Source organism: Bubalus kerabau, chromosome 3 (assembly GCF_029407905.1).
Source record: "Bubalus kerabau isolate K-KA32 ecotype Philippines breed swamp buffalo chromosome 3, PCC_UOA_SB_1v2, whole genome shotgun sequence".
NCBI lineage: Eukaryota > Metazoa > Chordata > Mammalia > Artiodactyla > Bovidae > Bubalus > Bubalus kerabau.
Window position 1 is genome coordinate 30029569 of NC_073626.1, and position 144179 is coordinate 30173747.

The 144179-nt window shown below is 38.6% G+C and overlaps 3 protein-coding genes and 1 non-coding gene across 5 annotated transcripts; 2 read left to right on the top strand and 2 right to left on the bottom strand.

Annotated features, from left to right (window-relative positions):
- Window positions 1-10486: 10486 nt before the first annotated feature.
- On the bottom strand, window positions 10487-31102 carry GLYATL3 (glycine-N-acyltransferase like 3). The gene is made up of 6 exons (XM_055574663.1): window positions 30985-31102; window positions 24262-24374; window positions 20670-20777; window positions 20133-20259; window positions 16192-16315; window positions 10487-12041 (listed from the first exon to the last, which is right to left on the bottom strand). The coding sequence occupies exons 2-6, from the start codon at window positions 24337-24339 to the stop codon at window positions 11615-11617; spliced, it is 864 nt and encodes a 287-aa protein (XP_055430638.1). The 5' UTR covers window positions 24340-24374; window positions 30985-31102; the 3' UTR covers window positions 10487-11614.
- Window positions 31103-38540: 7438 nt separating this feature from the next.
- Window positions 38541-58645, bottom strand: CENPQ (centromere protein Q). Its single transcript, XM_055571241.1, has 9 exons — window positions 58496-58645; window positions 53210-53349; window positions 52371-52425; window positions 51215-51341; window positions 47832-47900; window positions 43777-43906; window positions 40761-40880; window positions 40515-40589; window positions 38541-39463 (listed from the first exon to the last, which is right to left on the bottom strand). Exons 2-9 carry the CDS (start codon window positions 53309-53311, stop codon window positions 39332-39334), a joined length of 810 nt encoding a protein of 269 aa, XP_055427216.1. The 5' UTR covers window positions 53312-53349; window positions 58496-58645; the 3' UTR covers window positions 38541-39331.
- Window positions 54616-54688, top strand: TRNAW-CCA (transfer RNA tryptophan (anticodon CCA)). Its single transcript has one exon. It is a non-coding gene; the product is annotated as a tRNA-Trp (tRNA).
- A 63-nt stretch (window positions 58646-58708) lies between the features above and the next one.
- Window positions 58709-100293, top strand: MMUT (methylmalonyl-CoA mutase). 2 transcript variants are annotated; one of them, XM_055571240.1, is made up of 13 exons: window positions 58711-58867; window positions 65929-66353; window positions 67179-67546; window positions 70573-70730; window positions 71473-71644; window positions 73668-73916; window positions 84714-84825; window positions 85495-85610; window positions 88317-88432; window positions 90190-90321; window positions 91695-91842; window positions 94051-94218; window positions 99822-100293. In XM_055571240.1, exons 2-13 carry the CDS (start codon window positions 65969-65971, stop codon window positions 99948-99950), a joined length of 2253 nt encoding a protein of 750 aa, XP_055427215.1. In that variant the 5' UTR covers window positions 58711-58867; window positions 65929-65968; the 3' UTR covers window positions 99951-100293. The 2 variants fall into 2 exon arrangements, 1 of the variants encoding a protein (XP_055427215.1); XR_008711513.1 differs by lacking the exons at window positions 91695-91842; window positions 99822-100293 and adding an exon at window positions 91843-92133 and having other exon boundaries at window positions 58709-58867; window positions 94051-94186.
- The last annotated feature ends 43886 nt before the right edge of the window (window positions 100294-144179 follow it).

Sequence of the window (144179 nt, forward strand, 5' to 3'; positions counted from 1 at the left end):
ACGTTACTTTGGTCATGTGACTTGGTTCAGCTTAAACAGTTGTGTCATTGGAGGCATCTGAGCAGAAAGGAAGAGTCACTGCAAGATTGACCCAGGGCATTTCCCCATCATAGCTGCCAGCTTGGCTGTGATCTGGGAATGAACAAAGTACATGGCACAGATCTGAGTAATCTCAAACAGAACTGCAGCCGCTGATACATATTCTAAGCAAGAAACAAACTTTTGTTATAGCAAACCAATACAATTTGGGAGTTTTTTCTTATCACAGCCTAACTTAGTGAAAAATTATTCTGTTCTATTTTTTATTTGACACTTCTTTTCATTGTCACTTGACAACTAAAATAGTGCTTGCCATGTTAGTAAACAAAGGATATTGCAAACCATCATATTAGAGCCACCTGGATGGTAAGCCCTAAGGGAATTCAGGATACAGAGGAGCTGCCCATTTCCAAGCTCATCTAGCAGTCAGCTGCTACAACCACATCAGACTGTGCACCTGAGAAAATTCAGGATGAGAAAATACAGGATACTGGCCCTAGATAGCTGAGGAGCATATCAAAGGAATGACTGAAGTGAGCCAAGATTCTTACATCTTCCCAAACACAGAAAAGCACTAAATTCCTTAACTTGAGACATTCAGTTTTCTTTTAGTAACAGTAATTTTTGATGTTTCAACTACCTGATTATGTTGCAAAAAACTCCTATATGTCCTGACTTCCCCCTTCCTCTTTAGGGCAGTCTTTCAATGTATTTGAGATGCTATCTCCCAGACTTGAAATTCTAAGAACGTCCACTGAATGAAACATGACTCTCATCTTTTAGGTTCTGTGTTTGCTTGTTTGTTTGTTTTTCAGCCAACTCACTCTAAACCCCAAATGTCTAAACTTGAGCTCTCATTTATTCTTTTAAATCAGTCCCCTCTTTCAAGTGTTCCTTATCTCAAGGGTTAGCATAACTGACAATTCTAATATCTTTCCTTTCCCTAAGAGGCTACACCCACTGTACATGTCTAATATTTAACCAAGTGTTGTTACGTGTGTATGTGTCTGTCCCTCCATCTCCAATCCTCACAGCCTCAAAAATAAAGTCAGAATCTTAGACATGACATAAAATATTTTCATAATCCTACTCCAGCCTGCCACTGTTTACGGTAGAATGAATAAATAAAAGAAGAAACAAGCCACCTAAATGAACACAGAGTGAGATTTGAGACCAGGGTGAGGTTATCGTGTATAAATAAAACCCAGTCTGATTATGGATGGACCTTGAAAACCACGAGCCTTTTAGAAGAGATTCTAACCATATTTCCTTTGACAACTAATATTCTCATGACTCGGACAACTCAGACTGTGTAAAGAAAATCTACACTGGACTCTCAGGAGACTTCGATGGGCCATGTTATCTTGAGCAAGTCTCCCAATGTCGCCAAGCCCATGTTCTCATCTGCAAGATGTTAATTACACCTGTCCTGTGTGCTTCCCGGGGTTGTGGTGGAGAACAGATGAGCCCATTCTTCTAGGAGCACTTGGAAAACTATGACACTTGCAAAATATTTTAAATTTATTTTTAAAAAGTAATTATTGACTTTTTTAGAACTGGGAACCCAAAACATGCTTTTATTTTCATTTGTTTGTTTATTTGTCTGTTTTGCTATTTTTGATCACTCTGTGTGACTTACAGGATCTCATTTCCCTGACCAGGGGTTGAACCCAGCCCCTTGGCAATGAAAGTGTTGAATACTAATCACTCAGCCACCAGGGAACTCTTCAAACTGTTTTTTAATGAAGTCCTAAAGGAAAGGTGCAGAAGTCTAGAGCCAGAGAATAAGTACCAGACTTATAATTTTAGAATAAAGGAGCTAATGTTACTAGCTGTAAACTGAAGGGGAAAACAGGAAAAGAGGGAACATGGCAGTTTTGGGGATATCAAGCAGCTTTGCCCAGAGGCCTGAAATAAAATAGAAACTGAAGGCAATTAAAAAAAAAAAAAGCAATCTTTGTTTTTTTTGTATTTTGTATTACCAAAAATTGTGTTCCTAGGAGAAAAGAGACTTAGTTTACCTAACATGTGGCCCTGAGACTAATTTGCTATATATGCACGATATGTTTTGAATGAAACATTTAAGCACATTGTCTTTTCACTCCATAGAGAGGAGAAAGAAAGTGAAAGTTGCTCAGTCGTGTCCAGCTCTTTGCGATCCCATAGATTATACAGTCCATGGAATTCTCCAGGCCAGGATACTAGAAGTGGGTAGCTGTTCCCTTCTCCCGGGGATCTTCTCAACCCAGGGATAGAACCCAGGTCTCCCACATTGCAGGCAGATTCTTTACCAGCTGAGTTGTCAGGGAAGCCCAATAGAGAGGTGGTGACCCTTAAAAGATGTCTGCTTGGCACTTTGAAAAGACAAAGGATGCTAGGTCATGTAGCACTCTGAGTAGTAGCTGCTTAAAGGGGATTTTTAAACTATAATTCATTGTCAGCTGCCTACATTATCCAAAGTTTTAAAGTATATTCATCATCGTCCTCTCCTGTCAGAGATTAGGATTTAAGACCAGGCTCTATTATTGAGTGTGAATAAGCAATTTATTAAACAGGAAATTGTGCCATTAGTAATTGAATTGGCATTTTATGATGATATTAAAGAACCAGTGTTCTATACCCTACATTCATCTTGAACGTAAACAAAATTTGACCTGTTCAACAGTGCATGCATGCTCAGTTGCTAAGCTGTGTTTGACTCTTTGCGATCCCATGGACTGTAGCCCACCAGGCTCCTCTGTCCATGCGATTCTCCAGGCAAGAATACTGGAGTGGGTTGCCATTTCCTCCTCCAGGGAATTTTCCCAGCCCCAAGGATCTCTTGTGCCTCTGGCACTGGTAGGTGGATTCTTTACTACCAAGCCACCTATGGCAGCCTGTAGTATTATTCCAGAGATAATTCAATTTTGACTCAATATGGGTGAGTCAATATTTATGAAATATTTCAAATAAAATAATTACTTAGATTAGTAAAATAAAGGTCATGATTTAATGTATCCAATCATGATTCATTTATAGTCGAACATTTTTAATGGGGCAATTGTTATTTTATTAACCAATGTGCGTGTAATCAGGTAAGGGATATAACAGTTGTAAAAAATCCTCAGTCATATTTTACACCTGGAGAGATTTCATTCCCCAAATATCTATCTGTTATAATGCGCTACGTTATATCAAGAATGGATAGAAAACGCTGAGTCTCTCGTTAACCAAGTCTGAAATGAGTTGACCTGGAATGTCCAGGAACTCAAAGAAACTGTTAGTAATAATCCCTCATTATCTCTTATTCATACTTCATAATTCACCCCTCCAGGGGCAAGGCTTGGGTAGAATGGTATAGTAAGTTGAGTTGATCAACTCAACTCAATTTTTCACTCAATATGGGTGAATTAATGAGTTTCTTTTCTCTACTACCCCTTCTTTCTCACCTCTTTTATTATGGCCAATCATGTCATTTTCAATGCCATAAATTCATTAAGAAAGGCATAGGATTTAGCCCTCCTTCAGTTTAAAACTTCTGATATGTACCCTTTCCTGCTTTCCTCTGACCACGCTTTGTGTCTCTTTTACCTCTCCTCTGCCCTTTCTCCTCCTATTTTTTTTTTTGTCTTTTAAGCAGTTCCTTCCTTCCTTTTTATTGTGATATAGTGCAGAATTTGAGAGAGACTGGTGAAGCTAAACTCCCTGTATATAATTCCTATCCCTGCCATCTACTAGCTGCATAAATTAGTCTTGAGGATTTCATTTTTTCTGGCTCAAGGTATTCTTTCTTTTTCTCCTTCCCTTTTTCCTGTTCTTCAGCCTTTTTCTCTAAGAGTTCTAGTCTCCCTGAAAGATATTTACAAAGATCTGACAATCAGGGATTATCATGGAGTATGGTCACTTGTTGCCCTTTCAGCCAACACAATTAAAAGATTGTATCTTTAATCTCAGTTTTATGGGGGTTTTCCTGGTGACTCAGATGGTAAAGAATCTGCCTGCAATACAGGAAACCCGGGGTTCAATCCCTGCTTTGGGAAGATCTGGAGAAGGGAATGACAACTCACTCCAGTATTCTTGTCTGGAGAATTCCATGGACAGAGGAATCTGGTAAGCTGCAGTGCATGGGGTTGAAAAGAGTCAGACACGACTGTGCAACTAACACACACATGTACCCAGTTTCATACATTGTTCAAAAGTCAAAAAAATATGAAAGGGATATATTCCGGAAGTCTTACTCCCATCCTTAACTCCACTACTTGTGTTCAGTCGCGTAGCACTGTTTGACTCTGCAATGCCTTCCTCCACTGTTTACAAGTCATTTAAAAATTAGCTTCTGATTTAATTTTCCTGTATTTTTGTTAGCAAAAGTAAGAAAAATTAGCAGAGATCACACTAATTTTCTCATTCTTTCTTATAGACTTTTGTACACGTAGTTTTCTTTTTCCATTTAAAAACATATCATGGAAATTACCTCAGGTTATATTACAGAGCACTTCCTCATGATTACAAACACTTCATTGTGTAGATGTCTCATAATTCATTCAAATTGACTTTGAAGGATGGAAATTTAGGTTGTCTCTAAAAGCTTGATATTACAAAGAATAATATGGGAGTGAATAACCCAGTGCAAACACTGGCTTTAGATTTCTGGAGGAATCCTCAGTCTAAATTTCTGGAAGTTGAATCATGGAAATGCACATGTGTTTTATTAGATGTTACTGAATTCCCCTCAGTGGCGTTGTAGCTTTCCTACCCCTACTATCCGGAGAAGGCAATGGCATCCCACTCCAGTACTCTTGCCTGGAAAATCCCATGGATGGAGGAGCCTGGTAGGCTGCAATCCATGGGGTCGTGAAGAGTCAGACACAACTGAGCAACTTCACTTTGACTTTTCACTTTCATGCATTGGAGAAGGAAATGGCAACCCACTCCAGTGTTCTTGCCTGGAGAATCCCAGGGACGGCAGGGCCTGGTGGGCTTCTGTCTATGGGGTCACACAGAGTCAGACACGACTGAAGCGACTTAGCAGCAGCAGCAGCACCCCTACTATCAGTTTATGAATATGCCTATTTTTTATAACTTCAAATTTGTGTTCTCAATATTTTTTTATTTTTGCCAATCTGATAGGTAGGAAAAGATATCACATGATAGTTTAATTGCATCTTTCATTTATGTGAAGTTAAGCATCTTTTTCGTATAGTCAAGGCTATGGTTTTTCCAGTAATAGTGTATGGATATGAGAGCTGGACCATAAAGAAAGCTGAACACTGATGAATTGATGCTTTTGAACTGTGATGCTGGAGAAGACTCTTGAGAGTCCCTTGGACAGCAAGGAGATCAAACCAGTTAATCCTAAAGGAAATCAAGCCTGAATATTCATTGGAAGGACTGGTGCTAAAGCTGAAGCTCCAATCCTTTGGCTGCCTGATGCGAAGAGCCAATTCATTGGAAAAGACCCTGTTGCTGGGAAAGATTTGGGGCATGAGGAGAAGGGAGCGACAGAGGATGAGAGGGTTAGATGGTATCATCGACTCAATGGCCCTGAGTTTAAGCAAATTCTGGGAGATAGTGAAGGACAGGGAAGCCTGGTGTGCTGCAGTTCATGGAGTCACAAAGAGTCGGACATGACTGAGCAACTGAACAAAAAAACATTAGGACCGTTTTGTTTTTCTGTGAATTAATCATGCCTTTTGCTCATTTTTCTATTGGGTTTGAGTATTTTTTCCTCTCACTGTTAAGGGCTCTTTATATTTTACTGAAAATAATTTTCTATTTGTAATATAAATTGCAAATAGTTTCTCCTAGTTTGTAATTTGTATTTTGACATTAGATTTGGTCTTTTGCCATTGAGGAATCACACACACGCACACATACATATGTATTTTATTTATCCAACTTAATAGTTTTATTACTTCTGAATTTGGAAATATTTTTCTTTTATGTGGATGATAAAGGAACCAATCAATGTTTTCTTCTAGTATTTGTATGACTTATTTATTTATTTATTTGTATCTTGGATCAGTTTGGAATTTACTTTTGTATAGATATGAAGAATGAGTACAACTTTATTTTACTTTTTTTTCAGATTGCTATCCATTTGCCTCAGATCAGATCAGTCGCTCAGTCGTGTCCCACTCTTTGCAACCCCATGAATCGCAGCACGCCAGGCCTCCCTGTCCATCACCAATTCCCGGAGCTCACTCAGACTCATGTCCATAGAGTCAGTGATGCCATCCAGCCATCTCATCCTCTGTTGTCCCCTTCTCCTCTGGCCCCCAATCCCTCCCAGCATCAGAGTCTTTTCCAATGAGTCAACTCTTCGCGTGAGGTGGCCAAAGTACTGGAGTTTCAGCTTTAGCATCATTCCTTCCAAAGAAATCCCAGGGCTGATCTCCTTCAGAATGGACTGGTTGGATCTCCTTGCAGTCCAAGGGACTCTCAAGAGCCTTCTCCAGCACCACAGTTCAAAAGCATCAATTCTTTGGCGCTCAGCTTTCTTCACAGTCCAACTCTCACATCCATACATGACCACAGGAAAAACCATAGCCTTGACTAGACAAACCTTTGTTGGCAAAGTAATGTTTTTGCTTTTGAATAGGCTGTCTAGGTTGATCATAACTTTCCTTCCAAGGAGTAAGCGTCTTTTAATTTCATGGCTGCAGTCACCATCTGTAGTGATTTTGGAGTTCAGAAAAATAAAGTGTGACACTGTTTCCACTGTTTCCCCATCAGTTTCTCATGAAGTGATGGGACTGGATGCCATGATCTTCGTTTTCTGGATGTTGAGCTTTAAGCCAACATTTTCATTCTCCACTTTCACTTTCATCATGAGGCTTTTTAGTTCCTCTTCACTTTCTGCCATTTGCCTCACTGCCACTTATTTAAAATTCCATCTTTATCTGAGTGACTTGAGATGTCACTTTGATCTTACTTTAAGCTTTCTTATGTACTTGTTAATTTCTGAGCATTCCCCTTCCCACCCCAACTCATTGTTGTGCATAATCATGTACCATTACTACACTTTACATGAGTTTTATAGTATATTTTAATACTAGTGGGGTTAATCTCCCTTTTAACCTATTTTTTCAAAATTTGTATTGTTATTTTTGTATATTTATTTTCCACGTTCCTAGTCCCAGGAATCTGCTGAAAGGAAATAGTCCAAAATGTAAAAAAATTCTAAAGAAATAGAAACAAGTGCTAGCTCTTTGAGAAATAATCTAGAGCTAAAATCTGACATCTAGTGTTCAGTGCAGTAACTGCATGGTACTAACTAACGTCTGACAGTCCTATTGCAATTAATGCCTTATAACAGTTTTCAATGGCACCCCACTCCAGTACTCTTGCCTGGAAAATCCCATGGACTGAGGAGCCTGGTAGGCTGCAGTCCATGACACGACTAAGCGACTTCACTTTGACTTTCCACTTTCATGCACTGGAGAAGGAAATGGCAACCCACTCCAGTGTTCTTGCCTGGAGAATCCCAGGGACGGGGGAGCCTGGTGGGCTGCAGTCCATGACACGACTAAGCGACTTCACTCTGACTTTCCACTTTCATGCGTTGGAGAAGGAAATGGCAACCCACTCCAGTGTTCTTGCCTGGAGAATCCCAAGGACGGGGGAGCCTGGTGGGCTGCCGTCTATGGGGTCACACAGAGTCGGACACGACTGAAGCGGCTTAGCAGCAGCAGCAGCAGCAACAGTTTTCAATTGAGTACTGTATACTCAAGCAGCCTTGTTAGGAGAGAAAGCTCCACATCAGTTAGTAAGAAGGTAACTCAATGTTAGCTATTCTTGTTTGTAACGTTTAAAATCACAAGAGCCTGAATAAGGGGGAGTGAGCAAAAGTTCACTCAAGAAGTGAACAAACTTGGAACAGGGTTGAGAACATACATGTCACCAGCACTGCTGAGGCTGGAGGGGCTAAAGGAAAAAAGGAGAGGCTGGGAGTGGCTTCCGTCTCCTTTTCTTCTCATTGCCATTGACAGTAAGGTCAGAAAAAGCAAAGTGCTGTTAGCAATTGGGTTTTATAGTTGGAGCCAATATTTCTACCAGAGATTGAAAACCATGGGTGATTAGAAACCTGGGGAAAGGGAACTAGGCTGTTGATGCTAGCTAGACTGTATTTTTTTTTTTTTTTAGGGCTTCCCTGGCAGCTCTGTCGGAAAGAATCCTGCACTGCAGGGGACCTGGGCTCGATCCCTGGGTTGGGAAGATCCCCTGGGGAAGGGAATGGCTACCCATTCCAGTATTCTTGCCTGGAGAATCCCCATGGACAGAGGAGCCTGGCAGGCTGCAGTCCATGGGGTGCGAAGAGTCGGACAAGACTAAGCACAGCACAGCACAAAATAATTCCAACGCTAACATCCCAGCTAGAAGGGAGAAATCATCTTTGAAAGTGGTGCAGTGTGATTCCATCAGTTGTGTTTTACTTTCAGTTTTAATTTTTCCCTCCTAGTGAGACCAAACAAATTGACACATGGGAGTTTGTAGGAGAGAAAGGCTTACTGCAGGGCCATGCGAGGTGGTTCATATCTTTAAAAAGTCCCAGCTCCCCAAAGTGTTTCAGCAAAGCACTTTGAAAAGCCAGGTGAAGTGGGGTGGGTTGCAGGGTCAGCTTGTGCACAATTCTCTGATTGGCTGATGGTGAGGAAACAGGGTGGTGTCACATGGGTTAACATCAGTCCTTAGGCTCCAGGAAGCCTGGAGCTGTGTGCTCATGGTTGTCTAGTAGTTAACATCTTCCATTTGGTGAGGGAGGGGAGTGGTTTCATATCTGCAAAACAACTCAGGAAATGTACAGCAAGTACTATTATCTAGGTACTTCAGAGAGGAGCTCAAGTAGAGGATGTGGGGAAAGGCCTGTTCCCCTCCCTGCAAAGGCCCCATGGGGTCCTGCTCAGTTACATTAGAGTTTAATGCAATAAGCGAAAACTAGGTATTATCACAGACAACTGAAAGACAGGTAATTTATAGTTCTTTCATGTTTTTGTAAAAATTAAAATCACCAAACAAAAATTTGTGACAGAATTGCAAAGTGAGTAGAAACAAAGCTTGTGTTGCTGGATAAGATTCTGTTCTAGAGGATATATAAATGTCTTCCGAACTGCTGTGTCTTATCCTGCTCCCAAAGTTTGAGCAGACTGAATTCTCCGTTCCTCCTCTGTATTTCTTCTCAGTGGGTCTGATGCAGAGAGAACTCTTATCCTCACTCAATGCAAAGACAATTGCAAAATCCAGTCAGCATCCACCCTGAGCAGACAAGCACACACCTCACAGTAGCTGAGGATGTTGTCTCTACTGAGTCCCCAAAGAGTTCCAAGCTGCTCGAGAGGCCAATAATAATTGAAAGTCCAGGCCTCATGGGACTTCCCTGGTGGTCCAATGGTTAAGACTCCATGCTTCCAAAACAGGGGGCACAGGTTCAATCCCTGGTTGGGAAACTCGATCTCACATGCTGCTACTAAAACCTGTCATGGCCATACACACACACACACACAAAGTACAGGCTTCAGAATCTGACAAACCAGGCTCTGATCATGACTTCAAATCTCCATAAATCTTAACGAGTCATTAAACCCCTGAGCCAGACTCCCCATAATAAAATAAACACACACATATATTTATTACACATAAGTATATATAAAATTTGGCACAATTATCAGCATGCAGTTAAGTGTTAAGTAAACAGTAGGCACATTATCATTAGGAAGAAATAAGGCACAAGGCTGTATTAATGAGACTATGTACCAGGTGGGAGTAACCCTCTGTTCATTAGTGCTATAGATACTGCATGTCCCTGGGGTGGAAATTAGACCACATTCTCCTGAGAGACTTATGGACTCCAGTTCCTTAGAACTCTTCCCTCCAGCCCCAAGGATAAGTCTCTAGGTAACCACTGGCTCAGGATGACCTAAGCATATATTCACTCCCAAGGAATCGTTTTCATTATAACTGAAGCTCTCCTTCAGCCAGTTTACTTTTCTTAGAAAAGTGAAAGTGAAGTCACCCAGTCGTGTCTGACTCTTTGCGACCCCATGGATGGTAGCCTACAAGGCTCCTCTGTCCATGGGATTTTCCAGGCAAGAGTACTTGACTGGGCTGCCATTTCCTTCTCCATTACGTTTCTCAGAATAAACACCTAAAATTTAGATTTCCTCTTATCTTTGTAGTTGAGATTTGTGTAACCTCTGCACAATAAGAAACCATATAAGCCATATATTTTCTATATGGCTAAGTCAACTTTAGCCAGACTAGACAAATCCAACCATTGTTTGTGTCAGCTTTTATTGCAGATAGAAGAACACAGCCTGTGATGTTTATCTCTTCCTTTACTGTCCTTGAAAGATACACAGACAGAAGAAATTGGAACCCAAATTAAAAAAAAAAAAATACTGACAAGAATAAAAGATGAAGGAGATGTTGATTTTATTATTTAATCATTTAAACTTCTTTTACATTTCCTAAAAAGATACATGGTCTAGTGAAAAGAAAACAGCTTGAAATCAACATAACACCATTCTGGCTCAACCTCTAGCACCGGTTATCTATATAATCTTGAAGAAGTCATTTGTTTTCTTTTGTCCACAAATATTCATATGTAGTGAGAATAAACTAAAGTTTATTATCTTACCACGATTCTCTGAGTATTACATATGCATACAGAAGTAAGAGGTGAAAATATATGTATAAGTATGTTTATATTTGCATACCAAACGCACACTTACATAAACAGGCCTCTTAGTTTTCCATAAGAAAGCTGATAATGAACAAGGGGACTGGAATAGGTGATAGGCAATGTCCAGTCTTATGCTGATAGCATCTGCTTCTAGCTTTTAAAATGTTCATGTGTTCATTCCTCCATCCAAGGCAACTGAGAAATGGAAACTTGCTGGAAATACAAATTTTCAGGCCCGACCTCAGACCCATACTCAAACTTAACTGAATCAGGGGCTGTGGGGAGAGACTCAGCTAGCTTTGTTGCAAGCTGCCCTCCAGGTGATTCTGAAGTGCACTAAAATGTGAGAACCACTACATTTAAACATTCCCAGGGAAGAACTATAGGCTAGAGGAGAGACAGGAATTAAAGGGGGGAGGGGGGAAGGCAGGATAGTCTATAGAGATCCTGAGCCACAGGTGGTAGGAAGAGATTTGGGGAGACAGAGCAGTGGCAGGCACAGGAGAGGGTTATTTACGGTTGTAGGACACTGGTGTGGTTGTAGAAAAGCAGGCATCAGCCCAAGGGAAATAATAATGCAGTATCCAGGTACTCCCATGTTAGTCATTGGTTCTCATGCAGTCATTTCTACTCCTGTGCTAAGACTGATGGCTTTAGAACCTTCTTCCTGCAGTGGATCCTAAAGGAAGATAGTTATCCTCTTTCTAGTCACAGCTGTTTCTGACCTCTATCGTCACTACCATAGAAATTTGAGACAGGGAGAGTTAGGGCTTCCCAGCCTAAGCCTGTTTGTCTTCTGGCCTTTTTCAACAATTTAAAGTCCCCCTGGTTCTAGTTTTAATTTTTCCCTCATTGGCAGCTAAGGAATGTGTGCATATTCAGAAAAAGGAAGCGAACTCCTGGAGTTCCAATGGGCTAGGGGTGAACTTGCCCGGAGAAAGCTGGAGGGGTGAGAATCAGCCTATGGAACCGACAAGGCAAGAAGTCGCTGTGGATGCTCTTACCGAGGTTAATGGATGCAGTGTTGTCATCCACGATGTTGCCTTGACAGGGGAATCCCCGGCTTTGCAACTTTCTGGCCAACATGAGGATCACCAGCCGATTATAACCTTTCCTGCGATGCTCAGGCATGGTGTAGCCATGGCACATGGTGGCAAACTGGTCCATCATAGACCAAGACAGGGGGTTCCCCTTATCATCACGGACACACACACTGGGGAAGCAGGAGATGAGGCTGGTGATGTACCGGCGACACTGTTCATTGCCGCCCCGAGACCAAGTCTGGTTGAGTAAGTCAACATCAGCAACACTCAGGGAGGTTACTTGTACGGAAGAATTCATTCTTGAAGAAAATGACATGGGAAGAAATATGAACTCGGGATCATATGACGACATACAAGTATTTCTCTCTTTTTTATTCACTTCAAACCTTGCGGGATCCTAGTTCTTCCGCCAGGGATCAAACCTGGCCCCAGCAGTGAAAGCACCCCATCCCAACCATCAGACCTCCAGGGAATTCCCCAACTACTTCTCTTTTTACATTGATTCAAACTGAGAAAGCATCTTGGAGATAGTGCCTAGCAAATACTAGCATATTTTCAATAAATAAGAATCCATCACTTACCACTTGCAAACATCTTTTAGGATTTCATTTCTAACAGGATGAAACACTCATTATATTGAGTCTAAGTCTTTCCTTCAAATTTTATGCCCACTTGTTCTTGTCCTCAGAATAGATGAAGGCAAGGATTTCATTTTTCTGGAAAACAAACCTCAGACTTGTTCTTATTAAGTCCTGAGTCTGCTGACACCCTCTCTGAGGCCTTGAACAATTCCAGATACTTGAGCCTCTAATCTTTTTCTTGATAATAATAAATGTTTTAGGATAGGACTCCTACATTTATGCAACCATGTCCACAAAACAAATATAAAGTGCATAATGTTCTAGGCATTTGTAGGTGCTTAAGAAATGCTAGCTCTTTCAGACCTTTCCCTAAACATTCTGGAAAAAGATTTCAAAATCCATGGGCCTTAAGATTAAAAAAAAAAAAAGGACAGAAATTATTGCAGTTTCTAAGAACTGACACAGGTTATTTAGTTCCAAGTCTCTGGGGGCTGGTTGTGTTTTGAATTTTCTTTCATGCTTGAAGTTATCAATATCCAAAGATAATCCCCAGTTAAGAGGTTACTGATGTCTTTCTCACTACGTCCTTTTTTAAAATATTTGTTTGACTGCACCAGGTCTTAATTTCAGCATGTTGGATCTTTCAGTTGCAGCAGGTGAGATCTAGTTCCCGAGCAGGGATTGAACCTGGGCACCCTGAACTGGGAGCATGAAGTCTTAGCCACTGGACCACCAGGGAGGTCCTGTACCATGTCCCTCTTTATGAAGTAAAAGTTTGTGTTTTCTTTTATTAGTGGTTATGCAATGTTAGCTCATATTTCAGGTATTCTGTGAGACCTGGAGCTGGGCCATTCACCTAACCACTAAGCAGGGGGAAAGAATATAAATAAATGCAAGCAATAACTGGCTTAACAGGATTTTTTCATTTAATTCTCGAAAATAGACTTCCAAACAAAGTCAAGGAAGCTTCAGGTAGTGATGTCACTATAAATAAAAACACTAAACCATGTGTTTCAGGAGGGACATTCGAGACAATGACCTGTGAAGGGTGGGTATCCAAAATAAAGTGTACAAATTTGGATAATGATTTAGGTTTTAAAGACAAATTGTCTAACTTCCTATGCAGAAAGGAACAATTCAAGTAAAAATTTGATTTAAAAAAGTCTGACAGGGGATTGAAGACAATTTTAAATAACATCTCAGGGATACGACAGCAAACAGAGTTGCTGTTGAGTAGCTCAGTCGTGAGCGGCTCTTTGCAACCCCATGGACTGCAGCATGTCAGGTCTCCTTGTCCTTCACTATCTCCTGGAATTTGCTCAAACTCATGTCTATTGAATTGGACAGACTGTGGGAAACTCTAAAGGACAAATAGCGTGATTTTTTTTTTCAATCAAAAATAACATAAGAAATAAAAAAAGATGAAAGGGGTACCTGTCTGTCAAAAGAAACTTAAGAGAGATGTTAACCAGTTGCATATAATAACCAGGTGCTTATTCAAAACAAATAAAGTGCTCAAAGTTTTATGATAATTGGAGAAATGTGACTACTAACAGGTCATTTTATATTTAGGAAATAGTGTTCACAAAATTTTAAGGAAAGAGCTAACAAAGCAGGCTCGAGGCCACTGTTTTTAGAGAACCTGCTTGCCAGGTTGGCCTTTGGCTAGGTGGCTGGTAATTTGGATTTCTGGGGAAGTCCTGCCATTCTCAGAACGGGTCAGAGTGGTTAGCTTGGCCTGTTTGTACAAGTGATGTAATTTATGCTGAACACCTCTTTTCCTCCTGGGAGCCTAGGAAATTGGTGCGTGCTTGGCAGAGGGTACCTCCAGTAAAAAAATTTTATCTGTGTTGTCACAACTCATTGCTGGGAATCAAATGCATACTGCGTGACTCTGCTCAGGGAGGCCTCTGGGAAGCTTGTGCCTGGTTTCCTCTGGACTTTGCCAAGGCACCTTTTTCCCCATGCTGGTTTTGCTTTGTATCTTTTCATTAGAATAAGTTATAGCCATGACTAAATATATTGAGTCCTGTGAGTCCTCTTAGCCAATCACTGAACTTGTGGGTGGTCTGGGGGACCCCTGACACAGAGGTGATATTACTATTGCACTTTAATAAAAAAAATTCTTGGGAATTCCCTGAGTGAATTCAATGTGTTCACTTTTGGGGCCAGGGTTCGATGCCTGATGGAGGATCTATTAATAAGATCCCACAAGCCATACTATGCTGTGCTTAGTTGCTCAGTCATGTCTGATTCTTTGTGACCCCATGGACTGTAGCCTACCAGGCTCCTCTGTCCATGGGGATTCTCCAGGCAAGAATACTGGAGTGGGTTGCCATGCACTCCTCCAGGGGATCTTCCCAACCCAGGGATCGAGCCTAGGTCTCCCGCATTGCAGGTGGATTCTTTACCATCTGAACTACCAGGGATTAATAAGATCCCACAAGCTGTGAGGCCTGGCCAATAATAATAATAATAATTATTATTATTTTGGAGGTATAATATTTAAGTATAATGGAATAATATATAAGATATTTCCTTTAGAATAAATCAAGGGGTGGGAAAGCTAGAGGTCTGGATAAAAGATTTCTAATAATTCTTGTACTTTTTGAAAATATACATGTATATTTAATGAGCACAAGCTTGGTTATATTTTTTAAATTCAATTAATAGGAAAATGTATTGTTGAAAAGGTTACAGTTGGAATTGAACAAAGGACAAACAAAATTGAGAACTGCGTTATTTTGTGATTGAAAGAGGCAGGGGTTTAAGATTTTTTTTAAGTATATTGGTTTTGGAGGTTAATTACACTAGTTTCTCAACTCTTGTGTTTGAAAATTTTCATGACTGAAAAAGTAACAATAGAATCCAGTTGCTTTATGTGACTTAAAGTGTCCCTTCTTTTCTAGGTTTAGTCTTGTTTTGCTCAATAATTACTTCAACATACACCACAGAAGTGGAGAAAGTAACATTCACTGAAGTGGTTACTTTTCAGGTATCAAGTTTCATTTGCTTACAAGAAACATGCAAAGAAGATATTATACATCAGTTTTTAGGAAGAATTGACTGAGGCTCAGAAAGGTAACCTGGAGAAGAAACTGGCAACTCTCTCCATTCTTCTTGCCTGGAGAATCCCATGGACAGAGGAGGCTGGCAGGCTGGAGTTCACGGGGTTGCAAAGAGTCAGACACACTGAGCGACTAACACACACACACACACACACACACAGAGAGAAAGGTAAGGCAAAATGGAAAGTAACTAGTGCATGACAGATCAGGGACCACAAAGTAAAAGAATGCAGATATAAACTAACACATGTTCTGAAGGGCTGGATCCTGGAATTAGACTTCTTTTGATTGTTTCTGGCTCTACAGTTTGCTCCTGTGTGTTATTTCAATTCTGTTTAAAAAGGGAATAATAATGGTACTGCTTTATAGGGTTGTAGAAAGGATTCAAGAGGCCATGTATTTAAAACTTTAAAACATTTAGTGCCTGGCATAGAAGACACGTAAGTCAGTTAAACAACTTCATCCCTGAAACAACAAAAAACAATTATAACCACCTTGGGTGCAGACAGCAGAAGTTATTTAGAATTATTTGAAGGAGGAGGATGCCCAAGAAATGACTTTTTTGTGTATTCTGTGAAAAAACTGTCCATAGTTAATTACTATGGAGAGAGACACAGATTTGATTTTGCAGGAAATTATGAGCAGTCAAGCACAGCAAAAAGGAAAAGAGTAAACACATACACACATTTAGATTCAGTCACCTAAATCCAATATTCCTTAATGGTATTAAGTACTCCAGGTACTGCAGTTTGTACTGCCATAGCATAAGTTCTCCCCCAGAGGAAGCTTGGTTTACGTACAAGAAACTGGTGTCTATAGTTGAAATCGGAGGTAAGCAAGAGGCCTTGAAGGAAGCTAGCTTTACATCCACCTGCTTTGAGTCAGCAACAGCTTTGGAAACATCATATAATTCACTCTGCAGCCCTATATGTGGAAACACACAATGAAAAAAAAAATGTGGACGCTTTATCTGAAAATGCCAAAAGGAAATTTGTTTTAGTATTCCTATACTTGGTATCATCAATACCACCAGCTTCCCACCTTGTATTATCCTAACCACTGTGTATTCATACATATATTATCAGAGCTACTCCTTTGTCTGATTTTCAAGTCTTGTATGAGATTTTCAAATTTCCATGTTGATCATGATCTTCCATGGGATTTTCTGATGGGACTATCCCTTAAGAATTTGTAATGCTTTATGGGAACTTTTTATTTTCCTGACTTCTCAGATTGATCTTAAGCCCCTGAGGGTAAGGGATGCTCTGGAAGTATTAAAGAGCTTCAATTTATTTGGCAGGGCAATCTTACTTTAAAGACTGTCTTTCAGTCTCCTGCCTAAACGCCCGTCACAGCAACGTCAATATATAAACTTAGACTGGTGAGGTTTATTCTGAACTTAACCACCCAGCACTCACTCATTTGTCATAGCTATACTGTATTCTCTATAAACCTTTATTCAGTACTTGTTGTAAGTAAAGTACTGTGCTGGGCATAGCTTCAGATCGGGACACAAGAATGGCATGGTCTCTGTTCTGATAGTAATTACAGCATGACAAGGGGCTTGTTTACTTAAAACTGACTGTCTGCTTCTCCAAATCCTGATCTGCTCTGTCCTTTCCATTCTGGCTGCTGATTGCTTAAATGCTCTGGAAATTGACTTTCCCACTTCCTTTCATATCTAATTGCTTGTTTTCTTCTCCTAGGAAATCACTTCTTGAAGAAAACATGAATGGCAGGTCCTGGTGAACATAGACTGTGCTCTGAGCCTCGGCTTCTCCATCAGGGAGTTAAGTCTAAGAAAAGATAAGCAAGTCTTCAAGTTAATGCTATTAAAATCATAGATGCTGTGGCTAGCACTCCATATTAAAACACTGAATTACATCTAAGTGGTAGTGAGCTGTGTTGACTCAAATTGTGGATGGTAGTTCCAACAGAATTTTTTTCTTCTAAGTTAGACTGAGTCAATTCTTTCTAAAGGTCATCCTAACATTAAAACAAAACCTTTTAGACTTTTCAGATGTAACAGGTAACAAAAACTGCGTAAAAGGGACAGCTTAATTAAAAATAATTACATACATTTTGACTACTTCTAAAGCCACAGAATAGAATTTGATGAGCTCCCTTCTATGTATCACTCTCCCAATCTTTTAATCACAATTCCTTCTCTCTCCTCCAAAAATAATCATTATAACAATTTTTAAGATAACCATTTTTTTGTTTTCTTTACAGTTTTATTATCCAAGCCTGCATCCTTAAACACTGTAGTTTGATTTTGCCTACATTTTGTCTTGTGAGTCTTTTCATAAACAGATCTTCTTTCGATTCCCACTAAACTCCTCTCTCCCCACTTTAAAAGCTTCTTTTGTTGGAGAATCCTGATTGTTAGGGCCCTTTAATCACCAAACAACAGGATTTGTTGTTTAGATTTTGCTGATCATCTCTCCATGGTGCTCTGGATCATGTCCTTCTATCTGTTGACAGGGTATCATTTTTAACAAATGATTTTCTCCTTTCTCCTTGAGAAAGGAATCTCCACTTCTTGTTCTGCTATTGACCACTCCACCTCCTTAGAAGGGGAAGGGTTGCTAACTAAATAAGCCAGAACTTGGGACATTTTTTTGGTTCATAGTTACCAGTGAGCAGGCGTTTGAAACTTTCAGGCTGGTGCTCATATAGACAAGCTCTCTCGTCCATGCAACTAGCAGTGAGCAGCAAGCAGGGCCTGTCTGGGCAATTATGCATGTTTTTGTTTTCTGTGTATGGCAAACACAAGGAGTTTGGCTCCTCTGAGTCCATTAGAGGATTAACCCTGATTTAACATTGTTTATGGATGGTTCTTAGATTAAAAATGACAAAGGCATTCCTATGCAGGGTGTGTTCTTACTCTAAACACCCAGTACTGAAGCAGCTTCACTGGCTAAATCGTGATCTATCCACAGCCCAACTAGTAGTTCTGACCTAGCCTGCACTTAGGAAGAGAGTAAAAGGCTGTTTATATGTAGCTGATAGGCTTTTAGGGAGACGAAGGCAATGGCAACCCACTTCAGTACTCTTGCCTGGAAAATCCCATGGACGGAGGAGCCTGCTAGGCTGCAGTCCATGGGGTCGCTAAGAGTTGGACACGACTGAGCGACTTCACTTTCACTTTTCACTTTCCTGCATTGGAGAAGGACATGGCAACCCACTCCAGTGTTCTTGCCTGGAGAATCCCAGGGACGGGGGAGCCTGATGGGCTGCCGTCTATGGGGTTGCACAGAGTCGGACACGACTGAAGCGACTTGGTAGTAGTAGTAGTATGATTTAGAGATGTTATAGAAATGGCACCTTTTTAGGTTCTCTGAATAACAATAGTAAAGACCCTGATGACTTCTTAGAAGCTATTCAGTGTCCTAAAGAGATTACAGTTCTTACCACAGAAACCTACAGTTGAGACCACATCAGAAGTCAAGAGCCGGTATTGCTCTACATGGTAAATGAGGGGTTTTACCATTCCAGCTATACTAGGTGCTATAATTCACATCTCTCCCCACCAAACCCTCAGGAAAGATGACTATCAATTAAAATGAGTGTAACTCACAACTAATAGCTCAGCCTTCTAAAAAAAGTATTGGCAATTAGAGGGATGGTCTCTCCATAATGATGAATTCAGGGGATTTGAGGATATTAAGCAATAATACCAAAATCCATCCAGTTACTGCCATGACTTTTCACATCAAGGGGGAGATATACTCATTTCCATATTAAAGTAATCCTGGTGAGATTTTTCTAAATTAATTAGATAAGCAAGTGGTTGACTTATGCCTCACTTCTAACCAGCATAACAGGGGTAAATCTGTAAATGTGTGAGAGAGTTTAGAACTGCCTCTATAAAGTCTTTTTGAGCATTTGCAAGGGGATTTTTTTTTTTTTAATATATACAACATCTCAAGTTTTTAGGTTATGAATTTATATAAATCATTATAGGTGGACAGAAACTTTTCTTGTAGAGGGCTTCAGCTACTTCTGGCTGATAAAAATGACCAGAATTTATATATCTAAATGGGGGTTCCTACCTTCTTGTCAAATGATCAAGGAACTCATTTCACTGGAAGAGCTATACACAGTAACTTCATTGCCTATATCAACTCCCAATCATTATAAAAAGTTGAGAGAGCAAGTGATACACTGAAGCCAAAGCTATCCATCCAAATAATCAAAAGTCTTAATCTGTTTCAGTCTTGGCCTGAAGTTCTTCCAGAAGCGTTGATGGTTATGCAGTTATCTCCTTGGAGCCCACATATACTCTTTCCTTATAAAATCATTTCAGTTTATCCTATGCAGACCGGTTGATTATCTTTTTCAAGAATCATTTGCTTTAGAAAGAAGAAAGGCTTACCTATTGGCTTAGACTTAAATTAGATTTACTTTAAAAGGTTATGATAGGAAAGGGTTAGAAGTAATAAGGAGAAATATCCTGTGATATTCACCAATACCATTTTTTGAAAGAAAAAAAAAATCACTTAAAAACAGCTTAATTTAAATGGCCTCTGCCAAACCCAAAGGCCAAATCTCATTAAAAAAAAAAAAAAGTATTGCTATAAGACTGTAATACATAAGCTGTTAATATATAAAATGTATGTAAGTGTATTTGTACATATGTGTGCTTATATGTGTGGAAAGTGTGTCATATTTATATATCTGAGAGATATGACAAAAAGAAGAAAAAAAATGCCTGTCTAGTGTCTTGTACTTGACCCACCTTGTATTTGAAAGACTTGGTCCCAGTTGATAACACCATGTTCTTCCAACAGCTGTCGGTAAGCATTGACATCTTTGTAGAACACAGCATAGGCATTAGTATAATGATCCAGGTTGTCTGTCTCAGCCTAGGACAGAAGACATAATCACAAACAAATAAAACACACCACCTTTGATCACGTGAGCCTCTCCTTTGTCTCAGAGGCAGAATGGGGAGGATGCTGTCTTCTTCAATCTTCTTTCATATTTATCCATATGACCAAAGTCAATGATCATAAGGAATCATCAACCCAGTGGGAAAGCTAGTGTGTACAAGCGTATCTGTTTCATGCTTCTAGGGATTATCAAACACTAGAGAAATCATCCTAGTGACACATTTAGACTGGAGGTTTCCATATGTCTGATACTCTAAAGCCAGTCGAATTAGAAGCTAATGGTGAGGTGTATAGCTTGTTAAGCTATGACGGTTACGATTTCCCCTTTACTTCATCTTTTCATTTCAGTTGGTACCAATTCTTTTTGCCTTTTAAAACTGTACCTCTTTCTGTCGCCGTGTGATGATGGCTTTGAAGTCAGGCCATGAATCCAACACCACTTCCTTTTGAAAGGGATTCCCACGATTTATGTTCATCACTGCTCCATAAACCTGAGGCAGAGAACCCAGAGGAAAAGCTAGTCATATTATTAACCATTTCAGATGCTTATTGCTCTTTTCATTTCTTGTACTACTGCAAAGTTATGGCCATGAGGGGAAATTATAAATATACACACATATATTCATAACCCACACACATATAAACTTCTCCCTTGTTATTTCATCAGTGCACATGGAAACTGTTAAAATGTCTATGACAGTCTATGAAAATGCTCCCAAAACTTAGTGTTTTTGTAGCACAATGGTGAGAGGTACCAAATCAAAAGGCTTACCAGACAGGGACTTGGAACATAGGTTAGTAATACTTAATGAATCAGCGTCTGATATCTAGATTTAGAGTTCATATGCCTTTTAAAAGTTCTATGGATAATTTTGATGTGCAGCTGTTTTTGAAGTTTACTACACTATCTTAAAATCATATGTGAAGTACAACTACTCTTTCAACCCTGAATTACAATTAAATATCAGTTGAGACTGAGATACTATCCCCCAGAGAAAGGCCAAAAAGCATATCCTGCATTTTAGATTTGATAGAGCAGGTCTGTATAAGCATTCCCTGAGGGTTGTAACTATGTCTTATTCACTATTATATCCATGGAGTCTGACAGAGCTGACCAAATTCTTATTGACTAAACAATACTGAAGTATCGTTAGAATTCTGTTCTGTGATTTTTCACATTTTTTTTCCACTAAGAATCAAAGATATCTGTCCCATAAAGCAACTTTCATATGTTATCTCTGTGCTTCTAGAGAAGACAAAGTTGTAGTGGTAAGGATAAGAGCTAAGCTATAGGCCAGTGTTCACAGCAGCGTTTTTGTAATACTGTAGACAGAAACTGGAAACAATATCCAGCAACAGTGGAATAAATAAATAAATTGTGGCATATTCCTACCATGGATTACAAAAGAGCAACATGGTATCGAGCTTGTCCAGCCAAAGAAGCTAAGTTCAAAGAGATACTTACTGTGTGATCCAGTTTATATTACATTCAAAGACAGGCAGAATTAAATGATGACTTTAGAAGCTGATAGTGGTTACTGTGGGAGAACAGGGAAAGATATTGACAGGAAAAGAGTATGGAGTGGGGGAAGAATGGTGTTTGATGTACTGTTCTTTCTTGAATGGAGTAGAAGTTACATAGATATTCACTCTGAGAAAATTCACTGAGCTGTATCATCATGTTTTGTGCACTTTCTAGTGTTATGTGGGTGCGTGCCAAGTTGCTTCAGTCCTATCTGACTCTTTGTGACCCTATGGACATAGCTCTCCAGGCTCCTCTGTCCATGGGATTCTCCAGGAGTGAAGAAATCCTCCAGGGGATCTTCCCAACCCAGGGTCTCTTATGTCTACTGCATTGGCTGGCAGTTTCTTTACCACTAGCATCACCTGGCAAATCCCTGCTAATGTTATACTTCAATGAAAAAAGTTAAATTGTAAGGGCTTCAGAGCCTACATTTTACCTCCTTTATCACTATCTTAATTCAAATCACTCATCTCATCTCAATGCCTAGAAGATGATCCAACTCTCTTCTGTCTTACCCAAACTGGGACCTCACTCAAATTTTCGCATAGACTGTATATTTCCAAATGTAGTCTAATACTAATGCGCAACATGGATCACACTTAGCGAAAATCCACAAACTAAAGTAACCTGGAAGGGTCATGCTTGTTCTCTTCATGATTAAATTCTGGAATTGATGATCTTACGTGTACAGAGTAATACACTTATTAAAATGGTTTCACATGAGGAAAGCATAATCCGTATTCAAGAATGTAACTTAAACATGATTGAAATGTTCACAAGTTTAGAAGAAAAAAGAAACCTCTTTACAACATTCAGAGTCTGAAAAAATAACTAGTTTGTAAAAGATCAGAACCAACTGAAAGCTTTGGCATTGGTTGAAACCACAGGAGGAAGGAGAGGGTGGGATAAATTGAGAAACTAGCATTGACATATATACGTTATCATGTGTAAAACAGATAATTAATGGGAAGCTGCAATATAACACAGGGAGCCCAGACTGGTGCTCTGTGACAACCTAGAGGTGTGGAATGGGATGGGGGAGGAAGGCTTTACAGGGAGGGCCCCTAAAGAATCAGTCTATATAATATAGAATCAGCCTATATTATGACTGGTTCGTGTTGTTGTATGGCAGACACCAGCACAACATTGTAAAGCAATTATCCTCCAATAAGAAAACAAACAAATTCTTTCAATAATTTATTCATCCAAAGAGTGAGTGTTGAGGGGGGATGCAAAGTGGCTAGGAGGGAGTAAAGATGCTAGAGGAATGAGCAGGTAGAGCTTGTGAAGGAAATCTGGAAGGTTATTTAAACATTTAAGCCTAAAGACTTCGCTGGTGGCTCAGACAGTAAAGTGTCTGCCTACATGTGGGAGACCTGGGTTCAATCCCTGGGTCGGGAAGATCCTCTAGAGAAGGAAATGGCAACCCACTCCAGTACTCTTGCCTGGAAAATCCCGTGGACAGAGGAGCCTGGTAGCCTACAATCCACAGGGTGGCTGAGTCAGACACAAATGAGTGACTAAACTAAATTTTAAGCCTAAAGTGAGATTATAAAATACACAGCTATAAATTCCAGTGGATGGAGGAAGAGGAAACAACTGAGACTATATTTTCTTTATCTTTTTTATTCACTAAAGGACTTAGTGTTTACTTAAAGGGTATTTTGAAACGATGGTCAAAGAACAAAGCCAGGCATTATATAACAAAGAAATCATTAAAGGAGGATAAAGAGATTTAGGGACAAAAAGACTCAGGGTAGGAGAAATAAGAAATCAGGAGCAAAGAGCTCAGCAGCTAGGAAAGAGGAGATTTCTCATAAAGGTGTCTATCTGTGCCTATACGGTTCATTTCCTTAATTCTTACTTCAGATGGTGCTGTGAGAGGCAAGCATTTCCAAAAAACACTCAATTTGAAATGTGATAATCTGGATTTAAATCTGAATTCTAGCACCTGGAAATGGGGAAGTTATTTAGTAATATTATCTATAAAATTTTAATATAAATATATGCCTATTCAGAGGTTTTAATATTACAGAGGAATTAATTTTAGAGGGGGATTGATTAGGTGTTTTTGAAGCTCAAATGAGATAATGTGAAAGATATTAAAAAAAAAATTATACATACCATTCAGGCCAAGTCAACTAATCTGAATTTAGAAGTCCCTTCTGCCATTTAATAAAATTTAGAACTGAAATTTATTTCATAAATAGTTCAGTCCAGCACAGCCTGAATTTTCCTAGAAGGTATCTAGCAAGACTGTCAAAAGTATAACTAACTGCAATGTATCCCCCATCCATTGAATCAGTCTCTAGAAGGAGAGGATTGGGAAACTGTATGTTTACCAAGTACTCCCAGAGTCTTACCATTAGGAAAATTTGGGAAACAGCTGTAAGTCTGATGTTATTTCACAGATTAATAAAATGAAGATAGAACTATTCAATGTTTCATACCTTGAGTGATTCAGGAAAGTGACTCTTCAGCATTTTTTCCAGGAGCAGTAATTTGGTAGAACAGTTAAGAACCTGCATCTTCTCTGGAGAGTGGAGAGCTAGTAATTCCACACCTATTTAAAAACATGAAAGGATGTATTTAATTTTTGTCTGTTAATATTTAAATCTACCCAGAAAGATCCTTGAAGCTTTTTGTTTGTCTTTCTGGTTCGTTTCTTTGTTTGTTTAAACTGGGCTTCATTCACTTTTTCTCATATAAAATGATATGGTGGCTACAACTGGAGCCGGGGTCTTCTGCAGAGAAACTCTGGTGTGGGTCTTAAGATGGTCGGTGAATTCCTAATATGAAGACTTGGTGAATACCATCTCTTTCAGGAGTGAGCTAGATGTAAGTCTTGGAAATGGCATCAAAAGTTATTTAGTGGTTAGAACTCCCTGCTTTCACTGCCAAGGACATGGGTTCAATCTTTGGTCAGGTAAATATGATTCAGCAAGTGCATCCAAAAAAAAAAAAAAAAAAGGGAAAGTTGCCCATGGAGGCAGTACAGACCCTGGCAGAGGTACAGAAAGTCACCAGTTCAAGCTATTGTCAGTAACTTCTTAGACACAGGGGCTGGGATGATGCTAGTGCCGCTGGGGACAGGGATGTGGTACTCCAGGACAAAGCCAGAGCATCCAGTCACCTTGCAAGGGTTGGGTATGGAGCTTGTCAGTCTCCCCAGTAGCCTCACTGCATAGGGATAAGGGTGCAATTCTTTTTTTTTTTTTAATTAGAGTGTAATTGGTTTACAATGTTGTGTTAGTTTCTGCCATATAATGAAGTGAATCAGCTATATGTATACATTATCCCCTCCCTCTTGGACCTCCCTCTCACCCCCTCAATCGCACCCATTTATGTCGTCACACAGCACGGCGCTGAGCTCTCTGTGCCCTACCGCAGGTTCCCAGTAGCTATCTATTTACATATGGTAGTGTATATATGTTGGGCTTTCCTGGTAGCTCAGCTGGTAAAGAATCCGCCTGCAACGCAGGAGACACCAGTTCTATTCCTAGGTCAGGAAGATCCCCTGGAGAAAGGATAGGCTACCCACCCCAGTATTCTTGGGCTTCCCTGGTGGCTTAGATGGTAAACCATTTGCCTGCAATGCGGGAGACCTGGGTTCAATCCCTGGGTTGGGAAGATCCTCTGAGGGAGGGCATGGCAACCCGCTCCAGTATTCTTGCCTAGAGAATCCCCATGGACAGAGGAGCCTGGCGGCCTACAGTCCATGGGGTCGCAAAGATTCGGACACCACTGAGCAACTAAGCAAAACACAGTGTATATATGTCAATCCTAATCTTCCAAATCATATCATCCTTCCCTTCCCCCCACTGTGTCCCCATGTCTTTTTTCTACCTTTGGGTTGCTAGTCCTGCCCTACAAACAGGTTCATCTGTACCATTGTTCTTTTTTAAGATTAATTCTGAATGCCACCTTCCTCTGAAGAGGGAAGAAATAGAGAGAGAAGGAGGCCCTGGAATGTGTCAATCAGAACCACTGGAAATGGGAAGTTCACAAAACTGGATCCTGGGGAGATGTGAGTGTCTACACTGGGTTAAGCCTTCCATTACACATGTTCACTGTACTCTGAATTCTTCCTTCAGGACATGCCAGCAGTTGCAATTTACATTTATTTGTATTTTCTTTGGTATAAGCCTGTCTTAAGTAGCCTGTGAGCTGCATGAAGAAAGACCCATGTCTGCTCTGTGCTCCACTGTATCCCCAGCACCTACCACAGGGCCTGGCATATAGTAAGGGTTGCTGAAAGTAGTTGTTGAATGCATGATATGAAGCTCAGAGGAAAGTCTTAGGTTAAGTAGGGAAACTTCTTTTCACAATGTGGGGCAAAGACAAGAGAAAAACTTGAGTGGGTCAGGTGGTTAAGAGGAGAGAAATACCTAGCTTAAAGATGAATCAGATGTGAGCAAAGGCTGAGGCTCATTTTAGTCCGATAAAATTAAGGGATGTAAAGGGCCTAATGGAGAAGGCAATGGCACCCCACTCCAGTACTCTTGCTTGGAAAGTCCCATGGACGGAGGAGCCTGGTAGGCTGCAGTCCATGGGGTCGCTAAAAGTCAAACACGACTGAGCAACTTCACTTTCACTTTTCACTTTCATCCATTGGAGAAGGAAATGGCAACCCACTCCAGTATTCTTGCCTGGAGAATCCTAGGGATGGGGGAGCCTGGTGGGCTGCCGTCTATGGGGTTGCACAGAGTCGGACACGACTGAAGTGACTTAGCAGCAGCAGCAGCAGCAGCAAAGGGCCTAAATGTAATGTATGCAACTCCATTCATTCTTATACAACTGCATTTTGTAGATTTTGGGGGCTCTGTTTCATGGCTTTTTGTTTCCAAGAAAAATTTTTTTCCCATATTTCCAATCAGGTCTTGACTGAATTAGAGAAAAAAAAATTTTTTTTAATTTTAATTTTTAAAATTTAAAAATAGTGTGATAGAGCTTATCCAACTTACTCTTGTTCCCTACCCTGAGCAGCCAGGCTCTTGGATGCAAAGATAACTAAACGTTGAGAACCTGGGCTTCTGCTGGATTATTTCTTTACATTTTTCCAGACAGAGAAAGCTACTTGACTTCTCTATGTGGCATCTCTGTGTGGCTATGAGATACTCAGAATGTATGACTGTGGATTTATTTAAAATCCATTGTCATAGAACTCTCTCATATAGTTTATGTGAGTCTGAACTTCTAAGAAGCATGTTTCTTATGGTCCAGGCCCCTGGGCTCCAGTCCACTAGTGGTATGTCTGAAGTGTTTGCATTCCCAGCAAGAGTCGGAAAAGATATGAAGGATTAGATGTCCCTGATGGCTCAGACGGTAAAGTGTCTGTCTACAATGCGGGAGACCCGGGTTCAATCCCTGGGTTGGGAAGATCCCCTGGAGAAGGAAATGGCAATCCACTCCAGTGCTATTGCCTGTAAAATCCCATGGACAGAGGAGCCTGGCAGGCTGCAGTCCATGGGATTGCAAAGAGTCGGACACGACTGAGCGAATTCACTTCACTTCACTTCAAGGCAGTCAGCAAATCAGGCTTCTGGGCCTTAATACTTGTAGTCTGAGCCAATATTAGAAACTGAAAAGAGGAAGTTTTCAGAGTTGAGGTTGAACAGAGAAAGAAGTATAGCCACTATCTCCTCATCCTTGTATCTGCTAGACTTTTCACTCACCTCATCTCGAAATGCAATCTTAACTTCTTAGTAAATCCTTAGGTTAAACACATTCACTAATTCTAATTCAGCGGCTTTTGAGAGAAAATAATGAAATGATTTTAAAGGGAAGTTGATCATATTTCTCTCACTAGGTTTGATGTTCAGAGATCTTTTTGTATACAAATACGTAGTAAGGTCGCTAGTGCAAAGAGGAATTCTAAATACTTGTAGCTGATTTGCTTATTAATTGCTTGGTTTGTTCCCTGAAGGATTCAAAACCACTTATACATACAGGAAAAATACATAAAAAATTAAATTAAAATAAAGATTCAGGCTACCGGAAACACAAAGATACAAAAGAAATATGGAGTTACGAGTGAAGTAGGCAGGCAAGGCATATAGAGTACAATCTTGCATGTAGGGTTGATCCTCTTTATTCATGGATTTTATATTTGTGAATTCACCTACTTGTTAAAATTTATTTGTAACTTCAAATCCATACTGACAGTGATCCTGAAGTCATTTGTGGCCACGGACAGGGCAGTTAAAAATTGGAGTCTCCCAATGCAGTCGTGAAGAGATACCCCACACCCAAGGTAAGAGAAACCCAAGTAAGACGGTAGGTGTTGCAAGAGGGTATCAGAGGGCAAACACACTGAAACCATACTCACAGAAAACTAGTCGATCTAATCACACTAGGACCACAGCCTTGTCTAACTCAATGAAACTAAGACATGCCCGTGGGGCAACCCAAGATGGGTGGGTCATGGTGGAGAGATCTGACAGAATGTGGTCCACTGGAGAAGGGAATGGCAAACCACTTCAGTATTCTTGCCTTGAGAACCCCATGAACAGTATGATAAGGCAAAATGATAGGATACTGAAAGAGAAACTCCCCAGGTCATTAGGTGCCCAATATACTCTAATTGGAAAAGACTCTGATGCTGGAAGGGATTGGGGGCAGGAGGAGAAGGGGACGACAGAGGATGAGATGGCTGGATGGCATCACTGACTCGATGGACGTGAGTCTCAGTGAACTCCGGGAGTTGGTGATGGACGGGGAGGCCTGGCGTGCTGCGATTCATGGGGTCGCAAGGAGTCGGACACGACTGAGCGACTGATCTGATCTGATCTGATCTGAATGCCCACATTTTCAATCAGTTGGAGCTGAAGAAGCTGACTTCTTGCTCAAGCTCTCCTACTGCAAACAAGTCCTTTATACATCTAGTTAGTGTCTTTTTTTTTTTTTTTTTTTTTCCCGGTTAGTCTTATTTGGGATTTAGTTCCCGCACCAGGGATGGAACCCGCAACCCCCTGCATTGGAAGCGTGGAGTCTTTAACCATTGGACCACCAGGGAAGTCCCAGTGCCGAGTTCTTTTGCATTTTTTGCTTTTTGTTGGCTATTTCACTGTTTAAAGTGGCCCCCAGGCATACTGCTTAAGTGCTGTTTAGTGTTCCTAAGTGCAAAAAGGCTGTCATGTGCCTTCCTAAAGAAAATGCACATATTGGATAAGTCTCTTTTATGTGTGGGTTATAATGCTCTTGATTGTAAGTTCAGTGATAATCAACAAGATACATTAAGTAATGTGTCTTTAAATGAAAATACACATATAACAAGGTTATGTATTGATCTGCCGATAAAAACCTTGTGAGCAGAGGCTTGCAGGAAAATAATCTTGAATTTTCCTTAGGAGCCATGGTTCAAAAATAATTAAGACAGGTGACTTTTTGAACCTTACCATGAACAATGAAAATCAACTATACTTGCAGGTATGGGTCCGTATTGTACTCTAAGCTTTCTAGCAGCTAACACAAAGAGAAATCAACATGATTAGTTACATGACTCAGACTGCCCATAAAATTATCCTTATACTTTTTACCAGAGCATTTGCTCAAATTTCACTTATTCATTTTTAAATTAAGTCCAGTTCTCTAACTTCTATATAATCAAAACCGACCTTGCTCTGGCTTCAGTTTATCTTTCTAGGCTAAGCAGCTCTTTTGATTCACAAATTTTGCAGGGTCACAGATTGGTGACATTAAAATCAGAGAGACAGTTCTCCCATGGGTTCACACAAAGAGGACACTGTAATTAATACACAACACTAGACAATATCCTTTAGTGAAAAATGATAAATTTCATAAGGATCTTCCTTTTGTTAAAGATGAAGATAAATTTTAAAGCTCACAAAAAAGAAAACAGAAATTCTCAGAGAATAAGAATGAAAAATAGTCTCATAAAATATTTTTTAACATTTGGAATCCCATTAGAAAGTCATAATGACAACTATTAACTCTGAAAAGTGTAAGATCAGAATGTTATATCCTCATGACTCAATTATAAATTCCCTATAATAAGCAAATGTTCTTTAAAAAATTATTTTATTGAAGGATAGTTGATTTATAATGTGCTAAATTCTGCTGTACAGCAAAGTGATTCATTACACATATATGTACATTATTTTTCACTATGGTTTATCATAGGATGTGCTATACAGCAGGACCTTTATCTGTTCTATATACTATAACTTGCATCTACTAATCCCCAACTCCCAATCCATCCCTCCCACCGCCATCTCTTGGCAATCACAAGTCTGTTCTCTATGTTTGTGAGTTTGTTTCTGAATGAACACCTGTTCTTGAGTAGGAGAGTAAAGGTTTGTACCTCCTTTAGCCAAAATTTTATCACTAGCAGAGTCGCTGTCTCAAGGAAAATAATTATACTCACCTAAGTTTTAGGAACTAAGGTTTCTTGAGGCAGTTGGGTGCCCATCAGGACACAGTAAGCAGCTAAAATATGTTATTAGTATTAATCAGACAAAGAAGGCATGACACGCTCCTAGAATTCATTCTTATCAATAAATAAAGCGTAAGGTCTCTGTTTTTATGATGTAATATGCCATTTATGGGCTTCCCTGGTGGCTCAGACGGTAAAGAATCCGCCTGCAATGTGGAAGACTGGGTTTGATCCCTGGGTTGGGAAGATCTCCTGGAGAAGGGAATGGCAACCCACTCTAGTATTCTTGCCTGGAGAATCCTATGGACAGAGGATCCTGGGATGCTACAGTCCATGGGGTCACAAAGAGTCGGACATGACTGAGCGGCTAGCGCAGCACACACCATTTATAATACAATAGTGAATGTTTGTTAAGGAGGAAATGAACTTTTTACAGTACTTGTAATCCAATACTACTGATTATATTTCAGATGATAGGTTTTCTGTTTAGAGGGATTCCTGTCTGTTTCTCTAGTGTGCCCATGTCACAGTGTAAATAATTTTATATTTTGTAGGGCTTTTTTTTTCCTTCATATCAAAACTTAAGAGAGCAAAGAAACAAAAGCACCCCCAAACCCCAAAACAACAGCAAGAAATTATCTTTTCCTGTAAACTTAAATATAGTTTGGTCTTCCTATACAATGTTGAATTTCATCTCTCCTCTTTCTATGTCTCCCATTTCTGCTTGTAGTTATAACCAGTGAGTCGATACTTGTTATTTTAATGAATAAATGCTTACCTAATGTTGAGAGTTCAGTCTGGAACTGAAGTCTTAAACTGTGTGGCAGTGCAGTGTCTCCTTCTCCGTCCAAGGCTGGTTAATTCTTCAACCCTACCTTCCCTAATTAGTTCTACGTGGAAAGAGGAGGGCAAGAGGAAGACAGGGTATCCACAACGGGAGGAAGGGAGGAGTTTATGACATCAGGTGAAAAAAATAACCACGAGTATTTTCATTCCTCCTCTTTCTACCGCATTAAGTTTTATGGTGTAAAAGCACTGAATACTCATTTTGATTGAGAGATGGACGTTTTCTAGACACAAAATCTATCTTTCTGACAGGATACAATGGAAAAGAATAAAGAGGAATGGGACCCAGACAAATAGGATACAATAGGAAGACATTACTGACTGTTTATATATTTTTATCTATTCTGAAGAAAATGATTTTGTTGCTCTAAACTTCCAAGTCTGAAAGAGCGTGATCTCTAAGGAGGCCCCTCATGGAACAGAGTGTTTTTTGAGAATTTTACTTCCTTTGCCTTGGTCTTTCAAATGAAAATTCATTCAGAATTTACTTGGCTCCACTGGCTGCAATTTCAAGCACCATGGGCATCTCAGCACACAATACCTGAGCCTCAGGATAATAAACAGTACGAATGTCTCAGCGGTTTAGAGAGAGAACGTCAATGCGGTCACTTGAGAGGATACTGTTTACCATGTTTAAGTCTGACAAAGTCAAGATCAAACCTAGAGATGTTAGGGCATTCTTATTTGAAGATGTTGGTTAAGTAATAAAATGGGTAGTTGCTAGTTGAAAGTGACCAGAGGAAATTGTTTTAGAGGACAATTACTGGATGTCAAAGTAAGAGCATTTTTGATCCTGGTATACTGATAACTTTAAAAAACAATGTTACCCAGGGCAACCTATACCCATGCATGGTCCTAAGGGACCTATATAAATCTAATCTTTCCTGTACATTATTCGAGGAAAATGGATTTTAAAAAATGAACAGAAGCTGTTATACAACAGAAACTAATTTAGGTATGAAGTATAGTATCAGAGAAAACCTTAAAAAGTCAGGGGTCAAGTTATTTATGGACTTGGAGGGACATAAACCTGTCTTCCCAGGTTTAGAGTACGTGTTCCAGAACAGAAACTTCTATTCTTTTTACAAAGTTCTTTGCTCTCTATTAAACATATGAACTAACTAGAATAGTAGCTTTTTGCCATAGGAAAAATAGCTAAAAAGGAAAAATATATCTTTTCCAGGAAAACTGCATTGGATGAAGATAATCAAACTTGAAATAGGTTCATCAAGTTAACCTAAACTTTTTTTTTTTTTTTTACTTTATTTCTGTACAGTCATTAAGCAAGTAGAACATTAAAGACAAATTTTAATGCAGGTTATCTGAAGCAGAAGCTAAGTGATGCAATCGGAAACAAGAATGGGTAGAATAAGACAAAAAAAAAAATCAAAATGAAACATTGATCATAAAATCCCACAAAATGTGAGAATTTGGGTAAATATATATGTGTGTGTGTGTGTGTGTGTGTATATATATATTTGGGTGTAAAGAAAATTTTTTTCAAATACATTTAATTCTACAGTGGAATGATAGGTTACCAAATATCCATTGCCAAGTGAAATAAATTTTTTTAGATTAATTGGAGGATTATTACTTTACAATATTGTAATGGTTCTTGCCATACATTGACATGAATCAGTCATGGGTGCACATGTGTCCCCTCATCCTGAAACCCCGACCCACCCTAACCTAAACTTTTGACTCTTGAAATTAAAAGGAAAAAAAGAAAAAAAGGGGGGGAAAAGGTTTCTAATGTAAATTTAAGATTTTCTTCTAGAAATCCAACTGAACAAATTCATAATACATATTATCAAATATTTGTACATTGCTGTATTAGGATTCACTCACTAGCTTCAGAACTACCTTTTATTTGTAGCTTATCAGCAAATTCCTAAGAAGTCAAAATTAAATTTTTTTTTCACGTTCTAGCTCTATCACTTACTATTTGAGTGATCTCAGTTACTTAGCTTCCTTTGCCTCAGATTATGCAGGATGTGAATAATGCTGATTACTATGGGGTTTGATCCCCATCAGATCAGATTAGATCAGATCAGTTGCTCAGTCGTGTCCGACTCTTTGCAACCCCATGAATCACAGGACGCCAGGCCTCCCTGTCCATCACCAACTCCCGGAGTTCACTCAGACTCACGTCCATCGAGTCAGTGATGCCATCCAGCCATTTCATCCTCTGTTGTCCCCTTCTCCTCTTGCCCCCAATCCTTCCCAGCATTAGAGTCTTTTCCAATGAGTCAACTCTTTGCATGAGGTGGCCAAAGTACTGGAGTTTCAGCTTTCGCATCATTCCTTCCAAAGAAATCCCAGGGCTGATCTCCTTCAGAATGGACTGGTTGGATCTCCTTGCAGTCCAAGGGACTCTCAAGAGTCTTCTCCAACACCACAGTTCAAAAGCATCAATTCTTTGGCACTCAGATTTCTTCACAGTCCAACTCTCACATCCATACATGACCACTGGAAAAACCATAGCCTTGACTAGACAAACCTTTGTTGGCAAAGTAATGTCTCTGCTTTTGAATATGCTATCTAGGTTGGTCATAACTTTCCTTCCAAGGAGTAAGCGTCTTTTAATTTCATGGCTGCAGTCACCATCTGCAGTGATTTTGGAGCCCAGAAAAATAAAGTCTGACACTGTTTCCACTGTTTCCCCATCTATTTCCCAAGAAGTGATGGGACCGGATGCCATGATCTTCATTTTCTGAATGTTGAGCTTTAAGCCAACTTTTTCACCCTCCTCTTTCACTTTAATCAAGAGGCTTTTTAGTTCCTCTTCACTTTCTGCCATAAGAGTAGTGTCATCTGCATATCTGAGGTTATTGATATTTCTCCCAGCAATCTTGATTCCAGCTTGTGTTTCTTCCAGTCCAGCGTTTCTCATGATGTACTCTGCATATAAGTTAAATAAATAGGGTGACAACATTGGTATAAATACATGTATACATGTAATGGGCTTACAACAGTGCCTGGCATGTAGCACAGATCAATAAATATCAGCCACTTTATCACTGTTATTTTTGTTATATAGCATTCATTCCATTTGAAAATCTACCTTAATTTTAAGGAAGTCCTTAGGGGTGGAAATGCTTAAAACTGATTTTAAGGCACATTTGTTTCTATTAGTTAAGAAAAAGTTCATTAAAAAAAAAACCATAATAGTTTTATTGTTTTTTTTTTGGCCTCGCCATGCAGCTTGTGGTAGCTTAAACCCGAGACGTGGGATGGAGTCTGGGCCCTTGGCTGTGAAAGCACCAAGTCTTAACCATTGGACAACCAAGGAATTCCCACTTTGTTGTATTTGAAAAATGTCCCTCTATCTATCTTCCTCTGTCCAGTTTTAACAAATATGACCAGTGTTTGGATATGGTTTCTACAAGCAGCAGCCACTTTAATGAAAGTGGTGTGGTGGTGAATGCAAGAAATACATTCAAGGACAGCAACTTTTTGATGTTTTAATTTTTATTGGGGTATAGTTGCTTTGCAATGTTGTGTTAGTTTTTCCTGTATGACAAACTGAATCAATCAGCTATATGTATACATATATCCCCTCTCTTCTGCATTTCCTTCCCATTTTGGTCGCCACAGAGCACACCCTGAGGTTCACTGCATTACTATTTACAATAGCCAGAACATGGAAGCAACCTGAACATCCATCAACAGAAGAATGGGTAAAGAAGATGTCATACATATATACAATGGAATATCACTCAGCCACGAAAAGGAACAAAATTGGGTCATTTGTAAAGATGTGGATGGACCCAGAGACTGTCCTACAGAGTGAAGTTACTCAGAAAGAAAGGGCAGCAACTCTTAACAAGAAAACTAGTTAGCAGGGGAAAATATATCAGTCACTTTAGAAAGAATAAAGTGCACGTGGGAAATGTAAATTTCTCTGTTTTTGCTTTCCTTCTTTCTTCCTTAAAGCTGAATATTTCTTGACAGCGAATGAAATCTGAGAGGATTTAGGAGACTTCTGTTTGGAAACTACGCCAAATTAATACTTGAATGACTCAAGTATTAATTTTGACAGGTGCACCTGCATTTATTTTCAGTAAACAATGCCAAGATATTCTATCTGACCAAATAAAAGAAAGCAAATACTTTAATTTTAGGTCACTGAGCAGGTGTCTCATATTTAGGCAAAACCTGTTTGTTAAACATATGCCCAACTAAAAGTTGTGAGAATGGATGAATTAATATAAAATAATGACTTTAAATGACTGACAGTAAACTGTGTTTCTGTTAACGTATCTGTACAGGTTGCACTCCCCCCGGCCCCCACCAAATGACATCATTTGCCCTCCTTCCTTCAGCAGCAATACTGGGTATCCATTTTCCTATATGTTTGGCAACTTTCCTTTTCAGTCTTTTTCAATCTTTTCCAACCCAATAGTTGAAAAGTTTTGTCTTCATTTGCATTTACATGATTTTTAAGGTTGAAAAATCTTCCAAGTATTGATACTTATTGACTACTTATTTCCTTTGAGAATTGCCCATTTTCCTATTGGTATTTAACCTGTTACTGGATTTTAGAGCTTTATGAATAAAAATACTATGTTTTATATATGTTGCAGATATTTTTCAGTCTGTGTTGTCCCTTTGGCTTATTTTTTAAAAAAATTTATCTTAAAAAGTTCAAAGTCTTATGTAGTGACCTACTGATTTTTTTTCCTTTATGGTTTTATCTTTGTTTATATGCATAATACAGCTGCTGCTAAGCCTCTAAGTCACTTCAGTCGTGTCCGACTCTGTGCGACCCCATAGACGGCAGCCCACCAGGCTCCCCTGTCCCTGGGATTCTCCAGGCAAGAGTACTGGAGTGGGTTGCCATTTCCTTCTCCAATGCAGAAAAGTGAAAAGTAAAAGTGAAGTCGCTCAGTTGTGTCCGACTCTTAGCGAACCCATGGACTGCAGCCTACCAGGCTCCTCCATCCATGGGATTTTCCAGGCAAGAATACTGGAGTGGGGTGCCATTGCCTTCTCCGTGCATAATACAGGCATACCTCATAGATTCTGCAAGCTCAGTTCCAGATCACTACAATAAAGCAAATCTCACCACAAAGTCACACCAATTTACTTTACAGCGAATATAAAAGTTCCATTTGCAGTATACTATAAGTCTATTAACTGTACAACAGTATTATATCTTAAAAAACAATGTAGACATCTTAATTTAAAAATAACGGTGTTCAGAAAATGGCATCAATATTGCTCGATACAGGATGGCCACAAACGTTTGTAAAAAATGCAGTATCTGCAAAATGCAATAAAGTACTACAAGAGTATGTCTGTAGGGGTTTAGACATACTAACATCACTTATTCATTCATAAATCCTTTTTAGTTTCTATTTTTTCATTTAATTTTATTTACTTTGAATCTATTCTGTCATAAAGTAGGAATATTTACCACCCCCTGGGCTTTCCAGGTGGTGCTAGTGGTAAAGAATCCCTGACCCCCCGTCAATGCAGGAGATGTAAAGAGACATGGGTTCGATCCCTGGGTCGAGAAGATCCCCTGAAGGAGGGCAAGGCAACCACTCCAGTATTCTTGCCTGAAGAATCCTTTGACAGAGGAGTCTGATGGGCTACAGACCATATGTTGCAGTCAGACACAACTGAAGTGACTTAGTACGTACGCACCCATGCTCCAGCTCTCTCCCCAGTGGCGTTGGCTAGTTTCTTCAAGATCATTTACTGAATATTTTCTCTACATTTTATTTGATATGCTATCTTTATCACAAGCTATATTTTTATACCATATATCCTTTGTTCCAAAATATTTATCTTTTAGAATTTAAAGTTTCTGCCATTGGTACTCATCAGTCACTGAAGAGAACGTGTATCATAGTTGGCATGGCATTTGTATGTGAGAATTTAGACAGATAAGAATATTTCAAGAGGATGACCATCTGCATTACTGGGACCTTGTGTAGCTGAATTTCAATTTTACTTGGGTCTGTTACTAACTCTTAAATTCTTCACAAGAGTACACACCAAAATTCAGCCTTTGAAGAAAATATTGTATATTTTGCCTACCTGCCAGAAGATACTGTAGATATCTCAAAATTAGATCATGTACTTTTTTAAGCTATGCATACATGCACGCAAACTAGCTTCAGTCATGTCTGGCCCTGTGCGACCCCATAGACAGCAGCCCACCATGCTCCTCTGTCCCTGGGATTCTCCAGGGAAGAATACTGGAGTGGGTTGCCATTTCCTTCTCCAGTGCATGCATGCATGCTAAGTCGCCTCAGTCGTGTCCGACCCTGTGTGACACCATAGATGGCAGCCCACCAAGTTCCTCTGTCCACAGGATTCTCTAGGCAAGAATACTGGAGTGAGTTGCCATTTCCTTCTCCATTTCTAAGCTATAAGAGGGTAATCTAGTCAAGGCTATGGTTTTTCCAGTGGTCATGTATGGATGTGAGATTTGGACTGTGAAGAAAGCTGAGTGCCGAAGAATTGATGCTTTTGAACTGTGGTGTTGGAGAAGACTCTTGAGAGTCCCCTGGACTGCAAGGAGATCCAACCAGTCCATTCTAAAGGAGATCAACCCTGGGATTTCTTTGGAAGGACTGATGCTAAAGCTGAAACTCCAGTACTTTGGCCATCTCATGCGAAGAGCTGACTCACTGGAAAAGACTCTGATGCTGGGAGGGATTGGGGGCAGAAGGAGAAGGGGATGACAGAGGATGAGATGGCTGGATGGCATCACGGACTCAATGGACATGATTTTGGGTGAACTCTGGGAGTTGGTGATAGACAGGGAGGCCTGGTGTGCTGTGATTCATGGGGTCGCAAAGAGTTGGACACGACTGAGTGACTGAACTGAACTGACTGAAGACCAGTTTATGTGTGATAAAGAACTACCCCTTAGCAACACTGGTGAACTGAAATTCTTGTTGACTTTCAATCACCTGTTAAACAGACATTCTGACAGAACAGTAGACTTAGTAACTCCTTCATCCCATCAAAAACTATTATAAACATCATGACTATGACAAAAATCAGTGAGTTGGGGCTCTCCTAGCATTCTAAGAAACACAAGATTATTTCCCAGGTTTTTGAAATTTTAAGACATTTTGTAAAATCTTTTAGTTGCTTTTCCTAGCACGTAGTAGACAGTCCAAAGCATATACAATCATGTTCTCTTTAAATGCTGCACTACAGGTTTCCTTTCTCGAAGACCTTCCTTCCCTTAAAATCTATTAATGTCCTTCTTGACCATTATTTCCTAAGAGGATATTGCTTCTGACCCTTTTGCTGAGCTGTCCAAGGTTCCCAATGACTACAGGGAGCACTAAATCCAACCTGTTTAACCCAAGCTGTCTTCCTGGTGGTCTCAGCCTGGAGGGCATTACCAGAATTATTGTACCTTCTAAATTAACTGACTAAACATCCTAGGTTAGACAGAAAAGTAATTAAATGAGTTATTTTATTCTACAAATAATTAAAAGCAACCCAGACGATATCCTGTGATTGGTTAAAAATTATTTTTAATGTATTTAAGTGATAATTTCTTCACATGTATATGCTTATTATCATGAGGAAAGGTTTAGAAAGAAGGGATTTTTTTGTTGTTGTTGTTTGTTTTGGCATTTATTTTAAGGGAGTAAATGAGCTTGGGTTTCTTTTTAACAATTTTGTGAAGTAAAGGTATGCTCTGATGAGAGTAGAAAATAAATATTCAGCATCTATTCACTAACCTAAACAAAGAAACAAAACTTTCATGCTGCCTTTAAAGTTAAACACACCTGGCAAATGATAATGATGCCACAAAAATTCTAGGGTGTTATGTAAAAGAGCAAAGGCATTTGGGGATGTTGTGAGTTCCACATGACCGGACAGAAAATGCAAGTCATCAGCTAAAGAACAATAAGGATAGCAAATGCTTATGTTTTTATGTGCTAGGCACTAAAAACAATTTACATATATTAAATCATAGTATCATACTTGCTTTGTATTAAACAATAAACAAGCTCTATCCAACCATTATAAACCATCAGATTGTGGCTATTCTCACTTTATGGTTATGGGCACATAATTGGAGATATAGTAACATAAATGTGAGTTCCTAGACTGGTGAACTAATAAAAACAGTCTTTAAGGCCTATATTAGATGCTAATGGTAGATCTATAGAGGTTAATTTTAAAGTGCGTATCTGAAGAAGCCTCAGCCTCTGCAATATCACATAGATTAATATTTTTACAAGTTCACAAACATTAAATTAATATGGGACAATATACAAAAAAACAAAAACAGCTCTTTAAGAGGCATCCAGTCTTTTATAGACTTCTTCAATGAAGGTGAACATGTGCTTCATCTGGGATGAATTATGGAGAACTTCCAAGTCCTTCAGAAGCCCGTTCTGATTTGGAATTAGCGTCAGAATTTCTCTCTGTGGGCATGATAGAATAATTTATTTTTTAAATTTTATTTTTTTTATTGATATGTAATTGACATGAACATTATATTAGCTTCAGGCATACAACATAATGATTTGATATTTGTATACACTGCAAAATGATCACCACAGTAAGTCTAGTTAATATTTATCACCAAACATGTTACAATTTTTTTTCCTTGTGATGAGAACTTTCAGATCTACTTTCTTAGCAACTTCCAAATATACAATACAGTATTAACTCTAGTCACCAGCTTATACATTACCTCCCCATGACTTATTGATAAGTAACTGGAAGTGTGTGCCTTTTGACTTTACCCATGTAATTAGTTTTTAACCTTTCACTATGAAAAATGTTATATGCATTGATATGTTATTTAGAGAGAATGATATAATAATAATCTTATATAATCACTCAACTGGTATCATCAACTAATTGCCATTCTTCTTTTAAATCTATATTATTCTGTTTCCTCTCTGCCCATTCCCATTCCTCTCATCCTACGTAGATTTTAGATAGGAAAATTTTTGTTACTTTTTGAGAAAACATACAGACTTTCTACCAGGGTAAACAGTGACATTACAGTATCTATTGGGGTCCTTTGAAAAAAGATAAGTTATCAGTGTGCAGCCTACTACAAACAGGACGTAGTATACTATTTTAGGAAAAGTTACATGCAATTATTAGAAGCATAAACAAAGCAACTGTCAGAATTTACTTCCAGAAATCTATCCTACAGCCATGACTATACAAATGTGTAATAATGCATATACAAAGGTGTACATAGCATTACCTGTACTAGAAAAATTATTTATTTCCAAAATCTCCACAAATTATATTATGGCACATCTATATAATGGAATGTTATACAGCAACTGACAAGCATGAGATGTTCAAACTATACCATCATATGAGAAAAATAATTTTCCCTTATAGTTTATATCATAGATTTCATTTGTTTAAAATAAGTAGCATATAATATGTTTATATATATGAAATTTATAACTGGTGATGCAATTAATATGGTAAATTGTAAGTACTTACCTGAAGGATGGGTGCTCTGAGACTCTTTTGAGAAAGTTCAGGAAGAGAGAGTACCCCATTATCTATTTGAAACATCTAAAGTAGAAAAATAAAGCTATAGATTATTTTGTAAAGCTAGACTGTTTCAAAAAGTTGATTTCTTTTATTACACTCAAAAGCTGTCTGGGTAAAATCTAATAATGAAAAATTATATCCAGATTCTAGTAGTAACTGTTTTTTTTTTTTTTTTTTTTTTGGAACAATTACCTGTTTTATCTTCTTTTCTTCTTCTTCTACCTCACTTGTCAGAACATGAACTTTGTTCTTTAGGCTGTGAATATCCCCAGTCATTGATTCTATAGTTGCTACCATTTTATCTGTTTCTTCCTGCATCAGAAAGAGAAAGCTAATGTTTTAAATTAAATATACTATTAAGTGAAAGCCAAACATTTTTAAAAACATCTTACATACTGAAATACTTCTGGAAGAAACTGGTAATTTTCATTTTTCTTTCAAAAAAGTCTCCCTAGAGATTGATTTACCAATGGAACAAAGATGTACATGAACCTTTCCTCAAAAACTTACCAAAGCTGCTGGCATCAGAGATCCTGGAAGACCTGCGTGAATTTAGCAGAACCAAGGATTCACAGCAGCAGGTACAGCAGCATTCCTTAAGCAGTATGTAACAGCAGAGAAACCCTAACTTAGGAACAGCTGAGTGCTATTTTCATTTGCCAAAAGATAAAAGTGCTGAACATTAGGGCAAAGATAATAACAGAAAATGAGTGGCAGTTTCTCACATAGAAAGAACACAAAACGTACGGAGGAAAACAAAAGAGAAAATAAGTGAATGAAATAAATACGGGCTTGCCAGGGGTGTACTGACTGCAGGCCACATATAGAGTTAGCCAGCTTCTGGGTTTCTAAATGGTTTTAAGTACTGCATTGCTTTCAAATCTAGTCCTAGCAACAGCAAAGGACAGCGCGGCCTCTGGGGATCAGGGAACAAGTAAATAAGCCACACAGAAGCCACACGAAAGTAATGAAGTAATAACTTTGAAATCCTGATGAGCAATACGGTTGGTATTTACATTTAACATCATTTCCCAAATACTGAAAGCAGAATTGTTACTGTCAATTATAGTAATCTTCCTTAACAAATATATTATGGCTTCTAGAAACCATTAGAAAGGGTACCTGCAGAGGTTTGCAACTGCTCATGGGCTGTTTTTGATTGGTTCAAGAGCTATGAATGATTTTCACATTTCTAAAGGATGTTAAAAAAAAAAAAAGATCATGCAATGAAAACCAATGTGACTCATAAAGAGCAAAATGTTTATCATCTGATCCTTACAGAAAGGTGCTGATTCCTGACTACCCAAAACTCTTGGTCTGTGAGCTCAATTTACTAGGCCAAACAAGGTCATAGGATCTGATACAAAACATGGAGAACAATGTATTATATAACTGAAATCTGTATTATATAATTGAAAGTAGAACTTAAATGTCCTTACCAAAAAAAAAAAACAAAAAAAAAACCAGTGAGGTGACAGATGCATTAATTAATAAGATGGGGGGAAATCCTTTCACAATGTATATATACATTAAATCACCATGATGTATACTTTAGATATCTTACCATTTTGCTACTTATATCTCAAACAAAGCTGAAATTAAAAAAAAAAAAGCCATATTATGCTGCCCAACTGTTCATTAAGTGGGGGAGCTAGTGACAGTACTGAAATATACTCTTGCAAAGTAGCACTGTAATGAAAGTTAAATATAATCTCACACTATGAAGAAAGTGAGAAAACCACTAAAAAATACCACTCTATAAATTTACAGTAGTCATGTATGGATGTGAAAGTGGGCAATAAAGAAGGCAGAGCTTTTGAACTGTGGTGTTGGAGAAGACTCTTGAGAGTCCCTTAGAAAGCAAGGAGATCAAACGAAATCAACCCTGAATACTCTTCGGAAGGACTGATGCTGAAACTGAAGCTTCAGTATTTGGCCGCCTGACGCAAACAGCTGACTCACTGGAAAAGACTGTGGTGCTGGGAAAGACTGAAGGCAGAAGGAGAGGAATGAGATGGTTGATGGTATCACCGGGCAAATTCCGGGAGACGGTGAGGGACAGGGAAGCCTGGCATGCTACAGTCCATGAGGTCTCTAAGAGTCAGACATGACTTGGCGACTGAACAACAACAACGTAAATTTACAATATATATAAATTTACAAAATATATTAAGTTTACAATATATTTACAGTATATAAATTACAAATTTATAAATCTGAAATTTATAGATCTACAAGTAGACCTGCTGCTTACAAATAAACCCTTCCATTTTTATTCTCAATCACATGGAAAAGCTAGAATGACCTATTTGTGAATGCTGACTCATTGGGGATGCAACCCCTGTTTAAATTACCACCACCTTGCAACAGATTAACAGACTTATTACTTTACAAAGTTGAACTGCTGACAAAGACCAGATCTACAAGCTACTTCAAAACAGCAAAGGGATATATGGTCCAATCTGTTTTAGTTTTAATAATTATCTAATAAGCCCCTTAAGATTGCTTTTCTTAATTGCTAAAGTATCCACTAATTAAAAGCCTGTTGTTCATCCTAACAGCATATATTATCTCTCACTACCTTCCACAGGATAAAGATAAAAAAATCACATGCCCTAAAGTTGGACTAATACGATTGCATCACAACTGTGAGCAGTTTGTCTAAGGTTCAGCTAAAAGTGCCAATATTTCTCTTTTTCACATTTATAAAACATGAAATATAGCACAAGCCTCTTTAAGTCATTAAGGGCTATAATTGTAAAGTGCTTAGAACAGTGACTAGAAGAACATAGAAGGCTCTTGTTACATGTTATCTATAATGATTATAAAAATAATGATGATGATTGTGTTCTTCTTGTCAATAAAGTAGCACTGAAGGACAGAAAAACTCATGTTTTGAAATGCTACAGCATTTAGTGATGAATTCCTATAACTTGCTAATCAAAAATAAAGACAGTTCACTATATTTAAAGTCTGATAAAAAAAATAAGGCTGCTACTTAATTACAAATGTATTAGAAATAGTCTTAACTTTAAAGGACCAAAATTGAAAGGTTTTGCTTTGATTAAAAAAAAAAAAAGTTAATAAAAAACCTTGTCCAAGATGTAGTACTAGTTACTAGAAGAATAACATAATTTTTAAAACTTTAAATTAAATTAAATCTCTTCCCCTTTCCCCTAATAATGAATTCCCTTTTCAAACTTCATACCTGCAATGATGCCAGACCTTCCTCATTAGCTCTGTGCTGTGCCCTTTCCATTTTCAGTAGACTTGACACACGAGATAAATCTTGCAGCTTTTTCGGAGGGACTTTCAGGGTTTCACACAGTTGCAGCAATCTTTGGGAGAGAATAAAAATATAACTGCTTATTTTTGAGTACCATTAGTATTGTTTCTGATTTGAAATACTGTAGTCCCCTTTTTCTTTCCCTCATATTTCTAAAGGCTGAAATATTCTTTTATTAACAGCAGCTAATCTTAGCAGTAAGCCTCCCCCCCACCAAAAGCCCTGACAAGTCCTCATTAAGGCTTTCGATTGATTAAGATTTACCACAAATCATGGGGTACCTAGGTTGCTTTATAAAAGGAAAAGTTTCTATTTTATACATTTAACAATTGATTATTTATACACGGTTTAAAATAAACTAAAAATTTCCTTGTATCTTCTGAATATGTTTCCTGAACTATTACAGTACATAAGTCTATCATCTAATGTGAATTTCTGGTAAGAGATGAAACATTATTCTGTTAGTCTTAACTATGACTCTGAACTTTAAATCTCAGTTGTTTCACAGAATGTGACCAATAAAAGAGAATGCCTGTATCAGTTACTCTAAGTTAATGATTTTTTCCTAACTAAAAAAAAAAAAACCCCTTCAAATCTTACGACTAACCTCACTTCCAGCAGACAGCAATACAGTTTTCCCAGGTTTGCTTCTTGAGTTCCATGAGGAAGAAATCAAGAAGCAAAATCTAAATTTGGTTCCTTCTGTCTAATAACAGTGTATCTGGATCCTAAAAAAATCCTGCTACTTGAGATTTGCAGGCAATTAGGAGAAGGCAATGGCAACCCACTCCAGTACTCTTGCCTGGAAAATCCCATGGACGGAAGGGCCTGGTGGACTGCAGTCCATGGGGTTGCTAGGAGTCAGACACGACTGAGCAACTTCACTTTCACTTTTCACTTCCATGCATTGCAGAAGGAAATGGCAACCCACTCCAGTGTTCTTGCCTGGAGAATCCCAGGGACTGGGGAGCCTGGTGGGCTGCCATCTATGGGGTCGCACAGGGTCGGACACGACTGAAGCGACTTAGCAGCAGCAGCAGAACAGTGAAACCCAAGATTTGTCTTCCCGGGATATTACTCAAAATATTAATTTTTATAAATAAAAAAGTAGGTTGTTTAAACTCTATCAATCATACTTTTCATTAAACTGTCAGGATAAACTTCAGCTATTCCCCAAATCATCATTAGCCCATAAGCACAAAACCTGTCTGAATTTTTGGTTTAAGTAAAATAAAGATTCCCTTTATAAACAGTTTTTTTCTAAAACTTTATCAAATCTGTTTTGCAGAAAGGTCATTCACCATTCCAAATGTTCTAAATTTGTAGGTTATTCTACAAAATCTTATTAAACTAAAAATATAACCAGTGTTTATCATGTTACAATATACCTATCATAATACTATGTCAACAACATCTAAGCACCATTTACAACACTGTATACCTATAAGTCAGAATTCCCTAAAATATGTTCCTCTAGCAACTCTATTGTTTCATGACAAGGAAAAGCATATATGATTCAATCTATATCAATCATAAGAGCTCTTGCCACAAAATCAGTACAATGAGAGGCAAATCACCCAAGCCAATCAGAATCCATCACCCAGAATATTGTAACTGAAGCTCAGAGGCTAAGAGCTTTCTTTTGCCTCTTTCTAAACAGGAAGCTATCTATATGTACAGTTCTAATCTACTGAGGACAACTTGTCTAAAAGAATGAAGACAACATGCAGACAGAAGCAGAGATGAGACTAATTATAAAATAAAGAGTTCCTGTGGTAAACACAACTTGGAAGATGCTGGGTTGGGAAGATCCTCTGGAGAAGGAAATGGCAACCTACTCCAGTATTCTTGTCTGGGAAATCCCATGGACAGAGAAACCTGGCGGGCTATAGTATATAGGGTCTCAAGAGTTGGACATGACTTAGTGACTAAACCTCTACCACCAGGTTAAACAAAATGAAACAGATTTATTTACTGTAGGATTTTAATATGTAATATACCAGGAAACATAATTCTCTATCACTGTTATTCACAAAGTATCTCTAAGCACAAGTGTTCCAACTATATTTGGAGACATGCTGTGCTGTGCCTAGTTGCTCAGTCGTATCCAACTCTTGGAGACCTCGTGGACTGTAGCCCCTGCCAGGCTCCTCTGTCCATGGGGATTCTCCAGGCAAGAATACTGGAGTGGGTTGTCATGCCCTCCTCCAGGGGATCTTCCCAACCCAGGGCTAGAACTGGGGTCTCCTGCATTGCAGGTGGATTCTTTACCAGCTGAGCTACCAGGGAAGCCCACAGAAATGGTGTTAGAGGAAAATTTGTTCAGATTCTAATTAGAATCAATTTGCTAAGGCTACACTCTGTCACATCAGTGGAAGGGAAAGTATCTTGAGTAGTGCTACTTTGGGAACTAAAGAAAGTGAGCTGTGAAAGCAAAAATGAGGAGACAATAAGCAGTCTTTGAAATATGTATCTCCACGGCTGCTGTATTGTGAAAAAACAGGTTATCTGTTGAACAGAATTTAATCTTTTCTGATGATCCAGTGTGATCACTGTGAAGAATAGCTATTACATACTAAAATATTCTCATTCATACACACCAAACATGGCTACCTGCCCCATATTAAAAAGATCATAAATAGCTACACTTTATTTATTTTTGCTACACTTTTATTATGTATTAGTTTATCTATTAAATTTTTAGTTACTGCTTCTTTACTAACAGGTTGTCATTCCTGTAAACAGTTTACAAGTTCACTACTAGTTGTCTTTCTTTAATCTCTTCAACCTGTCTCCACAAACTCTCATACCATCCACTCCATCCCATCTTACCCTTTCTATTTTCTTACTATTAATATCATTGAGAATTATGAATTAAAAAAGCAGTATTTGTGCTCATGCTTCCCAAGAATAAAGTACTAGGTCAGAAACATTTCCAGGCAAACCTGAGGAAACGAAGATGCAGAACATTCTTCTATAAAAAGAAAGCTGGAAGTAGGTGATTTTGATTTTTAGATTCTTTATAAATTCTCTTAAGTTTAACTTATTTCAAAACTTCATGCAGCAGCAGCTTAGGGCAGATAGTAGGAAAAAAGAAGTCACTGAAAATTCTTGGCAGTGGTGACTTTAAAGGACACTTGGGGGCTTCCCTGGTGGCTTAGTGGTAAAGAATCTGCCTGACAATGCTGGAGACGCAGGTTTGACCCTGATGGGGAAGATTCCACATGTTTCGGGGCAACTTAGCTCCTGTGCCACAACTACTGAGAACGTGCTCTACAGCCTGGGAGCTGCAACTACTAAAGCCTGGTGCCTTAGAGCTTGAGCTCTGCAACAGAGAAGCCACCACAATAAGAAGCCCATGTCCTGCAGCTAGAGAGTAGCCCCCACTTGCCACGGCTAGAGAAAAGCCCACACAGCAACGAAGACGCAGTACAGCATAGCCATAAATAAACAAATAAAATTACTTAAACAAAACAAAACACACTTGAAAAGAAACCTCCATCTGTGACCTGCCAGAAATAAAGAGCAATAGTATCCTGGAAAATTATACTTGTTACAAATAATGCTATAAAATATGAAGTGAAGAGAAAACACGGCAATAGGGTAAGTATCAAATGAGAGTGATGAACTGTTAACTTGCAATTATTTAAAATGAAATTGAAAGGAGTTACAGTTGACAATTTTTTTTTTCAAACCTCAACACAGAAAAGGGAACTTTGGAAGTAGGTGCTTTGATTTTCAGATTCTTTAGAAATTCTCTTAAATTTAACTTACTTCAGAATTCCATGCAGCAGCAGCTTAGGGTAGAATACATATTCCCAAACCATTCATCTTCTTAAAACGACAACAACAAAAGAATAAAAACCCCAAATAAAAAACCTTTATAGTCCATAAATATCTGTTCTGGTAACACAAGAACAGACTGGATTTTTACCAGTTGTGTTTCAACTGTTTTTTTAATTGTGTAACTATATTACCTTTTCTTTAGGAAATTCAGATGATATTGAATTTGTTTATTTTCTCTAATACTGTTACTCAGAATTGATCTAGAAAAGAAAAATAGGGATTGAATAAATATTAGTTTGAAACATTACTAATATAATCTGTTTACTTTTTCTAATTTCTTTCAAGTGCCCCTTCTTACTAACCAGGCAGAATCAATCACTTTATTTTAGGTCAAAGACATTTAAAGCAGAGGAATAATCTAAGTGAACTAAGATGGACTGGAATGGATGAATTTAACTCAGATGACCATTATATCTACTACTGTGGGTAGGAATCCCTTAGAAGAAATGGAGTAGCCATCATAGTCAACGAAAGAGTCCGAAATGCAGTACTTGGATGCAATCTCAAAAATGACAGAATGATCTCTGTTCATTTCCAAGGCAAACCATTTAATATCACGGTAATCCAAGTCTATGCCCCAACCTGTAACATTGAAGAAGCTGAAGCTGAACAGTTCTATGAAGACCTATAAGACCTTCTAGAACTAACACCCAAAAAAGATGTCCTTTTCATTATAGGGGACTGGAATGCAAAAGTAGGAAGTCAAGATACACCTGGAGTAATAGGCATATTTGGCCTGGGAGTATAGAATGAAGCAGGGCAAAGAGTTCTGCCAAGAGAACACACTGGTCATAGCAAACACCCTCTTCCAACAACAGAAGAGAAGACACTACACATGGACATCACCAGATAGTCAACACCGAAATCAGACTGATTATATTCCTTGCAGCCAAAGATGGAGAAGCTCTATACAGTCAGCAAAAACAAGACCGGGAGCTGACTGTGGCTTGGATCATGAATTCCTTACTGCCAAATTCAGACTGAAATTGAAGAAAGTGGAGAAAACCACTAGACCATTCAGGTATGACCTAAATCAAATCCCTTATGACTATACAGTGGAAGTGAGAAATGAATTTAAGGGACTAGATCTGCTAGACAGAGTACTCGATGAACTATCGATGGAGGTTTGTGACACTGTACAGGGACAGAATCAAGACTGTCCGCAAGAAAAAGAAATGCAAAAAAGCAAAATGGCTGTCTCAGGAGGCCTTACAAATAGCTGTGAAAAGAAGGGAAGCAAAAAGCAAAGGGGAAAAGGAAAGATATACCCATTTGAATGCAGAGTTCCAAAGAATAGCAGGGAGAGATAAGAAAGCTTTCCTCAAGTGATCAATGCAAAGAAATAGAGGAAAATAATAGAATGGGAAAGACTAGAGATTTCTTCAAGAAAATTAGAGATACCAAGGGAACATTTCACGCAAAGATGGGCAGAATAAAGGACAGAAAAGGTAGGGACCTAACAGAAGCAGAAGATATTAAGAAGAGGTGGCAAGAACACACAAAAAAACTATACAAAAAGATCTTCACGACTCAGATAATCATGATGGTGTGATCACTCGCCTAGAGCCAGACATCCTGGAATGTGAAGTCAAGTGGGCCTTAGGAAGTATCACTACGAACAAAGCTAGTGGAGGTGATGGAATAACAGTTGAGCTATTTCAAATCCTGAAAGATGATGCTGTGAAAGTGCTGCCCTCAACATGCCAGCAAATTTGGAAAACTCAGCAGTGGCCACAGGACTGGAAAAGGTCAGTTTTCATTCCAATCCCAAAGAAAGGCAATGCCAAAGAATGCTCAAACTACCGCACACTGGCACTCATCTCACATGCTAGTAATGTTTAAAATTCTCCAAGCCAGGCTTTAGCAACATGTGAACTGTGAACTTCCTGATGTTCAAGCTGGTTTTAGAAAAGGCAGAGGAACCAGAGATCAAATTGCCAACATCCGCTGGATCATGGAAAAAGTAAGAGAGTTCCAGAAAAACATCTATTTCTGCTTTATTGACTATGCCAAAGCCTTTGACTGTGTGGATCACAATAAACTGTGGAAAATTGTGAAAGAGATGGGAATAGCAGACCACCTGACCTGCCTTTTGAGAAATCGGTATGCAGGTCAGGAAGCAATAGTTAGAACTGGACATGGAACAACAGACTGGTTCCAAATAGGAAAAGGAGTGTCAAGGCTGTATATTGTCACCCTGCTTATTTAACTTTTATGCAGAGTACATCATGAGAAACACTGGGCTGGATGAAGCACAAGCTGGAATCAAGATTGCCGGGAGAAATATCAATAACCTCAGATATGCAGATGATACCACCCTTATGGCAGAAAGTGAAGAACTAAATAAAGAGCCGCTTGATGAAAATGAAAGAGGAGAGGGAAAAGGTGGCTCAAAGCTCAACATTCAGAAAACTAAGATCATGGCATCCAGTCCCATCACTTCATGGCAGATAGTTGGGAAACAGTGGAAACAGTGGTTGACTTTAGTTTTTGGGGCTCCAAAATCACTGCAGATGGTGATTGCAACCATGAAATTAAAGGACACTTACTCCTTGGAAGGAAAGTTATGACCAACCTAGACAGCATATTAAAAAGCAGAGACATTACTTTGCCAACAAAGGTCCATCTAGTCAAGGCTATGGTTTTTCCAGTGATCATGTATGGATGTGAGAGTTGGACTCTAAAGAAAGGTGAGCGCCGAAGAATTGATGCTTTTGAACTGTGGTGTTGGAGAAGACTCTTGAGAGTCCCTTGGACTGCAAGGAGATCCAACCAGTCCATCCTAAAGGAGATTAATCCTGGGTGTTCATTGGAAGGACTGATGTTGAAGCTGAAACTCCAATACTTTGACCACCTGATGCGAAGAGGTGACTCATCTGAAAATACCCTGAATCTGGATAAGATTGAGGGCAGGAGGAGAAGGGGACGACAAAGGATGAGATGGTTGGATGGCATCACCAACTCGATGGACATGGGTTTGGGTGAACTCGAGGAGCTGGTGATGGACAGGGAGGCCTGCCGTGCTGCGGTTCATGGGGTTGCAAAGAGTCATACACGACTGAGCGACTGAACTGAACTGAATAATCTAAGTTCTTTTTATCACATTGTATCATTGTAACTACTTTATATGCCTCTTTTCATGGATTTCAGCGCCTTGATGGCCGAGTCCTATCTCTGTATTCCTGCTAGCACTGCTTCCATATAAAGTATCAATTTGAGCAAACCTCTTCCTGAAGTATCCCTCTTGATAGAAAAAAGTTTTAAGTTTACAGAGAGCAGATTAGGCCATGTAGATTTCATTTTTATTTCAGCCATAAAATTCCAAGTTTCTGACATTAATAAAGGCTTTTTTTAACTGAAGGCTTAGGTTATCAAAAGACATTAAAAAAACCTTCTTGCGAAAGAGAAAAACACCATATCACCATAAAATAGACAACAATATTTAAAAAGATACTGTTTGTAGGAAACATAAGTAGAAATGAAAACAGTGAAATGGAAAATATTTCATACTCACATTACTACAGATTCCATCATAGTTTGCAAATGTTCTCTGCTACTCTTCGAAAGGGGTTGCCAGGTTTTTCTCTTGTTGGATGCTATCCTTATCTGTTTTAGAGTAGTACGCTTTGCTTGTCTTGTCACTGGTCAAAGAAGAGACTGTGGTTAATCTAGAAAGGTGTATATTTTATTTATAAAGTGATTCAAGGATAAGTTTATCTAAAAAGAGCCAATGGAATTATGAGAACCACAAAACTCTAAAGCTGTATTAGTTGTTTAATTTCTTTTTTTACTGCACAGTCATAAAATGCCAGGTGTTGAATATGTTGTTATTGTGTTAACTTAAATTCTATTAGCTGATATTGCAGACAAAAACGCAAGAGAATTTTAAATGAAGAACCAAGCTGCAATTATTAGGATTCAGCATAAAAGTCTGGTTCTCAGAAATGACCTGAATTAAAGGACTTATTGAGAAGACTAGGAAAATGCTTTTTGCTATATGTTGGATGGCAACTGGAACAAAGGCAATTAACCAAACCAAGAATAGATACTGAGTGTCTAGTAGGTTACTGACATTGTTCTGCTTATAATAAATAAACAAAGGAGATACACTATTGGCTTATATGAAAATTCATTTTGGAGAGAAGGGAGATTAAATAATTATAGTTACAGGTATGCAAAGCATTACAAAAGAAAAAGCACTGTTCATTATGTAAGTATAAAACCAGAGGACCTAACCTGTTCCTGGGTAAGGAGGTAGAAAATTCTTCCATGATGAAGTGTAAAGATGATCACTCCAAATTAATTTACTCTAGACAAACTTAGCTCCAATCTAATCTAAACAGTGGTAGCAGAAGAGGGTATTTGAAAGAGAAATCAGTAGGTGTGTCTCTATATCACAAATCAGAATAAGTCAGACTGTTGTATACTTTGAATTTCTCTAGTTCCTTTCAATTTAGAAATCCACACAGTATTTTGCTAGTGGTGGTAAAATTTTAGCTGACCTAGGTATCTGACTAACCAGCACTACATATTCTTGCAAAAATGAGAATGCTACCATTTATTACTATGTTTTGCTTATGCAGAATTCATAAACAAGATGCTGAGAACTTTTTCATAAATAGATATAGCTTGAGAAAGATACAGTGAAACGAAACATAGAAAAGAAATACCTTCAGAAGACAGATGTTTTGGATGATTTTTATTTTTTTTCACTGTGTTTCTAACCTAGAGAGAAAAATACACAAACATGCACACACAATTAAGCACTAGATAAAAGATACTGCTTTTGCAATAGATTTGTCATGCATGTTGGAGTGAATTCATACACCTTCTGGAAAGATGAAAAAAAGTATATTGCTACTTCTACAGCAAAAGGTGTGTATTTATCACAAGTGGAGGATATACTAAAGCAACTCCTGAACAATGGTGATAATGTATAACAGAATTTCATATGGTGCTAAAGAATGTTTTAAAGAAATCATTACTTATTTTGCCTGGGAAATAGTGTTAAATACTTTTCCTGCAAAACAAAAAAATATAGGCATTACCTAATACAGAGAAAAAAATGCTGATTATTTCTTTTATAAGTGAGGGACAAAATTATGGCAGGAAGAAGCTAATTCCTCTCCGACTAATTTTTCTCTATATTAATAAAAATCTCTTCCACCAACTGACAGATTCTCTTGTCTTTTAATATATGAATGCCATATTCACTTTATTACACTTTATTATCAGTATTCCCATTTGAACACCTTAGCAATGTCCCACAGCATCTTCCCCAAAGAATTTTCTTATTAATATTTTAGAAAAGAAGTAAAAAATCTTTATCTGAAAGTTTTTATAAATCATGTTGCAGCAGCTCCCACATAACCATATATATGGAATATAAATTCCTATAATTTGTAGTAAAGTTGACCTTTAGTCTTCACATACTCCTTTATACAGAACAGATGATATTTTTACCAAAGTCCTGAATGATAAACTCTTTGAATAAGTCCTGAATGATTACCTTTTTCCCTGGTAATTCTGCTTCTTCATCATCAATTTTTCTTTTTGGATTTCTTTTTAACTGTTGAGACTTTTTCTTGGAAGCATTTGCTTTGCTAGACATCTTGATTTAAACAGAATAATTATAACAGTTTTTCAAATCTGTAAAGATGAAAAGGACACAGAAAAATGCTTAAGACTTGTTTTATTACAAATACTTTGTTAAAAGGACTACCTATAAATGTTCCAAGTTTGCCTTTAAAAATCAGAATGAAAGTTTTGGGATAGTATTGTGTGTTTTTAAAGCATTTAAACATATTTTAAAATAAATAATGATGCTGCTGCTAAGTCACTTCAGTCATGTCCAACTCTATGTGATCCCATAGACGGAAGCCCACCAGGCTCCCCCGTCCCTGGGATTCTCCAGGCAAGAACACTGGAGTGGGTTGCCATTTCCTTCTCCGATGCATGAAAGTGAAAAGTGAAAGTGAAGTCGCTCAGTCGTGTCCGACTCTTTGCAACCCCATGGACTGCATCCTACCAGGCTCCTCCGTCCATGGGATTTTCCAGGTAAGAGTACTGGAGTGGGGTGCCATTGCCTTCTCCAAATAATGCTGGTTCTCATTAAAGATGTCTAATTCAATTTCATTAAAAAATTTCTGCCATTTGTATGGCCTTAAAAAGTCATATAAAACCACTTTCACATATCTTACTTTATACTCCCCCATACAGTAATGTTATCTCCATGCTTAAATCCAAGAAAAGGGAAATAAAAAGTGCTGAATTGTTTTTTTCTGGTCACAGATAACGTCAACTCAGAGTAACATTCAGGTCTTCTTACTTTAGGCTTAACGGATTCATCATTCTATGTGACTCAGCATACACACAGACAGATTTATGCCAAAGATGGGAGGAGATAACTTTTAGGATTATACCATGAGTCAACACTGTAGAAATTCATGTGGTAAATTCCCTCTTAAGGATTTAGGCTATAATTCTTGCTAGGTTGCAAGAATTATAACAAAGATTCTTCGCACCAAACTCACCTCTGCTAAAAGAAACAGAGGAATAAAATACTCATTTCTGCATTAGACCATAAGGAGTAGACAGTTTAGAGTTAGGTACAGTATGTGGACATAAACACATATACCCCCCCTAAATATGTGCAGTATGTACATTACATACACACATACAATTAGATATATAAATAAATCAGTCACAATTTCTTTTCTAAAAATTCAAAGTTAATTACATTAATACAGTTATATATGCAGATTTAGAGACAGACAAAGAAGGTACTCTAAATAAATCTATTCCCTCAAATTTTAAAAGGAAAAGTTCAAGCTTTCCCCCCACCCCCAAAATGGTGGGAAAGAATCAACTGAAAGATCATGAACTATACTTAGGGACTACATGTCAAATCGGGCTTCCCTGGTGGCTCAGAGGTTAAAGTGTCTGCCTCCAATGCGGGAGACCCAGGTTCGATCCCTGGGTCAGGAAGATCCCATGGAGAAGGAAATGATAACCCACTCTAGTACTCTTGCCTGGAGAATCCCATGGACAGAGGAGCCTGGTAGGCTACAGTCCACGGGGTCGCAAAGAGTCGGACATGACTGAGCGACTTCACTCACTCACTCACTCACATGTCAAATCAGTTACAGAATACAGCTGTTCAGTTGCTCAGTCGTGTCCGACTCTTTGTGACCCCATGGACTGCAGAATGCCAGGCTTCCCTGTCCTTCACCATCTCCTGGAGCTTGCTGAAACTCACGTCCATTGAGTCGGTGATGCCATCCAAGCATCTCATCCTCTGTTGTGCTCTTCTCCTTCTGCCTTCAACCTTTCCCAGTATCAGGTCTTATACAATGAGTCAGCTCTTTGCATCAGGTGACCAAAGTATTAGAGCTTCAGACTCAGCATCAGTCTCTCCAATGAATACTCAGGATTGATTTCCTTTAGGATTGACTGGTTCGATCTCTCTGCAGGCCAAGGGACTCTCAAGAGTCTTCTACAACACCACAGTTCAAAAGCATCAACACTTCGGCGCTCAGCCTTCTTTATGGTCCAACTCTCACATTCAAAAAACACAGTGGAAGCTAAAATACACTTTAACTCTGCTCTTGAACAATGTGGTACCTTAGACTATACCAGTCTCCTCTGCTTCATTCTTGAAATGTCTAATTCTCTTAACTGAACACTCATGCCCTTTACTTCCCCTACTTAGAAACCAATCCATATGAGAGCTTTGCTTGTGGACCTCTCCTGGAAGGGCTGCCATGTACAGGAGTTCAGGCTGTTCACTGGAGAAAAGCATCCAGGTGAAGGAACCACTGAGGGCTAAGATTTACTTCTCATTCCATTCAGGAGACTAAAAATGGTACAAATTCCTTCTCACTCCTATTATTGAGAGGTGTAGTCTATGTCCCCTTGTCTTCAATCTCGTAGATCCTGCAGCAGTTTAAGTAGTAGAATATGGTGGGAATGATTCTGTACCAGTTTCCTGGCCAAACATGAACAGATTAGTAGCTGCCACTACCCCTTGCTTGGAATATTTGCTCTTGAAACCCAGCTAACACTCTATGAGGAAAGTCAACATGGAGAGGAACTGAGGACCTACCCAAAACCCAAAGCTGAATTTCCAACCAATAGATAGCATCAACTTGCCAGCCTTGTGCATGTACCTGAGCCAACAGGCTGCAGCTGATACTGCATGGAAAAGTAAAAAATCAACCCTACTAGCTGTTTCCAATTCTAAATTCAGGAAGAAAATAAGTGATTTTTTTTAATTAAAAAATAAAAACCCTTAAATAATATCCACCTCATAATACCCAAACTCTTTACCATGACATTTGCAGTCCTCAACAATCTAGCCTTGCCAAGCTTTCCATACTTCTCTCCCACGACTCCTCAAATGAATCTCCCTCTCCAGCTAGACTTGATTTTCTGAACACACTGTGAGTAATGCACTAGTTCTACCTGAGCTCCATCCTCCTGTCTGTGCCCACCCTCCTCTCAGATTGTGGGCCATCTGCTTCTGAAAACCTTCCTAACCACCTTCCCTCATTGCTCTCTAAAAGCCTGTGGGCTCTTATGGTCTCTCTCATTTGGCACTTATTTATAGTTTGGTTTTGTTAATCATTTTTCTTGATATTCTTTATTCAATAATATGTAATTTAGTGCTGCAGTCTTTTTAAGTACAGAAATTAAAAATATTTATTTAGAAACTTTTATAGCAACTTGACAACAATTTTAAGAATGTTATGTCTGGTCAAAAAATAACTGGCTTTATTTTTTTAAAGTTTAATTTTTCTGGTAATTTATTTAAAAAGAGACTTTTTAAGATAAGTTTTAGAGAAATTAAGCAGAATTTGAATATAAAATTTGAATATATCCACCCCATCTTCCCTACTATCAATATCCCTTACTAGAGCAGTGCATTTACTACAATCCATGAACCTACAATGGCATATCATATCACCCCAAATTTATGGCTTACACTGGGGTTCTTCCTTGTATGTTTCGTGGATTTGACTAGTAATTTTTTTTATTGTATTTTACAAAAGTAGTAGTTGTGGTGACTGATTAAAAATTAAAGCAACAATAACAAAAAAATTGGTCCTTTACCACAGACCATCTGAAAAGCTCTATTTTCATTGATACATACTTGAAGCAATAAGGCATACAGCAAAGAAACTAAAGAGCTTTCTGATGAGGATAAAAGAGGAGAGTGAAAAAGTTGGTTTGAAATGCAACATACAAAAAACTAAGATCATGGCTTCCAGTCCCATCACTTTATGGCAAACAGAGGGAAAAAATGGAAGCAGCGACAGATTTTACTTTCTTGGGCTCCAAAATCACTGAGGATGATGTCTCCAGCCACGACGTTAAAAGATGCTTGCTCCTTGGAAGAAAAGCTATGATAAACCTACACAGCCTATTAAAAAGCAGAGACATCACTTTGCTGACAATGGTCCGTACAGTCAAGCTATGGTTTTTCCAGTAGTCACATATGGATGTGAGAGTTGGACCATAAAAAAGGTTGAGCACTGAAGAATTGATGCTTTTGAACTGTGGTGTTGGAGAAGACTTTAGAGAGTCCCTTGAATTGCAAGATTAAACCAGTCAATGCTAAAGAAAATCAACCCTAATGTTCATTGGAAGGACTGATGCTGAAGCTAAAGCTCCAGTACTGTGGCCACCTGATGTGAAGAGCTGATTCACTGGAAAAGACCCTGAAGCTGGGCAAGACTGAAGGCAAAAGAAGTAGGGGGAGGCAGAGGATGAGACGGTTGGATAGCATCACTGACTCAACAGACACGAATTTGAGCAAACTCCAGGAGACAGTGAAGGACAGGGGAGCCTGGTGTGCTGCAGTCCATGGGGCATCAAAGAATCGGATGGTCACGACTTAGTGACCAAATAACAACCACAAGTGGTAGTAGGCAGAGACAGATATGAAAACAGTTTCCGTGTATGGTCAATTATACACAGTGCCACTAATGTTAGAAGAGTGCATATCTCAAACTGGCGTGTGCATGGGGGGGGATATACGGTACTCAGAGAAAAAAGTAGTATATGAATTACATTTTGAAATATTTAGCCAGAAGAAAGGGAAGTAAAGTATCTGAGAGGAAAAAAGGCCCATTGGCAGGACAGCTCAAAAGAAGTCAGTCTGTTCAGGGAAAATTCAGAGAGGCTTTGACATGTGCAGAGGCAACGGGCAGAAGAAAGACTCGAACTGTAGTCTGTGGCCAGACTACGTACTGCAGTAAAGAATGTAGTCTTTACCCTGTAGGAAACAGGGAAGCATTCTAGGTTGTCTTGTTTTTCTTTGTCAGCTTGCTGAAACTCGTGGAAACCACCAACTTAATTCTCTATGTGGGTACAATAGGTGAACACGACGTCTGCCAAAACTTGCAAATACGCAGTGTTTACTTTTTGCAACTGATGCCTCGGGGTAGCGACGCTGCCAACCGCAGTTTCCTTAAGGCTCAAAGGCACTCATCACTAACGCTGCACTTCGCTCCACGACTGACTGCGGGAAAGAGTAAGGAAGCAGGACGAAGATGATGATTCGGGGAAGGGAGGGTGGAAACATGCGTGGCTTCACTCCCTGTTTGCGAATCAAACAGTACTTTGTTTATCCCTGGCTGCGAAAGGCAAACCTGTTCGGATCTCCCACTCTCCTTTTGGAAAACCACCTGAAACTCCTCAAACACAACCCGCCAAGTTTGCCACAAACGTGTTGGCCGCAAAACTTATCCCCCAAACTGGAGCCACCGGCGAGCGAAGCGCTTTGACTACTCACCAAAAACTGATTCTTGAATCCTTTCAAGAGCTCTGCTCAGAGCATTTCGCGCCCAAACCATCCAAAAATGCGGAAGCCCGGAAGTGAGCACATAGAAACCGGAAACGCCTGAGGGGAGTGGCGGGCATCTGTCCACGCCCCTAACGTCATCAGGAGCGCGCCCACGAGAGCGCGACGGGATTGGTTGGAAAGAGGGCGGTCGGCCGACGCCCCCATTCCATCCCATCCCGTTGGCCTTTGCACTTGCTTGGTCCTGGACCCTGCTTTGGGGACTTTTGACTTGCAGAGCTCCGGGTGCCTAGGTCCAGCCGTCTTCTTCCAAGGCTTCGGTCTGAGACAGGCCGACCCGTGAGTAAGACCGTGCACCTTGAGGTACGTCTGCCTTTCAGATCCCTCCATTCTTCAGGCTCCTCCCCACCCTTAGTTGTTCCCGGAGAAAGTTGTCCTTTCTCTCTTCCCAACTCCCAACTTCCTCCTTCTTTACTGCTGAGAAGGGATACCACGCTGCTCTATCCTCTTCTTAGGTTTAGATGCTCCACTGTCCTCTCTCTTTCAGTGAGGTCCGTGAAAGTTCGGAGGTACTGCAGAAAAGAAGGTGCTTTTGATGTCCCAGAGGCCATATTGCCGTCTTCCCTGGTTACCCAGGAACCCCGGAGTTCCTCTGGGCAGAGAGCGATTGTAGGGTTCTAGAGGGATATGCTCTCTCCAGAGCTGCCTCTTTCGAGGCCGCGGTGGTTGTGAGGGTTTTTTTTTTTTTTTTTTTTTGTGAGAGGTGGCGGAATTGGAAGTTTCTTTCAGTGTACAGATGTAGGTGATGGTGAGAAGTGGAAAGACAGGTCTAAACGTACATGAAAGTGTAAATTGCTAACTTGTTCTCGTTTTTATCTGGAAAGAGAGCAATCTTTTATATGCACCAAACTCTGAGTAATATATTTGTGTGAGTCAAATTTTAAATCACTTGTTGATTTTTCTCCCAGTATTTTATGTTTAAAGACTTATTTATGCTGATACTAAATTTAATTTGCATGCTCTGTGTTGTCCTCTCTCACCTAAGTTGGCCCAACATTGGAGGCGGCTAGCTTTTAAAGTAGAATCACGTGTAAACAAATTTGAAAGGGATTTGATTCAGATCTGTATGTAGGTGTTTTACCCGTATTTTTTTGAGGGTGTGGCAGATGTTGCTTCATCATTAGGGCAAATGTTGCTTCATTGTTGCTCTTTCACACATTTTAGTCACTCATAACTTATTGTATTTGCTTTGCATATTATTTCTTTGGTTGCTGAAAGTGTCTGTTGATGGATCTTTTGAGAAAATTTCAGAAATCCTGTTTCCATCAGCCGAAGTTGTGTTCTTATCTAAAAATGATGTCTATTTCCAGTTTTTACCAATTTGCCATGCGATTTTCAGGAACTCACCTACATAGGGCTGTTTCCTATCATTTATCCAGGTTTAGGAAAGCCCTACCTGCATTTTGTAAAGCCCTACCTGCAACAGTGTAAAGAGCAATATTGCATAGAAACCTGGAATGTTAGGTCCATGAATCAAGGTAAATTCAGCTCTGTTCAGTTCAGTCACTCAGTCATGTCCGACTCCTTGTGACCCCATGAATTGCAGCATGCCAGGCCTCCCTGTCCATCACCAACTCCAGGAGTTTACTCAAACTCGTGTCCATCAAGTCGATGATGCCATCCAGCCATCTCATCCTCCGTCGTCCCCTTCTCCTTCCGCCTTCAATCTTTCCCAGCATCAAGGTCTTTTCCAATGAGTCAACTCTTCCCACGAGGTGGCCAAAGTATTGGAGTTTCAGCTTTAGCATTAGTCCTTCCAATGAACACCCAGGACTGATTTCCTTTAGGCTGGACTGGTTGTAAATTGGAAGTGGTCAAAAAGGAGATGGCAAGAGTGAACATCGACATTTTAGGAATCAGTGAACTAAAATGGACTGGAATGGGTGAACTTAACTCAGATGACCACTGTATCTACTACTGTGGGCGAGAATCCCTTAGAAGAAATGGAGTAGCCATCATCGTCAACAAAAGAGTCTGAAATGCAGTACTTGGATGCAATCTCAAAAACGACAGAATGATCTCTTATTCATTTCCAAGGCAAACCATTCAGTATCACAGTGATCCAAGTCTATGCTCCAACCAATAAGCTGAAGAAGGTGAAGCTGAATGGTTCTATGAAGACCTATAAGACCTTCTAGAACTAACACCCCAGAAAGATGTCCTTTTCATTATAGGGGACTGGAATGCAAAAGTAGGAAGTCAAGAAATACCTGGAGTAATGGGCAAATTTGGCCCTGGAGTACAGAATGAAGCAGGGCAAAGGCTAACAGAGTTTTGCCAAGAGAACGCACTGATCATAGCAAACACCCTCTTCCAACAATACAAGGGAAGACACTACACATGGACATCACCAGATGGTCAACACTGAAATTAGATTGATTATATTCTTCGCAGCCAAAGATGGAGAAGCTCTATACAGTAAGCAAAAACAAGACCAGGAGCTGACTGTGGCTCAAATCATGAACTCCTTATTGCCAAATTCAGACTTAAATTGAAAATCAAATCCCTTACAGTGGAAGTGACAAATAGATTCAAGGGATTAGATCTGATAGACCAAGAGTTGCCTGAAGGACTATGGCCAGAGGTTCGGAGGTTTGTGACATTGTACAGGAGACAGTGATCAAGACCATCCCCCAAAAAAAGAAATGCAAAAATGCAAAATGATTGTCTGAGGAGGGCTTACAAACAGCTATGAAAAGAAGAGAAGCTAAAGGCAAAGGAGAAAAGGAAAGATATACCCATTTGAATGCAGAGTTCCAAAGAATAGCAAGGAGAGATAAGAAAGCCTTCCTCAAGTGATCAATGCAAAGAAATAGAGGAAAACAATAGAATGGGAAAGACTAGAGATCTCTTCAAGAAAATTAGAGATACCAAGGAAACATTTCATGCAAAGATGGGCACAATAAAGCACAGAAATGGTAGGGACTTAACAGAAGCAGAAGATATTAAGAAGAGGTGGCAAGAAGAAGAACTACACAGAAGAACTACACAAAAAAGATCTTCTTGACCCAGATAACCACAATGGTGTGATCACTCACTTAGAGCCAGACATCCTGGAATGTGAAGTCAAGTGGGCCTTAGGAAGCATCACTATGAACAAAGCTAGTGGAGGTGATGGAATTCCAGTTGAGCTATTTAAAATCCTAAAAAATGATGCTACTACTGCACTCAATATGCCAGCAAATTTGGAAAACACAGTAGTGGCCACAGGACTGGAAAAGATCAGTTTTCATTCCAATCCCAAAGAAAGGCAATGCCAAAGAATGCTCAAACTACTGCACAGATCAGATCAGATCAGTCGCTCAGTTGTTGCACTCATCTCACACGCATGCAAAGTAATGCTCAAAATTCTCCAGGCCAGGCTTCAACAGTATGTGAACTGTGAACTTCCATATATTCAAGCTGGATTGAGAAAAGGCAGAGGAGCCAGGTATCAAATTGCCAACATCCACTGGATCATCGAAAAAGCAAGAGAGTTCCAGAAAAACATCTGCCTCTGCTTTATTGACTATGCCAAAGCCTTTAACTGTGTGGATCACAACAAACGGCGGAAAATTCTTCAAGAGATGGGAATACCAGACCACCTGACCTGCCTCCTGAGTAATCTATATGCAGGTCAGGAAGCAACAGTTAGAACTGGACATAGGACAACAGACTGGTTCCAAATCAGGAAAGGAGTACGTTGAGGCTGTATATTGTCACCCTGCTTATTTAACTTATATACAGAATACATCATGAGAAACACTGGGCTGGAAGAAGCACAAGCTGGAATCAAGATTGCTGGGAGAAATATCAATAACCTCAGATATGCAGATGATACCACCCTTAAGGCAGAAAGTGAAGAAGAACTAAAGAGCTTCTTGATGAAAGTGCAAGAGGAGAGTGAAAAAGTTGGCTTAAAACTCAACATTCAGAAAACTAAGATCACGGCATCCAGTCCCATCACTTCATGACAAATAGATGGGGCAACAGTGGAAACAGTGACAGACTTTATTTTTTTGGGCTCCAAAATCACTGCAGATGGTGACTTCAGCCATGAAATTAAGAGATGCTTGCTCCTTGGAAGAAAAGTTATGACCAACCTAGACAGCTTTTAAAAAGCAGAGACATTACTTTGCCAACAAAGGTCCGTCTAGTCAAAGCAGTGGTTTTTTCCAGTAGTCGTGTATGGATGTGAGAGTTGGACTATAAAGAAAGCTGAGCATCGAAAAATTGATGCTTTTGAACTGTGGTGTTGGAGAAGACTCTCAAAGAGTCCCTTGGACAGCAAGGAGGTCCAACCAGTCCATCCTAAGGGAAATCAGTCCTGAATATTCATTGGAAGGACTGATGCTGAATCTGAAATTTCAATACTTTGGCCACCTGTTGCGAAGAAGTGACTCATTTGAAGAGACCCTGATGCTGGGAAAGATTGAAGGCTGGAGGAGAAGGAGACGACAGAGGATGAGATTGGATGGCATCACTGACTCAATGGACATGAGTTTGAGTAAACTCTGGGAGTTGGTGATGGACAGGGAGTCCTGGAGAGCTGTAGTCCATGGGGTCGCAAAGAGTTGGACATGACTAAGCAACTGAACTGAACCTGCATTTTGTATGAAATGATTGTGATATTATCTTCTGCAACGTACTCTCAGGCAGTTTTCAGATTACTTTTTTTAAAATGTATTTTTTATTGAAGTATAGTTGAATTACAGTGTTATGTTAATTACTGTGTACTCTGCCTGTGTGCTCAGTCATATCCTACTATTTGGGATGCCATGGACTGTTGCCCACCAGGCTCCTCTGTCCATGGGATTTCCCAGACAAGAATACTGGAGTGGGTTCCATTTCCTCCAGGGATCAAACCCACATTTCTGTGTCTCCCACACTGGCAGGCAGATTTTTTACCACTAGAGTTACCCTGAGTGTTAATTACTGCTGTACAGTGAAGCCTCTCAGTTATACATACATGTACATTTTTTCATGTTCTTTTCATTATGGTTTATCACAGAATATTGAATATAGTCCCACGTGCTATACAGTAGGAGCTTGTTTTTTATCCATTCTATTAGATTACTTTTTATAACATTACTACCCTAGTAGTTCAGTTATAAATTATTTCTTCTCATCCACCTTTTAAGCTAGTACCTGTAGTTTATGGCTCAGAAGAAGATGGATGTCTAGGACCCCATGAATTTAACAGAATAAAAGGCATACGAGTTTAAAAAAATAGGAATTGTTTTTGTTGTATTTCTGTTTAGACTTTGTTCTATGCAATTTTTACCTAGGACACATTTTTTTATCTTTTAATGCTTCTTGAACCTATCTCCTTTTTAAAGACACTGTGCATAACATATTAAATTTTGACTTATGTATAATATGTTATATATAATATACTTATAGGTAAGTGCACATATCATATTTGTAAAATTTGATGAATTTCCACAAACTGAACACATGTGTGTAATAGGAATTTAGATCAAGACCATCACCCTAGAGCTCCTTTCTTTCTTCCTTTCTCAACTAGTCACCACACATAACCACTCTTCTGACTTCTGACATCAAAGATTAGTTTTGCCTAATTCCTAAACATATTTTTACAGCTACATAAAATTCTATAATTTTTAAATACTGAACTTATTTCTTCATTAATGATGTTTCTAAGTTTTCCTAACTATAAGTAAAACTACTAGGGAATGTGTATTTTGTCTAATAATTTTTCCAGGAGTAATGATCCTCAGTGGAATGGCATGATCATTTCAGAGATTGTGCATGTTACCAATTTGCTTTTTTAAATAGTTAATCTCAGTTAATACTCCCACCAATTGGATTCCTTTTTGTTTTATAATTCCCTAACAAATGTTGGGTATTCTTATTTTTGTTTAAAATTCACTAAATTGATAGATGAGAAATGGTATGGAAAATAGAATTTTGAATTCACTTTACTTGTCTTATGTATTGTAGGGAATCATGAATATATTAATAAAAATTTCCACTCAAAATCCTTTTAAATACTAGGCTCTACATGTTGAGACTGTATGACTCTGATAAGCATTAAATAGAACTTTCAGTTCTGCTTTTCTGTGTGGAATTTTGATAAGCTACTTTATTTCTGTATTTCTTTGGACTTTAATTTCTACATCTGTAAAATGATGAAATTGGACTTAGTTATGTAGTATAAGGCTCTGGGTAATTATCAGGAATATATAGCTCTGATATTAGATCAGTTTATGGAATAGAAGAGAATGTATATATATATGAAATTTTATATACATATATTTTGTATAAACAAAACATATAAAGAAATATATCTTATATGAAGATAAAAAGCAGTGTTCTAATCTATTGAAGTGTGGGAGATGATAGATTTATAAAGAGGGAAACAGAGCTCTGTGGTATGGCATACTGAAGAGGCCATTTAATCCAGCTTGTAGTTTCAGGGACAGGGTGTGAATGTATTAGTTAAATGCTTTGCTTTCCAGGATTAAATACTAGCTCTTCTGTGCCTGAGTTTCCTCATCTGTAAAATGGGGATAATATTAGTATAAATTCCTATTTCTTGGTGGTGTTTTGAGGATTAACATTGCTGCTCTACATAAAGTCCTTAAACAGTACCTGTCACATAGAAAGCCCTGCATACCAGAGGTTATGCCTTAGCCAAAGTAGTGCATTCTAGGTCAATGGAAGAGCAAGGGCAAGTCACGGAACTTTGACATATGCAGGGCACTGTAGGTAATCCAGAATTTCTAGAATACGAAATGTGTAGAGGTCAAAGGAGTGAAGTGAAGTCAGTCAGTCATGTCTGACTCTTTGCGACCCCATGGACTGTAGCCCACCATGCTCCTCCATCCATGGAATTTTCTAGGCAAGAGTACTGGAGTGGGTCAAAGGCAGAGGTAATTCTGAGAGATAAGCAGGGATCAGGGCATAGGGGGCTTAAATGTCTGTTTTATTCATCCCTTTTTTCTCCAGCATCCAGTAAAATGCCTGTCATAATATAGATGTTAAATAAAAACCTTCTGAGTGAAAAATTAATTAGGAGGCTATGCTGCATCCTCTACATGATGCATAGCCTTTGAAAAATCTTCAAAGAAGTGTGACATGATCATCTCTGCTTTGGTGTCAGTGTGCAGAATGGATGAGAGGGGCCTAAGACTGGTCAACACAACCACCTGAGAGGCTCTTTAGGAAGAGGACTAGACTAGAACAATGATAGTAGTTGTGGACACGAGGGACAAAAGTTATAAAATATTACGTGTAGGGAACAGAAAAGGAGAAGAGATGAAATCATACTTATATACTCTTTTCTCTCTTTTTCTTTCTCACCAGTAAGCTCCTGTTTTGCCAGTCTTGCAAATACATATGCACTGTGCTTCTTTTTCTAGGTCAGTTCTTGTTCTTGTTTGGCGTGTTCCATGTTCCATCATGTTGAGGGCTAAGACTCGGCTTTTTTTGCTTTCACCTCATCACCTGAGGCAGCTGAAAGGGTCATCAGGCTCCAGGCTTATCTGGCAACGACTTCTGCATCAGCAACAGCCCCTTCATCCAGAATGGGCTGCCCTGGCTAAAAAGCAGTTGAAAGGCAAAAACCCAGAAGAACTAATATGGCACACCCCAGAGGGGATCTCCATAAAGCCCTTATATTCCAGCCGGGATACCAAGGACTTCCCTGAAGAACTTCCAGGCATGAAGCCGTTCACGCGCGGACCGTATCCCACCATGTACACGTTCAGGCCCTGGACCATCCGCCAGTATGCTGGTTTCAGTACTGTGGAAGAGAGCAACAAGTTCTATAAGGACAATATCAAGGGTGAGATTTTAATGTGATTCATAATATTTATGGTCAAACATCTTGGCTTTTTGAAGGGAGGCTAGTTAATCTCTATAGAGCTAATAGTCACTTTATAATCTAGTAGTCAAGGCTATATTCTCAAAGAAAAAAATGAATGTTTTTCAATTTACATGGTCAAAAAAATAGATAACCCAGAATAAAGTGCTCAGTTCTTGAAAGAAAACAATACCTAAATGCACATTGTATAAAAGGAATTACGTGAAGTTATATGAAGAAAATTCTGAGACATTGCCTTTGCCTTTGAAAAGCTTTTAATTAAAACTGTCAGGATAGGAATGGGAGGGGAAAATGGCTTATGAGACGACCAAAGAAAGGAATAAACAAATAATGTGGTACAGATTTTAGTTTTTTGAGTGGTTTTTATAATTCTATTTCCCATTAAATTTCAATGGCCAAGACAAGCAAAAATAAATGAGCGTACAAGTCTAAATAATGTTAACTGTATATAAACAGCCATATCTTCCCATGAATCTTAAAAATATTTCTATCAAAAATTGTTAAGATAAAAAAATCCTCAGATAGACATGAGATCAATATGTTTTATTCCTTCTATTCTTTATTATAGTGAAGTCTGGAATTCACTTTGTGCATTTTTTTAGTACATGGGAAACAACAGACTCTTAGGAACTAAAGTCTCTTTATATAAGTTTGTTTTGAGCATAAAGATTGTTTATTATCAAAGTAGACTGTGATGAGATGAATCAGTACTTTCAGTAGTGTTAAAATCAGTTTACTTTGATGCCAGACTGTTTAATCCTACCTTATTTTTCTTTATATATTTAGCTGGTCAACAAGGATTATCAGTTGCCTTTGATCTGGCAACACATCGTGGCTATGATTCAGACAACCCTCGAGTTCGTGGTGATGTTGGAATGGCTGGAGTTGCTATTGACACTGTGGAAGACACCAAAATTCTTTTTGATGGAATTCCTTTAGAAAAAATGTCAGTTTCCATGACCATGAATGGAGCAGTTATTCCAGTTCTTGCAACTTTTATAGTAACTGGAGAAGAGCAAGGCGTACCTAAAGAGAAACTTACTGGTACAATCCAAAATGATATACTAAAGGAATTTATGGTCAGAAATACTTATATTTTTCCTCCAGAACCATCCATGAAAATTATTGCTGACATCTTCCAATATACAGCAAAGGTATCCTTTGTTATTATAGGTTTTACTATAGGTCTTAGAATGTAGGAATTTTTATAAAATGCCATAACTTAATTTGAATTTGGTAATTGAGTCTGAGTAGTAGTTATAGTGTAGTCAGGATGTGGGATTTGTGTTTGTATGTATATTGTTAATTTTTATGTTTTAGTCTTTAATGTACTAGTTTTATGGTCTGTCATTACCTATAGGAGTCTGAACAGTAGGCCTTTATTGTATTTTCTTTATTGTTAAAATTTTTATTCTCTGATAATTGTTAGAATCAGGGAGGGCTCATTATTTACACTTCTTTATTTCTCTCCAGATTTCAGAATCAATTGTGAATAGACACTGGTGTCAGATAGATGAGAATCAAAATAGCAACTTTGTTTCTGCAAGAAAACGGGATTAGAAGATATCACTTGTATCTTCAACCACAATAAGATCCCTAATATTTCACCCCTGAAGTAGGTTCATTTTCCCCAGAGTGGTAGGAAAAGAAGGTTCTTATAGTATTTCTATATTAGCAGCAAACCTTCAACAGGGAAACATAAAGCTTCTTCATTTCCTCTAAGTAATTCATTTATACTTTCCCCCATCATTCACACTTTACTTTTTGCTGACAATGCTCTTTTCTTATCTACCTTAAAATTAGACCATTATTTCACAGTAAAGGGCAAATCATTATGTCATCAAATCTTTTTTATTTAAATCTCTTTACCTCTTATAATTGCCATTCTCTCAGTACTCTTGCTAGTATTGCCTACTCTCCTCATTTGATATTTAGCCTTTACACTTTTCCATTTTATTTTTTTCCCATAGATTCCATCTGCCCATGTGAATTGTTTAGAATTATACATGCCTATCACCTTTTTCAATTTCACAGACATACATAGGAGGATTTAGTTGAGCAGTATATGAAAAACACACACACAAATAGCAGTATCTTTAAGTAAATGAAGATACTAAGAGAAGTTCTCTTTCATCTAAGAGAAGTTGGAAGGTAGGCTGCCAAGGTCTTGGTTACATGGAAGCTCCACAGCCATAAGGATTCCAGTCTCCTTTCATTTGGCTTTCTCTATTTTTAGTGTGCCAACTCATGATTAAGGAAGTAGGGAGGTGGACTTTGTTTGGGGAGAGGGACTCCACCCTCTAGTTAAAGGTGAACTTCCAGAAGGAAAAAACCAAACTTCTACTTACATCTCAGTGGACACACAGAGAGGAGATTGGAAATGTAGAACACATTGGCACTCTGAATGCATGGTTCATATACAAGAGGAGAGTGGAGAATGGTTCTTGGGGTAGATAGTAGCAATCTGCTATCATGGACTTGGACTTTAACCTTTTGAAAGACTCTAATGTCACCTGCAAGTTCAAAATTGTTTTATATAATTCTTCATGTAAGTGATAAATGTGCTAGTTTCAGATATTGATGAAATATGTTATATTGAAGTACTTTGTAAACTTTTATGTTATTCCTTTAAAAAAATTTACTTGTGGCAAAACTATCAGTCATTTCCAAATAAACCATTCAGTGGCTTTTAAGTCCATTCACTTTATTGTGTAACCATCACCATCATCCATCTCCAGGATTGTTTTCATCTTGCAAAAGTGAATCTCTGTGTCTGTTAAATACTTTCCATTCTCCCCTCCCTTTGGCCCCTGGCAAACACCATTCTACTTTCTGTTTGTACTTATAAGCGAAATCATAGAGTATTTATCTTTTTTTTGTCTGGCTTATTTCACTTAGCATAATGTCCTCCAGGTTCATCTACATTGTAGCTTGTGTCAGAGTTTGTTTCCTTTTTAAGACTGAATTATATTCCAGTATTCTAGTATTTCTGTTATTCTTAAAGAAATTCTGTTAAACTGCTCTCAGTAGGGAAGCACCTGTTTGTTTCCTTGCTGCTTTCTTTGTAACTCTAAATATACTCAAGTAGTCTGTCAAGGCCATGTAATTCAGTCCCCTTATTACTTTGTGATGAATGTTTTTTCAAGAGCTGTTGGTTATAAAAAGTATTTGCAAGTATAAAATACAGATAATCCATACCATACCAACAACTAACTTTTTTTGAATACTTTATATATAGGCATAATACTAAGTGGTTTTGGTGAGTCATTTCTTTTAATCCTACAACTCCATGAGAAAGGTAGAATTATGGTATCTATTTTATACTTTAGGAAGGCACAGGATAACAAGGTTGAGAAACTAGCTTACAGTCCTCTGGCTAGTTAAGTGATATGACTAGAATTTGAGTACTCTGACTTGAGTTCACATTCTGAACCCACTGTAATGAGTGTCTGTGATTTAGTATTTATTATTTATTTTTGATTAATTATTGGAAGGATAATAGTTTTTTTTTTTTTTGGTTCTGCAGGTTCTGTGTGATATGTACCCTATCTAACATGACATTTTAGGGGAATAGTGGATTAGAGATTGTGGTAGAAGGAACCTGTCTGAGATATCCTAAGCATTAAATGTCATAGTAAATCAAACTGAAATCTTTGAATTTTAAGTCACGCATTTTTCCTGTTTAGTTTTCATATACAGTACTAGCACCGGATCGTTTTCTTTTTTCCCCCCACTGTGTACTTATTCATGTTCAGATAAGATAATTATAACTAGTTAACAATAATTAAATTTATACATCTTCAGCACATATGCCCAAAGACTTGAGGTCTTAGGACCTCATATGAGGTCAGAGGCATCAATTTCTAATTAAAGATGTTATCATTCCCAAAGGTTACATTCCTAATCTCAACCAACTAATTCAATGTTTAACTTTTGGTGCTGATCAATGGTTGATGATTCCTTTTCACTAGGAAATAAAACAGGTACATGTAGTCCTTTGTGGTTCATTGGATGAGCCATTTAAATTGAAAAATGAATGTAACTAAACATTAAATAATTTCAGTTAATATTATATCTAAATTGAACATTATTTTCAAGTAGTATTGTCTCATAGAAAATAAATTTAATAGAACCTTTTTATATTTATATTTAAAGTTGTGTTTTTTATTATTTTATATAGCACATGCCAAAATTTAATTCAATTTCAATTAGTGGATACCATATGCAGGAAGCAGGGGCTGATGCCATTCTGGAACTGGCCTATACTATAGCAGATGGTTTGGAGTACTGCAGAACTGGACTCCAAGCTGGCTTGACCATTGATGAATTTGCACCAAGGTGAGTAAATTAAACTCAAATATTACCTCAACATTAAAAAGTTTATAGGACTATTTTATGAGTGTATAGCAAAATATATTGATAAAATGAATTTGTGTGTATAAATATACCAGATTCTTTTAGGGAATAAGCCAGTACTCTTTAAAATTATTAATAAAATTCAGAGTTAAGTTTGACCATGCTGCTGCTGCTGCTAAGTTGCTTCAGTCGTGTCCGACTCTGTGAGACCCCATAGACGGCAGCCCACCAGCCTTCCCCGTCCCTGGCATTCTCCAGGCAAGAACACTGGAGTGGGTTGCCATTTCCTTCTCCAATGCATGAAAGTGAAAAGTGAAAGTGAAGTCGCTCAGTCGTGTCCAACTCTAGCGACTCCATGGACTGCAGCCTACCAGGCTCCTCCGTCCATGGGATTTTCTAGGCAAAAGTACTGGAGTGGGGTGCCATACTTCTTTGTAAATTAGAGGAATTTTGTTCTCTGCTATTCTGAAGATAATTAACTGACACATTTTGAAAAATAATTTAAAAATGTAAATATAATTTTCAAGACAGATTTGTCTTTGTTCTTTTAAAAGACAAGTCCTCTATTATAGGTTTAAGGTTATTGAAGTATATATGCTTTGATTTTAATTCAAATTAAGTTATTTGAAATTAAAAATCTGAGCTTTTGTGTATGTCTGTGTGATGCATTTAGTTTTATTTTCCATTTTATAATCAGATTTTGGACTTAACATTACTATTTTAGGTTGTCTTTCTTCTGGGGAATTGGAATGAACTTTTATATGGAAATAGCAAAAATGAGAGCTGGGAGAAGACTCTGGGCTCACTTAATAGAGAAAATGTTTCAGCCTAAAAACTCTAAATCTCTTCTCCTAAGAGCACATTGTCAGACGTCAGGATGGTCACTTACTGAGCAAGTATGTATGAATTTTAAGAAGTCATTTATTTTCTTCTAAGCAACTTGGCCCAGGCAAGAAATGCATTTAAGAACTTTTCTGCTAATATTTGAAAAATCACAATTGTTCTGAAGTGAAAGTGAAGTCGCTCAGTTGTGTCCAACTCTTAGCGACCCCATGGACTGCAGCCTACCAGGGTCCTCTGTCCATGATTTTCCAGGCAAGAATACTGGAGTGGGGTGCCATTGCCTTCTCCATAAGACCCAGCACAGCTAGCTAAATAAATAAATAAAGTGCAGTAACTAAAAACTGGTCACAATTTGTTAAGTGTCTGACTAAAGTTGAGAAGGTGACAGACACCTCCCTGTGCAGACATCATGCTGCTGCTGCTGCTAAGTCGCTTCAGTCATGTCCGACGCTGTGCGACCCCATAGACGGCAGCCCACCAGGCTCCCCCGTCTCTGGGATTCTCCAGGCAAGAACACTGGAGTAGTTTGCTATTTCCTTCTCCAATGCATGAAAGTGAAAGTAAAGTCACTCAGTTGTGTCCAACTCTTCGTCACCCCATGGACTGCAGCCTACCAGGCTCCTCCGTTCATGGGATTTTCCAGGCAAGAGTGCTGGAGTGGTGTGCCATTGCCTTCTCTGAGTTTTTCTGAAGCATAATGCATATTTAATGTTTTATACAAATTATAATAAAATTTGCTCCCTCTAGTGGTTAACAATATAAAATCATTTAAATCTTAGCTTGCTTGTATGGCTGTGTGTTTTACTTTTTTAACAATAAAAAATAAGTGATGATGAGGAAGAAGTACAGTTATAATTTAATATCATCTTAAGTAATTTTAATGATTAAAATTATTAACACAAAACTTCCTCATTAAAGTTGGTGTTATACATACTTTTTATGTATGTGTTATATGTTTAAGTAAGCATCCATGCAAATAAACCACTTAAAAACTTTTGTCACTTGGATAATCTATTTTCATTTCACTTAATTAAAAAATTATATAGTGGTGATCTTTTTAACATGCATTTTCTTAATATATTGAATTATTTTGATATATCAAAAATAAGTTATAACTTTAAAGTTACATTGCTTTTATACATTTAAAAGCAAATAAAAACTAGAAGTATCCATATTACATATGACTTCAGGTACATATAAATGGAAAAATACAGATTTCAGTTTTGGAAGGAATTTCAGTAATCTTTTTTGCTTAATCCCCTCATTTTTACAGCTAAGTAAACTAAAGTTCTGGAGAAGGCAATGGCAACCCACTCCAGTACTCTTGCCTGGAAAATCCCATGGGCAGAGGAGCCTGGTAGGCTGCAGTCCATGGGGTCGCGAAGAGTCGGACACGACTGAGCGACTTCCCTTTCATTTTTCACTTTCATGCTTTGGAGAAGGAAATGGCAACCCACTCCAGTGTTCTTGCCTGGAGAATCCCAGGGACGGGGTAGCCTGGTGGGCTGCTGTCTATGTGGTCGCACAGAGTCGGACATGACTGAAGAGACTTAGCAGCAGTAGCAGCAAACTAAAGTTCAGAAAGGTCTAGTGACTTGCCAAGATCACAGTTAGGAACAGAATAAACTAGAAGTCATATTTCCTGTCTCATAGTCTATTCTTTATCTGTTTTATTAATAAATCATCACCAGTTTTGGCCACCTCATTAGAGTAGATACTTAAGGTAATTAGGAAATAGTGAATTATGAGATGATGGGTATTAATAATCTAAGTAGACAATGTATTGCATTCATGATGCTCGTATAGAAGATTATTTAGGCGATAAAAAATAAGCACAACAAATATTTAGTATTTCAAATGATTATAAGAGGCAGTGTTTTATTGCTTAAGCACAGACTAGGCACCTGGGCTCTTAATTCTAAGTCTAGTTTGTTTCCTAATTTGTTTGTTTGATATTCTGAAGACTAAGGCAGATTTTGGCAAAGAAAGTATGCATCAGGCACTCCTAATCGTATCATTATTTACAGCTGCAGTATATATCAATTGGCTTGTTTTGCCTTTTACTAAATGTTTTAGGATCCTTACAATAACATCATTCGTACCACAATAGAAGCAATGGCAGCGGTGTTTGGAGGTACTCAGTCTTTGCACACAAATTCTTTTGATGAAGCCCTGGGTTTGCCAACTGTGAAAAGTGCTCGAATTGCCAGGAACACACAAATCATTATTCAAGAAGAATCTGGGATTCCCAAAGTGGCTGATCCGTGGGGAGGTTCATATATGATGGAATCTCTCACAAATGATATTTATGATGCTGCCTTGAAGGTGAGTTTCTCCTCCTTGAAACTTTGCTTTCAAGATTTACAGATATATGAAGATTTATAGATTTTTGATTTATAAATGAGATCATTTATAGATTTGTATCAGAATTTATAAAGTGAGAGAAAAGGGGAATTTTAGATTTGACTTTATTTAGAACTGAAATTTATTTTAAAAATATTTTTATTTATATTATTCAAAGAGTTAAAAAAAACAACTAAGGTTAAAAGGCTATAATAAAATAAGCAATCCTTTGTCCTCCACTTGCTTGTTTTCATGCTTCCTTGAGTTAGCTACATTTTTTGTTTGTTTTTGTCTCCATATTTCAAAATTACACGTGTATACTGTTTGTCCTGACTCAGTCCGTTTTAGACCTTATCTATTGCTTTGCTAGTATGGTGGTGTGGTATTTTAGCTGGATCTTGCCCCTTCTTTCCCATCATACCATAATACTCATGTATTATAATTATATCTCAGTGTAAAACCTTCCTGAAGCCCTCTAAATTCTCGTTTGATTTAGACTGGTTTCTCTCTGGACCGTTACTATCCTTGGACTTCCCTCTGTCGTTACTCTGGGAATTCTTTTCACCTCTGCTATGTTGAATCTGTATCCTGAATCCTGTCTCTTTGTTGATTATCCCTTGTTGTTCTGAAGCACATCTTATGAGAACCTCCTAAAAATGGTGCATAGGAAATGAATTATTTGAAACTTTGGACGCTTGAAAATGTCTTTATTCTACTTTCATATTTGATAGTCTGGGTTTGGAATTTTTCATTTGAGAGTTTGTAAGCAAATATGTAAGTTTTCACCTACTTTTTATTCCAGCTTCCAGTATTTCTGCTCAGAAATCTGATGTCATTCTCACCCAGGCTCTTTCCTTCTGAAAGCTTTAGGATCTCTTCTTTATTTTTGTATTGATTTATCTTTGGTGTGTGTATTTTTCCCTACATTGTCCTTGACCTTTGGTGGACATTTTTTCACCTGGCCGCTTTTTCATGTTTTCATGGCTCTGGGAAATTGTCATGTATTATTTCTTTGGTAATTGCTTTCCTGTCATTTTTCTGTGATTTCTCTTTTTTAGAACTTTAGATCATGTTCTGACATTCTTATAATGCATCTTTGAGGGTTTTTTTCCTGTTTTTTTTTGAAGAGTCCTCAGCTTTATCTTTCTACTTAAATACTTTAAAATTCACATATGTTTTTAGTTTCTAAGAGGTCACTTTTATATCCTGTTTTTTCTGCTTGCATGTCATACTATTTGTTTCATTAATACAGAATCTCTTCTTCCTTTTCTGAGGATAATTATATCTTTTGGAGTCTTATAGATCCTGTGTTGTCACTGTTTCTTCAGTGCACCGTTTTGTTTGAGTTTTATTCAGAATGCAGGGATGTTTCATACACATCTTATCCTTGCCTCTTCCGGTACTTGATGTTTCATAGTCCATTGCTTCTCTAGTCTAGTAAGTTTTGGTTTTCCTGACAGAAAGGGAAAAGGTAGTTACGAACTCTCAAGTAGTTTCCATCTTTTTAGCTTCCTAAAAGATTCTCGGCTTCTGTTGAATCTAATATAGGTTTCTCTTTCTTAAATTCGTCAGGGGAAAGCCAGTTTGACCTTGCTCCTTTCTGAAAAGTCATATCCCATTCCACCATCCATCTTCCACTATCTCATGTATATATGAGGCTGTGATCGAAGGTTTAGATGTTTCTTGATGTCAGTAAAGATAGAATTATATCATTACTCTATTCCTCAAATCAAAAATAAAATGGCATTTTGAAATTGTTTTTTAGAGTCTTTATTTATGTAACCAAGGAGATTTTATTTATATAACTAAAATTAAAGACTACACAATTAGTATTATCTTTAGTTGGCTTCTAAAACAAGTGAGAGGTGTTGTGTTTTCCAAAATGGACTTGTTAGTTCTTCTGTTGTCTTTTTTGTTTTGTTTTTTTCTTGATTTTGTTTTTGTTTTGGTTTTTTAAATTAATTATTTTAATTGAAGGCTAACTACAATATTGTGGTGGTTTTTGCCATACACTGACATGAATCAGCCACGGGTGTACATGTGTCCCCCATCCTGAACCCCCTCCCATCTCCTTCCCCATCCCATCCCTCTAGGTTGTCCCAGTGCACCAGCTTTGAGTACCCTGTTTCACGCATCAAACTTGGACTGGTCATCTATTTCACATATGGTAATATACATGTTTCAAAGTTATTCTCTCAAATCATCCCACCCTCTCCTTCTCCCAAAAGGTCCAAAAGTCTGTTCTTTATATCTGTGTCTCTTTTGCTGTCTCACATATAGGGTTATCGTTACCATCTTTCTAAATATCATATATATATATGCTAATACTGTATTGATGTTTTTCTTTCTGACTTACTTCACTCTGTATAATAGGCTCCAGTTTCATCCACCTCATTAGAACTGATTCAAATGCATGCTTTTTTAATAGCTGAGTAATATTCCATTGTGTATATGTACCACAGATTTCTTAACCATTTGTCTGCTGATGGACATCTAGGTTGCTTCCATGTTCTGCTGCTGCTGCTGCTAAGTCGCTTCAGTCATGTCCGGCTTCTGTGTCCTAGCTATTGTAAACATTGCTGCAATGAACATTGGGGTACACGTGTCTCTTTCAATTCTGGTTTCCTGAGTGTGTATGCCCAGCAGTGGGATGGCTGAGTCATATGGCAGTTCTGTTTCCAGTTTTTTAAGGAATCTCCACACTGTTCTCCATAGTGGCTGTACTAGTTTGCATTCTCACCAACAGTGTAAGAGGGTTCCCCTTTTCTCCAACCCTCTCCAGTGTTTATTGTTTGTAGACTTTGATAGCAGCCATTGCTGACTGGCATGAGATGGTACCTCATTGTGGTTTTGATTTGCATTTCTCTGATAAGGAATGATGTTGAGCATCTTTTCATGTGTTTGTTAGCCATCTATATGTCTTCTTGGGACAAATATCTGTTTAGTTCTTTGGCCCATTTTTTGATTGGGTCATTATTTTTCTGGTATTGAGCTACATGAGCTGCTTTTGTATTTTTGTGATTAGTTCTTGTCAGTTGCTTCATTTGCTATTATTTTCTCCCATTCTGAAGGCTGTCTTTTCACCTTGCTTATAGTTTCCTTCATTATGCAAAAGCTTTTAAGTTTAATTAGGTCTCATTTGTTTATTTTTGCTTTTATTTCCATTACTCTGGGAGGTGGGTCATAGAGGATCTTCCTGTGATTTATGTCAGAGAGTGTTTTGCCTATGTTTTATTCTAGGAGTTTTATAGTTTCTGGTCTTACATTTAGGTCTTTAAGTTAATTTTTGTGTTAATTAACTTAACATTTTGAGTTAATTTTTGTGTATGGTGTTAGAAAGTGTTCTAGTTTCATTCTTTTACAGGTGGTTGACCAGTTTTCCCAGCACCACTTGTTAAAGAGATTATCTTTTCTCCATTGTATGTTTTTGTCTCCTTTGTCAAAGATAAAGTGTCCATAGGTGCGTGGATTTATTTATGGGCTTTCTATTTTGTTCCATTGGTCTATATTTCTGTCTTTGTGCCAGTACCATACTATCTTGATGACTGTTGCTTTGTAGTAGAGCCTAAAGTCAGGCAGGTTGATTCCTCCAGTTCCATTCTTCTTTCGCAAAATTGCTTCGGCTATTTGAGATTTGTTTTGTATTTCCATACAAATTGTGAAATTATTTGTTCTAGTTCTGTGAAAAATGCCATTGGTAGCTTGATAGGGATTGCACTGAATCGATAGATTGCTTTGGGTAGTATACTCGTTTTCATTATGTTGATTCTTCTGATCCATAAACATGGTATATTTCTCCATCTATTTGTGTCATCTTTGATTTCTTTCATCAGTGTTTTGTAGTTTTTTATATATAGGTCTTTTGTTTCTTTAGGTAGTTTATTCCTAAGTATTTTATTCTTTTTATTGCAATGGTGAATGGGATTGTTTCCTTAATTTCTCTTTCTGTTTTCTCATTGTTAGTGTATAGGAGTGCAAGGGATTTCTGTGTATTAATTTCATATCCTGCAACTTTACTATATTCATTGATTATCTCTAGTAATTTTCTGGTGGTGTCTTTAGGGTTTTCTATGTAGAGGATCATGTCATCTGCAAACAGTGAGAATTTTACTTCTTTTTTTTCCCTATGGATTCCTTTTATTTCTTTTTCTTCTCTGATTGCTATAGCTAGGACTTGCAAAACTGTGTTGAATAGAAGGGAGAGTGGGCACCCTTGTCTTGTTCCTGACTTTAGGGGAAATGCTTTCAATTTTTTGCCATTGTGGATAATATTTGCTGTGGGTTTATCATATATGGCTTTTATTATGTTGAGGTATGTTCCTTCTATGCCTGCTTTCTGAAGAGTTTTTTTTTTAATCATAAATGGGTATTGAATTTTGTCAAAGGCTTTCTCTGCATCTATTGAGATAATCATATGGTTTTTATCTTTCAATTTGTTAATGTGGTATATCACATTGATTGATTTGCAAATATTGAAGAAACCTTGCATCCCTGGGATAAAGCCCACTTGGTCATGATGAAATGATCTTTTTAATATGTTGTTGGATTCTATTTGCTAGAATTTTGTTGAGGATTTTTGCATCTATCTTCATCAGTGATGTTGGCCTATAGTTTTCTTTTTTTGTGGCATCTTTTCTGATTTTGGTATTAGGGTGATGGTGGCCTCATCGAATGAGTTTGGGAGTTTATCTTTTTCTGCAGTTTTCTGGAAGAGTTTAAGTAGGATGGGTGTTAACTCTCCTCTAAATTTTTGGTAGAATTCACCTGTGAAGCCATCTGGTCCTGGGCTTTTGTTTGTTGGAAGATTTTTGATTAGTTTCAATTTCCATATTTGTGATGGGTCTGTTAAGATTTTCTGTTTCTTCCTGGTTCAGTTTTGGAAGGTTTTACTTTTCTAAGAATTCGTCCATGTCTTCCAAGTTGTCCATTTTATTGGCGTATAGTTGCTGATAGTAGTCTCTTAGGATCCTTTGTATTTCTGTGTTGTCTGTTGTGATTTCTCCATTTTCATTTCTAATTTTGTGATTTGATTCTTCTCCCTTTGTTTCTTGATGAATCTGGCTAATGGTTTGTTTATTTTATTTATCTTTTCAAACAACCAGCTTTTAGTTTTGTTGATTTTTGCTAAAGCCTCTTTTGTTTCTTTTTCATTTATTTCTGCTCTAATTTTTATGATTCCTTTCCTTCTACTAACCCTGGGGTTCTTCATTTCTTCTTTTTCTATTTGCTTTAGGTGTAAAGTTAGGTTATTTATTTGATTTTTCTTTTGTTTCTTGAAGTAAGCTTGTATTGCTATGAACCTTCCCCTTAGCATTGCTTTTACTGAATCCCATAGGTTTTGGGTTGCCGTGTTTTCATTTTTGTTTGTTTCTATGCATATTTTGATTTCCTTTTTTATTTCTTCTGTGATTTGTTGGTTATTCAGAAGCATGTTGTTTAGCCTCCATATGTTTGTATTTTTAATAGTTTTTTTTTTTTTTCCTGTAGTTGACATCTAATCTTACCACATTGTGATCAGAAAAGATGCTTGAAATGATTTCAATTTTTTTGAATTTACCAAGGCTAGATTTATAGGCCAGGATGTGGTCTATACTGGAGAATGTTTCGTGTGTACTTGAGAAAAAGGTGAAATTTATTGTTTTGGGGTGAAATGTCCTATAGATATCAATTAGGTCTAACTGGCCCATTATATCATTTAAAGTTTATGTTTCCTTGCTGATTTTATGTTTGGTTGATCTATCCTTCAGTGTGAGTGGGATATGCTGCTAAGTCGCTTCAGTCGTGTCTGACTCTGTACGACCCCATAGAAGGCAGCCCACCAGGCTCCCCCGTCCCTGGGATTCCAGGCAAGAACACTGGAGTGGGTTGCTATTTCCTTCTCCAATACATGAAAGTGCAAAGTGAAAGGGAAGTCGCTCAGTCGTATCCGACTCCTAGCGACCCCATGGACTGCAGCCTACCAGGCTCCTCCATCCATGGAATTTTCCAGGCAAGAGTACTGGAGTGGGGTGCCATTGCCTTCTCTGGAGTGGGATATAGTCTCCCATTATTATTGTGTTACTGTTAATTTCCCCTTTCATACTTGTTAACATTTGCCTTACATATTGAGGTGCTCCTATGTTGGATGCATATATATTTATAATTGTTATATCTTCTTGGATTGATCCTTTGATCATTATGTAGTGTCCTTCTTTTCATGGCCTTTATTTCAAAGTCTGTTTTATCTGATATGAGTATTGCTACTCCTGCTTTCTTTTGGTCTCCATTTGCATTAAATATCTTTTTCCAGCCCTTCCCTTTCAGTCTGTATGTGTCCCTTGGTTTCAGGTGGGTCTCTTGTAGACAGCATATATAGGGGTCTTGTTTTTGTATCCATTCAGCCAGTCTTTGTCTTTTGGTTGGGGCATTCAACCCATTTACATTCAAGGTAATTATTGATAAGTAGATCCCATTGCCATTTACTTTGTTGTTTTGGGTTCAAGTTTATAAACCTTTTCTGTGTTTTCTGTCTAGAGAAGGTCTTTTAGCATTTGTTGAAGAATTGGTTTGGTGGTGCTGCATTCTCTCAGCTTTTGCTTGTCTGTAAAGCTTTTGATTTCTCCTTTATATTTGAATGGGATCATTGCTGGGTATAGTAATCTAGGTTGTAGATTTTTCTCTCTCATTACTTTAAATATGTCCTGCCATTCCCTTATGGCCTGAAGAGTTTCTATTGAGAGATCAGCTGTTATCCTTATGGGGATCCCCTTGTGTGTTATTGTGCTTTTCCTTTGCTGCTTTTAATATTTGCTCTTTCTGTTTGATCTTCGTTAGTTTGATTAATGTGTGTCTTGGGGTGTTTCACCTTGGGTTTATCCTGTTTGGGACTCTTTGGGTTTCTTGGACTTAGGAGGCTATTTTCTTCGCCATTTTAGGGACATTTTCAACTATTATCTCAAGTGTTTTCTCATGCCCTTTCTTTTTGTCTATTTCTTCTGGGACTCCTATGATTCAAATATTGGGGCATTTAACATTGTCCCAGAGGTCTCTGAGGTTGTTCTCACTTCTTTTAATTCTTTTTTTCTTTTTCCCTCTCTCCTTCATTTATTTCCAACATTGTATCTTCCACCTCACTTATCCTATCTTCTGCCTCAGTTATTCTACTGTTGGTTCCTGCCAGACTGCTTTTGATCTCAGTTATTGCATTATTCTTTATCAATCGACTCTTCTTTATTTCTTCTAGGTCCTTGTTAAACATTTCTTGCATCTTCTCAATCCTTGTCTCTAGTCTATTTATTTGTAACTCCATTTTGTTTTTAAGATTTTGCATCATCTTTACTATCATTATTCTGAATTATTTTTCAGGTAGACTCCTTGTCTCTTCTTTGGTTTGGTTTGGTGGGCATTTATCATGTTCCTTTACCTGCTGAATATTTCTCTGCCTTTTCATTTTGTTTAGATTGCTGTGTTTGTGGTGCCCTTTCTGTAGGCTGGAAGTGTGTGGTTCCTTTTTATTGTGGAGCCTGCTCCCTGTGGGTGGGGTTGGACTAGTGGCTTGTCAAGGTTTCCTGGTTAGGGGAGCTTGTGTCTGTGTTCTGGTGGGTAGAGCTGGATCTCTTCTCTCTGAAGTGCAATGAAGTGTCCAGTAGTGAGTTTTGGAGTGTCTATGGGTTTGGTGTGACTTTGGGCAGCCTGTATATTAATGCTCAGGGCTATGTTCCTGTGTTGCTGGAGAATTAGTGTGGTATGTCTTGCTCTGGAATTGTTGGCTCTTGGGTGGAGTTTGGTTTCAGTGTAGGTATGGAGGCTTTTGGGTGAGTTCTTGTCTATTAATATTCCCTGGAGTCAGAAGTTCTCTGATGTTGTCAGTTTTGGATTTAAGCCTCCTGCCTCTGGCTTTCAGTCTTATTCTTACAGTAGCCTCAAGATGTCTCTATCCATACAGCACATGATAAAACATCCTAGATGATAAAACATCTTCGTTGATGGTGAAACAATTCTCCACAGTGAGGGACACCCAGAGAAGTTCACAGAGTTACATGGAGAACAGAGGAGGGAGGAGGGAGATAGAGGTGACCAGGAGGAGAAGAGGGGGAGTTAAAAGGGGAGAGAGCAAGCTAGCCAGTAATCAGTTCCCTAAGTGTTCTCCACAGTCTGGAGCACCTGGAGAGATTCACAGAGTTACATAGAGAAGAGAAGAGGGAGGAGGGAGATAGAGGTGACCAGGAGGAGAAAGGGGGAGTCCAAAGGGGAGAGAGCAATCTAGCCAGTAAGCAGTTCCCTAAGTGTTCTCCACAGCCCAGAACACCCAGAGAGATTCATGGAGTTAAGAAGAGAAGAGAAGGGGAAGGGAGGAGATAGATGTGACTTGGGGGAGAAAAGGTAGAGTTAAAAGGGGAGAGAGCAGTCAAGCCAGTAATCACACCCCTAAGTGAAAATGGGTACTGAAGATTAGATTCTTAAAGGTACAAAACTGATAACAAATACCAAAAAGCAAAGATTAAAACTCTAGAGTAGAGGTTAGATTCTCAAAATACGTATTAAAAATACAAAACAAAACCAATCATAAAAATTATAAAATATATATGTATGAAATTTGCTTTAAAAATAGGGTCTTTTTATTTTTTTGCAAGGTAATTGTAGGTTATAAAAATGAAAATTAGAGGAGTAATAAATAATTAAAAAAATTAAAAAGTGATCATAGTAAAAATATATCTAGGAATTTCTTTGGAGCTGTTGTGAGCAGCGTGGGGTCAGTTCAGTTTCAGATAGTTCCTTGTTCCAGCTTGTACTTGTTCTCAAGTTCTATAGGCTGCCTGCAATGCTTAGTAAATGTTAACTACAGGGTTTTAATCTGTTTCACCTGTCACTTCCAGAGCGGTTCCCTTTTGTTTATTTTGGCTTCCTCTGTTTGCAAGTTTCTTCAGTGTCTAAATTCCATCCTGACACAAGGGTGCAAAGGTGGTCACTTATTTAGGCTCACTTGTTCAGTTGTGTTATGGGGCGGGGAGGGATACTGCAAGCAAACATTGCTGGCATGTGTGGGGAGTGCTTGCCGTGTATGGACCACACTGGGTTTGCTCCAGCTCAAGGCAGTGTGTGCTTCCCAGGGCTAAGCCGCTCAGGTTCTGGGGTACTCTCCAAGTGCCCAGACTTGGTTGGGCATGTGTTTTGTGCCCTTCCCACGTCTGAGCAGATCAGGCGACCAGGTGCTTGACGAGTGCATTGTCCCAGGTGGGCCGTGCGTCTTAATCATCTCCCTGGTCTTGGCTGCTTGGTTTCCTGGGTGCACCAGGAGAGCATTATCTCAGGTGTGCTGTGTGTCTCCCTGGGGAGCTGATCTCAGGCTGTGACCCTCTTGGCAGATGTCAACCATTCCAGGATCCCAGGAAGATGTGGTTAGCAGCTGGGAGCCTGTTCACAGTTTGGTGGAGAATGCCGGTCTCTGGGGCCGAGATTGCAGCAGCCCCTTGCCTTCTGGTTCAGGCTGTCACAGGCCTGCCTCTCTGCATCTGGCGAGGGCTAGGGGCCTGTATGCAGCCGACTAGCTAGCCTTTGGTATTCGCTCAATCCTTTGCTGTGTGAACGGGCCAGTCTGCACGTTAGAGCCTTTCGCAGTAAAGCTCTCTTTTTTTTTTTCCTCTCTGGCTATCCCACAGTTTGGGTTGCTATCTCATGTTAGCTCCCTCAGATTGTCCTCAGGGCATTCATGTCCGGTCCTTAACCTAAGCACCAATTATGCAGCCCATGCCTCCCTGTCCAGCCCCCACTTGCTGGTGGCAGATGCAAGTGTCTGGGCTACTTCTCCACTGGCAGTTGCGGTTAGGTGCGTATTCTGTGGGCTTTTTTTTTTCTTCTCCCTGTTATGTTGCCCTCTGAGATTCCAAAACTCCCCACAGACCCGCCTGTGAGAGAGTTTCTTACTGTTTGGAAATTTCTCCTTCACGCCACCTCCCCAGGACGGGTCTCCGTCCCTAACTCTTGTCTCCCTTTTTGTCCTTTATATTTTGTCCTACCTCCTTTCGAAGAGAACGGGCTGCCTTTCTGGGTGCCTGGTGTCCTCTGCCAGCATTCAGAAGTTGTTTTGTGGAAGTTGCTCAGCGTTCAAATGATCTTTTGATGAATTTGTGGGGGAGCAAGTGGCCTCCCCGTCCTCTGCCATCTTGGGTCCTCTCTTCCCTTCTGTTGTCTTTTTAAATGATTTTAAACACAGAATGTCCTTTTTAATTGATGTAATTTGCATATTTACATTGTGTTAGTTTAAAATGTACAGTGTAAGGTTTTAATATTTGTATATATTGTTAAAAAATTATCTGAATAAGTTTGGTTAACATCCATTACTACACATAGTTACAGATAGTTTTGCTTGTGATGAGAACTTTTAAGATCTACGCTGTTCTGAAGTGAAGTCACTCAGTCATGTCCGACTCTTTGCAACCCCATGGATGGAGTAGCCTGCACCAGGCTACTCCATCCATGCGATTTTCTAGGCAAGAGTACTAGAGTGGGTTGCCATTTCCTTTTCCAGGGAATCTTCCCGGCCCAGAGATTAAATCCAGGTCTCCCGGATTGTAGACAGACTCTTTACCGTCTGAGCCACCTATCACACAGTATTGTTAGCTCTGCAGAATTTCTAATCAATGCTCTTATTACTTCTTTTCTCAAGAAACATTAAATTTACCACTAAAATAATTTATAATTTTATTAACTTTAGTATTTACATAGCATAACATGTTTGTACTATTTATTAAAATATTTTCATATTCTCTTCTAGTTTTATTAATGTATTTTTCTTATTAGCTCATTAATGAAATTGAGGAGATGGGTGGAATGGCCAAAGCTGTAGCAGAGGGAATACCTAAGCTTCGAATTGAAGAATGTGCTGCCCGAAGACAAGCTAGAATAGATTCTGGTAAGACAAAGTAGAAAAGGTTTTATGTGAAATGAAGTATTTAAAAAGAAATATTAATTTCTATTTGAAGGTAGCGCATATAGTTAATAGAACAAAAGTTATGGATAAGTGAAACTTGGATAAAATGTTTCTCATGAATCTATATGTATCTATCTCTGTGTTGTATTTTTGCATGCCTGGATACACATGGGAAAACATGTATAAAGTATATTTGGAGGCATTATAAAGCAGAGTTTGTAATTCTAGTTTATCATTTATAAATTTTAAAGGCTTTTTTGTTGTTGTTGTTTAAAAGTGGTTGGCTGTAAGGGAATTAAACTACTAGAAAAGCTCTTGCACATTTATCTTCTACCTTATAAATCTTAGATGGTAGCTGCTGCTACAGTCTTAATTTTGTAGTGTTAGAAGAGAGTTTATCAGAAGCTCTGGGAAAGTGAGAGAATAATAAAAGCCCTCCCTTTCAGATATTTTGATATATACTTGTCTTTTCCCCTTCTACCCCTATTCCATATTGGTATTTGCTGATCTTTATTGATGTCTATTAAGAGTTAAGAATACTACTTAAAAATATCAAACTTATAAGAAAAGTATGTGGTGATCAGAGCATTACTGTTAGACAATTATTTGTGAATAGAATATACATATTATTTTCCTCTGGGAAATTGACAGGTTCTGAAGTAATTGTTGGAGTAAATAAGTACCAGTTGGAAAAAGAAGAATCTGTGGATGTTTTGGCAATTGATAATACTTCAGTGCGTAATAAGCAGATTGAAAAACTTAAGAAGGTAATAACAGGTATCATATTTTGAGTGTTTTTCTTGGTATGCTGGGCACTGTCCAAGCCCTCATGTGTCCTGCTCTCTTGTTACAACAACCATGTGAGGTATGTATTATTTCCCAACATTTTAGAGATAAAGAAACTAAAGATAAGGGAGATTGAGAAACTTGCCTGGGATAAATAATTAAGCAAGACTCAAATCTAAGTCTGTTGATATTAAACATTTACCTTTTTAATCATAATGTCTGCCTCTGTGAAACTTGTATGTTCTTATTAGAAACTGCTCCATAATAATAATAAATCAATAATTTATTGATTTGAAGTAAGGCTTAGATGGTTATACAGCTCAAAGTTAAAAACAAGATTAAATTCAGAGTCCATGTTTGAACCCAGGTCTTCTCACTGTAATTTATTTTTGTGTTCCTGATACTACTATGAAATAATTATTTGCTTTCATTTTTTTTAAAAAAATTAAAATATATTTGAATAGTGTTTCAGTAAGATATAATTTAGAATGAAAGATGTTTATTTTGATTGAAACTAGAGTACTGGTATAATTTTTTATTTCCAGTTTCTTACTGAGAGGAACCAAAGTATACAAAGTACTAAAATAGATAAAACATATTAATTCTTATTGTTGTAACTATATATTTCTATTATATGGAGCTACTTTGTCTCATAATCTCTGGCTTTAGTAATTACTGCTATTTCTAAGGCAGGAAAGTTGAAGTTCCTTAATGATTTTCTCTGTTTACTATCCTTGTGATTAAGATAGGACTTTCCTCCCCTCAGTTTAAGTATTCTTTTAAGAATCTAATAGACTTTGTCCAGTTAGACTATATGCACAACATTCATCTTCCATTTGTTTTTTCTATTAGAGTTAATGGCAGATGTTTAATGATATTATTTCTTTTTACACCCTCATTCAGGAGTTAATTGTTCCTCTCCCACATTTTTGCCTTTTTTTAAAAAGAGTTTTATTTAGGATGTAGCATTATATTTCTAGTGACCACAAAAGTCTCAATATTTTTTATATTTGGAAAACTCCTTGTTTCCTCTCTTTTACTTAAACTTTCTTAAACTTACAGCTTGAGGGCACACAGTTACCATAAATGATAATATAACTTATTTTTAGATAAGAGAGAAATTCAGTAATGATAATGGATGTGGTTTGTTCTTTGCCTTTAATATGAATTTCCTAATCCCCCTCTGCTTATAAATATGATAAAATTTTAGTGGCATCTTCAGATCAGATCAGATCAGATCAGTCGCTCAGTCGTGTCCGACTCTTTGCGACCCCATGAATCGCAGCATGCCAGGCCTCCCTGTCCATCACCAACTCCCGGAGTTCACTGAGACTCACGTCCATCGAGTCAGTGATGCCATCCAGCCATCTCATCCTCTGTCGTCCCCTTCTCCTCCTGCCCCCAATCCCTCCCAGCATCAGAGTCTTTTCCAATGAGTCAGCTCTTTGCATGAGGTGGCCAAAGTACTGGAGTTTCAGCTTCAGCATCATTCCTTCCAAAGAAATCCCAGGGCTGATCTCCTTCAGAATGGACTGGTTGGATCTCCTTGCAGTCCAAGGGACTCTCAAGAGTCTTCTCCAACACCATAGTTCAAAAGCATCAATTCTTCGGTGCTCAGCCTTCTTCACAGTCCAACTCTCACATCCATACATGACCACTGGGAAAACCATAGCCTTGACTAGACGGACGTTTGTTGGCAAAGTAATGTTTTTGCTTTTGAATATGCCATCTAGGTTGGTCATAACTTTCCTTCCAAGGAGTAAGCGTCTTTTAATTTCATGGCTGCAGTCACCATCCGTAGTGATTTTGGAGCCCAGAAAAATAAAGTCTGACACTGTTTCCACTGTTTCCCCATCTATTTCCCATGAAGTGGTGGGACCAGATGCCATGATCTTCATTTTCTGAATGTTGAGCTTTAAGCCAACTTTTTCACTCTCCACTTTCACTTTCATCAAGAGGCTTTTTAGTTCCTCGTCACTTTCTGCCATAAGGGTGGTGTCATCTGCATGTCTGAGGTTATTGATATTTCTCCTGGCAATCTTGATTCCAGCTTGTGTTTCTTCCAGTCCAGCGTTTCTCATGATGTACTCTGCATATAAGTTAAATAAACAGGGTGACAATATACAGCCTTGACGAACTCCTTTTCCTATTTGGAACCAGTCTGTTGTTCCATGTCCAGTTCTAACTGTTGTTTCCTGACCTGCATACTTAAGCAGCATCATATTTTAGACTCATACAGATATGAAAATTTTTAAAAAGTTGAATTTAGGTAACTTTGTTTAGGCATGTGGTTGGGTCCAGAGCTAATAAAGTATTATATAACTAAGATATTTCTAAGTTTGATCTCTTAAGTACTTGGGAGGGTCAGCACTGTTATTGCCCTGCTTGTTTGTGAATTATCAGTGTTATATAGAATTTGGCATTACTTTAGGAAGTTCTTAAGCGTTGAGGGAGTGAATAAATGAAATGAATACCAAATGTAGGATATATGTTATCTCTTTCTCTCTTTTTTTTTTGCTTTTGCTTTTTTTCTTTTGCTTTTAAAGTTAGGATTTTGGAACAGTTTCCATATGAAACGTGTGTGTGTATATATATATATGTGTGTGTGTGTGTGTGTGTGTATAATCTGATCTCTATTTTATTTTCTAATCACACAAACTGTCCCTTTCCTTACCTGTTTCTGTAAGGTCAAATCCACTAGGGATCAGGCTTTGGCTGAACGGTGTCTGGATGCTCTGACTGCATGTGCTGCCAGTGGAGATGGGAATATTCTCGCTCTTGCTGTAGATGCAACTCGAGCAAGGTAAAGGATATATAAGTTTGAAGTTTTCCAAATACTAAAAGTTGACCAGTTTAGTTTTTCAGAATCAGTCTTAAATAAGAGATTGATTCTATAAACCATGTGAACCTCAAAGAAAATAATTGGAAACCAAAATAAAATTAATTCTTGTTTTTTGGTTTTTTTTAAAAAAATATCTGTGCTTTAAAAACATTCATCCATTTTGCATGGAGTATATTAATAGCTGTATTTCCCTGTGGCTCAGGACATTTGAAGCTCTTGTAATATCACTGATTTACAGGTTCAAATTTGATGTTCTCTCAAGTATAGGAAGACATTATTATGCTCACAGTAAGCAAACCTGCCCTTTGTCAAAGGTGGACAGTATCTCTTTCTTCCTGAGCTGTGTACTATGTAGACATCTTTGAAAAGATAGTCTAGAATAAAGGCAGTTAGTCCTTTGCCTTACAGAACATGCAGAAAAGCAAGTGATCCGCAAAATCTTTTCTCCCAATATATGATAATGTCACTAAAGAAATTGGTTTTGCTTTTATTGTTTATTGCTTAATATAATTAATATAATGAACTTTTAAGTTGTTTCAGCTGCTTAAGGGATAGAATGAATAGTATGTTACTTTTTTGTTTGTTTTTCAGTTTTAATTTCTTAAAAGAAATAAGATGACTTCTCTGCTTAAAATCCTTCAATGTTCTCCCATTTCTTTTAAATTAAAACCTAATCTTACTATGATTTATATGACGGCTGAATGTAACTCTTGCCTACTTCTCTGACCTTGTCTTATCCTGTTTCCTTTATTAGTGTCCCCAATTTCCTTCTTCCTATTTTTAGCACATAAAATATATTTTCCTACTTCTCAGAGTCATTCATTTGGCATTTCCTTTTTCAAACACTTTTCCCTCTTATGTTCCCTTAAGTTTCTCTTTCTCATCATTTAGATCTTAGTTCAATAGCTGTATCTTCATGTCTTCAACTGCTTTAAAACAGCTTTCCCAAGCACCTCATTCTATTTTTCCTATTTTAATGTCTTCATAGTACTTATTACCATATGAAATTGATTTATTTGTTTGTTAGTGTACTGTGTGTATATTCTGACTGGATGATATGCTCTGCAAGGGTCAGTCAGTCAGTCAGTCAGTTCAGTCGCTCAGTCATGTCTGACTCTTTGTGACCCCATGAATCGCAGCACGCCAGGCCTCCCTGTCCATCACCAGCTCCTGGAGTTCACTCAGACTCACGTCCATCGAGTCAGTGATGCCATCCAGCGGTTTTTTGTTGTTTTTTTTTTTGGTTGTATTTATCACTACATCCTAGCACTTACCAGTGCTTGCCCCATATTAGGCACTCAGTACATGTTGAATGAATTAATAAACAAAAATGGAATATGCTATTAATAAAAGATTTACTTTTTGTCAAGAAAATCACACTGGGAATATTGCTCTTTGCCCATTTATATTGCTAAGCAGTGAATTGCTCAGTAATCTTTAGATACTTGTCTATTAGTAGTTTTTAGGTCATTCGGTCATTTTTCAGTTGACAAATGTTGAAAGAGATCACATTGTATAAAGGCATCCAGAGTATTTTTTTTTTTATAAGTATCCTGAGGAAAGATGCAGTCATGAATGCAGTAAAGAGCATTCAGATTTAGGTTTTTGACAGCCTATTTTTGACAGAGGTAATAAAATATGTCTAAGTATATTGAATATTAAGATAAATATTATATCCCAAATAGTGATATTATCAGAACCTCCATTTAATATTTTAGATGTACAGTTGGAGAAATCACATATGCCATGAAAAAGGTATTTGGTGAACATAAAGCTAATGACCGTATGGTGAGTGGAGCCTATCGCCAGGAATTTGGAGAAAGTAAAGAGATAGCATTTGCTATCAAAAGGTAATGTGTGAGATTTCTTAAACCAGAATGTCATCTTTTCTGTTAACACAATCCTCATGTATCTACTGTGGGCTTAATTTTCTCACATACAACTGGAAAATACTGATATTTGACTTATACTTTGCTCCTTAATCTGTAGCTTTAATAATATTTTAAACTTTGACCATAGTCCCCTTTCAGAGTTTCTCATTTAAAGCAAATGTTTGTTTAATGTTGATATTGCTTCACATCCTCCAGGGACTTAGATTTCAATCTCCTTAAGATGGTACACTTTTATATTTGCTTAAATTTTATTTATATTGTTTAATCACTCAAATAATTATAAAATCTTTACTTTTCCTATTTGAAAGTAAATATTTGGTTGCCATCTATGAATAAGTTAAAATCAGTCATTACTGAACTGATAGTAAGTAACACGGTCCAACATGAGTTGGAAATACGAATTAATATAAATTGATCATGTTTCTGTAGTGTGAGTAGTGCCTTCCTGATGATTGGTTTTCTCAACCTCTGTAATAAATTTTCCACAGTTATGTCTCTACTCATATATGAGATAAATATCAAAACAACCAAGGTGAAAGTCATCAAAATGGCACGTGTTTTTTTATTTTAACAAAAGTAAATTTGTTTCTTAGTGCTTTTTCATCTGGGGCATACATTTATTGACTTAAGCAAGAAACTATTTTGATTATACATTATCATAAGATATCACATTGAGGCCACTTGGAGGAGTTCACGCTTGTGAGTGGTAAGTGAGATATGGACAGTCCAAAACAGCTAGTGAGTCAAGTATATGTACAAATAATTCTGAAGGCATTTTTTAGTTACTATTTTACTATTTCTGCATATTGTACTCTGGAGACTGTCTTAAGAAGTTGTAAAGTTGTTTTCTCATATTGCTTCACTGTGATGTTCTCAGTGTTACAGGCTTAGAGTCTTTCAAATTTTCTTCTAGGGTGGGAGATAGTAAACATACTCAGGCTTTAATTGAGTTCTTGATGTAAAACAAAGATATTAATAAAATATGAATAAACAGATTAGTTGTTTTTATATAAACTTGAAAGATATGCTGCAAATAAATTATAGTTTTATATCTTACCTTTGGGCAATTATTATATAACTGTTATATTTTATTTTATTTAATTTTTTGGTATCTAATGCCTTTATTCTCATTTTTATTTGCTAGCCCCTTAAATATAACTCTTCTACAACATCATAATCTTGAAGGTCTGTGATGCTATTTCTTTACTGACTTCCTGTCCTGAAGGTTTCTTTCTAGAAGTGATACTCACACCTGCTAACACTAAACTGTCTTTTCTTTTTTTTTTTTTAGGACTCTTAAGCCTTAAAATATATTTTAAAATGTTCCTTAGGGTTGAGAAGTTCATGGAACGTGAAGGTCGCAGACCTCGTCTTCTTGTGGCAAAAATGGGACAAGATGGACATGACAGAGGAGCCAAAGTTATTGCTACAGGATTTGCTGATCTTGGTTTTGATGTGGATATTGGTCCTCTTTTTCAGGTATTGAAAACTGTTGGGAGGAGTTTCAAGTCCTGTTGTTATATGCTGCAGATAGGCCCACTGGAATGAAGACTACAGAGTATTCATTGAATTTTTACTGGGAAAGAAGTGCACCTTACTCAAGAGACCCAGCTTTTAAGTCTCTCATTAGAGTTTCCCATTTGGGATTTTAAGATATTACTCAGAAAAGCTAGAAAAAATTCTTACGATAGCCCAGACTTCTGGGTATGTGTTCTTAAACTGTATTGCTAGATAAATATGTAAATGTGTTTAGAGTCTCACACATTTAAGGTGAGTTTTGTTAAGAATCTCAACTATATTTAAGATTAAATGAATCATATACAATGTATTTAGTTTGCTTTCAGTCTTTTAAGTTGAATACTTTTCCATTCTACTTTCTTACTCATAATTTGCTATCTCTTTGCTTTAGTTTGTTTGCTTATTTTAAATAGCGATCAAATATAATGCAAATATTTAGTGGTTAGCTTTTAGGAAATTTTTTTTTATAAAATAAAATAATTTTTAAAAATTGTTGTCAGTCATTGGAACCTAAAGGAATTTTACAAATAATTGAAAGTTCATTTCCCCATTAAATACCATCTCTAAAAATTTGTCTTTTAGTACCATCAGCTTTGTTACCATAATTCTGCATCATTTTTAAAAATAGTTATAGTTATCTGTGGCTGAAGGTACAATCATGTAGTATTCTGATGACTGATTTAATAAAAATAATAGATTTGATGTTTTTAAAATTGAAACATTTGATAATTTCCAGTTTGACTTATATAAACATAAGGCATGGAACTGAATTATTCAAATGGAGTTTTAATCTAATAAATTTTGGTGGCATGGATGATATGAATAACAAATCATGCTTAAATTAAATGCCTTATCTTTAAGAAATGAATAGCAAGAATATGCACATTTTTAAAAGGTTTTAATTTCATGTTAATATTTTTTGCAGACTCAAGGTTTTACCAATATATGACTTTCCTCGGGATCTTCTTAAATGTAGTTCCATTCATGAGTATAGAATCGTTTGTTTTTGCACTAAAACTACGAGTCTTAAAATCTTGCCAAACTCCAAGAAAATTCACAAATTTTTATAGTATTTTTTCTGCTTATAATTATGCAGTGGTTTCTCAGATGGCCTTATCCTTCCCAATTGTCTTGATTTACATTATATGTACCATGAGAGATATGTAGGTACTTTTTTTTAATATGAAATGATTTAAATTCATGTACATTATCAAAGCAATGTCATGAACTCATAACAAAGGAGATATGATCTTTGTTAATTCATAATTGAATGTTTGAAAACATCCTTTATAATTTTATATCCCAGTAGTAAACTAAGATAATAAATACGAGACATGGCCTCACCTGAACCATCCCTTCTCTTGTTTATGCACTTCCCTGGTTGCTATAGCTCCTTAACTAGTTTCTACAGTTCTGTTATTTTGCTCCATGAAGTGAAAATGAAATTGTCAGTTGCTCAGATGTGTCTGACTCTTTTTGACCCCATGGACTGTAGCTTGCCTGGCTCCTCTGTCCATGGAATTCTCCAGGCAAGAATACTAGAGTGAGTAGCCATTCCCTTCTCTGGGAGATCTTACTGACCCAGGGATTGAATGTGCATCTCCTGCATTGCAGGCAGATTCTTTTACTCTCTGAGCCACCAGGGAAGCCCTATTTTGCTCCATATATTACCGTTAATTTCATATTTCCATGGGAGAACAAGGTCCTGGTGCTTCGTAGTCCACCATCTTCTGTCTTCTCATTCAGTTTTAATCCTAAGGTTCACTTTTTTATGTTGCATTTTAAGTTCAGTCTTTAATTCTTTAGATCCTATCACATGTTACCTCTCTTTAATGTTGGTAATGAAGACAACAGATGTATTTTTTTAAAAATTATGATGACGAGATAATATAGTTTGCCTATATCTCCCCTTTATCTTAAAGATTTTGCAGGGAACTTCATCTTGATATAACTTAATTGGTAAATGGTAGAGCTAGAAGCAGACATAGCACTGGTGTTTATATAACAATTGGATGAGGTGGTATTTGAGAATGGTGAAATATGAAGTTATATTCACATCATGATTTTTAATGAGCACAATTTTGGAATGTCCACCGAAGTAGTTGTAACACTTTAGAAACACTTTTTGGGATTAATAATGATTTGCATGTTTACTTTGTAACTGTTCAGACTCCCCGGGAGGTGGCCCAGCAGGCTGTGGATGCAGATGTGCACACTGTGGGTGTGAGCACCCTCGCTGCTGGGCACAAGACCCTAGTTCCTGAGCTCATCAAGGAACTCAACGCGCTTGGACGGCCAGATATTCTTGTCATGTGTGGGGGAGTGATACCACCGCAGGTATTTTCATCTCCTGCATTTTCTAGTACTGTACTGGGACTGCTGAGTTACAGTAGTTTGTATGTAATTATTTAATTTACTGTATATTTTCTCTAAAAATGTGTTGCAGAGTTAGAGTCAAATTAGAACCAAATTATTTCCTAGTGCTTCTACTAAGTAAATTCTATAAAAGTGGTCAATGTTGTTTTCTCTTTAGACTGTATTGTAATTCAGTATGCATGCATGCATGCTAAGTTGCTTCAGTCGTGTCCAACTCTTTGTGACCCCATGGACTATAATCCGTCCTCTGTCTATGGGATTCTCTAGGCAAGAACACTGGAGTGGTTGCCATTACCTCCTTCAGGGAATCTTCCCAACCCAGGGATCGTACCTGTGTCTCTTAGGTCTACCTGCATTGGCAGGCGGGTTCTTCACCACTAGCATCACCTGGGAAAGCCCTCAGTATGCATAATTTAATAATATATAATGCTTCTATGAGAGAGTTGCCTCCCTACAAATTAGTCACCTAGATAGAGATCTGTCTTCTTCATATTCAGTAAGCACCGATGGAAAAGGAACAGGCTGAAAGTAATAACATCTCACAACTGGAATAGAGAAGAATGGTGAACGCACAGTGAGGATATCAGCCCTCCCCAGGGACGGAGTGAACGCCCCTCGTCCTGGCAGTGGAGTCAGTCCCTTAGTTGATCAGCCCGTAGCACTAGCTTCTGTTGTTTCAGAGTTGCTACCTTCTTCTTTTCCTCCATATCCCCATCCCTGAATGCTGCCCTAACTTAGCACTCTATCAGTTACATGGTCCTATAAAACCCCCTTTTTCATGAAGCTAATTCAATTGGGATATAGTTTTCTGAGAGCCAAAAACACCTAATTCAGACATAAATGGAATAGCCTGTCCTGAAAATTATGTGAATGGAGATGTGGATTCTAGAATAAGAATGTGGATCCTCTTAGGAAAAGATAAATGGATGCTAGGTAACAATAATGTTAATTAATTTATTAAGGAGACAGGGACGCTGTCCATATATGACCTTGTGCTGTGAGGGCTTAGTTGCTTAGTCATGTCCCACTCTTTGTGACCCTGTGGACTGTAGCCCACCAGACTCCTCTGTCCATGGGGATTCTCCAGGCAAGAATACTGGAGTGAGTTGCCATGTCCTCCTTCCGGGGATATTCCCAACCCAGGGATCAAACCCAGGTCTCCCACATTGCAGGTAGATTTCTTTACCATCTGAGTCACCAGGGAAGCCTGTGAATACTGGAGGGGGTAGCCTATCCCTTTTCCAGGGGATCTTCCCAACCCAAATATATGACCTTACCAATCAGTTAAAATAGTTAAGATATAACCTGGGTCTATTTCCAATCCAGTTTTTAATGATATCAAATTGTGTTTTTACTGAGAATGGAAAAAATATAGAGTTACAAGAACTATATATGAGATTGCTCCTAAGTAAATGACCGTACGTACTACAAAGACCCCACCATTATATAGCAGGAATCTGTCAGTGAAGTGTGACCTTGTGCCCATGTTTTCAGTTTTTCTCCTTCTGTTACACTTCAGAATATAAAATAATGAATGTATACACTACTTATGAAATGAGAAAATACATATGTATGAGCTTGTGAGGTTGGTTATAATGTGGGACAGGCAACCCAGCTGTATATTACTTCTTTCTAACAACGCAGTACTTAATGTGGTATAGTCAACACAAAAGTGATTTTGTTCCCTGGTGGCTCAGATGGTAAAGGATCTGCCTCCAGTGCAGGAGACCCACCCAGGTTTAGTCCCTGGATGGGGAAGATCCCCTGGAGAAGAGAATGCCTACCCACTCTAGTATTTCTGGAGAAGAGAATGCCTACCCTCTCTAGTATTCTTGAGAATTCCATGGACAGACGAGCCTGGTGGGCACAGTCCATGGGGTCACAGAGTCAGATACGACTGAGTGACTATTTAGTTTTTATTAGTCAACACAAAACTATTTTTGTTAGCACCTTTGCCTCTTATTTTGATAAGTATAGTTTATTATTTGAGAATATAAAGGGCTTTAATTCTTTATTACTGTCTGACTATGGAACACTTGATCTGTATTGCAGTTTTAGAGCCCATAATATTAATACCTAAGCTCTTAGGCATGATATTAAAATGTAAGACTCAAAATAATTAGGCAGTACAAAGTAGTGGCATTGAAATACAAATTTATGCCAGCCTGGATGGTAGGGGTTTTGGGGGAGAATGGATACATGTATATGCATGGCTGAGTCCCTTTGCTATTCATCTGAAGCTACCACAACATTCTTAATTGGTTATACCCCAAATAGAAAACGTTTTTGATGTTAAAAAAAAACAAATTGAGAAGAAATGCAGGCCTGTAATACAAGGGGCTGACACTTTCAAGACATATATATCATATAAGTCTCTGGATATTTAAATTACCTAGAACATCTGTGGAGAAGGCAATGGCACCCCACGCCAGTACTCTTGCCTGGAAAATCCCATGGACAGAGGAGCCTGGTAGGCTGCAGTCCATGAGGTCGCTAAGAGCCGGGCACGACTGAGCGACTTCCCTTTCACTTTCCACTTTCATGCATTGGAGAAGGAAATGGCAACTCACTTCATTATTCTTGCCTGGAGAATCCCAGGGACAGAGGAGCCTTAGTGGGCTGCCGTCTATGGGGTCACACAGAGTTGGACACGACTGAAGCGACTTAGCAGCAGCAGCAGCAGCAGAACATCTGTAGGTGTTTGCCGTGCTTTTTCCTCTTGAGTTTAAAGATGAAGGATCATTTTTTTATAATGACACACTTGTGTGTTAATGTGGGCATCTTTTTTTAATATAATGATATCAGTTAACACCCATGCATATTTCTCATTACTTGTTTTCAGTAAATGTATAAAATGTTGCTATTATTCAGCTGAAAGTCTCTTAGCTTTTAAATTAGAGAGCACTAATGTATGGCTGTTAATCAATATGATTTAACCATTGCCATTGTGGAGCTTATAGCAATAAGACATGTAAAGTGCCAATGCAGACTTATGGTATTATAAGAATATTACAAGGAAATAATAGAGACAGAATAGAAGTAGTTAGGGGATAATTGGCATGACCATGTAATCTATCATCTCATGTGATCAATTTTGAGAATGAAAAATGAATACTACTGAAAAGGGTGTTGCAAAAACAAATAATTCAATTAAAAACTGGGCAGAGGATCTGAATAGACATTTTTTCAAAGAAGACAAATGGTCAACAGGTACATGAAAAGATGCTCAGCATTACTAATTATCAAGGATGTGCAAATCAAAACCACAATGAGATATCACCTCATATCTATTAGAATAGCTGTCATAAGAAAACAAGAAATAACAGGTGTTGTCAAGGATATGTAGAAAAGGGGACTCTTATGTGCTGTTGGTAGGAATGTAAATTGGTGCAGCCACTATGGTGAACAGTACAGAGATTTTTCAAAAAGTTAAAAATAGAGCTACATATGATCCAGCAATCCTAATGCTGGATATTTATCTGAAGAAAACAAAAACACTAGCTTGATATATATTCACCCCCTGCCATGTTCATAGCAGCATTATTTACAGTAGCCAAGACATGGAAATAACCTAAATGTCCATCAGTAGATGAATAAATAAAGAAAATGTGACACATACACAGAGGAATATTATTCAGCCATAAAAAAATTCTTGCCATTTATGACAACATGGGTGGACCTTGAGGGCTTTATACTAAGTGAAATAAGTCAGACAGAGAAATACAAATATGGCATGATCTTACTTATATGAAAGAACAGTTGCTAGAGGCAGCAGGTAGAGGGTGGGTGAAACGAGCAAAGGGGGCCAAAAGGTACCGACTTTCAGTTATAAAATAAATAAGTTCTGGGAATATATGTACAGTGTGGTGACCATGGTTAATAGTACTACTAAGTTGCTTCAGTCGTGTCCGACTCTGTGCAACCCCATAGATGGCAGTGCACCAGGCTCCCCCGTCCCTGGGATTCTCCAGGCAAGAGCACTGGAGTGGGTTGCCATTTCCTTCTCCAATGCATGAAAGTGAAAAGTGTAAGTGAAGTTGCTCAGTCATGTCTGACCCTCAGCGACCCCATGGACTACAGCCTTCCAGGCTTCTCCGTTCATGGGATTTTCCAGGCAAGAGCACTGGAGTGGGGTGCCACTTCCTTCTCCGGGTTAATAGTACTGTACTGCATATTTGAAAGTTACTAAGCGAGTAGTATGTAACTAAGTAACTAAGTAGTAACTTAGAGAGGAAGGACTAAGGACATTGTTGTTGTTGTTTGGTTGCTAGGTAGCGTCCGATTCTTTTGCTACCCCAGGACTTTAGACTTCCAGGCTCCTCTGTCCATGAGATTTCTCAGGCAGGAATACTGGAGTGGGTTGCCATTTCCTTCTCCAGGAGATCTTCCTAACCCAGGGATTGAACCCACGTCTCTTGCATTGGCAGAGGGATTCTTTACCACTGAGCCACCAGGGAAATGCTTAAGGACATAGTACTAAGAAACTAAGAGAGTTACCAAGAGCTCACAGTGTTAGTCAGTTTTCAGTAAATCTTAAAAGTTCTAAACTCATATGTGCACACACAAAATTTTTTTACTTATTTATGGTAATAGATGTTAACTAGATCTACCATGGTGATCATCTTACAGTGTATACACATACTGAATCATTAGGTTGTACACCTGAAACTAATGTCAATTATAGCTAAAAAAAAAACACAAAAAAAACAAAAAAAACTCATGGAAAAAAAGTATTGCAATAGAAAGCACAAGCCAGAATGTCCTGGAAATATGATCACCCTAGTGAATGAGGATTGGGGCTTTAAAGCATCTCCTCAACTTGATATTATAGCTACAAATACGCTGATGTTGAAACAGTCTAAAGCCTGGAACGGTATTTGTGACCTGGGAATCTTTTCACTCAAACTTTGTCTTTAAAACAAACAAACATCAGCAACAACAACAGAGAATTTTTTTCAAATGAGTTAACATGAGTTTGAACAAACTCCAGGAGATAGTCAAGGATAGGGAAGCCTGACGTGCTGCAGCCCATGGGGTCACAAAGAGTTGGACACAGCTGAGTGACTGAACAACAACAACCATTTTCATTTATAGAAAATCTAATTCCAGCATGAAGCGAAATTCAAAGTACTGCCATTCCTAGCTGCAGACAAAGCACCTTGGAGGAAATAAGTAGCCCTGTAAATCTGAACCTATAATGTGATACTGAATTTAACACAAGTAATGGCAAGTGGTAAAAATTTAGTTAAGGTAATATGGTGTAGGGTCCAGAAGTTTTCAGCTGGTGGACCATGCAGCTTCCCACCACGAACAAAACACTGAGGTATTTGGGAAATGAGCAGAATGTCTTTTATTCTTTTAATATCTTGGAGGGTAAGGGTCAGGGTTAGGGCAGGCCCAGTCATGGAGGGTTTTTTCAGCCCCACATGCCAGTAGTGTATCACATAACAAAGTTTGAGGCACTGAGGATAAAGAAGAAAGGACAGCATTCATTGTCCTTTTGTTTCACTTTCTTGAAATAGAAATATTGTCTCTTCTATTAATAAAATAAATTCTTTCAACAGGATTATGAATTTCTGTTTGAAGTTGGTGTTTCCAATGTATTTGGTCCTGGGACTCGAATTCCAAAGGCTGCCGTTCAAGTGCTTGATGATATTGAAAAGTGTTTGGAAAAGAAGCAACAGTCTATATAACATCCTGTTTTGGGGTTAGCTTTCTTCTGATCTATTCTTTCAGTAATGATCAAAGAGGCCATGTTCTTCAAATTATTCAACACCTAATATGTGCTTTCCTGAAAGCTTTACATGAAAATACCTGACTTATAAGAATGCTGTCATGCTATGTGTGTGTATAGTTTCACTTTAATTTTAATTTTAATAATTTAAATTATCCTTAAAAACTCTGTAATACATGCTGAATACTTTGTCAGACACTTGAGAGAAAGGTATTATTTTTAACAGTTGTGATATTTCTTTGAAATATTTCTTATAAATCTGCTTACTTTCTATTTTAAGAATTAAACAATACCTGAAGCAATCTGACTAGTCCTGTTCTTTCAGTTTAGTTCAGTTTAGTCGCTCAGTCATGTCCGACTCTTTGCGACCCCATGAACCGCAGCACGCCAGGCCTCCCTGTCCATCACCAACTCCCGGAGTCTACCCAGACTCATGTCCATTGAGTCGGTGATGCCATCCAACCATCTCATCCTCTGTCATCCCCTTCTCCTCCCACCTTCAATCTTTCCTAGCAAAAGGGTCTTTTCCAATGAGTCAGCACTTCACATCAGGTGGCCAAAGTATTGGAGTTTCAGCTTCAACATCAGTCCTTCCAATGAACACCCAGGACTGATCTCCTTTAGGATGGACTGGTTGGATCTCCTTGCACTCCAAGGGACTCGCAAGAGTCTTCTCAACACCACAGTTTAAAAGCATCAATTTTTGGGCACTCAGCTTTCTTTATAGTCCAACTCTCACATGCATACATGACTACTGGAAAAACCATAGCCTTGACTAGTCCTATTCTTTAATTTAGTTTTAACTGACTTAAACACCAGAAGATATAATCCATATGTAAATACAGTAATTATACCTATCTTGGCAAAAATAGTAGGAGTATTTATGATGGGAATATATTGTGATTGTGGCCCTCAGTCAAATTCTACCAGAATTACGTTGATACAGGTATTAAGTCAGACCCGAAGTTGGAATGGGGAGGCAGAAAAGAAATGGCAGAAATTCTTCAGGTGACTTTGCTTTTATCTTAGACATGAACATGTGACCCTGTTATTTCTGGGCTTGGCTTAAGACCCAGGAGAGTGGATCTTCATGAGTAGTCCCTAAAATGAAAGTTCTTAGGCTCTTAGGATGACTTCCTCCAGAATGACGATATGAGCTAGGAGTGTAGAAGGGCTATTGTGTATGTATCTGAAAAGACAGTGATATGATTCAGTCTGAGTCTGAAGGCTTGAGAACCAAGGGAGCCCATGGTGTAAATCTCAGTCCAAGGGCCAAAGAAGATGCAGTGTCTCAGCTCAAATTAGTGAGATGGGATAAAAGTGGTGAATTCCTTCTTTCTCTACCTTTTGTTTTTGTTCAGGTCTTTAGCAGATTTCATGGTGCTCACTCACATTGGGGAGGGCAGTCTACTTTGCCAAGTCCACTAATTCAAATGCTAATCTTATCTAGAAACACACTCACAGACACACCTAGAAATAATGTTTAATCTGGGTACCCCATTGAGTTAACATGTAAAATTAACTATCACAGAGCCCTTTGACACTGCCGATGGAGATGCACAATTATGTAGCTACTGTGGAGGAGGAAATGGCAAATCACTCCAGTATTTTTGCCTGGAGAATCCCATGGACAGAGAAGCCTGTTGGGCTACAGTCCATGGGGTTGCTAAGAGTTAGACACAACTTAGCAACTAACCACCACCATCGAAGATGACAATGCTCAAAAAAATTAAACAATTACCGTATCATCCAGCAATTCTACTTCTGGGTATATATCCAAAAGAATTCAGAGCAGGGACTCAAATAGATACTTGTACATTAATATGTGTGTATTAATGTTCATGGCAGCATTTTTACAGTAGCCAAAAGGCGGAAGCAACCAAGTGACCACTGAGAGATGAATGAATAAGCAAAATGTGATAAATACATACAATAGAATATTATTCAACCTTAAAAAGGGAATTCTGACACATAACAGATGAATCTTGAAAATATTATGCTAAATGAAATACTTCAGTCACAAAAGGACAAATACTGAATGATTTCACTTATGTATGCATGCATGCTAAATCACTTCAGTCGTGTCCAAATCTTTGCGACTCTGTGGACTATAGCCTGCCAGGCTCCCCTGTCCATGGGATTCTCCAGGCAAGAATACTGGAGTGGGTTGCCATGCCCTCTTTCAAGGGATCTTCCCGACCCAGGGATTGAACCTGTGTCTCTTATATTTCCTGCATTGGCAGGCAGGTTCTTTACCACTAGCGCCACCTGGGAAGCCCAATTTCACTTATATGAGGTATTATACCTAGAATAGTCAAATACATACAGCCAGAAAGTAGAATGGTGCTTGCTAGGGCCTGGAGAGAACAGGAAATGGGGAATTAATGTTTAATGGGTATAGAGGTTCAGTTAAGGAAGATAAAAAAAGTTCCAGAGATGAATTGTGATAATTGCACAGTATAAATGTATTTAAAGCCACAGAAATACATGCTTAAAAATGGTTAACATGGTAAACTTTATATTGTGTATGTGTGCTGCATGCTAAGTCGCTTCAGTCATGTCCAACTCTTTGTGACCCTATGGGCTGTAGCCCATCAGGCTCCTCTCTCCATGGGATTCTCCAGGCAGGAATACTGGAGTGGGTTGCCATGCCCTCCTCCAGGGGATCTTCCCAGCCCAGGGATCAAACCCACATTGACAGGTGGGATTTTTACCACTAGTGCCACCTGGGAAGTGCTTATGTGGTATGTTTTTACCACCATTAGGACAGTCCTGGCATATGGCATCTGTTTTATAAATGTTAGGGTTATTATTTTAAAAGGAATGAATGCTAAGGCATGAAACTGGGAAGGTAGGCAGGGGCAGCGGCTTGTACAGTTAAGGGATTCAGACTTTATCCGGAAGATAAAGATAATCATATAAGGATTTTTACCAGGGAAATAATCTGATGAGATTTGAGTTTTAGCATAGCAGCTGTGTGAAGGATGCCTTTTAATGGAGGCAAGACTGGAGATAAGAATTAAGAGACTGTTACAATAATATACCAGAGAAATTCTAAGTATCTAAGCTTACCTGCTTAGGTGCTGTTCAGAGATGGAAAAGATGGAGAGGCTATGATCTTATATTGGAATATTGAATTGACAGAATCTGACTTTTATCTAAAAAAAAAAAAAAGGTAGGCTCTTGATCCTTAGGTATTTGCTGTGTGGAATCTGCTGTTCCATCACTCATTTTAGTTGTTCTTTTGTGGACTTTTTTAATGTGCAGTGATTTCAGAGCTGGATACACAGACCTAATGTCAACATTAGGAAAAGGTTGAATTATAGGATTTGTTTTCTAATGATTTTTTGGGTCAATATCAGAGCTTTAGAAGCTTTTCTTTCTTTGGAAGTGTGTCGGGCTTTAGAATGATGTCTAAATACTTTCCCTGCAATTTAATGGAAATTTGTGTTATATAAATATTATAGCAGTAATATCAAGCAGAGGAGAGGTTTGAAGAGGAAACCTTCAAACTTTCTGATTAAAACCTGCATGGAATCAGGAAAGATAAAGTAACATGAACAAAGGACGAATTCCCCTTCTGATTTCTGTTTCAGGGAGTGGGGAGTTTTGTAATGGAGATAGGGGGGAGGGTTGTGAACAGTTGTATATTCACAGACAAGACTATGTCAGATGTAACTACCACCCTCCACTAGTATCTGTAAATTCCTATCTACTTTATACTATTAAACAATCCGTTTTAAAAAACAGGTCCTGGTGGCTGGTGGTTTAGTTGGTAAGTCATATCCGACTCTGCAATCCCATGAACTGTTGCCCACTAGACTCCTCTCCATGGGATTTCCCAGGCAAGAATACTGGAGTGGGTTGCCTTTTCCTTCTCCAGAGAATTTTCCCAACTCACGGATTGAACCCGAGTCTCCTGCATTGCAGGTGGATTCTTTACTGACTGAGCCACCAGGGAAGCCTATATTAAGGCATAAATGTGCTAGCGTAAACCATGTTTGTTCTACCAGAATTATTTTTATTTTAAATAAGGGAAAAAACTTAGCAAAATGACGAACACCTAAATAAACTTGTTGCTATTTGATAGACACTCAGTAAAAATGATGGAGAAGGCAATGGCACCCCACTCCAGTACTCTTGCCTGGAAAATCCCATGGACAGAGGAGCCTGGTAGGCTGCGGTCCATGGGGTTGCAAAGAGTCGGACATGACTGAGCGACTTCACTTTGAATTTTCACTTTCATGCATTGGAGAAGGAAATGGCAACCCACTCCAGTGTTCTTGCCTGGAGAGTCCCAGGGACGGGGGAGCCTGGTGGGCTGCCGTCTATGGGGTCGCACAGAGTCGGACGCGACTGGAGTGACGTAGCAGCAGCAGCAGCAGTAATAATGATGAAGAAGATGATGATGATGATGACAGCAACTAATGTTATTTCTACCAATCAATAAATCCTGACCCATTTCCAACAATTATGGACCATGCTTTAGACCATTTGCCAAAATTTGATTTTTATAACTAGCCTGAAGTTGAGAGAGAATATATATATACACATTCGTTACTAAGATATTCTTGTCTAATTTGTGCTTATTATAAAAAATGTTCTCAGCATTCAAAAGTATTTTCAAAGAAAATTATTTTGGTTTTCCTGATTAAATATTGTTTTCTGACTCTCAGATCCTCCTTTTTATTTTATTTTATCAACTGTGCCTGTAGGTGTCTCCCTAAGTTCAGGATTATTCTATTTCTCTGAAACAATATTTGAAATGATGCCCATTCTGGCAACCCATAGGTGCTATAAACACTCTCAGAAAATCTCTTTGATTATCTATTTAGATACACCTAATGTCATCCTTGGTGATTGAGATCTGTGATAAAAGTAAATGTTGGTGATCGTTTATGAATTGTGCTGCATTTGTGCTAACATGATTAGTTCATTAGTAGAAGCTAGACTATGACCTTGAATATGAGATTATTATTGACTTCTATTCAGTAAATCCATCCCTAATTCACACTAACATTTTAAGTTACTAATTCTTCATGACCTGTTTCCTCCCTCTGCACTCAAACCTCTTATTGTTATATTGACCTTCTCTTACTATTTACCATGAGATAGGAGAGTGATGATAATAACGGCATTCACACACAACAGAGTATACAAATTGCTTTAAAAAAAAGAGAAATGCAGACTTTAATAACTTCTCTCAGGATTATTCGAATATCCTTTTGATTCTGAGATCATGGACAAAATATCAATTTGGATAAATGCTGTGAATTTATGTAATGTATGGTTCTATTGGTTGACTTTCAATTGTTCTAATATGATATTACTTTTAAAAAATAAAAATGTGCAAGATTTTCTGTGAAATAATCAAGCACTAAAATAGCCTCGAGCTTGTAGTAGAGTAACTGATGATATTCTCAGATTTTCTGGCCTATCTTTACTTCAAACAGCCTGTCCTATTAGTCTCCTTTAGTTTTCGCATTCTTATTAGGCCATATGGTCATCAGAGCAATGCTAGTGACAATTTTCTGTCAGATTAAATGGTTACCTGGACAATAAGTTTTGAAGGACACTAAGCAGATGGCTGTCTTTGCCTATAACATGTTCTTTGGCTCAAGGCATCAAGACCTCTAAAAATATTCTTCAAAATTGCCAATACATCCGATCAGATCAGGTCAGATCAGATCAGTTGCTCAGTCGTGTCTGACACTTTGTGACCCCATGAATCGCAGCACGCCAGGCCTCCCTGTCCATCACCAACTCCCGGAGTTCAGTGAGACTCACGTCCATCGAGTCAGTGATGCCATCCAGCCATCTCATCCTCTGTATTCATTTTATCGTGACTGCACCCCTCCTATTGTCTTGTGGCTTCTTCGTCGTCTTTGCATGTAGGGCATCTTTTTTGGTGGGTTCCGGCAGGTTTGTGTTGTTGTTGATGGTTGTTCAGCAGTTGGTTGTGATTTTGGTGTTTTTGTAAGGAGTCAGCTCACGTCTTTCTACTCTGCCATCTTGTGGTCAATCCTCAAAAGCCTAATATTCAGTTGACCATTATATTTGTTTCTGAAAGCATTGACTGAGAAGACCGCCACTAATTCTGCGTGGGTTGTGGCACTGCCCAACTCCAGGGAGAGGCTTCTACTTTGTAGCTGTGAGTTTTCATAGCCTTGCGTACTTGGTATTGCTGTTTTCCACCTTGAAGGGACAATAATGGCAGAGCCCATGTCAAATGTTTGTCTTAAGGATTAAATGAGATAATGCATGTAACGTGCTTTGAACTGTGCAGCTCACAGTGAAACACCAATGAGTGTTTTTCCATAGTAATTATTATACTTTATGCTAGCCTCACTTCTAGCTCTTGGAAATAAAAATAGTGTATACATATGACGTGGCTCTTCTCAAGGAGATGGTAACCAGTTTGCAGGAGACGAACTCATAGGAAGCTTGTAAGTGCATGATGTCAAGGAGATCTCACGTCATTTGTCTGAGAACACAAAATTTCTGACTCTCATCAAAGTCACTATTCAGTTGGACAATTACTTCGTAGACCAAGAGAAGAAATAATCAACTAGTATGATTTCACAGATGCCACCCCCAAATACACTTTCTTGCATGGCCAGTAGTGCTAGAAATGCCTATAAAAGTAGGCCACATCTTTAATTCTAGTTAGAGCTGAGAATAACTGTAAATAACTCTGGGAAACGTGTTGATAATTCATATTAGATGCTTTTACACACATGCATTTTGATCTGGGAGAGATTATAAAGAAACTAAGAGAGTAAAATGGGTATTTGTGTGAGTAGTAGAATGCGGGGAGTAGAAAGAGAAGAAGGGAAAATTGAGGCACATCCTTTTTTTTTTTCAAATTCAATCTCAGTCTCCACCAGAGAACAAACTCAGGCTTGGAGCAGTGAAAACGCAATCTTAATCACTGGACCACCAGGGAATTCCCAAGCCACATTCTTGCAATTGGTTCCCCTAAACAATGGGAAATTGGCAAAGTTTTTTGTTTTGTTTTTTTAGTTACCTGTGTATAACTTATGCTCTCATCCATCCTGCTATCCCACTATTCCCATTGGGTTTGCTGAGGCCAAATTTGATTCAAGAACCAGGAGACCCCAGCATATGTCCAAAAGGACACTTTCCTAAAGAGAATGTCAATAAGAACTGTGTGCTCCATAGAGAACCAAGGATGGAAAGAAAATATGTATGCTAGAGAATGCTGTATGTACATCTCCTCAATATAGACACATTTCCTCTATCAAACTCTTTATTTGCATTAAATAGTTTGAGTATTTTTAGCATGTATGTGTGCACGCATATGTGTGTGGCTGTGTGTGTGTGCACACACAAGGGTGAAAAAACCTCTTTTACTTCTTTGCTGAGGGTCCAGTAAATGGTATTGAAGACGTACATGCAGGTAATGTGGAAGCAAACTAATTGTGGGTACTGATGGGTATAAAGCTTTCTATTAAAAAAATTTTTTTTAATTCAATAGTACACATTTATTGAGCAGCTTGGGTGTGCCTGCAGCCTCTTCAGGGTCCCTGGGAAATGGATGATGATAAGAGAACAGAATCTAAGCTCCCTTGACCTGTGTGCCCCAGGACGATAGGTCAGGGCCATTTGGGTCCCCGCTGGGCCCCTAAGTAGGGCTCTCCAAGTGGTTCCAGAGGGAATCGAAGTGCCACACCCCGCCAGGTGGAAACAGACTCGTCGTGGCCAAGGCGTCTCAGGGCTTCCAGGATCCCCAACTGCGGCGCGGGAGGCCTGGAGGAGACTATAAAACAGGCTGTACCCATGTCCTGGTGTTCTCCCTGGGGCCATCGCAGCTCAAAAGACTGCTTGAGGAGAGTGAGCCGGGTTGGGGTCCCTGCCACTAGCCCCGAAGCTCTCTCACCCCGCCACTGCGCCTTTCCCGCTTTTGGCTCCGACTTCTGGCACCTTCCAGATTCCACCTGCCTGCCATCTTCTCCATCTCCTGGTCTCCCCTCTTTTCCATCTTCGATTCCCGCTGCCTTTTGGAACCTTTAGCTCGCCTTCCCATATCTGGGCACTCCGTCCCAGGCGGGCCGGCGGGGACTTCTGAATCCTTGTAGCCTATCCCGCGAAGCTGGAGCATCCCTCCCTGTGTTGCTCAAACCTTTCCAGATTCCTGGACAGCAATACAGTAGAAATGAGTATCTTCCACAAGATTCTTATACAAGCACAGAATTTTATTAAAAGAGATAGCCTGTGCACAAGGGAGAAGAAAGCAGGGGGAAGAAAAGTGCCAGCTCCTTAGAGCAAGTTGCTTTTATAACACATGGAAGGATTTGTCTCATAGTCACTGGTAATTTCCAGAAATCATCATACTTCTTTGATCAGCCTCAAGGGCCTCCAGGGTGGCTATCAGGAATGGGGAGTGCTTCTGTGAGGGGAAAGAAATGCAGGAGAATTTTCTGCAAGAAAGCACAGGAAGAGATAAGGTTAAAATCTATAGTTGAGCTTTTTGTCTTGGGGCAGCTAGGTATACTCATTAGTGTAACAGAGATAAAGTTAATCTTTTAAGCCTGTTTTTCCCTCCTCTGCGACTCAAGCCCCCCAGTGTCTTTATTCTTTAGCTTGCAAGACCTATTTTGCCCACGATCTTTTCTGGTGCTTTCCCCAAATATCTGTGCTCTTGTCTTTCTGTCTCAGATGCAGTCAGCGACTCCACTAGAGCCTGGGAAAGCACTCCCCAACCCCACTCTGGGGACTTGGGCTGGGGAGGGGTGGCACCAGGGCAGAGGTCACCATCTGGGGTCCTAAGTTTCTAAGATTCAGATTCCAATATGAAAATGCATTTCTTTTTTTCTTTTCCTTCTGCTGACCAAAGGGCTTCTCTAGATGTGTGGCATTTTTTAAAAAAAGTATTTACTTTTTTTTGAACTGTACACATACATACATACATTCTTTTTCAGATTTTTTTCCATTAAAGGTTACTGAAAGAAAGTGAAAGTGAAAGTTGCTCAGTTGTGTCCGACTTTTTGCAACCCCATGGACTATACAGTCCATGGAATTCTCTAGGCCAGAATACTGGAGTGGGTAGCCTTTTCCTTCTCTAGGGGATCTTCCCAACCCAGAGATCGAACCCAGGTCTCCCGCACTGCAGGTGAATTCTTTACCAGCTGAGCCACAAGGGAAGCCCAAGGATACTGAAGTGGGTAGCCTTGCCCTTCTCCAGCAGATCTTCCCAATCCAGGAATCAAACCAGGGTCTCCTGCATTACAGGCAGATTCTTTACCAACTGAGTTGTCAGGGAAGCCCTTATAGGTTACTGTAAGATATTGAAGATAGTCCCTGTGTTACACAGTAGGTCCTTAATTGTTTATTTACTTTATATATAGTATAAAAAAGTTTATTTATACTATATAAAGTTTATTTACTTTATATATAGTATAGTGCTTGTGCTTAGTCACTCAGTTGTGTCTGATTCTTTGTGATCTCATGAACAGTAGCCCACTAGGCTCCTCTGTCCATGGGATTTTTCAGGCAAGAACACTGGAATGGGTTGCCATTTCCTTCTCTAATATATAGTAGTATGTATATGTTAATCCCAAATTCCTAATTTATCCCTCCCCTCATCCCCTTTGGTAATCACAAGTTTATTTTCTATGTCTGTCAGTCTATTTCTGTTTTGTAAATTCATTTGTATGATTTTTTTAGGTTCCACATATAAGTGGTATCATATAATATTTGTATTTCTCTGTCTGACTTACTGCACTTGATATGGTCACCTTTAGGTCTGTCCATGTTGCTGCAAATGGCATTATTTCATTCCTTTTTAATGACTGAGTAATATTCTATCACACACACACACACACACACACACACACACACACCCTCTTGAGGCTTTTATGATTGTGTACCCAGGAGGTAGAGTCTCAGATCATGCTCAGTTAATCATGTCCAGCTGCAGAAAGAACATGTACTTGGGCATTAGACTGACCCAGATTCTAGTTTATTGTCTTTCCAGATGTTGGGTGGTAGGTAACTTCATCTACTTGTCCTGCTGAGCCTCGGTTTTCTGTATACTTTAATGCCCTCTTTGAATGTTTTGTATATGAATACAGGTCTCAAAGTAAACACTGAAGAATGTCAGTTTTACTTTCTTCAGGGAGAGGGAGAAAGCACAGTGTGGGTTGTCCAAGAAGACAATGGACACAATTTTTCATTCATTAAGACTGGAAGGAAAAAAAAATCAGATTGTCTACTTCATCTTGACTACTAAAGATATCAAAAGACATTGTTACATAAGATATGATATTTATTTAGTCTGTTTCCAAGCTGTGGATTTGTGATATATAGAAATCTACAGCAACTAAACTGAAGTAGGTTCTGAAATTGGATTTGATTTGTCTCCTTGTCAGTTTAGAAACAATATTATGAATATAAGTGACAAAGTTTGAACGAAAGGCAACAACATGCCACTATGCTAGCTTTCACAAAACCTAATTTTCCATGCAATCTGTAGTGCGTTAAAAAATGAAATGTAACATCAGTGTTGAAGGGTGTTTCCAGATGGCCTTTTATTAGCTTCTGAGAAGGCTGCTTTTATTCTCCATGAACTGTACACGTTGCTCAACAATCCTCACCTTTATATACAATAAGGCATCACTGTTGTACAAAATGCTAAATGCCAGTTGGAGGGCTGGTCCCTGAAATATTTTTTGAAAGGCCATGTGCAAGGCAGAGTTCGCATGATCCCAAATCTGGATTTGCTTTATTTATTTGAAGGTCAGATAATGTTGGTTTGCAACCTTGGGAACTTGGTGGGTGAAATCTGAAATTGGCTGTTATACACAGAGGGCAAAGAGAGAATGCAGAAAGAGGTAGATCACTTCAGATTGGTAGGTGGCAGTTTTAATAAGGTAAGGAACTTATATATGAGACTTGTCTTGGAAGAATGCAAGATAAGTAGATCTTCACACACATCTATCAGAGTCTTCCAAATTTATAGAGGCCTTGATTAAGGAGGAGAGTGAAAAAGTTGGCTTAAACTCAACATTCAGAAAACTAAGATCATGGCATCTGGTCCCATCACTTCATGGGAAATAGATGGGGAGAAGTGGAAACAGTGTCAGACTTTATTTTGGGGGGCTCCCAAATCACTGCAGATGGTGATTGCAGCCATGAAATTAAAAGACGCTTACTCCTTGGAAGGAAAGTTATGACCAACCTACATAGCATATTTAAAAGCAGAGACATTACTTTGCCAACAAAGGTCTGTCTAGTCAAGGCTATGGTTTTTCCTGTGGTCATATATGGATGTGAGAGTTGGACAGTGAAGAAAGCTGAGTGCCGAAGAATTGGTGCTTTTGAACTGTGGTGTTGGAGAAGACTCTTGCGAGTCCCTTGGAGTGCAAGGAGATCTAACCAGTCCATCCTAAAGGAGACCAGTCCTGGGTGTTCATTGGAAGGACTGATGTAGAAGCTGAAACTCCAATACTTTGGCCACCTCATGTGAAGAGTTGACTCATTGGAAAAGACCCTAATGCTGGGAGGGACTGGGGGCAGGAGGAGAAGGGGACGACAGAGGATGAGATGGCTGGATGGCATCACTGACTCGATGGACATGGGTTTGGGTAGACCTGGAGTTGGTGATGGACAGGGAGGTCTGGTGTGCTGCAATTCATGGGGACGCAAACAGTCGAACACGACTGAGTGACTGAACTGAACTGAACTGATCGGGTTCAGTCATGTATTCAGTCAAGATGGTCTCAACAACACAGTGCTCTCTCAAGAAATGTCCTTGAAATATCTCCTGAGCACATCACAACAGCTTAAGAGTAGAAGTTCCTTTGTGAAGGCAAGTCAATTTTTAAAGAATATTGAAGGTAGAGAAAATGTTTAATTTCACTTTTTATTAGTTTATAGAAAATCTTTGTCCACTTTTCATGAGCTTCCCAGCATGTTTTCTCAGCACTTTGCAGCACTTCTCCATGTTTCTAATTGTATCACTTTTATAAGGATCGGCAGAGAGCAAATATATTCAGGGTTTCCCAGTGGTACAGATTTAAGGAAGAAACGAAACAAAATAAAACTAGAAAGGTGTTAAAAAGTTAGGGCTAAATAACTATATTTTAGGTCAAATTTTGGATAGATCCTATATCTTGACAATGTGTTGATTTACATGGTTATTAAGGATTTGACAGCCAGGTCCATAAGCACTTGATCTCAGTAGGAGAAATTGAGGGTCACAATGAACAAAATATGTAATGAAATGGAGGCCAAGGACTCTTCTGATCAGCTCATTACAGTCCTCCAAGGGGGTCTACATGAACCATGGGATATGTCTCTCCACTCATACTTGTATCAAACATGCACGGGTCTTTAAGAATATGGCACCCTGGCCCATATCCATCCTGGCTGGTTGGTGTTCATGTCAAATGATCTGGGAACAAAAATTCATTCTGTAGGAAGAAAATGAATTCTCATTAACAATGAACATCTCATGTGGAGGGAGAAGAGAGCTAAATAAGAGACTGGGGTGTCTTACTCTGTAAAATCTGCCTACTTTCTTTTATCTTCCCTCAAATGTTCATGAGATATTGAACTTCATGTTTCTATCAGAGCGTTTACTAATTGGTGCTACATTAGACTCTGCTCTCAGATCACAGAGACTAAGTCTAATTCACATTGATTTTCTCCACAGTCTAACTTTACACGAACAGTAAGTGCCCAACAAATACGTAGAATTAAACTTCTCAGTTGGTCTTGACTTCATTATCCCTGTCTGAAAATTAACCCTTTCATTGGCTACTCATTTTTTCATGTCTGCTCATTCCATCTTCTCTTAGACTATTTGCTAATTTTTGCTGGTGATATGCCTACATGGTCCTGATTTCCCTGACTCAGTCTCTGGCTTTTATATCTTCATTCCAATTCTGTATGATCCCCATGATTTATAACTTTGTATACTAATAGACTTATGAGGCTGAAGGAGGCTTAATTTGTACTGTATTACTAACCTTTTTGCATTGATCGCTGAGGAAGGCGCTTACTCCTTGGAAGAAAAGTTATGACCAACCTAGATAGCATATTCAAAAGCAGAGACATTACTTTGCCAACAAAGGTCCATCTAGTCAGGGCTATGGTTTTTCCAGTGGTCATGTATGGATGGGAGAGTTGGAGTGTGAAGAAATCTGAGCTCCGAAGAATTGCTGCTTTTGAACTGTGGTGTTGGAGAAGACTCTTGAGAGTCCCTTGGACTGCAAGGAGATCCAACCAGTCCATTCTGAAGGAGATCAGCCCTGGGATTTCTTTGGAAGGAATGATGCTAAAGCTGAAACTCCAGTACTTTGGCCACCTCATGCGAGGAGTTGACTTATTGGAAAAGACTCTGATGCTGGGAGGGATTAGGGGCAGGAGGAGAAAGGAACAACAGAGGATGAGATGGCTGGATGGCATCAGTGACTCGATGGACGTGAGTCTGAGTGAACTCCAGGAGTTGGTGATGGACAGGGAGGCCTGGCGTGCTGTGATTCATGGGGTCGCAAAGAGTCGGACACGACTGAGCCACTGAACTGAACTGAACTTACCTTTTTCTATATTGAGATTCAGTTTCCTCCTTAAAAATATGGAAAGTGTAATTTAATCTATTTTGAAGGGTCATGTGATGATTAAATGAGGTAATTTATTCGATAGGGTTTTGTGAACTGTCAATCACCATACAAAACGGTATTATTGTTAACAGTCAGTTGTAAGCTCTTTGAGAGTGAAATGCTCCTGGTCTCGTGTGGCAGATCGTGTTGACTGCTCATGTGTATTGTGGGCTTCTTTCTGTTTCCTTGCTGGCAGAATCTTTCTCCTGCTGTCAAGGCTGAAAATGCCTAAATACTCCCTTTAGTGCGTCTCTGGCAGCTAGAACTTGGTCAGGGGACCTAATTCTAGTCTGTAAGCCCATCACTTCATGGATATAGATGGGGAAACAGTGGAAACAGTGGCTGACTTTATTTTTCTGGGCTCCAAAATCACTGCAGATGGTGATTGCAGCCATGAAATTAAAAGATGCTTACTCCTTGGAAGGAAAATTATGACCAGCCTAGACAGCATATTAAAAAGCAGAGACATTACTTTGCCAACAAAGGTCCATCTAGTCAAGGCTATGGTTTTTCCAGTGGCCATGTATGGATGTGAGAGTTGGACTATAAAGAAAGGTGAGCACTTTAATAAAGAATTGATGCTTTTGAACTGTGGTGTTGGAGAAGACTCTTGCGAGTCCCTTGGAGTGCAAGGAGATCCAACCAGTCCATCCTACAGGAGATCAGTCCTGGGTGTTCATTGGAAGGACTGATGTTGAAGCTGAAACTCCAATACTTTGGCCACCTTATGTGAAGAGCTGACTCATTGGAAAAGACCCTGATGTTAGGAAGGATGAGATGGCTGGATGGCATCACTGACTCGATGGACATGGGTTTGGATGGACTCCGGGAGTTGGTGATGGACAGGGAGGCCTGGCGTGCTGTGGTTCATGGGGTCACAAAGAATCGGACACCACTGAGCGAGTGAACTGAACTGAACTGAAGACCTGAATGGAGATCAGCTCTGTGGTTCCTGGGCAATATTTAACTCTCTGATTGCAAGAAATGCATGGAAATAAAATTTCCGGTTTTCTGCCTGGATCTCTGATGGTTATCCTGCCACTCCAAGGAGAAATGTCAAAAATGAGAGCCAGTAATTTAAGGGTGGCAGAGTGGAAAGCTGTATGGAACACAGGTCTCTTATTATATTGACGGGTGACCACACTGATCCTGGAACTGCCTGGCCTCCAGGACTTTTGCTACGGGGAAGAATAACTGTTCTGACCTATTAAACCAGTCTTAGCTGCATATTCTGTTTCTTGCACCCAACACATTCTCCCAAGATATATTTCTCTTGTATCTTTGATAGTGCCAAGACCAAGTTTAGGTTCTTTTTCAAAAACTTTTTTATTGAGGTATAATTGATGTATAATGTTATATAACTTTCAAGTGTATAACATTGTGATTCACAATTTTTGAAGGTTATATTCCATTTATAGTTATTATAAAATATTGGCGATAATTCTTGTACTATACAATGTATCCTTGGTGGCTTTTTTTTTTTTTTTAATATTTATATATTTGGCTGCAACGGGTCTTAGTGCAGCACCTGGGATCTAGTTTCTGCCCTAGGGATTAAATCCACACCCTTGTCTCAGCCACTGAACCACCAGGGAAGTCTCCTCGGCGGCTTACTTTATACACAATAATTGTACTTCTGAATTCTCTATCCCGTATTGCCCCTCCTGCTCCCCACTGGTAACCACTAGTTTGTTCTCTATATCTGTGAAAGTTTAGGTTCTTAAATACTTCCTGTTTGATTATAATTATATTTCTCTTTATCGCATGTTTTTGCATAATGGGTACTTATGTTCCCAGGCTCCTTGCAAAGGCAAAGAAATTGCACCCCAGGAAAACAAAGATTGTTCAGATTATACAACCCTGTCATTAGCAGGACTCCACAGGCCAGAGGCCTGAAATAAACTAGACTTAAATTGAAAGCAGACATGCCGTAGGCAAGATAGAAAGATTCAGTGGAAATGGAAACCATGATTGAGGACAGTGCTTCCAACTGTGACTCTGAAGACTGGAAACACAAAGCTTCACAGCTTCTTGCTTAAACAGCCCCACACTTGCTTCATTATGGTGATGGCTGTTTCTTCTCCACTTCTCCCTTCTCCTCTTTCTCACTCCTGGGGTGAAATGTTTGTCATTAAATGGGCTCTATCACAATTTAAATTCAGAAAGACTGGCCATAAATTTGCTCAGGAATGCTCAAAAATCATGTACATGCTTTCTAAGGGAGTGACCCTTAGAAATTCCAAGACAATCATGGAATATCTGTGCTACCTAAAATAATCCATCCAAAATTGTTTATCAGGCTATGACTGTAATATAAATGGCATCAGATGCATTTTACCAGTTGGATAGTTTTCACTGTTAAAGCTTTGCTTTCTAATTCTATCCTAGCCAGCTATTAACTCTCAGCATGAAGAGAAAATACTGCTGGTATGACTGACAAATGTCCTTATCAAGTGATTGTATTGGGCTGGTTGTGTTGCTGGCAAGAAAGCTGGCTGGCCATTAGTGGCTACAATAGTGTTATGACCCATGAAATTGCTTGGTGGTGGAGTGATGTCCATAAGGACTGACCAAAGCAAGGTTCTGTTTCCCACCACAGCTGGAGACCTTTGGAGCCTCCTTTTAGATGTTAGGACATAGCCCCCTTACATTGAGAGCTCCCTGGAGTGACAAATGGAATTTCAGTCATCCAAGGGCCCAGCCTTCCTTCTCTCATAACTGATATTGCTGCCAAATTCGTCTGGTGTGGAGACTCATAATGATCAAAGCCAGCTGTGCTGTTCAATTAGGCAGAAAGGGGACAGAGATGAGAACAGAAAGGCACAAAACCAGGGAACACAGATGAGAGTGAGAAAATTCAAATCAGTGATGGAAACCCTGTCTGGAAAAAAACTCTCTTGAGTCTAAAAATGTCTACAGCAGAGAAGTCTCCAGTGCCCACAGCTAGGTGATGAATGAGCTCTTGAGAATGCCTGTGCATGGTGAACTTGGATTTGGATAGTGGCAAGACTGATACTAAGGACATTGAGGATTATTGGTAGTGGGTCTCTAGCAGCGTTAGCCTCTCAGGCACCTCTGGTCGTCTCAGTTCATCTGCATCATGTGAAGAGACAACAGGTTGCTGTCTCAACGATTAAGTGTCTCCAAGGGATGAGGTGCAATATCAGAAATGGCCAGAAGAGGTCAGCATTCAGGAAGCTATAGGAGGATCTGGCTATTTGGAGACGCCAGAGGCAATTCAAAAGTGATGGGAATCTCTGACCCAGAAAGGAAAGGTTTGGCTTTCTCAGGAACTTGAGCACACGATAGGTTTTTGGTGAGTATCGCACGATAACACTGCATGGCTCCAGTAGTTTCAAGGCCCAAGAGTGGAGCTATTTATTGTCTTTACAATTGCCTATCTCCTGCTACTCCTATTTCTTCTCAAAATGTATACTCTTTTCCCTCCTTATCTTTCTGCTATTAATGTTTAGCACTTTATATCTGTCTAATACATAACACACAGATAAAGACACACATGCATGTCTATATATGGCACAGTTGGATTTGTTTCTGACAGTGTTTATTCTGAAATTTTCAACTAATATTGTCATGTCATTAAATACTTTTGAAAACATAGCTGTTAATGACTTCTTCCTATTCCATTGACTGCATGTAAGTAATTCACGTAACTATTTCTTTAACGAGTTTTTATATTGTTTAGTGTGGGTTCTACTTGACCTCAGTGCCATTCTCCTTAGGGAGAGGGTAAGCTGACACACTTCCTGTGCTTTGAGGACAGGAAATCAAGGAAACAGCTTATTATAGTAGAACTTGCTCAGGATCCATGCTCAGCAGATCTAGATTTCCATCTGAGGTCTATCGTCTCTTAGACAATCATTTAACTTCTTTTAACTCAGATGGTAAAGAATCTGCCTGCAATGCAGGATGCCCAGGTTTGATCCCTGGGTCAGGAAGATTCTGTGGAGAAGGGAAAGGCTGCCCACTCCAGTATTCTTGCCTGGAGAATTCCATGGACAGAGGAGGCTGGTGGGCTACAGTTCATGAGGTTGCAAAGAATCAGACATGGCTGAGTGACTAACACTTTTATCACATATAAAAATAGGATTAACAATATGTGTCTTCTAAGGTTATTATTAAGTTATATGGTTAAATTACGAAGATGAATTAAACTTTGGGAGAGCAGTAGCACTTAGAAATGGTTAAAAATATGTATTTATTTTAGGAATTATAAAGGCTTTTCCTTTCCTAAGCAAAAATCATTAGGAGAGGAGGAAAAGTAAACACCAATAATACCAGTACCAGTCAGGGTTCCTGGTTACCAAAAAACAGACACCAATCCTGCCTAAATGGGATTGACTGAGCGGGTAATACAGATCACTGGATTTCAGGGAGGACTGAAGAAATAGACTAAGAAAGTGGACCAAAATTTGAAGCTATGTCAAAACCAAAATTTGAAGCTATGTCAAAACCAAAATTTCATCCCGCATATAGGAGCATTCTTTGTTCTGCTGTCACTGGACTGACCTCTAGAATGTCAATAACCTCAGATATGCAGATGACACCACCCTTATGGCAGAAAGTGAAGAAGAACTAAAGAGCCTTTTGATGAAAGTGAAAGAGGAGAGTGAAAAAGCTGGCTTAAGACTCAACATTCCAAAATCTAAGATCTGGTCCCATCACTTAATGGCAAATAGGAGAAAAAGTGGAAGCAGTGACAAATTTTATTTTCTTGGGCTCCAAAATCTTTGGGATTGGTGACTACAGACATAAGATTAAAAGATGCTTGCTTCTTGGAAGGAAAGCTATGACAAAACTGGACAACACATTAAAAAACAAAGACATCGATTTGCTGACAATATCTGCATAGACAAAGTTATGGTCGTTTCCGTAGTTATATGTGGATGTGAGAGTTGAACCATAAAGAAAGCTGAGTGCTAAAGAATCGATGCTTTCAAATTGTGGTGCTGGAGAGTCCCTTGGACTGCAAGGAGGCCAAACCAGTCAGTCCTAAAGGAAATCAACCCTGAGTATTCACTGAAAGGACTGATGCTGAAGCTGAAGCTCCAATACTTTGGCCACATGATGGGAAGAGCTGACTCATTGGAAAAGACCCTGATGCTGGGAAAGATAGAAGAGAAAAGGAGAAGGGGTGGCAGAGGATGAGATGGTTAGATGGTTAGATGCCCAACTCAATGGGCATGAGTTTGAGCAAACTCTGAGAGATAGTGGAGAACAGAGGAGCCCAGTGGGCTGCATTCCATGGGGTTGCAAAGAGTTAGACCCTGCTTAGCTGCTGAACAACAACAAATGCAATATCATGTTATTTGAAAAGGGGACAGTTTTGCTTGTTTTTTTTTTTTTTTTTTTTCCAATCTTGTTCCCCTTTATTTAATTTTTCTTGCCTACTTACCATGGCTACAATCTCAGTATGATGTTGAATAGAAGTGGCAAGAGTGCACATCTTCATCTTATTCCTGATCCTTATGGGAAAGGAATTAAGTCTTTCATGGTTAGGTCAGTTTTTCCATGATTCCATTTATCAGCTTGATATAGTTTCCTTCCATTCCTAGTTTGTGGAGTTTTTTTTTTTTTTTTTAATGAGATGGTATTGGATTTTGTGAAATACTCCTATTATGCAACTGTTGCGATGATCATGTGGCTTTTGTCCCTTATTGTACTGATACGGTGTATTACACTGATTGATTTTCAGATGTTAGGCTAGTTGGTCATGGTGTACAATTCTTCTCATATATTGCAGATTCTCTTTTCCAGTGTCTTCAGATCAGATCAGTCGCTCAGTTGTGTCCAACTCTTTGCAACCCCATGAATCGCACCACACCAGGCCTCCCTGTCCATCACCAACTCCTGGAGTTCACTCAGACTCACATCCATCGAGTCACTGATGCCATCCAGCCATCTCATCCTCTGTCGTCCCCTTCTTCTCCTGCCCCCAATCTCTCCCAGCATCAGTCTTTTCCAATGAGTCAACTCTTCGCATGAGGTGGCCAAAGTACTGGAGTTTCAGCTTTAGCATCATTCCTTCCAAAGAAATCCTAGGGCTGATCTCCTCCAGAATGGACTGGTTGAATCTCCTTGCAGTCCAAGGGACTCTCAAGAGTCTTCTCCAACACCATAGTTCAAAAGCATCAATTCTTCGGTGCTCAGCCTTCTTCACAGTCCAACTCTCACATCCATACATGACCTGAGATCTTAATTTCCTCTGAAGTTTTTTGTGTTCCTTTCTCAAGGTTCAAAAATTCAGCTGGGACTTGTGCTGCCTAAGGTTATGTCTGATACCCATGCCCAACTTCCAGAGGGCTGGGAAGGACAGTTTTTTCCTTTTTTTTTTTAATGAGAGATGGAATCCTACCTCTACTTTGAGATCCCCCTCAAACAGAAAAAAAGCTTGCATATTAGATATCTCCAAAATGACAAATATTCATTTTAACATTCCATAAAACAACCACATTTTGGAAGTCATTATTTTGTGTTGTGTATTCACATTTATAAGTGTATACAGAATTACACTATGAAAGGGGAAAGGTTTTTGATTTCATAAGCTGAACTGAATCACACCCTGTCTTGCATTTTCACTTTGATGTGCAGCCTCTTCTGTGCCTCTGGGCTAATGATGTAGGCACGAAGAGAGGTTCACAGCCTAAATTATGGGATGCCAATGCTAACACTGAGGGTGACTTTTGGTGGCATGAATATATTTCTAGTGCTAAAGAGCTTCTCTTTCTACTTTTCTTTTCAAAGCCATTGCCTGCTGCTCGGTGAAGATAGTTACAATCCATCTCAGGAGAGTCAGAGAGTCACCCTTTTATCCCCACTGAGTTTCCATGCTTCTGTATTAATTCTTCCTCTTTACAGTATCTTTCCACTCTCAATCCACATACCCACGTGGAGTGGGGAAGGGAGTGTGGAGACCCTCACTAGCTCTAATGAGGGATTTGGAAGGCGAGTCAGACGGAGGTACAAACCTAAGCTCTTCCAGCACAAGGAGAAATCAGCAATCGAGGTATCAGTGCATGCCTGTGAACGGACTGCCTTAAGCATCGTGATTTAACACAGTGAAGCCTTCCCGGAGCAATAGCAAGAAAGATGGACGTCTTATATTGGGCTGAGCAGAATTTGCTTTTGAGTTTTAGGTCCCAAAACCCTGGCCCTGGAGCTAAGGAGCTCTCGTCTGTTACCTTTCAGTTTATACTCTACCGAGGGCAAGGCGCCACTGATAATTGGACACATTCATCTTTTGGTGACAGGATGATGCTATTTAACATCCAGCCTGACTCCTGGTGTGCTGTTCAGAGTGAATGAGCTCATTCTCTGATTACAGAGGAATGTAGGATAATCGTGTCTCGTATTTTAAATCAAGCCTTGCATTTGTTTTTCTTGGAAATTTAAAATGATTGGATATGTGTTTAACAGAGGAAATGCGTCTGATTCTTGCTGGGAAAGCATTGAATGAGGATTCCATTATTAAGATGGAACAGAGGGATCTTGAACTGGTCCAGGAAGCTGCTAGTGAGAGCTGGGAGATGTTGATCAAAACTCCCTCAGAGGACAAATGCCAGCATTTATGGGTACCATCACATTTTGACGTGAAGAATAGGGAAGCAGGAGACAGTGACAAAAATCTCCTAAGGTCATTTACAGTGTTTTTTTTTTTTTGTCTTTTACAAAGAGAGCCATTTATGTTCAGGCCAATAGGAGGAGCCTGTTTATGGAATGGAATTTGAAAAAAGAGAAAAGCGGTTTGTGAACTCTGTGAAACCGCATTAGCTTATCAGGCATAACTCTTCAGTGATACTCTTTTCAGTTCAAATATTCCTGGGAAAGGAAACATGTGAAATCTTAGTTAGCTTTTCTCCACTTCACTTGAGACAGTTTCCTTTTTCCCTCATTTATTTAAGAGCCATTGTTTGACATCAACTGCATAGGATTTCTTGGTGTGTGTGTGTGAGGGTACACAAAAAAAATGTAGAAGTTTTCCTGTTTAGGGTATAAAGTCTAGTTACAAAATAACACATATGATAAATAACTTTCATATAACCACATGGTGACATATACCTTGAACAAAGTAAAGATAAATTTTAGAAAGGAGAAAATTTCCTTTGTTCTTATATGCATTTATTAATTTTAAAACTTCATTCAGTTGATATGTATTAAGCTGTACTATGTACCAGGCTGTGGAAACTGGTAAGACAATGCTAGAACACTCTTAACACCTGTATGTGCTTTGCAGTCATCTCCCCTCACCCATGGGAGAAGAAAAAGAATGGTGAAACTGATTCAGTAAGAGCTCAGGAAGCTTGAATATCAGGTATGGTGCAGAGGGGCTGCTGCTCTGATTCTGTAAGAAAAAAATACAAATACAAGTTACCATATGCTACAGCCAAGGTTACTGGAGCGAAAGTGTTCTCTAGGTTACATATGTAAGCATTCCTGAGGTGGCTGAAAATATTTTCAGACAGAAAACCGTGAAAAGGGAAAGAATACATGTTTGTCAGCAGGTGGACCTGGGTATTTCTCCCTGAGGGAGCTGGGGGTAGTGCAATCTGGGGCACAAGCATGGGATACACTCTGTGGTTGATCATTTCCATACTTCAGAGCATTCGGTCTCTAGAGAGGAAAGACAGCGCCTCCTCAGGGTTGAAATGTCACTTTCAATCAGTGTCAGGAGTGCTCTTTGGAGATGTTCAATTTGTAAGTCTGTCAAGGGATTGGATATTTATCTGAGCCCGCTGGTGTTGCCAAATAGTGGTGACACCAGGTTGCATGTCAGCAACTTGAGTTTTATGTTGGGTTCTGCCTTTAATTAGCTGGTCATCTGGACTCCCTGGTCTTCCTTCATCACTAACTAGTTACAGATCCTTGGATAAATTCTGAAGCTTCTTTGGTTTACTTTTTGTGAAACATATAATAAAAATGTATCACAGAGATGTTGTGAGGATTGAATGAGTAGTATATTTAGGACAGTGTGTGGAATATACACAAAAGATCTCAAGTGAGTCTACACAGTACCCCCTTAAGGTATGATTTTGGGGTAAGAAAAATATATGTGAACATTTCTTATTATGAGACTTCTTACTAGTGAAGAATCCAAAATCTAATGATCTTCAGCCTCTGCGATATCACCCCCAAGGATGAAGCAGGTGCCATTGTGAAGTAAGATTTAATTGGATTATCTTCCTAAGAAGGATGTAGCAGTCAGTATTCACAGCACCAGAGTCTAGACTGAGCAGTAAGAGATTGGGACATCTGTGGAAAGAATATTTGAATATAGAAATGGTGCATTTCATCATATATGGTTTCGATTGATCTGTATTTTGTGTGTGCATTGTGGTGTCTTTGGAGCTTTCTGTATCTTGTAACTGAATGAAAGTGTGAGATATCTGGAGGGATGAAAAAATGCTAGGAATATAATAAAATCATTATTTCTTACAAAAGCTAGAGAACAAGAGCAAATGTCAAGTCATAATTATTACCCCTGAAACTAACATGATATTTTAACATGAACTATATTTCAATATAGTTAAATAAGTAAATAAAAGAAATTCAGGTTTGGTAATACCACTTGGGTTTCTCAGGTGGTGCTGATGGTAAAGAACCTGCCTGCCAAGACAGGTAGATATCAGAGACACAGGTTCGATCCCTGGGTGGGGAAGATCTCCTGGAGAAGGTCATGGCAACCTATTCCAGTATTCTTGCCTGGAGAATCCCATGGACAGATGAGCCTGGAGGGCTATAGTCCATGGGTATGCATAGACTCAGACACAATTGAAGTGACTTAGCATGCACAATACCACTTGATTGCTTTAAACCTTTCAGTAACTCCCCAAGGATTTGAAATTAAAATATTCTTGCTGTTTGGAAGAAAAACTATGAAAAACCTAAACAGCATATTAAAAAGTACAGACATTACTTTGCCAACAAAGGTCTGTATAGGCAAAGCTAAGGTTTTTCCAGTAGTCATGTATGGACCATAAAGAAGGCTGAGCAACTGAAGAATTGATGCTTTTTTTTTTTCCCCCCCGTTAGGATGACTTTTATTAAATAGAAATCACAAATGTTGTCAAGGTTGTGAAGAAAAGGAAATATTTTTACACTCTTGGTAGGAATACAAACTACAATGGAAAATGCTATTAAGTTCCCTCAAAAAAATTAAAAATAGAAATACCATGTGACAAAAGAAAATTCCACTTTTGGATATATACCCAAAGTAAATAAAACCATATCTCAAAAAGATATATGTACTCCCAAGTTCACTGAAGCATTAGTTGCAATAGCCAAGATATGGACACATTTAAATGGCTGTCAAGGGATGAATTAATCAAGAAAATGTGTGTGTGTGTGTGTATGTGTATCTTGTGGTTTGTGACATGTATGAACCTGGAGGACATTATGTGAAATAAACCAGGCACAGAAAGACAAATACTTCATGTTATCACTTACATGTGGAATTTTTAAAAAGCACAAAGTCATAGGAACAGAAAGTAGAGAAGTGGTTGTGTGGGCTGGGGTGTGACCAGAATAAGGAGAGACTGGTAAAATGGCACAAAGTTTCAGGTATAAAAAGAATAAAAGATGAATAAGATCTGAGAATCTAATGTATACCTTGGTGAATATAGTTTATAACACTATGATTGTATAATTTAAATAGAATTGATGCTTTTGAACTGTGATCTTGGAGAAGATTTTTGAGAGTCCCTTGGACTGCAAGGAGATCAAACCGTCAATCCTAAAAGAAATCAATCCTGAATATTCTTTGGAAGGACTGATGCTAAAGCTGAAGCTCCAATACTTTGGCCACTTGATACAAAGAGCTAATTCATTAGAAAATACCCTAATTCTGGGAAAGATTGAAAGCAAGAGGAGAAGGGGACTACAGAAGATGAGATTGTTGAATGGTATCACTGACTCAATGGACATGAGTTTGAGCAGGATTTGGAAGATGGTGATGGACAGGGAGGCCTGGTGTGCTGCAGTCCCTGGGGTCTCAAAGAGTCAGACATGACTGAGTGACTGAATAACAACTCCCCAAGGATTAAGTCATTCATGTACCAATATTCTCATCTATCGTCTACCCATTGCCTGACTGTATACTCTTCATATCTCTTCTTTCTCTGCTCTATAATTTATTGTCTGTCATTTTAAAGTTTTTCATAGTTCACCATTGCATTTTCTCACTGTTTTGTTTTCATTCATATCACCCCTTCTCTCCAGCATGTATTTCCCACCTCTCCTTCTCTCTACACCCACCCCTTTGCTTCGTTAAAACCTATAGAACTTGATCTCAGCTCCAGTAGATACTCAGGAAGCCCTTCCAGTACCCCAGTATCCTGAGTTAGCAGTCACCTCCTACTGAACATAGAATACATGTGCATATCTCCATCAGCATACCTATCTCAAAATTTTATTTTTGTCTGTTATGGTCTGTATTCTCCATAGACCATAGGTTCCTCTGAGAAGAAGCTGTTTATTATCTTTGATACCCTGAGCCCAGCAGAGTGCTTAGAATATCAGTTTAGTTTGTGCTTTATTAGTGTCTCACAAAAAAAGATTTCTTAGGAGAAATCACCTCTCTTTGTCTCATTCTGGTAGACCTTTTTGATCTTGTGTGTTTTCGCAGAAGCTCAGTCATGTCTGACTCTTTATTGGACTGTAGCCTGCCAGGTTCCTCTGTCCTTGGGATTCTCCAGGCAAGACTACTGGAGTGGGGTGCCATTTCCTCTTCCAGGGGATCTTCCTGACCCAGGGATAGAACTTGATATTTATCAAGTTCTACCAGACACATTTATTTTGTACTGCTTGTAAGGATTAAAGGTTTTGAAGATATAGATAAGAAATGAGAGATTTGGTAAAAAATAAAAGAAGTGAAAAGGTGTACTCTTTTGTGTAGATACATAAGAATCCAAGACATTTGTTTTACTCTGAAATGTCTGTCATGACATCATGCCATTTCCATTTGTTAAATACTATAGGTGGTACTTCTAATGTCACTGTCCATGCAATTCATGATGTAGGAAAAAATTTCAAGTTCCATTCTTTGAATGGAACAGTTTTATTTACCCTGTACTTGAAAAACATTCAGGGAAGGAATAACCTGGATTCTCTCACTTTTCATCCCAACCTTAATAATTTATGACTTATTTCAAAGTCAGGGCAGGGACTTCCCTGGTGGTCCAATGGTTAGACTCTGAGCTTCCACAGCAGGGGGCATGGGTTCAATACCTGGTTGGGGAACTAGGATTCTACATGGTATGCAGTGTGACCAAAAACTAAAATGAAGAGCCATAAATTAAAAAAAATACAAACTTGAAGCCAGGCTTCCTCGCTTAGAATCCTAGGATGCTAATGTATCCGTTTGGTTCATTTCAGTTGCTCAGTCATGTCCGACTCTTTGCGACCCCATGGACTGCAGCACGCCAGGCTTCCCTGTACATCACCAACTCCCAGAGCTTGCTCAAACTCATGTCCATTGAGTCAGTGATGCCATCCTATCGTGTCATCCTCTGTAATCTCCTCCTCCGCCTTCAATCTTTCCCAGCATAAAGGTCTTTTCCAATGAGTCAGTTCTTCTAATTAGGTGGCCAAAGTATTGGAGTTTCAGCTTTAGCATCAGTCCTTCCAATGAATATTCAGAACTGATTTCCTTTAGAATTGACTGGCTTGATCTCCTTGCAGTCCAGGGACTCTGAAGAGTCTTCCCCAACACCACAGTTCAAAAGCATCAATTCTTTGATGCTCAGCTTTCTTTATGGTTCAACTTTCACATCCATACATGACTACTGGAAAAACCATATCTTTGACTAGACAGAACTTTGTTGGCAAAATAATGTCTCTGCTTTTTAATATGCTCTCTAGGTTGGTCGTAGTTTTTCTTCCAAGGAGCAAGTGTCTTTTAATTTCATGGCTGCAGTCACCATCTGCAATGATTTTGGAGCCCCCCAAAATGAAGTCTCTCACTGTTTCCATTGTTTCTTCATCTGTTTGCCATGAAGTGATGGGACTGGATGCCATGGTCTTCGTTTTTTGAATGTTGAATTTTAAGCCAATTTTTTCACTCTCCTCTTTCACTTTCATCAAGAAGTTCTTTAGTTCTTCTTTGGTTTGTGCCATAAAGGTGGTGTCATCTGAGTATCTGAGGTTATTGATATTTCTCCTGGCAATCTTGATTCCAGCTTGTGCTTTGTCCAGCCTGGCATTTCGCATGAGGTACTCTGTATATAAGTTAAATAGGCAGGGTGACAATATATAGCTTTGACATATTCCTTTCCCAATTTGGAACCGATCCGTTGTTCTATGTCCAGTTCTAACTTTTGCTTCTTGACCTGCGTACAGATTTCTTAGGAGGCAGGTCAGGTGGTCTGGTATTCCCAACTCTTTAAGAATTTTCCACAGTTTGTTGTGATCCAAACAGTCAAAGGCTTTGGCGTAGTCAATAAAGTGAAGTAGATGTTTTTCTGGAACTCTTCACTTTTTCAATGATCCAGAGGATGTTGGCAATTTGATCTCTGATTCCTCTGTCTTTTCTAAATCCGGCTTGAACATCTGGAAGTTCATGGTTCACGTACTGCTGAAGCCTGGCTTGGAGAATTTTGAGCATTACTTTGCTAGCGTGTGAGATGAGTGCAGTTCTGCAGTAGTTTGAACATTATTTGTATACCCTTGCACAAATTATGAAATCTCCTTGTCTTGGATTTCTCATCTGTAAAATGGGCATAATACAACGTCTTTCACAATCCCTCATCCAGAAAAGAAGAGCCGACTTACAGTGAAAATCAGATTCTATTGTCAGCCAAGACATGTTGGTCAAAGACAAAAAAAAAGTCAGAACATATTTAGGACTATCTGCTTAGATAGTAGGAAGCTGTAAATTGCAATATTGTTAGAGCTCTTTAATTCATAGCCACATTCTTGAGTAATATGGTAACTGGTATTATAAAATTTATTCTAAGTCCCAAAGAGAAAATCAACTACTTCATCTATGCTTTTGGATAACCTTAGCCTGACCTACTTTCTGAGTGTATCCCAGCATTTACGTATGAGTGTATTTTTTTTTTTTTATTAAAGCTATCATAAAATTCAGGCATAATGCCCCAGAGATAACACTAATGGAATAACTTTGAATTGTTAAGAAACTTCAGAAAACCTGGGGGACTGCTTTACATCCATGATTTTTGCTAATGCATTGAAACAAAGGGCCTGTCTCTTATGATTCATTAGAATCATCATGAATCTCCTCTGATTGCTATTTCTTTCATGCACCACTGGGGTGCATTGCTGCCAAATGAAAGAGGACGTAAGATGAAAGAAAGAGGTTTCCATCCCTAAAAAATCACCTGGGACCGTCATCAAAAAATTGAGGTACTAACCTTAATAAAATACAGGGGAACCAAGATGAATAAGCCTGGATATTACCTAAAAGTATCTGCCCTTAAGGCAGCAGTCTCTATGACAGTTCTATTTAGTGGTAATAATTCAGTTCCCACCTGGATATATCAGCCAGGGAGAACATTCTTGCTCCTAAGATGCATATTTTTTATACATATTTTAAACCCTTGCTTATTGTGTATTTTATATATCTTCTTTTTATTTGCTTTATATTAGTAACTTTAAACTTCCAGGTCTAGCTGGCTTACACCTTTCCCTTTATCTCTTCCATTTAACAGGTTTGAAATTGTAACACCAAGATGAGTTCGGGATCAGACAGACGTGCATCTGAATCTTGTGTTCTAACTGAAGAACATGAACTGTGCAACCTAATATCTTTAAGCTTCAATTTCTCATCTGTAAAATCGGGGAGAGTGACAATTATGGAGTTGTTATAAGAATTAACCTTGATTACTACTTCCATGTTATTAAAGACATACGCTTCTTTATTTAGAATTGCTTACCCAGAAGTATCTGACCCCTCTACCTGACCTCAAGTTGCTCAGAGTTTACTGAGGAGAAGTGATGATAAGCATTGATTGGTATAATGCTGTGTGTTACTAGAGCTGTGCACGGTGCAAGCCTTTATGTCCATGTGCCAGTTCATCAGCCTATCCATAATTGTTTAAATGCAACTCTGAAAATTTTTAAAGTTCTATCTATATTTATATATCATAAATCTTTGAAATTAAAGATAATCAGAAAGAGGGAAAAGAGAATCAAGCTCTTCTCAAAGCATTATTTTGTATTTATTTTCAGACTTTTCTTCTGTGTGTTATATAGATATATTATACCTATTCCTAGATATTATATATTTGTAAATAAATGGGTTTACATTAAATACTGCATTTTGTGAACTTGCTTTCCCCCTCAACAAGGGACTTGCTTTCCAGTACCACAGTTTTTTTTATTTAAAAATAATTTATTTATATATTTATTTTTGGCTATGCTGGGTCTTCTCTGCTGTGCGGGCTTTTCTCTAGCTGTGGCAAACAGGGGCTGCTCTCTAGCTGTGGTGTGCAGGCTTCTCACTGCTGTGGCTTCTCTTGCTGTGGAGTATGGGATCTAGGGAGTGCAGGCTTCAGTAATTGCAGCTCCTGGGCTCTAGAGCACAGGCGCAATAGTTGTGACGTATGGGTCTGGTTGCTCTGTAGCATGTGGGGTCTTCCTGGGTCAGGGATCTGACCCGTGTTTCCGGTATTGGGAGGTGGATTCTTTACCACTGAGCTCCAAGTTCCCAGAGCCACAATTTTTAAATGCCCTTTTGTTTGGCATTTAAATGCTATCTTGTGGATAACTCTCATCCTCTACTTCACTGTTTCCTTTTTCAAGGTTTCCCAGGGGGAATTCAGTGATCTCTCTACAAAGGTAATTGCTGCCAGGGCTTGGTTATAGCAGATTGTTGTGGCATTGTACTGGTGAAGTTTGATTCCCAGATTTCTAAATGTTACTTTTAATCTCTGCTCTGTGGTTGGACCTTTGGCAAAAAAGGATTAAATACTGGACCAGGTTGCTCTTCATCGTCCCCTCTTACCCTCTTCAACACTGTAGCACTTAGAACACAGTGAAGAATAATTTCAGCTCTACAGTTTTATAAAATCTAATTGACTTCTCTGGCTTGTATTCCAAACTAATTCAGAAACAAGGCTGAATTTTCTTTTTCATAGTCTACACAAAAATGTTTTTTACACAGAATACTAAGTAATAGATTCTTGAAAAGAAAATTATTTTCATGTCTTCTGGGTGCATTATTTAGTCACAAGTATCATTTATATACATATATTTTAGACACTTCAGCTTCCCACTTCACGTGTCTACTTTCAAGAAATTCTCTCTGATTCCCATTCAGGGTGAGCTGGAAAAAGGAGTGTCTAGATCTGTGCAGCTTGGTGTCTAGGTCTTTGTTTTTCCTTCCACCTATAGCTGAGGAAAAATAAGGACTAGTTTTTACATGTTATCTGCACAGTTGGTTAGCAGGGTTGGTTCTGAAAATAGTCAAAGAAGTTCTTTAAATGGGTAGTGTTTTGGGTTGTGCCTTTGGTTATTTACTTCAAGTTGGAAGAGAGCTTGAGGTACAAATCTACAGTGATTCAAGGGAAGAAACGAATAGGTTGGTCAAATGGTCATGGAAAGAATAGGTTGTAAAACTGGCAAGAGTGTTTGGCTGTGGGGTTTATAGTATGGGTACAGAGTATGATGAGAACCGTATCTCATAGAAGTGCTTCCCAGAAATCTTCAACTGATGACAAGGTCCCAGAGGTGGATTGTCCAGTTCCTCCTTCAAGTCAATATACACATGCCCCTGATTAAGGTGAGTGTTGGCTGCTTCTTTTCCTCAGAATTACCATGGGAGTGTGAGTGCTAAGTCCCTTCAGTCATGTCCAACTCTTTGTGACTCTATGCTTCTCTGTCCATGGGATTCTCCAGGCAAGAATACTGGAGTGGGTTGCCATGCTCTCCTCCAGGAGATCTTCCCAATCCAGGGAATGAACCTGGGTCTCCTGCATTGCAGGCAGATTTTTTACCTTCTGAACCACCAGGAAAACCCCATAATTATCATAGTTGATGGCAAACGACTCATTCAAGAATAGTTTCCCTCTTCAGGGGCAACCCACTTCCAATTACTATTAATAATTATTAATAATAGAAAATGTATTGGTAAAGCCTTACCCTTTAACTCAATTTGAGAAAACTTTCAAGGTCTCCAAATACAGAAATTCCTGTATAGTGGGCTGAGACCTCCATTTAAACTGTGCTGTTTCTTTCTTTAGAATCTTCAAAGCAAAGAACCTACAGATAAAATGACTCAAATAGTTCCTAACTTCATTTGATATTTTAATTGATTATATGAATATGTGCATCTCTGAGTTTGGGTAAGGCTGACTTCATGGTTCAGAAGAGATGTGCCTACCTATAAATGGTTAGGTTTTTGTTTATGAAGTGAAACAGTTTCTAAGCATCGACTTTGCAGAACTGACAGAATTAGGGAAGTTTTAAAAAAGACTTAAAGGAGGTTGTTTGTAAATGCAGTTAAGATTTGTCAATTCCAACCCAGCTGAGAAATAGAGCTCGTAACAGATCCATCTGACTATTTGGAAAGTTGAGGTACTTTCTCTAGAGCTGTCATCAACTATGACCATTCCTAGAACTTTCGAGAAGCACGTGTATTATTAATGTTAGGACAGACTTTCAGAGCTTCTTAGATGGTTGTCATGTGTTTGTTGAGAAGGAGTAATATAGTTAATGAAAGAGTCATTTTATGAAAAAGAAGGGGAAGAAGGTAAGCCAAGATCATTTAAGTTGCTTCATCAGGAAGTCTCTTCTTTGACTCTGTAGCACATGTGTCTTAGGCACTGGCTGAGTGACATTTTAAATTTTACATTCACTTATCCTATTTTATTTATTGCATAATAGATTCTCTCACATTCTGTACAGAAATCAGAGGAGAATACCATTTCAGAAGCTCATAATTTTCTTAGGTGTAGTTTTCTTCTACCAGTATCACTTAAGAATCATGATAAATGCTCAAATAAACAGCTATCCTCATTCAAGAAGTTTGTTACAATATTTTTTTGGTAGTTACATTATATATGATTGTGCACTAGGGATTGCATTTGGCGTGATGTAACAGAAACCTGACTATCGTTGTTGTTGTTGTTCAGTCGCTCGGTTGTGTCTGACTCGTTGAGACCCCATAGACTAAGCACTTCAGGCTTCCCTGTCCTTCACTACCTCCTGGAATTTTTCAAACTCATGTCCATTGAGTTGGTCATGCTATCTAACCATCTCATTCTCTGCTGCCCGCTTCTAGTTTTACCTTCACTCTTTCCCATCATCAGGGTCTTTTCCAGTTAATTGGATCTTTGAATCAGGTGGCCAGAATATTGGAGCTTCAGCATCAGTCCTTCCAATGAATATTCAGTGTTGATTTCCTTTGGGATTGACTGGTTTGATCTCCTTGCTGTCCGAGGGACTCTCAAGAAGCTTCTCCAGTAATGCAGTTCAAAACCATCACATTTTCAGCACTCAGCCTTCTTTATGGTCCAACTCTCACATCTGTACCTGACTACTAGAAAAGCTGTAGCTTTGACTATATGGATCTTTGTCAGCAAAGTGATGTCTCTGCTTTTTAATATGCTTTCTAGATTTGTCATAACTTTCCCTCCAAGGAACAAGCATCCTTTAATTTCCTGGCTGAGGTCACTGTCTGCAGTGATTTTGGAACCCAAGAAAGTAAAATCTGTCACTGATTCTACTTTTCCCCCTTCTGTTTGCCATGAAGTCATGGGACCAGAAGCTAGTGGCTTAGCCAAAAAGGGATGAATTTTTTTTGTATAATATAAGAAGTATTGAGGCTAATGGTTATTGAGGTCTGAGGTAGCAGTCCCTTGAGATCACTCACGCATGTCTCAGTCATCCTATATTTTTATGCCCCATCATCTTAGGTGTGTGGCCCTTGTACTTTTGGTTCCACGACATGTGTGTGAGTGCACATGTTCAGTCATATCCGACTCTTTGCGACCCCATGGACTGTAGCCAGCCAGGCTCCTTTGTCAATGGAATTTTCTAGGCAAGAACACTGGAATGGGTTGCCATTTTCTACTCTGAGGGGAATCTTCCCAACCCAGGGGTCAAACTTTCCGTCTCTTGCATATCCTGCGTTGGCAGTCAGATTCTTTACTACTAGCGCAGCTGGGATAGCTGCTTCAGGTCCAGACTACATTACAAGCATAAAAAGGAAGGAACAAAAAATTGCTTATCTCAGTAATACAAAGCATTTCTAGAAGCCTCTGGCAGAGTATGGCTTATATATTATTGTCCAGGAATGTGTCTCCATCATTGCTGCAAGGCAGGCTGAAAAATATTGATTTTAGTTGGCAAATTGCCTCTACAACATTCGTCAGAATGAAGGGGAGAATGGATTCTAGATAGGTAAACAGTGGTTCTAACAAAATGGACTTGTACTGTATTTTACCTTTCTTCCTTAAACTCTGCCTGCCATGGCTAGATTTTATTGACTTACAGCATTGTCTCCTCCAACACTGAAAAGTTAATGATATATTTCTCTAGAGTAATTCTTTGCATATAAATGAAATTTGAATATGCATAAAAATCTTATGAGGTTTTCATGAGAGCCATTTTCAGTGAAGAGGTCGCCAAATTATCCTCTTAATAATACTGCCAAATATATAATAATGTTTCACTGCTAAGAAAATTATTGTATTAAGCATGATTCTTGATTAACTAACTTTGAAAACTCACCTTTTGATGAGTGCCATGTAAATGAAATTTTTCCTTGGACCCATGAAATCATCTTTACCCTATATGATTGTATGCCTATTTAAAAAAAATGGATAAAGTGGGTTTTTCTTGCACCTGATAATCCTCAGATTGGTAAGGGCAATTTTAATTTTCCTGTGGCTCAGTCACAAAAGTGATATCTCTAGCTTTGTTGGCAATAGAATGACTTGCTTCCTTAAGGGAAGACTTAATTCCTTCCTAAATTTCACTGGTGCGCTCTTCCAAAGGAGGAAGTCTTCAAAGGACAAACTTTCCAGATTGCTAAATTTCATTAAAAAAAAAAAAAAAAAGAGTCCTTTGGGAAGGAGACACTTGAAAAGAAGTTCAATATTTGCTTACTGCCATCATCAACTCTGCCTGTCACAGGTGGAATTGTAAAAAAAATCAAACAGAAGCTCAAAGCCTTTCAGATCCAAAGATGAGAGCCTGGTTGATTTGTTATTTGCCAAAGGAAAAAAAATATAGGGCCAAAATGTAGTTGCAACTGAAATAATAGAGCTTTTAAATTGGTTTGTCATTATTAATTCAGTGGTAAAGTTTTGGATGAGTCCTGAGGGACATTTTAGCCGTAGAATGTTGATATTTTTTCTTAAAGAAAGGCATTAGAACTGTTGTTAAGTAAAGTGGTATTTAAAAGTACAGAGGAATAGTAGACACAAGAAATGCAGCAGGAGATAAAGGCAGAAGAAAAAAGACATCCTAGGTAAATTTTTATTTGATTTGTGTTTAATAAGCTATCTAAATTCACTCAGCTTCCTTTTTTCCCCTCACAGTTATTTCTTGATAGTGAATAGCTATATATTTAACTGAGGAGAAAGACTGATATTAAGTTTAGCATGTTGTTCTCAGTATGGAAAAAAAAATTAAGGGATAACCTAGAAAGTCACATTTCCTAGGGAATGAAGAATTAACACGGATTATTAAATAAAATTAACCATTTATTTATTATCTTCTCTCAACAGTTATTTAATTAGTTTCTGGTCCAATAGAGCTTTAATTAAGGGCATTAAAGTAACTTGTCAATTAAGAGTTTTTGGAGGTCTTGCTGGAGGTACAGTGTTTATTGTCAAAAAAATGTAAGTAATTGAAATAGCTCTTGAGATAATAAACACAGACACACAGACAGTAACAGGGGCTGAACACGTCCCCAGCCTCTTCATGTAAGCACCTGTGACTCTTCGGAGCAGGGTAGACTGCTGTGTGCTCAGTCTACCAGGCTGGGAGTTCTGGGCAGCAAGGCCCCTAGCAGCAGCCTTCCTTAATGATGATGGGAATAGGAGGATAAAAACCTTGGCTTCCTTGGGTGGGATAAATATGAGGTGATTTCATAGCTTCTCCCAGAGGTCCCTAACGGAATTGACACCCAGCCACCGAGAGCACTAACTGGTTCATTGGCACATCCTTTATTGTCCGCCTTTCCTTCCTGTTTCGCTTTGCCTTGCCTATACTGGGGCTTCCTAAGGTCACCTCACAAATAAACTACTTACCTTCAAGTTCTTGTCACAGAGTCTGCTTGTGGGACAATCTCTCTTAAGATACATCATCCCAAATGAAATTACTTGACTTTTATAGGAAAAATAGTGAGTTTTAAAACTTTTTTCTAATTGTCATGCTTATATTTGTTTTTACAAGAATTACTTAGTTATATTAATCATTTGCTTTTATTTTAGAGTGCCAAAGTGCAATATTTGTTTTTATATTGCTTTTCTACTCAGTGGGGAAAAAAGAGAGCTTCATAGCTTCAAATGTCTATGAAGAAGCAAAACAAAATGAGAAATCTCTACTATTTTTGTTTTTTTATATTTGCCATTCTAAGAATTTTACTAGAAATAGCTACAAAAATGCTATTGTGAAATAAATTGATGTGATTATGTTCACTTAAGAGATATAAATATTCCCACTTAATGGTTTATCACTCAATTTTCTGCCATGCAAATCAGGTGATCAGAAGAAGAATTTTTCCTTACAAAGTCAAACATTTTATAAAGTTTGGGTTCAGTGCTTCTCTTATGCTTTTATTTCCTAAATTAATACTGCTATATTCAAGAAAGTGTGGAGAATAGGGAACCCCCTGCACTGTTAATGGGAATGTAATTTGGTGTACCCACTATGGAAAGAAGGTTGGAGAGTCCTGAAAAACTAAAGCTAGAGCTGCCATATGATCCAGCAATCCCACTCCTGGGCATATATCTGGAGAAGACTAATCCAAAAAGATCCATGCACCTCTGTGTTCATAACAGCATTATTTATACTAGCCAAGATGTGGAAGCAACATAATGTCCACTGACAGATGGATGGATAAAGAACATGTGGTATAAATACACAGTGGAATACTATTCAGCCATGAAAAGAATGAAATAGTGCCATTTGCAGCAAAATGGGGGGACCTAGAGATTATCATACCAAGTGGAGTCAGACAAATACCATATGATATCACTTATCTGTGGGATCTAAAATATGACACAGTTCAGTTCAGTCAATTCAGTCACTCAGTCGTGTCCGACTCTTTGCAACCCCATGGACTGCAGCACGCCAGGCCTCCTTGTCCATCACCAGTTCCCGGAGTTCACTCAAATTCATGTCCACTGAGTCGGTGATGCCATCCAACCATCTCATCCTCTGTTGTCCCCTTCTCCTTCTGCTTTCACTCTTTCCCAGCAATCACTTTATGAAACAGAAACAGATTTACAGGCATAGAAAATAAAAGTATGGTTACCAAAGGGGAAAGGAGGTGGAGGGGGAATAAATTAGAAGTTTGGGATTAGCAGATACAAACTACTGTATATATAGTAGATAAACAAAGCTCCACTGTATAGCACAGGGAACAATATTTGGTATCCTATAATAAACCATAATGGGAAAAAAATTAAAAATATGTATATATATATATATATACACACACACACACACACATGCGTGTGCGTGCACGTATAAATGAATCACTTTGCTGTACACCAAAAATGAACATGACATTGTAAATCAACTATACTTCAATTAAAAAAAGAAATACTCCCATATTTTTTGGTTTCTATCACATTATAATCTTTTTCATCCTTCTGTCTACCCAGTGAGAGGGTAATAGTTAGGAAGGCCAGGGGTCTCTAAACAGAGGAAATAGGCTGGAAGTGTCAGACATTTTTTATCTCTCTCTTAAGTGGCAGGAGGAAACAAACAAGTGTTAGATTTTTTTCCCCCTTCTCTATACAAATTAAGAAAGAGGTTTCTTTTAAAATTCTGTGTTGCCATGATGACACCTGGCTCTACCTGAACTTAACTTTTCTCAAACCTTGAGCTAACCAATGCATTTTTCTGATGGGAATGTTTGTCTTAAGCTATGTTAATGAACTATGTATTTGCCCTAGACTCTGTCTTTCTTCAAGTTCTGCTTAAGACTTAGAACCGGTAAGGGCTCAACAAACCTATGTGTTTTACTCATACCTGGTTCTCCTAATCTATGTTAATGAAACTATATATTTACTTGGAAACTTGCCTTTCTTCAAGATTCATGTCAATCATTTTATGGCCCAAGATGACTCACCTGGTGCCAATGTTATCTCAAAATGCATGTTGTGGTTGAGGGGCCTGATGCCATTCTGAGTTTTGAGACATCTCCTTTCTCTAATTAACAGCTTGCTGATAGGTATATCAGAGGATGAGATGGTTGGATGGCCTCACTGACTCAATGGACATGAGTTTGAGTAAACTCTGGAAGTTGGTGATGGACAGGGAGGCCTGGCATGCTGCAGTCTATGGGGTTGCAAAGAGTCGGACACGACTGAGTGACTGAACTGACTGATAGGTATATAACATACTGCTAAAGGCTGGCAGAGGGGCACTCTTTCTGTCCCCTTCTGATGTCTATGTCATAAGCTTTCATTATCTCTTTTATACTATATTAAAACTTTATTACACAAAAGCTCTGAGTGATCAAGCCTTGTCACTGGCCCTGGATTGAATTCTTCTCCTCCAGAGGCCAAGAATCCCAGCCTCTTTTGTGGTTCAGCAACATTTCACCAGTGACCGCAAAGAAGAGTCTTTATCTAATAGATACTTTATAAATATGCTCTGAATAGCTTATTGTGGGGGTAGCTTCTTGATCTTCTGTTGTAGCAAGATTGTGCAACCTTGAATCCAGAAGCTGCCTGATTGTGGCAGGATTTTCCTGGAAATACTTTCTGAAAGTGTACCACAGAGTACTATTCTAATCCTCACAACAATTTTGTGAACATCTTCTTCCCTATATTAAACTTATTGCTATTTAAAATGGGCTTTCCCCTTGGCTCAGTGGTAAAAGAATCTGCCTGCAATGCAGGAATCGCAGAAGATACAGGTTTGATCCCTGGGCTAGGAAGATCTCCTGGAGGAGGGCATGGCAACCCACTGCAGTATTCTTGCTTGCAGAACCCCATGGACAGAGGAGCCTGACGGGCTGCAATCCACAGAGTTGCAGAGTCAGATACAACTGAAGTGACTAAGCACGCATTCACTATTTAAAATACCCCGAGTGTTTTCTGTTTGAGTGAACCAATACAGCTTCTGGTACCAGAGCACGCTGCAAGCAACAGACCTCAAGATTGGTAATTAAGAATTTATTATTTGACTGAGTTGGATTTGAAGGCAGTGAGAAGCAGGTTATCATTAGAAAATGGCCCATTATTCCATGACATCAACTATTAAAATAGACCAAGTGATGGTTGCCGTAACATATTATGATGAACATAAATTACACAAGGACTATGGCATGGAGATGGTTTCCGCACACTCTCAATTCAGTTCACTTCTCTGTTGTGTCTGACTCTTTGCAACCCCATAGATTGCAGCACGCCAGGCTTCTCTGTCCATCACCAACTCTCAGAGTTGGCGCAAACTCATGTCCATTGAGTTGGTGATGCCATTCAACGATCTCATCTCCTGTCATCCCCTTCTCCTGCCTTCAATCTTTCCCAGAATGAGGGTCTTTTCCAATGAGTCAGTCCTTCATATCAGGTGGCTGAAGTATTGGAGCTTTAGCTTCAGCATCTGCACACTCTGCTAGAGAGAAAATGATGGAATCAGGCAGTATCAACTGAGTCAGAGGGTTTCTATGATGACCCTAAAAAAAAACAAACCTCTTATATCTTGTAGTCAGAGCGTTTAGGTAAGTAATTCTCAGGTGCAGGATCTGATTTTGTAATTTCTTAAATTTCAACAGATTTATTTTACATTCTCAACATATCACTTGTGGAAGTTAAGATTTATTTGGAAGAAGGGATGTTGGAATATGGAATGGAGGTATTTTGGAGGATTCAGAGACATCTGAGGACCTCAAACTCCAGAATTTCACAGAACTTCCCATATCAGTAGAAATTGCCCTTCTTCATATGTCTGAAGATCTGGTCTACACTGCTTGGAAAACCTTGTGTTAAACACACGTGAGCTTGCTATCTGGCAGGTAGAGACCATTTCTGGTTTTCAATCCCTCTCAATTCCTCATTGCCTTCTCCTGTAACTAGAACCAGAATGCTTGTTGGTTGGCAATCTGTCCCTAGTGCACAAAGGCAAGGAGAGACTGAAGGAAGAGGCAGATTACTCCAGAGTGGTGGGTGTCAGAAGTGGCAACTTAGGTATCCTTTTCTTGTGCACGCTCAATTGCTAAGTCGTATCTGACTCTGTGACTCCATGGACTGTAGCCCGCCAGGCTCCTCTGTCCATGGGATCTCTCAGGCCATAATATAGTGAAAGTGAAAGTGAAACTGGAATGGGTTACTCTTTCCTTCTCCAGGGGATCTTCCCGACCCAGGAATCAAACCCGCATCTCCTGAGACTCCTGCGTTTGCAGGTAGAGTCTTTATCACTGAACCATCTAGGAAGCCCCAGCTTTCTTGTACTGTTTCCTGTATTTTCGTATTTTCTCCTTGTATTGACTTTCAGAAAATTCTCTTTGCTCCTACAAAACAAAACATATAAATGAATTGTTAGAATGAAGTGTTTCTTTTCTCAGGATATTTTCATTTTTGCATGATTTAAACCTCGAGTTATGAATATATGATAATCAAACTTCAGGAATCAGAGAGAATTTTGAGAAAAAATTCACTCTAAAAATTCACCTGTGATTGTGGTGTGATGCAAAAGGTATGGGTTTCAGATTCTAAATTGTGAGGTTGATTTGGTGAAAAGTTTTAGATGGGAAAAGGCTGCTATTTTCTATTATACTTGGAGGTTAGCAGTACATTTTTAGTTCCTTAATAGAAGCCAATGATGTAAATGTGATTTACAAGTAGCGTATTTCAGGAATGGTGAAATACATAAAGACAGCATGATTCAGGCAACTCCATCATAACAGTATGACTCCCTTTGGCAAAATTTCTTTCAAAGGCTTATGAGCCTGATAATTCTTCAGTGAAAAGATTCTACCAGACAGGGGCTTAGGTATCTCTAGAAGGCCCAAAGAGGCAAGTGCTGAATAAGATGTAATCTTAGGGTTTTAAATTAAATTTAACAAAGCCTGTAGGATAATTGAGTCCAAAATTCTCTGCAAGATTAATGTTTGTGGCTCTAAGAAAAGATTTCTGTAGAGATTAGGCTCTCTTTAGGGCAGAATGTCATTACAACAGTAAATACATAGCTGGAGAGAAACCGAAGTTCATGGGCGTGTTTCAGTCCCATAGGTTGAGTTATTGCTGTAACTCTTCTGTCTTGCATTCTCTATATGGAGGCCTGGAATTCTTTGATTTCCTGAGTAAAAGGTCTGATACTGACAAATAAAAACTCTCCCTATACTCGGAGGATGAAATTATCTGAGTTGTTAAGAGCAAACGTCACAGACCACTCTGCTGTTTGAATTATAGAAAATTATCAGAGCAAAGAAATGATATGGCTATAGAGCAAAGTGGACACTGTTAGGTCTAAAGTAATGATGATCACGCCTGTATTGGACATGTCACATTGTCACTGTTGACCCAGTTTTGTTTGATCGGGGGATGCAGCCAGCCTTGGGCTTGGATAGGTCTTTGCTGTGTATTTTAGAATGAGGTCTGCAAGTTGCCATGGAACGTGGCTTCAATGATTGTGAGGCTTGGTTTGTTTGGCTTCCCTTAAGCTGTAGTAATAAACATGCATGGCATGTTGAAAAATCTCCTTTAGGTTTCCTCACTAGTCAGACTAGAGATGTAAACATTGCACAAAGCCTACTGTGATCTTCATAAGACTCAGTTGTCAATCATATGCATTCCTCTCCCCCAGTTAATCAAACTGTTCAAGCATCTCTCCCACAGGCCCCTACTGAAATAAGTCATCTATAGAATGAGATAGCTGCTCACCTCCTGTCTCTCCTAGTAGATGTGGGGAGTTCAAACTGTTTTGACCGTATCTGCATCTACATGGCATCATATCTGGTGGCACTCTAACTTCTGGTCTTTCAAATGATACTCAATTAATACGCTATGGTAGTTGCATGATAAGAGCTTCATAAAATGGTGTCTGGTATCTGTTCAGTGCCAGAGTCTCAAGTTGAGGAAGTAAAACATGGTTATTACCTGACATCTGCTCTTACCAAATGTTTCCTATTTCTTTCTCTTATACCTACTCTCTATTTATAGATCACAAAGAAGAGATTGTGGTCCCACATTTTACAGTAATTTGACTGGGGCTGTGCAACTGAAATTGGACAAATGAAATGCTTTCTTTTTGTTACCTCATACCTACATTCCCTGGTGGCTTAAATGGCATAGAATTTGCCTGAAGTACAGGAGAACCAGGTTCAATCCCTGGGTCAGGAAGATTCCCTGGAGATGGGAATGGCTATGCACTCCAGTATTCTTGCCTGGAGAATTCCATGGACAGAGGAGCGTGGTGGGTGACAGGCCATGGGATAGAGTCACTCATGACTAAGTGACTAACACTTTCTCTTTCACACTCTAGCTAGAGGGTCAGAGCAGAGGTTATATACCCCAAATTACCCTTTGCTGCTCTTCTTTCTGCATTTAATCTAAAGAGGAACGTTGAAAGGAAACATTCACTAAGTAGTGAACGAAGGTGTGGCAGATAGACCTTATGGTGTCCCCCCACTATTATTCTCCTGAAACTCTTACCTTTTTATAATCTGTGGGCTGGACCTGTGCCTTGCCGCTAATCAATAAAATAAGGCAACCATGATGGGATGTCATGCCCTTGATTGTTACGTTATAAGGCAAAGGTGAAAAGATTTTGCATATATGATGCAGGTCCCAAATCAGTGATTTTGAAATAATCAATAGGGAGCTTATCAGGTAAAATGAGGTGAAAACCCTCAAAAAAGAAACTGAGCCTTCCCAGAGTAACAACTCTCCTGCTGACCTTGCAGAAGCGTGCATTGGGATGGGATTGCCAGTAGAGAGGGCCATGTGGTGGTGAGCTGGCAGCACCTTCCGTGAGCTGAGGTTTTCAACATTGAGACTGTGAGGAACTGAATTCTGCCAGCAACCTCATGGGCTCGGAAGAGGACCCCTCATCTCAGATGAGAAGGTGGCTATGGCTGCCACCCTGATTATAGCCAGTGAGACCCTCAGCAGAGGACCCAGGTAAGACTCCTGACCCACGGAAATGGGGAGATAATAAATGTGTGTTTGAAACTGCTAGTTTTGTTATGTCCTAACAAACAAAACCAAAAAACTTCATTCAGAGGTAATGTATGAGGTTTAAAATTTTTATGACTGTAGATTCAAGTGTGAGGGGAGCACAGACTTTCTGATCACATAAAACAAGGGAAAGATGAAGGACACCCTTTTTCACATTTGCACCTGTGACGGGAGACTTGCAGCCAGGTAGGCTCAAGTTATTAATCTGCCATTTAGTAAAGGATTAGCCAAATGATTTGGAGCAAGTTCTCTAACTTCTTTTAACTTGTCTCCTCATTAGAAAGGGAGAATAACCACCACAACAACTGTGTAATATTGTTTTGGAGGGTAAAAGTAGTATTTGTAAAATGCCTAGCCTATAGTTTATTAAAAATAAAAATTCTATCTTGAAATTCATCAAGCTGTTCTTTACATTTGCAATGCTCCTCTTTCTTTTGTGTATATCTTCACATCTCACATATACTTTTAGACAGCTCACGTTGCTTTGTGATTACATTTTGCCAGTCCCTGAACTAGACTGAAAGCTCCTGGAAGGCAGGAACATGTCATATTCTTTGTGTTCCTAGCATGTAGCCCAAGCCTTGGCATCATGGAGATGCTCCTGTAACACTGCAGCTCACCTGGATCTTCCCTTCTGAACACAGATGTGTTTGTTGTCTGTATCACTCATTTGGTAATTAAGGACTATCTTTCCTATTTTTCAAATGTTAATTATATTCTTGTTATTGAATTTTCACACTCAAAGTTCAGTTAGCAAACAGATTATAAACACCTTCAGGCAAAAAATGACACATATTATATCTTTATACCTCATACTTTGCCTATAACAATGAAAGCACATGGTCCATTTGTTAAAAGAATAAAAGACTGAGGAACTTGGGTAGGGATATTAAATTAAATGGACCTAAATTAAATACTTCTGGGTTAAAATAATGTGAATTTTTACTTAGAGTCTAAATACTTTGAAGGTATGATATTTGCTATATCAGGTAGGTTTATTGATGTCCCCTTTTTTGATACACTGAAGTATCAGTGTATCATTTCACTTCAGTGTATTGTACCAAACAATTTTGTGGTATTATGAGGTGTGAAATCTAGCCTGGGAATTTTAATGAAAAAGTAGTCCTGAGGAGCTTTTTGAATTTGATATTTAGTTAGAACTCATCTTATTTGCATTTTATTGCAGATTAATTTTGAACTAATTTAGGATTAAATGAATGAGAATAATTTTAAAATCAAGAAACTAACTTAACCATAGGAAGTAGTTACTTCTCAGTGTGAAATAAAATATTATTTTCATCTCAGAGGTCATTCTATTAGCTAAGAAAAAAATTTTTTTAAAGGCTTCCTGAAGGAAATTAATTTATATTAAAGAACATATGTTAACTTAACATATTAACATATGTTAATATAACTATTAGATAACTAATTTAACATATTAAAGAACATATGTTAATTTAACTATTGATGATAACTAGTTAACTATTAACTAACTTAACTATTGAAAACTTGTCACTTGGATTTACTAACTGAAGAGATGTAACCAAATATCTCTTTGTCTTCATGATTTGTCTTCATGATTTATCTCCAATTATTGTCCAGTCTGTTTTCATATTTTCTAATTGTCATGCATAGGCTTCTTTAGAAATATTCTATCATTATTTATTAGATATATAGAAAGCTATTAAGATGTCATGAAGTTTTCTCTTTGTTAATTTTATATAATAATTTCTTTTTACATGCTAAACTGTTGAGTTATCAACTATCTATTTAACTTTTTTTGGTTTTATTATTTTGTTTGTATATTGATCTTGTATACTGGGATTTTGATGGATACACTGTTTCAAAAGATTTTTTTTTGATTTATGGTAATTCCTGGGTGGTCCAGTGGCAGTGCTTTCGCTGCTGGGCCTGGGGTCAATCCCTGGTCATGGAACTAAGATCCCTCAAGCTGCAAGGTGCAGCCAATAAGTAAATAAACACATGAATAAATAAAATAAAATTCCTTTGGATTTTCTGCCTAGACAGTCAAGTCATGCCAAAGAGACATATTTGCCTTCCTCTCCAATAGGCATGTCTTTTATTTTTCTTGCCTTTATGCAGTGGTCAGGACTGATGATAACTGGGAGGGTTGAGGACAGATATCCTTGTCTCATTCCCAGTCTTAGGAAGGAATCATTCAATATTGCATTCCTAGCTTGCTGAGACTTTTTCTAACGAATGGAT

What these genes read in the sequence shown, in the direction of transcription:
- GLYATL3 (XM_055574663.1), bottom strand. Translation starts at nt 24,339, where the DNA reads ATGCAGGTTCTTAACTGTTCTACCAAATTACTGCTCCTGGAAAAAATG. An exon ending in ACTTTCCTGAATCACTCAAG is followed by an intron (nt 20,778 to 24,261) that starts GTATGAAACATT and finishes TCTCTGCCTCAG; the next exon opens with GTTTATGGAGCAGTGATGAA. An exon ending in CCAAGTCTTTCAAATACAAG is followed by an intron (nt 16,316 to 20,132) that starts GTGGGTCAAGTA and finishes TTCCACATATAG; the next exon opens with GGCTGCAGAGTGAATTATAT.
- CENPQ (XM_055571241.1), bottom strand. Translation starts at nt 53,311, where the DNA reads ATGTCTAGCAAAGCAAATGCTTCCAAGAAAAAGTCTCAACAGTTAAAA. An exon ending in CTGAATTTCCTAAAGAAAAG is followed by an intron (nt 43,907 to 47,831) that starts GTAATATAGTTA and finishes TCTCTCCCAAAG; the next exon opens with ATTGCTGCAACTGTGTGAAA. An exon ending in TCAGAGCACCCATCCTTCAG is followed by an intron (nt 39,464 to 40,514) that starts GTAAGTACTTAC and finishes TCATGCCCACAG; the next exon opens with AGAGAAATTCTGACGCTAAT.
- MMUT (XM_055571240.1), top strand. Translation starts at nt 65,969, where the DNA reads ATGTTGAGGGCTAAGACTCGGCTTTTTTTGCTTTCACCTCATCACCTG. An exon ending in TTTATGATGCTGCCTTGAAG is followed by an intron (nt 73,917 to 84,713) that starts GTGAGTTTCTCC and finishes TTTTCTTATTAG; the next exon opens with CTCATTAATGAAATTGAGGA. An exon ending in GGGGAGTGATACCACCGCAG is followed by an intron (nt 94,219 to 99,821) that starts GTATTTTCATCT and finishes TTCTTTCAACAG; the next exon opens with GATTATGAATTTCTGTTTGA.